The 144,179-nt window shown below is 40.2% G+C and overlaps 1 protein-coding gene across 1 annotated transcript; it reads right to left on the bottom strand.

The window, feature by feature from the left end:
• Positions 1-2,770: 2,770 nt before the first annotated feature.
• On the bottom strand, positions 2,771-86,590 carry LOC124555125 (cysteine-rich with EGF-like domain protein 2). Its single transcript, XM_047128929.1, has 8 exons — positions 86,439-86,590; positions 77,428-77,576; positions 37,134-37,280; positions 35,112-35,303; positions 33,422-33,596; positions 18,257-18,394; positions 16,188-16,283; positions 2,771-3,501 (listed from the first exon to the last, which is right to left on the bottom strand). Exons 2-8 carry the CDS (start codon positions 77,563-77,565, stop codon positions 3,296-3,298), a joined length of 1,092 nt encoding a protein of 363 aa, XP_046984885.1. The 5' UTR covers positions 77,566-77,576; positions 86,439-86,590; the 3' UTR covers positions 2,771-3,295.
• Between the last annotated feature and the right edge of the window lie 57,589 nt (positions 86,591-144,179).

A 144,179-nucleotide genomic window follows, 5' to 3' on the forward strand; every position in this document is an offset into this window, starting at 1 on the left:
CGATTTTACACCAGCCCTGATTTACTGGATTATTTGTGGGGGAAAAGAACTAAGGCAGTTGGTACTGTGTAGAAAAATAGAAAAGGACTACCAAGGGATCTTGTTGGCCAGAAACTGAAAAAAAAAAAAAAAAAAAAAAAAACCATTTGTAAAATGGAAGGACAACAGAGACGTTTTTCTTTTGACAACAAAGCATAAAATGACTGCAACAAATGTCAGTGTAGAACTAAATTTGGAATAGTGGAAAAAATGAAGCCAGACTGTGTTTTGGACTACAATAGTAAAAAAGCTGGTGTGAATCACAGCGACCAGCTACTGGCGTACTATCCTTTTGAACGAAAACAAATAAAGTGGTGGAAAAAAGTTTTCTTTCACATTTTCATGCTCATGACTGTAAATTCATACATTTTGTACAAAATGTTGCAAAATACAAGCAAACACCTGGTTGAACACATTACAGAGTTAGCAGAGAACTTGGTTTACAAAGGTGGCCTCTTACACTCATGCACTTCCCATCAACAGACTAAGCGGAAGACATTTTCCAAAGTTAATTCCACCCACAAAATTGTCTAAGTGGCCTCAGAGAAGGTGCAAAGTATGCACAGAAACAAGCAAGGCCAGATATGGTAATGTTTCAAGGAAAGACACGCGATATTATTGGGAAAACCTGTGACGTAGGGCTTTGTTTTCCAAAATGTTTCGAAATATTTCATACAAAAGCCAATGTAACTGTGTGATTATTAATAAAATAAAAGTTCATATTTCAACAGTTATTCATTTAAAACTAACAACTTCAATCCTATGTCCCTTAGAGGTCCTAAAACCTAAAAAAAAATTTTTTTTTCACTGTGAAAACAGCATACTCTCAAATTCATATACAACCCTTGCCACTAACGTAAATGTTTACTTCTTTGCAGTACTCTGAAGGGAATGGACGTAGTTTTTAAATGCAAAAGAGCAATCTATTTTCTGTGGTATAGAATCTGCTGTAGAAAATTCAGAAAAGCTGTGAAATCACTCAGTACCAGCCGGTTGAGCATCCACACTCGCCCTCAGTCCTCAAAGTGTTAAATAAATAAAACAAATTTGTCAAATTTTGAGTACAGCATACCCCATACTTGACAGAATTAGTGCTAAGAACAAGATGTAAAGTTACAGTGCTTGTATAAATCCATACACTCTACAAATATGTTCTTTTGTAATTATAATCCAGAAATACTCAGAAGAAATGTGCTAAAATTTGTATTAAGTTCTCATTGATGGCAAAAGATGCTCTTTTAGTGGCTGACTATTCAAGTATTGATTATTCTATGCATTACTATAGATGGAATAAATTTTATGATTGCAACTTTTCACAGTGACGTGAAACATCTTCAGTATTACTCACATGTTTTTGTATTTAATTTTTCTTCATAATATCATATTTTTCACTTCACAACTTCATCACTTTGAGACCTCTTAATGTCCAAACATTCCTGCATTGTTCACAATATTCAAAAACAGATGAATAACTCTGGTGATTCTCTATTTTCAGATACTATGATATCTTGTAGCTTTTATTAGCACATTTAAATTTTCATCATGTTGCCCTTGGGCTGCCTTTACCTGCATCAAAGTGTGTAAAATAAAATATTTCCTACAGAAAATCAGTAATGTTCAATTAAATCCTTAGGAAACACTGAGCTGACTGCAAGAACCTCACTTACTACCTAAAGAAACATACCTGTATATCTCTTGGTACAGGCTTTAAGAAAATCAGACAACATACAGATGAGAAAACTATTTGTCCACTATTCTCCTTTCACACAAAACGGTAGGGCTCATGTATCAGTTTTGCCCCATATGTCCTGTTATGTACATCAACTGATTAGACAGCTTGCTTTTTCTAGTTCCAATTAAATCATAAAGTAAAAAGTTTTCTTGTGTGAGAGAAATAATGCTAATTAATATTTTATTTTCCCTTCCTATCTGGTTTACTCATTGAAAAGAATTTATTCACTCTGTTCCAGCACAGAAAAACCCAGGTTAATTGATGAAATAATGAATTATCACTGTCATGCATTCATTATACTAATTTTTATGAAGTATCGTTTGCCATACACAGATTACAGCAATCACAAACAGCAGTGTTACAAATAGATTAAGTGAAAGCAGTCACATCAGCTATAGGTTCAAAAAAGCTGTAGAGATTTGTAATTGAGAAAGTAATAGTTTGTATTAGAAATTTAATAAATGTTGTAAAAAAGCTATTCTGAAAGTAAACAGCAAATTCTCCCGTGAGAATTTCTGAAGTTTTAAACATACTATTTTGTGCCAGTGAATAATACTCTCTTTTTACATTTACAGCAAAAAAGGCAAAAAGAAATCACTTCTCAACAATGAAACACACAACACAATACTCATGAAGAGCCACATACTGCCACAACAATTTCACAGCGAGTACTGAAGTAATAGCAACTAAATTAGTTATGAATGTTTTGAATCTGGATTACACTGATATTTCAGTTGCAGTAAGACATATTTACCACTTTCTTTCTGTTCTGCCATAGAAAATCAGCTTGTAAAGTACAAAGGCAGATGTAGAAAAATGTGCAATCCATGGGACCATTCTTCCATGCAAATTCATATTACTTAAGAATCAACATAAAAATCTTCCAACAACTTTAACAGTATAACTGCAATATACAGAAAAAGAAACATAGGTACTTTAGTTAATGTTAAAATATTTAACATTTTTTTTCCAGTTTTAAATAGAAGGTTACACTGCAACTATCACAGAAAAGAGTTTATTACAGCACTCATTTTAATGGTCACATAATAATATAATTATTAAAATACAAGTGTCTTTGCCAGTGGTCCGTAAACATAATAAATTAAGAAAATAAACAAACTAACAAACAACATATATAACATTAATATTTGCACAAAAATTTCTTACATGTCTAACTATTTAAAAAAATATCCCTGTGCAAAACACACAAACTTGCATTGGGAACCCATCTCACACACACACACACACACACACACACACACACACACACACACACAAAGCCATTGAATACTTGTGCTGAAGGAACTATAATGAAATAACTTAAACATGACTGAATCATTGTGTGAATGCCCTTATGTGCCCTGGGAAGATATACATAGTATTTTCCACTTTGTCATGTCCAGGAAGATGAAAAGTATATCACCAAGAATGTGACTATTAGAAATATTCACCCAAAAGTGTTGATAAAACTGAACAATAAAGCCGCCAACATAACCTCCACTGACTGATATACCAGTCTTATCATCACACTTTGTTGAGTATTGGACTAGATGCTGGAGCTGAACGTAGGGTGTACTCTGACACTGAAATATATAATGCTACAGACAAGCCTATAGCTCCAGCAACCAAAGTATTCTTCTGAAGTACAATGCAGGTTGCAACACACAGACCGAAGTATGTCAGGTAGCGAGTCAGTTTAGCGTGGAAGTTTTGCCGTGCCTCCATTTCATCTGGAAGAAAACAGAAACAAATTCTCTTAGAAAAAATCTGTTACTTGCACTTTGATGAGGAGTTCAATAATAGCGAAATCTATTAAGCAATTAACTGAATTCATCTCTGCTCACCATGCCCATTTCAAGATTAGCATACCGTTCATTAGTTATGGTAATTATAAGCTCAATGTACAAAAAATTACGTTATCCTGGTGCACACGCACACATGAATCGTTAACCCTTTACAAACAATGCTGTGAGTTAGTCATGTGCACAACCACACATGCACTGCCTCTTCATGAGCATAAGACAGTAAGAACCTGGGAGACATTTACGTTTCAAGTGTAACAGTGGTAAAAGGGGACCAATCTTGTCTGGCTGTGCCCATGGCCATGGCCATACTGTGGGTGACGTTGCTGGATTTATTGATGATTCACAGCAGACTGTTCAATGAGTCTACAGGCAATGGCGTAACACACACGGCCACAGAACACTATGTCAGAATTGTAGTCCAAAAAAGGGCACGGCAGAGAGGGTTCGGAGACGTGTTTCATGGGTTGTTAACCAAAATCTTTTCCACACCCTACAGGAATTGCTTCAGGCAGTGAATGAAGATCCATCTCAACCTGTTGGTGAAAAAACATTGCAATGGAATTGGCATGTAATGAACAATAGGAGTCCATCACCTCACAAGAGGCCACGGCTTGCACAGGCACATAAAGACAACAGTTAAGTTCATCTGGCTGGAAAAATGCGAGACATTTTCTGAACACTACTACACCACGAATGGTCTGCAAAATTAGTTGCAAAACCTGTGGCCATGTTGGAAAAGCAGGTAAAATACCAACATCCACATACATGGAATTTGGTTGAATTGCATGATCAGATCTCACCGAGTGGCTTAACCTGGGTACAGCATACCTGCACAGCCTTGTGGACTCACCTCCTAACTGGATCCAGGTGGTTATCAAGTACAAGGGTGAAATTACATGGTATTACATGACGTCTAATGACTTCTGTAGGGGTGCCTAATTTTTTGTCTGGTGAGCTTATCTGACATGTAACATAAAATGGTGGCAGCATGGCACCTTATTAATAAAAAATTAGACTTTCTCTGATTAACTGTGTTATATCTAACTGCAAGCAAAGTACATACAGTGAAATTTTGTAGGAAATACAGTATTTTCAACTATAGTAATATGTGCAGTACATGTAAGGGAAAGAAGTATAGTGTGCTGTTCAGTTTCCGACACAAGCATGATTTGGCATGTGATGGTTTACTTTGTCAGCAGCTCAGCTATACTGATCTAACAAACAGCTGAATTAACTGTTAGTTTTTGTACGTGTATCTTGCTAGCACTACATTCCAAAATGTAGTACTCTGAAGTAATGTCTCAACGAACAACAAAAAACTGATCTATGTTTACACACAATAAAGAAATTTCAATATGATGAGTTTGAAATTGCTTGATGTCACATCACTATTATCCGCTACTTAACGGCTTTGTTATGCTTAATTTGGTAATTTGTGTCAATTTTGTACATTTCAAAATTAATTCTCTGTTGTCATACAAATAAGTAAATTACAGGATGCCAAGCCTGTCTGGGAACATTTTACAGATTCAAAATTTTGTTTCAAAATCTTTCTGCCACGTCTTTCTAACACTCTCACAGGATAACGTCACTGTGGTCTTTGTGCTTGGCAGAACACGCAATCATTTCCTGTACTTTGCTGACAAAACCAGCTACATGTGTCTATAGCCAAACAATAGGAGACATGTGAAAAGGGGTTATATGTTGTTGCTGGCCATGTCTTGGAGAGCAAAGGACAGGGAAGTCAGTCTCTCTCTCTCTCTCTCTCTCTCTCTCTCTCTCTCTCTCTCTCTCTCTCTGGTTTGAGCTTTCAGACCAAGCAGACAGCTTCTCTATCTAACTCAGTATTTTTCACACATAGCCGGCCACCAGCACATTTGAATGTGAAGCTCCACCTCTCCTTCTTCCTGTTCCTTTATTCAATTCTGATCCAGACTGGCAGGCACAATCACACAAGTGCGGCTCATGATTTCCATATTGGGGAAGGCTGTGAGAGTTTTCAATCTGAACTAACCTAGAACTCGGGCTACACTACAGATGCATTTCAGAGAGATCATTAATATAGTGTATGTTAGCTTCACTGTATGCTTAATGTTTTCGGTAGTTTCATTTCTAAACTTCAGATGTTTAACGTTTTTGTAGGCTCAAACTGTGGCATTCATGAGTTTGCATGACAAAACATTGATGTTTCCAAGACATCATGGATCTTGTGCTTCTTGTGCTGCGAATGGCTGACATGATCAACTCTAGCAATTGCCCTGGTAATTTACCCACTGTGTTTGTCATACTTATGCATGTGAATTACAAAAATATGCATTTTAAGTGATAACGCACAACGATAATTCTGCTGCATTGTACATTTCTCTATTAAAATTGCTTGTATACTCTTGCCTGGATTTATGCTGCTTTGTCTCTGATTCATGTTTGCATCAGATATGGGTGCACTAAGTTCCTTCACTTTCAACTTAACCACATGTTCCAAAATTTTACCTGATAAATTGCACACTGAATTCACATTGTGTTGTTTCCAAACTCATGGTATGCTCTCATTATTCGCAAGACAATAAAACTCACTAACCTCACGCACAACACACACACAAAAAGGAACTTGCTAATAACACACGTTACCTGCAGTCACCAAGCAAGGAACCTAAGTAATGGGACATATTTCATGTGCGATATATATTTTGCACACTTTTTCCTCTAATCATTCATGAAACACTCGCTAGATGGTGATACAATACCATAATCTACTGTGCTTTGGTGAGACATCTGTAAACTTATTCCAATGGTGGATAGAATAGGAATGGCAAAAACAAAACAAAACAGCACAAACCACTATCAAAAGAATAACACTAAATGTTGGTATAACGTGCATCAGAGCATAGAGATACACAGAGACAGGGATTTGACAGTGAAGTTTCAGCAACTCTGTTCATTGCCTTTTGATGTAAGCAACGGAATGTGAAAATCGTGTGTAGGTTGGTAGGACACCCTTAGAATGAAACACCAGAGCCTTCACGACATCCATAACAAGAGTTTCAAAAATAAATAAAACAGATTTCAAATTAATCTCTCCAATTTATTGCTTTCACAGTAACAAAGCTATGATTTAATAATAATAATAATAATAATAATAACACGATCACAATGCCACAAATATAGAATACATCACATACATTCAGCAACAGAAAGATTCACATTAAGCAGAAAGGAAGGAGGAAGGGGATTTATCGACATAAAAAACCTACATTATGGACAGGTAGACAATTTAAGAAAATTCTTTATAGAACAAGCAGAAACTAGCAAAATGCACAAAGTAATCACTCATATAAATACATCGGCTACACCACTGCAATTTCATAACCACTTCTACAACCCTTTAGATCACATAACATCAACAGATACGAAGAAAGTAAATTGGAAAAAGAAAACACTACATGGCAAGCACCCGTATCATCTAACACAGCCACACATCGATCAAGACGCATCCAAAACATGACTAAGAAAAGGCAATATATACAGTAAGACAGAAGGATTCATGATTGCAATACAGGATCAAACAATAAACACCAGATATTACAGCAAGCATATTATTAAAGATCCCAATACCACAACAGATAAATGCAGACTTTGCAAACAACAAATAGAAACAGCAGATCACATGACAGGCGGATGTACAATACTAGCAAATACAGAATACCCCAGAAGACATGACAATGTAGCAAAAATAATACATCAACAACTTGCCATACAACATAAACTAATAAAACAACACGTTCCCACATACAAGTATGCACCACAAAATGTACTGGAGAATGATGAATACAAATTATACTGGAACAGAACCATTATAACAGATAAAACAACACCACATAACAAACCTGACATCATACTCACCAATAAAAAGAAGAAATCAACACAACTAATCGAAATATCCATACCCAATACAACAAATATACAGAAGATAACAGGAGAAAAAATTGAAAAATACATCCAACTGGCTGAGGAAGTCAAGGACATGTGGCATCAGGATAAAGTTGACATTCTACCAATTATACTATCAACTACAGGAGTCATATCACACAATACCCACCAGTACATCAACGCAATACAGCTACATCCAAACTTATATATACAACTACAGAAATCTGTAATTATTGATACATGTTCAATTACCCGAAAGTTCCTAAATGCAATGTAACATATACCGTACAGTTAAAAGGAAGTCACACTTGATCAAGGACCACGTCACTTTCCATTTTTAACCAGACCTAAGGTCTGAGAAAGGAAAGAAGATAATAATAATAATAAAAAGTGTTAGAAACAGCAGTACAGCTGTTGCATGCAGGGTGAGTGAGGTGCCTTGAATGTGTTAATGTGCAGTATTGGGTTTGTATATCAGTGTAGTAATGGTCTCACTACTTTTCTGCATTCTTCTGTAAGTGTCATTTGCAACTAACTGTGGCAACTGGTTCTGAGGTTTGCAGAGTGATAGGACAACGTTGAACCGAATAGAAGGGGTGACCAAGAACATTTTCTGACTGGTTTTTGCTGTGTTATTTGTTCTATAAACAACAAGTTGTCTATCACTGTTATTCTATGAGGAGTGTTTTTTAAGTAAGGAACATTATGTTGTAGACACTAGTAGTTCGCACGCATACCATAACGGGCGCGTGTATTGTGTACCGGCATGCCTCGGGGACAACTTTGCTCAGCTCAAGCTCTGTAGCTAACCTGTACGGTTCTGTTCTGTGCTTTCAAAATGTTTAAGACTATCAACTCACCCACCGCATGTGAGGTTCGCTAAGTGATATGGTTTTTGTCAGCAAGAGACCTGTCTGCTGCAGAAATTCATCGACAGATTTGTGAAGTGTACGGTGATACTGTTACGACTGACAGCAAAGTGCATACGTGGATACGAGAATTCAAAGGTCGCCATGACAACATCCAAGATGAGGACCGCTCCGGTCGCCCTTCTTTGATTACAGACGATTTGGTGGCTTCAGTTGAAGTGAGGATTCGTGAGAACAGGTGCTTCACAACAACAGGTCTCTCAAACGAATTTCCTGATGTGTCGAGATCAGTGCTTTACAACATTGTTTCTGAACACCTAAAGTTTAGGAAACTGTGCTCCCACTGGGCCCCAAAGCTCCTAACAGAGGACCACAAGAACCAAAGATTTGAATGTGCAATGAAGTTCTTGACTCATTATCACGAAGAAGGTGACAGCTTCTCGAGTTAGATTGTAACTGGAGACAAAACATGGGTTTTACATATCACACCTGAATCGAAGCAACAAAGCACAGAATGGACACACACACACACACACACACACACACACACACACACACACACACACACACTTACTTGCCTGTAAAGGTGAAGGCCAAACAGACTCTGTCCAAGCGCAAAATCATGGCTTCGGTGTTTTGGGATAGGAATGGTGTTTTGTTGGTCAACTTCATGCAATGAGGAACCACTATCGATGCAGAAGCATACCGCCAAACCCTGAGAAAGCTAGACAGAGCGATTCAAAACAGAAGACACGGCATGCTGCCAAAGGGAATTTTTCTACTCCATGACAATGCAAGACCTCATACTACAGGTCAGACCCATGATTTATTGGACAGTTTTGGCTGGGAAGTTTTAGACCACCCACCCTACAGTCCTGATCTTGCGCCAAGCGATTACCATCTGTTCCTCCACCTCAAACAACACCTCAGTGGCAACCGTTACAATGATGTGAAAATGGCAGTGAACTCTTGGTTATCGGAGCAGGCAGCAAGTTTTTATGAAGAGGGTATTTTAAAATTGGTTGAAGGTATGATACATGTTTGAACAAACTTAGCAACTATGTCAAAAAATAGAGTGAAGCATGTACTTTCTAAAAATAAATTTACTTTTTTGAAATAACCTTTCGTTGTGTACTTATGTTCAAACGGACCTCATTTAACACCTCGTACATCTACATAATACTCCGCAAGCCATCGTATGGTGCGTGGCGGAGAATAAACCATACCACTACTAGCCATTCCCTTTTCTGTTCCACTCGCAAACAGGGCAAGGTAGAAACTACTGTCTATACGTCTCTGTACAAGTCCTAATCTCTCAAATCTTATCTTCATGTTCCTTATGCGATATGTACATTGGCAGCAATATAATCATCCTGCAGTCAGCGTCAAATGCGGGTTCTCTAAATTTTTTCAGTAGTGCTCCTAGAAAAGAATGCCGTCTTCCCTCTAGTGATTCCCACTTAAGTTCCCAAAGTATCTCCATAATACTTGCATGTTGTTCAAACCTACTGGTAACAAATCTAACTTGGTGTGGATTCCCAACACTTGAGCAGTACTCAAGAATAAGATGCACCAGCATCTTATAAGTGGTCTCCTTTGCAGATGAACCACACTTTCCCGAAATTCCCCCAATAAACCAAGTCCACCATTTGTCTTTCCTATTACAGTCCTTACATGCTCATTCCTTTTCATACTGCTCTGCAACATTACATCTAGATATTTAATCAATGTGACTGTGTCAAGCAGGACACTGCTAATACTGCATCTGAACCTTATAGGATTTGTTTTTCCTATTCATTTGCATTAACTTACATTTTTCTACATTTAGAGCTAGCTGCCATTCATCACACCACCTAGAAATTTTGTCCAAATCATCTCGTATCCTCCTAAAGTGACTCAACAATGACACTTTCCCATACTCCATAGCATCGTCAGCAAACAGCCTCAGACTGCTGCCAGATCATTTGTGTATATAGAAAATATACAGTGGTCGTATCACACTTCCTCGAGGCATTCCTGATAATACCCTAGTCTCTGACAAACATTTGCCATCAGGGACAACGTAGTGAGTTCTGTTACTTAAGAAATCTTTGAATCCTCACATACCTGGGAACCTATTCTGTATGTTTGTACCTTTGGTAACAGTCAGCAATGTGGCATCATGTCACATGCTTTACAGAAATCTAAGAATATGGAATCTGCATGTTGCCCTTCATCCTTGGTCCAGAGGATCTCATGTGAGGAAAGGGTAAGCTGAGTTTCTCACGATTGATACTTTCTAAAACTGTGCCAATTTGTGAACAGAAGCTTCCCCCCACCCCTCCAAGAAATTTATTATATTTGAAATGTGAATATGTTCAAGGATTCTGATAATGGTCTGTAATTTTGTAGGTCCGTTCCTGTACCCTTCTTATGTACATGTTGTTATACAGATATACGTAAACCGTCCCATACCACCACTGGCCTGAACTGGACACTACTGGCAAAATTAATGCATTACTTCACATACTCCATGTAAGATCCTCACCCTAATTTTTCAGGTTTGGTGAACCTATACATTATGTTTGTTAGTTGCAATTTACTAATGTCAACTTTGGACCACAGTTAAGGCACTCTGTTTTTACCTGAAGATCAATGAAAATGTAGGAGCAATGCTTTTCTCTATATATAGTACTGAAAAATGCATACTAACCGTTCCAAATCTGTGATCTCTCCACAATCATTCTACGTTTACAGTAACTGTGACAATAATGGTAGTCCTGCCTTTTGCACAAGAACATGCTCTTCCTTCGACATGGTAATTAAACGAAGAAAATGGCTGCCTAATCTATACTGAGTTTCAAGAGATCAACCTTACTAATCAGTGTAATGGAAACAGATTCTCATGGAACAACTCGATGGCCAGAAATGGAGAGAGACAGTGGGATCCCAAATGATAATGTTTTCTTTACCGAAGCTTAAAGCAAGAAAATAAACCATTTACACAGTAACAAATGCTCTCTCTGTTTAGTATGCACAGTTAGTTAGGATGAACAACATAGTGCCTTACAGTATAGCTACTTCTCAGTAGAAATCTGAATAGTTAATGACTCCAGGACACATGTTTTTAACAATTGTTTACAAAAGATAACCTGGGATGAAATTTATAATGAACCAAATGCAGACATATAATTTAATCTATTTAATGATAAATTCATATCAGCATTTGAAAAAAGCTTTCCACAAAAGATAATTACAAATGAAAAACACCCATGTAATAAATAAATAAATAAACCTGAATCACTAGAGGGATTAAAGTATCTCATGAAAGGAAAAGGGAAGTATCTCGTGAAAGTAAAAGGGAAGTATCTCGTGAAAGGAAAAGGGAAATGTCTCTGTTGCCAAGAACAAATAGAGGTCCTGCAGCAGTTGCACACAACACACCTTCTCAAAATTACTAAGAAAGGTTATTACAAATTGAGGAAAATGTACATAATTTCAGAAATCAGTAATTCCAAGAACAGACTTTAGTCTAAGAGGAATGTAGTGAAATGAGAGACAGACAAGCAGCCACAAATCAGATCGTCATCACTATTGAACCGAATGAAAGGGCTATAAATGGTGAGTAACAGGTAACAAATCTATTTAATAAGCATTTCTTAAGTAAGTAGAAAGTATCGGGACAAACAGTTCAAGTGAAAAATTACAGCAGTGTGTTAAAAAAGTACCTAGCAAATTCCAGCATATAAATGTATCACAAACTTCTTCTGAAATTAAGAAAATTTAGTCTCTCAAAAATAAAAGCTCATCTAGTTTTGATGGTGTTTCCAACAGAGTACAAAATATTTGTTGCCATACAATGAACCCTGACTTATCTGAAAAATGTAGTACATCACTAACTTGACATATTTTTCCAGAGGGGCTGAAATTGTAAAAACCCTATTCCAGAACAGTGACAAAAGAAATGTCAATAACTGCCGACCTGTTTCATTGCTGACATTCTCCAAATTTTTGAGAAGTTCATGTGTTCCAAAACAGTATCTCATCTGAGCAACAATAACATCCTCAGCAAATCATAATTTGGATTTCAAAAGAGCTGCCCTGCTGAGAATGCATGTTCACTTACCAAATTTTACAAGCACTAAATAATAAAATAGTACCAGCTGGTATTTTTTGCAATCTATCTAAGACACTCTACTAGATTTATTTATTTATTTTATCCATCTTTCAGCATTAACATGCAATCGATGTTGTCAGAAGAATTACAGCTATTTGTACATTATGTTTTACATAACAAATTATTACATGGTAAAATATAGCAGTGTTGTACCCTATTAGCTTATAGCTGCCTCTACACCCATATCTATACATAGAAGCAAGCCTTAATTTATCAATAAATTAGATCATCTTTACAACTATTCTGAAATTCTTGTACACTATAGAAAGTATTTTCCTTGATCCACACTTTGGTTTTAGTATTGAAAATATCCAGTGAAACAAATTGAGCCTGTACAAGTAAAGTGTTGAATAATTTTATGCCTATGTATTCATAGCTGGATTGTGTATTCTTAAGCCTGGTTGTGGGTGTATCAATCATATTTGTTTGTCGAGTATTGTGTTGATGAACAGATTTACTTATAGTGTAGGTGGTTTAAGTTTTCTTTTATGTTTAATAGGCAACAATATATGTAAAGAAATGGGACTGTGAGAATTTTAAAGCCTTTAAAATAAGGTCTACATGAGGCCTTTTGTCAGTGGAGATGTCTAATTGCTTTTTTCTGCCAAGTGAAAATTTTTTTTGGCTCCTGGGGAGTTACCCCATAAAAGAATGCCATATTGTAGAGGGCAGTGAAAGAAGGCGTAGTATCTATGAAGTAATAAATCTTGTGTAACACGTGTGTAGTTTGGCTAGTAGGCAGATAACTCGTGATAACTTTCGACATACGTAATCTGTATGTGAGTCCCACATTAATTTCGAGCCAATGTGTATTCCTAGTAGTTTAACAGATGACAACTCAGTGTTACTGTTTGATAGACTGAAGATTATCTTGACAGTCTTTTCATGGCTCATAGTTAACTCATTAACTTTAAACCAGATATTAGATATTTTGAGACATTCTTCACTTTCCTCCTCCAATTTGTTTATATCCTTTCTGGAATTAGCTAATGTTGTGTCATCAGCATAGAGGATAGATTTACAGGGTAAGTTACTCGGAAAGTCATTTACAAATAATATAAATAGTAGAGGGTCAAGCACTGAGCCCTGAGGAACACCTTGTTTTATACTTAGAGTCTGTGACTTTTGGCCATTATGCTTTACAATTTGTTTTCTATTGCTGAGGTATGATTCAAATAGTGAGAGTTCCAAGTGTTTCATTCCATAGCAACAAAGTTTATCTAATAATAATTTGTGGTTAACCGAGTCAAAAGCCTTACTCAAATCAATTTGAATGGCTTAAACAGATAATTCTGACTCGAATGAGCTAGTACAAAAGAGATATGGTTTTCAACTGCTTTGACTGTTGATAAGTTTGACCCAAATCCATACTGAGAATCATTTAATATGTTATTGTCCGATAGGTGTCTGCATATTTGCTGCAGTATGCAATATTCTATTATTTTTGAGAGAATAGGCACAAGTGAAATTGGTCTGTGAATCACAGTGTTCTCCTAAGATAAATTGAAGTTTTATGGGATTGGCTGTATCACCAACCAATGGATAATGTTATATCTAACAAAAGAATGCAAAAAGTTGTACTTAGTAATTCAACAACTATAGTCTGGGGATGTTATTCTCACTGAGGAGAAATCACACATGGGGTTCCCTAAGGCTCAATCTTAGATCAACTATGGGTCCTCACACATGTAAATGATCTTCCATCTAATAAAACAAGCAGAATTAGTTCTTTTCGCAGATGACACTAGTACTATAATCAGTCCAAGTGTACGTGCAGAAACAGGAGAAATGGTAAGCAGTGTTCTTAAGAGTATCATTGACTTGTTTTCTGTGAATGGTCTTATGCTGAGTTGTAAAAAAGACACAACATATTCAGTTCTGCACATCTAGGGGTACTAGTTCAGTGATGTGAGTAACATGTTGTGAGGAAATAATAAATAGGGTGGAAACTTCAAAATTCTTAGGTGTCCATAATCATGAGAATTAAAATTGGAAAAAGCACACTTTGGAACTTCGAAAATGACTTAGCTCTACCACATTTGCACTTATAGTCATTGCAAATCTTGGGGAGAGACAAAACAGTAAGTTGACTATTTAGCTTATTTTCATTCACTAATGTCGGATGGAATAATGTTTTGGGGTATCTGTTCTTTAAGGAAGAAAGTCTTCATGCGCAAAAATGTGCTGTAAGAATAATATGTGGTTCTCATCCACAATAATCTTGTAGACATCTGTTTAAGGATTTCGGAATTCTCATTACTGCTTCACAGTATATTTATTACCTCATAAACTTTGTTGTAAATAATCTACTGCAGTTCATAAGGAACAATGATGTACATAATTCCAATATCAGAAGGAAAAAAGACAGTCATTATACCACATTGGGTTGACTTTAGCACAAAAATGGGTGTGCAAGGCTGCCACTAAAATTTTTGATCACTTACCCAGGGATATAAAAAGTGTCAGACAGCAAACTGAAATCTGACAAAAAATATATATATATATATATATTTAAAAGTTCTCTCATTAACACCTCCTTTTATTCCATAGAAGAATTTACATTACTATAATATGTAAAAGATGGTGGACAGGGAGTGCTAATACTTTTTTTTCCTTCTTCTTTCTTTTCTTTTAACTTGTGGATGTTCAGCGTGTAGCCATACTTACAAATTAATTTGGGATGTAAATGTAAAATGATTTGTTCCACATCACTACAATTTATCATGCAAAATGATCCTGGAACATCAAACTAACTATCTAAATAACTAACTAAGCAAGCACAGAGTGCTTACATCTGTAATTCGTCCATCCTCTGTGCAACTGTCACACAGCTAGGTGGGCGATGGGAGCAATTTTTCACTGATGGAGAAGCTATCTGGAATTTATTCAGCCAGTTTAACAGTTAAGTACAGACTAATTTTACAGTATGTGGAAAGTGTGTTTCTGAACATTATGAGAAGATGCTGAGATGGAAGGAAGAAGACATGGTATGTGATGGATAGGTTCCCATGGCCAACATTCAATGAATGGAAAAGACAAAAAATAATAAGAGACATTCAAGCGAGCAAGAGGAGTTGAAATACCAAAATCACAGCTTGCAGAATGACATAAGCTTTCCTACGCCCAGTATACCTCAACTGATCAGAGTTCTCAAACCTCGCTCTCCCATTAACACACACCTCCTTCATTCTCTCCCGCCACCACCACCACCACATCATCATCATCATCATCATCATCATCATCAATTAGCTTGCCTATCTTCTGCCAAGAGAAGGAATGTCTTGCTCTGCAGCACTGAAACCGCTGAGTTGAAAATGTGTGAACCTCTTAGCGCAATATTCACTTCTCTGTGCCAACTATTTTTCTATTTGAGTCTGTCTATATCTGAAACTTTGTTTATTGACTTTTTGCACTTGTGTAACTATAATGGGGTTGGGTTGTGTTGGGGGAGGAGACCAAACTGCGAGGTCATCGGTCTCATCGGATTAGGGAAGGAAGTCGGCCGTGCCCTTTTCAAAGGAACCATCCCGGCATTTGCCTGAAGAGATTTAGGGAAATCACTGTAACTATAATACTGTGATCATTACAGAGGACAAAAATTCAAATACAACAGCTACCAAATTTAGAATTCAACAATATTGACAATTTTCATTGCTTACCTACACAGATGTTGTCTTCCTTTTTGTAACCTTTGGCACATTTAATACACAGATCAGGGCCATCACCATAGCACCCATCACACGCTCTGTCACATTCTGTAAAATAATACAGAGGCGAATGACATACACCTTTGAAATTTTTACATGTGATTTACCTCAACCCTTAGATCTGATCTACCATAAACTGTTGGCAATGAGATTATACTGTTATGGTGTTTGTATGGCTTCCTAAAACCTGGGTTGAGTCCTGTTTCACTGGCAAACAGAGGGTAGAAAAAAGTCATAAAAAGATTACTTTTCAGAATGTAAGAATATTAAACAGTATACTGAGGCAGTCAGCAACACTTTTTGTATGTGATGCCAGTCTTTTTATTACAGGAAATGGTAACAATTTATAGGGAAAAAATTGGACAACAGCAGAAGCAAAAAGATCACATAGTGGTAATTTTTTGGTTGCATATGACTACATAGTACAGTTAATGCACTTTAGAGATTTAAGGCAGATAGTAATAAATAATATAATTTTGGAATCAGTGGGTTGTAAAACTGACACATAGCTAATACAAAATTTCTTGGAGTATTGTCAGCTGACCATAATACACTGCAGTAAAAACATTGTCCTAAACATTGCCATATTCACTGAACATTCACGCATCAAATCATTACTCCCGCCTTTCTAAGACATGACCAAGCCATTAATGAAATATAAAGAAGGAAGACTGGGGCCCGACATTCTGTTGATGAGAAGGCCATTAGAGATGGACCACAAGTTCTGTCGGCACTAAGATGTGAAAGTAAGTTGGTTATGTTCTTTTCAAAGTAACCATCCTTGCATTCATCTTCACTGATTTAGAGAAACCACAATAAATCTTATCTAGTTGTCGTCCTGAATTTATGCCCAATGCACTACTGTCTTGTAGCTGCTGTCCATCATAATTAAGTTTTTTGGTGTGTACAATCAGAAAATACTGTTGACTAGCTATTAAATATCATGTGAACAAGTAAGATACACTTCTTACTTGTTGGAAGTGGAAATGCATATAACTTCATTAAGTACTGACTTTGTCATTTTATTGACTCTTGGTGAAGAAATTGAACTGAATTCTGTGAAAATTGTTACTTTCTAAACCCTCACTTTCTTACTACTTGTTACTTGTTAATTATTACCAACCAGCATTTCTCAATGTGTCGATCTGCAAATAAAATTTTAATTTATGTTCCATATTTTAATGCCTTTTGTCTTATGGGATACTGTTCCTGTGTTCTGTAAAAGTTAGCAATAAGAATAGCATGTACAATAGCTACCATTCTTGGAAATGCCTGTGGAAAAACATTTGGCTTATTACACACACTCACTCACTTATCAAGTTTATTTTTTAAAATGTTTGGGGACAGCAATAATAATTTTAGATCAATAGCAACATTCACAAACATTATACACAAATAAAAAATTATACTGTTGTAAACTTTGCTACCAAGTTTAGGGGTGAAAATAGATTTCCCCGTTTGGAGTAACACTCTTCGACAAGCTGCCTGCAGAGAAAACAAGAAATGGGGACCTCATTACAAACTAAAAATAGAATTAATAGTGGGTACTGTAAGCCATTCCACCTCTAAGAAATCAGATTACATAAAGCTGAGCGTCCGCAGTCAACTTAAGTAACATAAATAGCCATGATACTTTTCAATTTATCTCCATTCTCATAGTCTGTAAATAAATTATCCTTTTACAATTATCAAACTAAATCTTAAGTAGATGAAGAATTGAACACTTATTTAATATGACTGTAAAATCTTCTGTTTTCAAAGTATTAGCCCTTCTGTTAGTTGTATACAATGTTGATTTGAAGCTCAAACAGTATATATAGTCTGCAAATTATTGGTTAATTGTTAGGCAGCAGTCAGAAACAATTTCTGTAGACTATATTAGGTCAATTAATGAATACATTGGCTTATTCCACATCCCTGAAAGTTCTCCTGCATGGTAGAATCTACAGAATACCATACACTGATTAATTATAAGCTCAATGTTTGAATGCTCAGTATCACATGAACAGAAGTGTCCTTACCTAAACAGGAAAAGGATCCCTCATTGTTGACACAAAACTGGTTTTTACGGCATGCTCTGTCTAAGGACAAACACTCATCTACATCAATGCAGCCCATTTTCTCATCCTTCAGCCACCCTTCTCTACATGAAGAACATCCTAAAAAACAAAGACAGTGAAATTTCTTATTTAAAGCCTTTTCATTTTGTGATTTGCATTGTATTAGTACTGGCATAATTCAGAGTAAAGTGGAAAATTCTATTCACAAAGAAGCAAATGTATGTTTGTCAGTTGTTCTGAGAACTGCACCAACCCATTTGTTTCTTAGTGATATCTATATAAAGATTATTCTAATTTGGGCACTCTTAATTGAAGCAATACAAATGTCAGGTCACATATTTGAAGGTCTGTAGTCCACTTACCAGTCTGTACTGTGATTGTTCATCTCTGGCAATGCTTTGTGTTAGTAGAAAAAATTTGTTCTATCATTGATTGAATTCCATGATGTCTACAAATAGCCCTAAAAATGGTGAAGCAGGCTAGTTCACCATTGGATGGGGTGTGGGGTGTGTGTGTGTGTGGGGGGGGGGGGGGGGGGGGATAATGCCAAATGCCATCTACATTCAGCGTGCCCAGCAAATGCTTGTGGTCCAAAACCAATCTTCGAGTTGATAACACCTGAACTTTTTTCTACATTTTAGATATGATCAGCATATCTGTGTACAGACCTCCAGAACTGGAGCCAATTTAGAAAACTTAAAATCTATGAAAATAAGCCTACAAAAAAAAGAAAGAAGGTCACACTGATCCAAACAGCATGTAACACACCCATAAGCACTGAGCCTTAAACCAAATAAATTACAGCATACACTTTCAGCACAGTTAAAATATCCCCTGAACAGCACCGAATCTTATCTATATTGCAAATCACTAGCACACGGTAACTTTGCATGGCTGCCCAAGGTCTATAACCAATGTTATGTTACATATCAGTCACATGCAGGTCAAAAAGTAATGTTTGACAAGACAACATGTATTGTACACCACATCCTGCTGGTCATAGCTCTTAACCGATTGTAACCAGTTAGGAATGAGAAAGGGTGCTGCATGCACCTCTGTTCAGTCAACACTATTTTCTACTAAGTAGTACTCAATCAAAAACAGGTGCACTGAGATCTTACAACAATTCCTGCTTACTTCCAAGATGAGCTTTAGCACCAAGTAAGGAAAAAATCTGTTTGGACCCCTTTAATCAGAACCCTCCTTTGGCTGCAGTTCTGAAGGGAATTCATTATAGATATGTCTTTACTTCTACCACAGCAAAATGTGAGGCAATGAAACAGAGAACTGCTGCTGCCTTTGTAGAATGGTCTTCACTAACCTACAGGGCCATTGCCTTTTTGAGCTCAATAGGATAAGCCTAATGTCCCATATTGTACACAGTGAACTCGATAGGGACTGCCCTTTGCGACCTACATGGACACAGTGTAACACTAGTGTACACCCCAAAATTACTTGTCTCCCACTTCACATCATCTGTGGATATCTGACTTTACTAGAAGCTTTGACATGACATTTGATTAGTATTTTGTCCAGTGAGTTTATTACTGTATTGCTACTGAACTCAGTAAGTTCCAAGCCAACTGAAATTATAAGTCATTAATGAAATGTTTTATGTAAATGATAATATAAAATACACGGTTGCTTCATCAGGAATGCGTTACTTACAACTGTTGCTATCATCAGCAACAGCGTAGATAATTTTGCAACAGTTGTTAGATTTTATATACTGAATCCATTGTAAATTACTGAACCCAGCATTACTCTCTCCTATCTCAATTAACCAATATTCACAAAGGCCCATGTCTACTGGTCTTCTCTGATTTCATCCAGATTTATGATATATGCAGGGCGTGACCAGAAACGAAGGTGGTGGAAGTGGCAGCTCCAGATAGCAAAGCTTCTAGAAAAAATAGCATTTTTGGCATGGGTCAGCAAATCATGCACCATTTATCTTGGTGTAATTTCCAGGCAGTAGAATGGTTATCTGAAGGTCATGGCATTGAGTTCTTATCCAGAAGCAGCTGCTTTTTATATTAAATTTTTACATAACTTCCACTGCAAATAACCGGAAATAATGTTAATTACATTTATTGATATTATAATAAAGGCATGAAATGGAAAGGCAAACGAAAATTTGGGATTGCAAATAAATTTACTAGAGAGAATTGTACCTACAGTGCCCGTGCAGACAATCCAAGAAGGGATTATAATTAATGCATACAGGACTTTGTATTCCATTAGTTTCACTTTGACTTTGAGCTGCCCTCAGCAGCTGCACATGAATAATAGGTTCCCAGTGTAGGTAATGTTGGCCCATAGGCCGTTGGCGGCAATGCTAGCTACACCTACAGAGTTCATTCACTTGCTAGCCATCAACCTACTGAATTTTTTGAGAATGTTTTGAGAGTATTGTTTCTCTATAGAAACTTTAAGACAACCATTTAGTTGTAAAAATGCAGCATTTATAATGTGTGAAAGATGCGAATAAAATGGCTGCTTCTCCTGTTTTTATGATGAATATCATCCCAGGAGATGCTAATCATCAACTGTAAAATAATAAATGTATCTAATTTTATATACAAAGTTCTTCTGTACACCTTACAATCCCTTTCTGGAAATTTACTGGCAATCCAAAATTTTCCTTTGCCTTTCCTTTTTAATACCTCTCTTGAGCAATTAATAAATACAATTTGTTGACCACTATTTCGGTGTATTTGTAGGGACTTGACCCCACAAACCATAGATTGTCAGTCTGTACCCTATCTTCTGTGTGGAAACTATTTTAATAAAAATGGCTCATGTCTCGCCTGACATGCAAAAATGCAATTTTATTCAAAAGACTTGGCCATCTGGAGTTTCTGCTCCTGTCACTTTTAATTTCTGGCCAAGTCCTGCATACACCATACATATGGATGAAATTGGTGATGACAAGTAAGCATGATCCCCCTATCAAATGTATTTTATATTATGAATATAATAGAGGGAAACATTCCACATCGGAAAAATATATCTAAAAACAAAGATGATGTGACTTACCAAACGAAAGCGCTGGCATGTTGATAGACACACAAACAAACACACACACACACACACACACACGCACAAAATTCAAGCTTTCGCAACCAACGGTTGCTTCATCAGGAAAGAGGGAAGGAGAGGGAAAGACGAAAGGATGTGGGTTTTAAGGGAGGGGGTAAGGAGTCATTCCAATCCCGGGAGCGGAAAGACTTACCTTAGGGGGAAAAAAAGGACAGGTTTTTACAACTAAATGGTTGTCTTAAAGTTTCTATAGAGAAACAATACTCTCAAAACATTCTCAAAACACACACACACATATCCATCCGCACATACACAGACACAAGCAGACATTTGTAAAGGCCTTTAGAAATGTCTGTTTGTGTCTGTGTATGTGCGGATGGATGTGTGTGTGTGTTTGTGTGTGTGTGTGTGTGTGTGTGTGTGTGTGTGTGAGAGTGTGTGAGTGTGCGCGCGAGTGTTTGCCTTTCCTTTTCATGCCTTTATTATAATATCAATAAATGTAATTAACATTATTTCCGGTTATTTGCAGTGGAAGTTACGTAAAAATTTAATATAAAAAGCAGCTGCTTCTGGATAAGAACTCAATGCCATGACCATCAGATAACCATTCTACTGCCTGGAAATTACACCAAGATAAATGGTGCACAATTTGCTGACCCATGCCAAAAATGCTATTTTTTCTAGAAGCTTTGTTATCTGGAGCTGCCACTTCCACCACCTTCGTTTCTGGTCACGCCCTGCATATATCATAAATCTGGATGAAATCAGAGAAGACCAGTAGACATGGGCCTTTGTGAATAGTAATTTACAATGGATTCAGTATATAAAATCTAACAACTGTTGCAAAATTATCTATGCTGTTGCTGACGATAGCAACAGTTGTAAGTAACGCATCAAAAGAGACTAAAATCATGACAGATTTGTGACTTTATCAATTTGTCACTTTCCAACACAGAACTGTATGATTGATTGGCTGGTTGGTTGGTTGATTTGGGGCAGGGGACTAAAGTCATCGGCCCCATCTGATTAGTGAAGGATGGAGAACGAAGTCAGTCATGCTCTTTCAAAGGAACCATCCCAGTGTTTGCCCGAAGCGATTTTTGAGAAATCATGGAAAACCTAAATCAGAAAGGTAGGACATGGGTTTAAACCATTGCAATGAAATGTAGCATGCAAACAAAAACGCTCTAATAGCTATAAAAGTGTTCCTTCAAGAACCCTTTGTTTTTGCTCCAACCTTTGTAAAGAGCATGTGAGAGAAGTTCATTTGGAATTCGAAGCAAGATTCCAGCACATTTAACTTAAAAGCAGGAATGTATGGCAAATGTACAAACCAGTATGCACTTTTCATCCATATAACCAGGACACTGAGTTGTATAATCTAATCTGATACAAAGGTCATCGGTCTCCTCAAGTGGGTCCAATCAGCCCTCATTTCGCAAACTTATAAGTAGCATTTGTGGAAATGAGAATTGTTCTGCACTATACACAAAATAAGGAACAACACTACCTATTATAGCAGTTAATGAAGGTAGCATAATTTATTCAAAAATTGTTTTATGAACTTCCAGCACGCTGGAACAGCTGTGGATCAGTAACTTCTGTTAATCAGTACAACAAACCACTCCAGAGTTACAAATTTCACTTTTTTTTATTCATTTTATGACTATTTTCAGGTCGAGACCCACTTTCAAATCATTGTAACATAGTCAAAAGTGGTATTTCCAAGAAATGAATGTTTGGAAATACCATTTTTGACTATGTTACAATGATTTGAAAATGGATACACCCCGAAACTAGTCACTGAGTGAATAAAAAAGTGAAATTTGCAAATTTTTACTGGTTTTTCATTGTACTAAAAATTGTTTTGACTGATTATATATGTACACACTTTGGAAGCAGTTACAAGAATTTTACCTGTACATGAGAATATAAACTCCTGTCATACCGGTACCTATATTTTAAAATTTGTACAAGCATTTATTGTAACCACTAAGATTAAAGTTTTTCTATTCCCATTACATTAAACAAAAATAATGGGGTACTTTACAGTAGCGATGTCAATGTTAAGATCATTAATTCTGGAGATATTTCATTAATGACAAAATCAAAGGAAGAAAACACAGGGAGGTAAGAAATGGAAAATTCAACAACAAAAGGTCAACAAAACCAAAACAGTGACAGAAGAAAAAAGGCCACTATTAAAAAATAGAAATGTCGAGTACACAACATACTCTTAAAGAGGGTTGGGAAGAAACTCCAACTTTCCTTATGTAACAGACTTAATCCACCAGGACTGCATTTGAATCTTTGCATCAGTATTAGGAATGCCGAGGTCATTGCACACTTGGCAGAGTGAGACATTCTTTCTTCAAGTAATCTTTACTATATACAGGAAGCTTCAATTTAAGGCACAAGATGACGTGGAATAAATATTTCACATTCAAAGCAGTGTTCAAATGTTTTTGGAAAAAGCAATACCAATGGGAACAGAAAAGCTTAATTCTCTCCCAGAATCCACAATGGTTTTAGATTTAACAGATGACAGTGTAGTTGCAATGGCGAAATGGATGGAGAATGTTTTAATACTTTCCACACACAAAGAACACAGACTGTACATATCTATATCTACATTGCTACTATGCAAATCGTACTTAAATGCCTGGGAAAGGGCTCATAGAACCACCTTCAAAATAATTCTTTGTTATTCCACACTCTAAAAGTGCACGGAAAAATTAACACTTAAATCTTTCCATGTGAGCTCTGATTTCCTTTATTTTTTTTTTTTTATGATGATCCTTTCTTGCTATGTAGGTGGGCATCAATAAAACATTTTCACATTCAGAGGTGAAAGCTGGTGATTGAAATTTAGTGAGAGGATCCTGCTGCAATGAAAAATGCCTTTATTTTGATGATGTCCATCCCAAAATCTGTGTCATGTCTGTGATACTCTCCCCTACTTCTCGATAATACAAAATGTGCTGCCCTTCCTTTGAACTTTCTCGGTGCATTCCATTAATCCTATTTGGTAAGGATCCCACACTGCACGGCAGTACTCCAAAAGAGGATGGACAAGTGTAGTGTAGGCAGTGTCTTTAGCAGATCTGTTGGATCTTCTAAGTGTTCAGCCAATAAAATCCAGTCTTTGGTTCGCGTTCCCCACAACATTTTCAGCATGTTCTTTCCAATTCAAGTTGTTCAGAATTGTAATTCCTAGGTATTTAGTTGAATTTATGACTTTTAGATTTGACTGATTTTTTGTGTAACTATAGTTTAACATATCCCTTTTAGCACTCATGTGGATGACCACACACTTTTCATTATTTAGGGTCAATTGCCAATTTCACACTATACAGATATCTTATCTAAATCTTTTTCCCATTGGTTTTCATTTTCTGATGACTTTACTAGAGGATAAATGACGGCATCATCTGCAAACAACCTAAGTTGGCTCCTCAGATTGTCACCTAAATCGTTTGTATAGATAAGGAACAACAGGGGGCCTACAACACTACCTTGAAGAATGCCAGAAATCACTTATGTTTTATTCAATGACTTTCGACCTGTTACTACAAACTGTGACCTCTGACAGGAAATCACTAATCCAGTCGCATATATCATAAGCATGCAATTTGATTAAAACCATTTTTGAGGTACAGTGTCAAATGCCTTCTGGAAATCTAAAAATATGAAATCAATGTGAAATACTTCGTCAATAACACTGAACACTTCATGTGAGTAAAGAGTTAATTGTGTTTCACAAGAATGATGTTTTCTGAATCCATGTTGACTGTGTCAATAGCCTGTTCTCTTTGAGGTAATTCATAACATTTGAACAGAATACATGTTATTTACTCCTGCTGCATATTGACATTAATGATATGAGCCTGTAATTTAGTGGATTACTTTGGTGTGAACTGCGCGAGTGAGCTGTCGTATATGATTGTTAAGTATGGAGCTATTAGATCAGCATACTCTGAAAGGAGCCCAACTGGTATACAATACGAACTGGAAGACTTGCTTTTATTAAGTGTTTTAAGTTGCTTCACTACTCCGACGATATCTGCTTGTAAGTTACTCATGTTGACAGCTGTCCTTGATTGACATACGAACACCATGCAAGAATTTTTGAGGAAATAACCCAAATTTCAGTTTTTTTTTTTTCCTCTAAGTATTTTCCTTCAAGTAGTATACACTGGGTGCCCTGCAACTTCTTTCTAGTCCCGAGGCTGAAGAGAACCATAGGAGGATGTCATTTTGTCACCAGAATTGCTGAAGAAGCTGAACACTAAGTAAAAGTGAGTTGCACAAGCGCGTCCAAGATTGGAGAAAGCACAGACAAAGTGTATTATATTTGAGAGGGACTACTTCAAAGGGTACAAAGTAGTAGCAGTTGGTGATGATGAATAAAGATTATCTAAGAAAAAGAAAAATTGCCAATACTTTTTCATCTCACCTCGTACTTTGTGCATTAGGTTCCTGTATGTGCTTATTTGGTGTTATTTCCCTCCCCTAACTACACATATATGAGCATTCAAGAGTTTAGTTCATTTTAGATAAGAATGTGCTAAGCAGTGCCAAGAGGGATGGGAACACTCTACATTTGTTACAAGTCTTAGAAAGTTGCTATGAAAGCAACATGAGCTTAACCACAGACTTAAATGAAGCCCAAGTCTTGTTGACAAACAAAAGCTGGATTAAGCCAATTGCACGTAAGGAGGGCAACGCAACAATCATTCAATAAATTTAAAAGTAAAATTCTGTCTAATGATGTGACCAAAAAGTCTTAACTGGTTTTGGTCTTTCAAAAAATTAGTACATGGAACAAAATAATTTATTAATCAATAGTAACACTGGTACTGCACTGGAGAATGACAGAAAAGTGTGTGATACAGAAGAAAAGGGTGTAATACTGAATTGCCTCTTTCCAAATTATTTCACTAATATTAATTTAGCCAAGATAATGGTGGTTGAACTCTATGTAGATTAAATTACTTTAAGAGATGCAAGCAGCCATAATGTTTCACAGATGACTGCACTAGGGTGCCCCCTTTCAAAAGCTGCACAAATATTAAAATGAAATATAATGGCACAAATGATCACAAAATACATCAACTAAAATCACTCAATAAAATGGTAGGTGACTTGACCTGATGAGCTATGGGTATGATTCTATGTAGACTATGAAGGATCTTACACTCCTTTTAGCAGCTGTTTATTGCAACTTGAATCTTGAGTTAATTATGACTGCTTCCTTAAACGTGCATACTTTTCGCAAACAAACAAAATTAAATATAAAAAAAATTTACAGAGCAAGCAGCCTCGGACACTGTGTGTGTGTGTGTGTGTGTGTGTGTGTGTGTGTGTGTTTATTTATCACATTTTGTGATACCATACAATTTATTTTATCATGTGATGCTAGCACCCGTGCAATGGGTTGTGTTCTACATCAGGAAGTGCAAGGTTAGGAGCAGCCACCAGCTTATGCTTCACAATTTAATATGGCTGAAAAAAATTACTCCACCACTTAGAAGGTGATGTTACATGTATTGGAATAAATTTATACAGCACTGAAGTGGTTGTTTGGTTGCAAGGATCCTTCAAGTAGACTCTCCTGGTGGTCATTAAAATTGAGCGAGTTTGACTTTGAAGTGATTCACAAACTGGCCAAGACACATGGTAACACAGGTGGGCTTAGCAGAAAGACTGACGTAATACAAGCAATGGGTTGTAGCCTAGCGGAATTACAAAGAGAACAAGCTGCTACTGCTGCTGCTGATTACGTTATTTGCATTGCAGCCACAGTTTGCTGTTGACAATGGTATGTTATGTAGGAAATGAAACTTTGGCCACATGAGTTTATGCCTGCTGCACTACAGGAAGTACTAATGGAGGCACATGATCACATTATCTATGCACAGCGGTCATAGAACTACAGACCAGAGAGTAGATGAGCATTATTGGCGGAGAACTAAGAAAGAAGATGTAGATAAGTACCGTATTTACTCAAATCTAAGCCGCACTCGAATCTAAGCCGCACTTGAAAAATGAGACTCTAAATCAAGGGAAAAAAAATTTTCCCGAATCTAAGCGACACCTGAAATTTGAGACTCAAAATTCAAGGGGAGAGAAAAGTTTAAGACCGCACCGCCAAATCGAAACAAAGTTGGTCCATTGCAACATGAGAGACAATTTAGGTCAAATGGATGAAGATACAGCTACAGTAGTTTGGTTTGAGTCGTAATCTTAACAGTTGAGCTTTACCAAGTAGCCATTGCTATGTGTCAGGCGCTCCGTCCATATTTGTACGGGTACCCTTCCTTTTTCATGGGCTTCATCTGGTCTGAATCGATTGCTTATATTGCTTTGATCTGATAAGTGCCGTTCTCTTTGTTATAAGTGTTTACATCACTCTAAGCTGAAAATGCATTATTGTACTGTGTTGTGCATTGTTTGCCGCTTTCTGATAATGAGTGTTTACGAACTGTCGCCGCTCACGGCATGGCTTGCTTTTGTGCACGCTACTGCGGCATATATATATATATATATATATATATACACACACACACACACACACACACACACACACACACACACACACACACACACACACACACACACACACACACACTCCTGGAAATGGAAAAAAGAACACATTGACACCGGTGTGTCAGACCCACCATACTTGCTCCGGACACTGCAAGAGGGCTGTACAAGCAATGATCACACGCACGGCACAGCGGACACACCAGGAACCGTGGTGTTGGCCGTCAAATGGCGCTAGCTGCGCAGCATTTGTGCACCGCCGCCGTCAGTGTCAGCCAGTTCGCCGTGGCATACGGAGCTCCATCGCAGTCTTTAACACTGGTAGCATGCCACGACAGCGTGGACGTGAACCGTATGTGCAGTTGACGGACTTTGAGCGAGGGCGTATAGTGGGCATGCGGGAGGCCGGGTGGACGTACCGCCGAATTGCTCAACACATGGGGCGTGAGGTCTCCACAGTACATCGATGTTGTCGCCAGTGGTCGGCGGAAGGTGCACGTGCCCATCGACCTGGGACCGGACCGCAGCGACGCACGGATGCACGCCAAGACCGTAGGATCCTACGCAGTGCCGTAGGGGACCGCACCGCCACTTCCAAGCAAATTAGAGACACTGTTGCTCCTGGGGTATCGGCGAGGACCATTCGCAACCGTCTCCATGAAGTTGGGCTACGGTCCCGCACACCGTTAGGCCGTCTTCCGCTCACGCCCCAACATCGTGCAGCCCGCCTCCAGTGGTGTCGCGACAGGCGTGAATGGAGGGACGAATGGAGACGTGCCGTCTTCAGCGATGAGAGTCGCTTCTGCCTTGGTGCCAATGATGGTCGTATGCGTGTTTGGCGCCGTGCAGGTGAGCGCCACAATCAGGACTGCATACGACCGAGGCACACAGGGCCAACACCCGGCATCATGGTGTGGGGAGCGATCTCCTACACTGGCCGTACACCACTGGTGATCGTCGAGGGGACACTGAATAGTGCACGGTACATCCAAACCGTCATCGAACCCATCGTTCTACCATTCCTAGACCGGCAAGGGAACTTGCCGTTCCAACAGGACAATACACGTCCGCATGTATCCCGTGCCACCCAATGTGCTCTAGAAGGTGTAAGTCAACTACCCTGGCCAGCAAGATCTCCGGATCTGTCCCCCATTGAGCATGTTTGGGACTACATGAAGTGTCGTCTCACGCGGTCTGCACGTCCAGCACGAACGCTGGTCCAACTGAGGCGCCAGGTGGAAATGGCATGGCAAGCCGTTCCACAGGACTACATCCAGCATCTCTACGATCGTCTCCATGGGAGAATAGCAGCCTGCATTGCTGCGAAAGGTGGATATACACTGTACTAGTGCCGACATTGTGCATGCTCTGTTGCCTGTGTCTATGTGCCTGTGGTTCTGTCAGTGTGATAATGTGATGTATCTGACCCCAGGAATGTGTCAATAAAGTTTCCCCTTCCTGGGACAATGAATTCACGGTGTTCTTATTTCAATTTCCAGGAGTGTATATATAAACCAAAGGTGATGTGACTCACCAAAAGAAAGCGCTGACAGGTCGATAGACACACAAATAAACACAAACATACACACAAAATTCTAGCTTTCGCAACCAACGGCTGCTTCGTCAGGAAAGAGGGAAGGAGAGGGAAAGACGAAAGGATGTGAGTTTTAAGGGAGAGGGTAAGGAGTCATTCCAATCCCGGGAGCAGAAAGACTTACCTTAGGGGGAAAAAGGATGGGTATATACACACACACACACACACACACACACACACACACACACACACACATCCATCCACACATATGGTCTGTATATGTGTGGATGGATGTGTGTGTGTGTGTGTGTGTGTGTGTGTGTGTGTGTGTGTGTGTGTGTGTGTGTGTCTTAAAACCCACATCCTTTCGTCTTTCCCTCTCCTGCCCTCTTTCCTGACGAAGCAGCCGTTGGTTGCGAAAGCTAGAATTTTGTGTGTATGTTTGTGTTTATTTGTGTGTCTATCGACCTGCCAGCGCTTTCTTTTGGTAAGTCACATCACCTTTGTTTTTAGATATATTTTTCCCACGTGGAATGTTTCCCTCTCTCTCTCTCTCTCTCTCTCTCTCTCTATATATATATATATATATATATATATATATATAGACACACACACACACACACACACACACACACACACACACACACACACACACACACAGAGTCAGTGATACAGTCAGAAATGAAGCACGGCAACTGACTAGATTTTTAAATCTAAGATGATACTAATTCCTGTGCAGAATGTAATGTACTAAAGAGGTGCCTGCAAAGATTTTCAAACGGAGAAAAATTTTCGCTAAACTCTCGCTCGGAACATCTTCTATCATATGCAGTCTATTATTTGGTTCTTGTTGATCATTATCAAAGAAAGCAGCAGTGTAAGTAACAACAAATAGTAGTCTCTTGCCATTGTTTCATTTATGAGACAATTCCCCTCTCTCTCTCTCTCTCTCTCTCTCTCTCTCTCTCTATATGTTATGTGAAAATTTCCATTCACACGGTGAATCAGGATCTGAATGTTATACAGACCCAGCTAGATTTGTTGGACACCAGGACTGCCGCAGCAAGACTCTTGCAAACACTGGCCAACAATATACTGGATGAAAGTTCCTGGCAGATTAAGACTGTGTGCTGGACCAAGATTCAGGCCTGGGACTTTTTCCATTCATGGGCAAGTGCTCTGCCGATTGAGCTACACAAGCATCACTCCTGTCTTCATCCTCATAGCTTTACTTCCACCAGTACCTCAGCTTTTACTTTTCAGACTTTAAACAGTGTGAGAGCCATGCTTGGGTAGGTCAGTAAGTAGAGAACTTGTCTAGTTCCAAGTTTGAGTCTCAGTCTAGCACACATTTTTAATATGCCAGGAAGTTTCATATCAGTAGTGCACAATCCATTGCAGGGTGAAATTTTCATTCTGGAAATACACTGGGTGCCCAAGTAGAGGTAACAGAGTTGCAGGAGGCCATACACCATGTGGTGCATGAGCAGTTGACACCTACACTGTTCCCTTCTGAATAATTCCTGGCTGGCCTAAAGAAAGCCCAGAAGTAACCAACAACTGCATTAGAGCTAATCACCACACCACATGAGAAAACATTATCACTGTTTTATCAGGCCACAACAGTAGGAATCAACACCGACTGTGCCCTACTGTGTGCTGGTCTGATTTCCAGTAACAACAACCAATGTCTGGTATGGACATTTTACAGTCTACCTCTACCTGGTACGGTAGAACACACTGGGAAAGCACGTACAAATTAGAATGAAAGACGTAATGCCAATTTTAAAGAATGGAAGAATTATGCATTAATGTTAGCAGATGAACATCGTCAGAGAGAGTGGGTCACAAAACGCCCGACCTAAGTGATCCAGATCAACTCAAGGGGATGCATGGTGCAATTATTCCTAGTGGGAACAGGAGCAGAAGGATGCCTGTGGGACACACTGGTATCACAACCTTATTTTCAGAGGAGGACAGTACACCAGATAAACCTATCAGCAAGGTCAAAATATGCACACAATACACTTAGGGCCGCAAGGCAGTGATTTGCCAATTAGTGGCACAACTTCTGACATCAGTGGACAAACTTTTCATCTCCCAGCTATCCTAATTGGAACTACCATTGAGAATGTGATGCAACCTTTGTTGAATCAGCTAGATAAACCACTGAAGGCACTCCCAGCCCATAATCTAACATCCCTCAATGATACCATGGAATTCATCCATCTTCATACACTGAATGTGTTAGTAACAACTCTAAAAGCACACACACTTGCAAAGCAGCTCCAGCATATTTAGCAGTATCACGGTTCTCAGTATCACGGAGACGTGATTATTGGTGTTTGAAGTATCATTATAGTCTTCACTTTAAGTTGTGCAGCCTGTGTCTATGGTAATAAACTGCCCACCCATCTGAGCTCCTTTACACCAGTTACCTGCTGAGTGGGTCAACCTTAGAAAGAAGGTATTTTTAAATAGCCAATTAAGGTTGTGGCTCAAGCACTATTAGAATAATGAAAATCTAAATGGGAAACAGTCTGTGATACAGTGGATCAGCTCTGCCAAAGAGGATAGGTGTGCGAACCACAGCTCTGCTGAGTACAGAGGAAAGGACCCACGACAGATTCATCAAACCTTGTTGGTCAGTGGGAGAAGAAACCTTAGTGGTCGGTGTTCTTGTGGAAAAAGCCTTATTCAGACTATGTTGACATTGCTGTAGTTATCAGCCGGAGCTCCTGAAGAGTCGCAATACTGCCACAGCACACCAAGACTGTGCTTACCACGCCCATCCACCAACCTGTGCTGCGGCCATGCCACACCCCTATCCACTGCCCTGTGCTGCAGGCATGAGACACTGTTGTTTGCTGCCCCATGTTGTGCAGCCTATTCTGTGGGTAAATTCATTGGCTGGCAGCACTGACACTGCCATCCAATTATCTGCCCAGATTGTAACTAATTAATAACAAGTGGCTGCTTGTGGTCGGGTTTGACATGGCGACCTGCACCACGCCAGCCTGCGATGCTAACCATTACATCAGCTGCGAGCACCACATCTTGCAACAATCACATTCTTTTTCTATCAATTTTGTCTTCTGGCTCATAGTGTGGCAAATTCAAATTAATTTGTCTAATCATTCACAAAACGGTGCTAATTTCGTAAAACATAGACATTACATTATCAGATTACTATTTATTACTGAGCTCACAGCTGTACAACAGAACACAAGAATGTGATAATATCATACTGACATCCTATAATTCCTTTTCTGAAACAATGTTGTCAGGTTGTCTACGATGTGAATTGTCACTATTTCATGTCACACATACATGACTTGAAAAAAAATGTACCCAGATATGTAGTACTGGAAACATTCCAGACTAAGAGAAGCCAGCCCATTACTTCCAGCCTGGAGGATAGCCGCAGTCCCACAGACACTAGCAAATTGGCACTGTCGCTCTCACACACACACACACACACACACACACACACACACACACACAGTGATAACCAATAAGACAATACTTGGATAATGGAGACACAAGCTCTAACAATCCTTTTGTACCGTCTAGTGTCCAAGCAGTAAGAGTATTCAGACATATAACAAGTTTTCACAAAACTAACCGCGAATGGAATTTCAACACAATATACATACAGTTATGGGAAGAAATGCCCATATTTAAGACCAAAGACAAGAGAAAATTTATTAATAATAATTGACTTACCAAAGTAAAGTACAGACTACAGGTCTCAACTGCAAAAACACACTACCATACACAGGTTGGTGGGAAGAACAAGATACATTACCATTAAATAAGCAGGAGATGGTTTCACATGTAATGGTAAGATCATATTCAAATTATACTAATTTCTCTATCTCTCTGTATTAATACTTTTCCTTGTCTTACTAGTTTTAAAAGTTCTTTCTGAAACCACCACACAATCATTCCACACTCCAAAATAAAATAAAATAAAAATATAAAAAACAAAAATTTTTTTTTACCTTTAGGACCTGCTCCGGAACAGCCATTAACACATGACATATGGCAAGGAGAGCAAAGTAGTTTGGTGTCATCACGGTATGCTTCATAGCTAGTTTCATTACATCGATCACAGTTATCACCAGCATAACCAGAATCACACAAACATTTACCATTACCTTTACGTGTGCCTGCACCCTGGAATAAGGAACATTTCTGTAAGCACCATTACACATTACAATGATATAGGCAACAGGTACAGAGGAATGGGGAAGAGGGGTCGGGTAATGGAGGGGGGGGAGGAGGGGGGGGGAGAGAGAGAGAGAGAGAGAGAGAGAGAGAGAGAGAGAGAGAGAGAGAGAGAGATCGACATAATTTTAGCATGGCATTCCTTTTTAAACACAGATAAAACAACAATAACGGTGAAATAGGAAAGCAAAGGTACACAATTCTAAACATTACTCTTTAGTGCAAATTAATCATGACGAAAAATAATTTTAAATAACAGGCAGAGAACAGAATGGACGAGGACTTAGTGTAAAGCCTAAACCATACACTTTTGTTATTGTGATTACTGAATTGCATGAAGGCGGTTAAAGAAAATATTTTTGGATGTCAATCTTGTTTGCTTTTCACTAAACTTACATTTCATATAAAACAACAATGAAGCATAATAGGGCACATTATATTCTGCCTTTTTTTACAGCGATCTATATGAATTATATTCTGGAAATACCTAAACATACTACCCATTACCTAAACAACTGATAAAAATTGTCTTTTCTCTCTCTAGCATATCTTTAACAAGGCTTACCCATTTTTTAACTGCTACTTAAGTTCTGGTGGTTATGACAGATCAGGACATCATCCTCAATCACAAACTGGGGAAAATCCAACAGATTACACTTTAAACATAGCCAAAAACTGCACTGAAACCTTATCCCAGACAAATTATTTTCAAAATTAGCTAAACTGGCACCAGCCACGCACAATAATTTTTTTTTTCCCCGTTCACAGCTTTTTGTACAAGGTACTGTGTACTTATTCAGTGGGTATTTCAACGGCCTCTGCTATGCCACACACTTTTACTCTCTTGATTACCATTTTGAGGTCCAGATGGACCCAAAACAGAAAATTGTAGAATCATTTATAGAAAAATATACCAATGAATTCTTGTAAGGGCAATAACATTATAATAATGAACGAAGATCCCAAACAGATGATAGTGCTATTGTCAGCTTTTAACTGTGAGGCCAAGTAGTTGCACACAAAAACAATGGTTATCTATACAGCTGTGACAACAATGAGGCATTGTTATAGACACACACAAAAAATTGCGGTAAGTGACTGGTTGAGGCAGATGCGTGAAGTAGCTTCAGCAAGCCTGCTGCAACTCTCAGGGATCTTCTTTCACCAACTCTACTATAGTCTGGTTGTCGGACATGTGTGTACATATTTATTAATAACAATACTACAAGAATTACATATACATTTTATTTTAACTAACCTTCACTGAATGCATTTCTCCCAAGACAATATGAACATGAAAACAAACAAACAAACACACACACACACACACACACACACACACACACACACACACACACACACACTTTTCAATCAAAGGTAAACATTTATTTTCATAATTCAGAGAGCAAGAGTCAATTTCCAGATGGAAATCTTTTATGAGAAAAGCAGAGAACACTGTTTTACCTTACACTTTCCATTTTTACCACAAATATTATCTGGATAGCCAGGACATGGTGTACAGTCACTTCCAAAATGATTTTCTGGACAGCAGAACTCCATTTTCTCAATACACAGCCAGCTGTATAAATCCTGTTTTTGTCCGCTAGACCACCATTCTTCAATTAACTGCTCTGCATCTTCAGCAAGCAGATGACACTAGAATTAAAAATTTCTCTCTGAATAGAAGAAAAACTGCTCAAAAATGTGAACATTGACAAAAGAAACTTTACAAGAGGCAGAAAAATCATAATCCTCTCACTTCTTACTAATGCTTGCTGTTTTCTTAAGGGAAACAACTATTTTCTTACAAAAAACATTTATATCAGTATACAACAAAATTCGGTTTTTCAGTGTGCTGCTCTTATTTCTTATTATACAGGGTGTTACAAAAAGGTACGGCCAAACTTTCAGGAAACATTCCTCACACACAAATAAAGAAAAGATGTTATGTCGACGTGTGTCCGGAAACACTTAATTTCCATGTTAGAGCTCATTTTAGTTTCATCGGTATGTACTGTACTTCCTCGATTCACCGCCAGTTAGCCCAACTGAAGGAAGATAATGTTGACTTTGGTGCTTGTGTTGACATGCGACTCATTGCTCTACAGTACTAGCATCAAGCACGTCAGTACGTAGCATCAACAGGTTAGCGTTCATCACGAACGTGGTTTTGCAGTCAGTGCAATGTTTACAAATGCGGAGTTGGCAGATGCCCATTTGATGTATGGATTAGCACGGGGCAATAGCCGTGGCGCGGTACGTTTGTATCGAGACAGATTTCCAGAGCGAAGGTGTCCCGACAGGAAGACGTTCGAAGCAATTGATTGGCGTCTTAGGGAGCACGGAACATTCCAGCCTATGACTCGCGACTGGGGAAGACCTAGAACGACGAGGACACCTGCAACGGACGAGGCAATGTCAGCGTCAGAGAAGTTGCTGCTGTACAAGGTAACATTAACCACGTCACTGTGTGGAGAGTGCTACGGGAGAACCAGTTGTTTCCGTACCATGTACAGCGTGTGCAGGCACTATCAGCAGCTGATTGGCATCCACGGGTACACTTCTGCGAATTGTTCATCCATCAATGTGTCAATCCTCATTTCAGTGCAAATGTTCTCTTTACGGATGAGGCTTCATTTCAACGCGATCAAATTGTAAATTTTCACAATCAACATATGTGGGCTGACGATAATCTGCACGCAATTGTGCAATCACGTCATCAACACAGATTTTCTGTGAATGTTTCAGCAGGCATTGTTGGTGATGTCTTGATTGAGCCCCATGTTCTTCCACCTACGCTCAATGGAGCACGTTATCATGACTTCGTACGGGATACTCTACCTGTGCTGCTAGAACATGTGCCTTTACAAGTACGACACAACATGTGGTTCATGCACGATGGAACTCCTGCACATTTCAGTCGAAATGTTCGTACGCTTCTCAACAACAGATTCGGTGACCGATGGATTGGTGGAGGCGGACCAATTCCATGGCCTCCATGCTCTCCTGACCTCAACCCTCTTGACTTTCATTTATGGGGGCATTTGAAAGCTCTTGTCCACGCAACCCCGGTACCAAATGTAGAGACTCTTCGTGCTCGTATTGTGGGCGGCTGTGATACAATACGCCATTCTCCAGGGCTGCATCAGCGCATCAGGGATTCCATGCGACGGAAGGTGGATGCGTGTATCCTCGCTAACGGAGGACATTTTGAACATTTCCTGTAACAAAGTGTTTGAAGTCATCCTGGTACGTTCTGTTGCTGTGTGTTTCCATTCCATGATTAATGTGATTTGAAGAGAAGTGATAAAATGAGCTCTAACATGGAAAGTAAGCGTTTCCGGACACATGTCCACATAACATATTTTCTTTCTTTGTGTGTGAGGAATGTTTCCTGAAAGTTTGGCTGTACCTTTTTGTAACACCCTGTAATGCAAGAAAACACAAAGAAATAAACTTAGTTTGCAAATAATAATGTTGACTTGCCTGGTTCTTGCCACGTTCAACATCAGAGCAAAGCTCCTCCTGTATCTCCACAAGACGCAGTTCACTGCTGGCATAACTGCCCAATTTCTCCTCTTCCCATGCTGCATCACCACCTTCAAATTTACCCCGAGCGGTGCGCTCCAGTCCCTGTAATAATTTTCTAAATTGAAGAGTTTCTCACTTTCATAGTTTAAGAGGCAATAAGCCATCATAGCACAGTTCATCCACCTGAGCATTTAACTCACATCTTTCTTATCAGATTGTGTTCTAATCACTTACCACTAGTGTTTTCTATTCATTCATTCATTCATTCACTCATTTATTCAAGAAACTGCTTGTAAATCAGTGTGTATTAAGTATTTCGCAAAAATACTGATAAAATAGAAAACAGCCTCAGTGAACACAAGTGAGCAACAGGGCTCGTACTAACTTCTAGTAATAGTATGAGATTCAAAGTGAGAAAAGGAATCGGTAGAAAACTCATTTTCCAACAACTGTGCAGGTATTTTAAAGTATGATGGGAGAAGATTAACGTGTAATGATAAGAAGCAAGTCATTAATTTGTGAAATATCATAACCAATTACACCACTACAGGAAAACATGAAGGTTAGTTCTAGGCTATTGACTTTAAAGCACAGCAAATGTGTGACTAGGATGGAAAGGATGTCACTAGAACTGTGATGATCCGATCAGCACACAATTTCGGCTCAAAATTAAAATCTTATCAGCATCCCCCTTATGCCCAAACCACACTTGCACAAAAGTAGTGATTTCTGACTTATACGCATCAGCCAGTTTCATTCTTTATATTCTTTTATCATAGCAAAACCTCCAATGAGTCAGTTTGGTAGTGTACGAAAAAATGAGAGGTTCATCACCACAAAAGACTAAAATGGACATACTCTGTAATGCCAAAACAATGAGTGTGCCAGCCACATTCATGATTTGGCACTCTGTTAAGAGCTCTCGTCATGTTGTGCAAACACAAATGTACATCGATTGGATATCCTTACAAATTTTCTTACGCACAATTACAATCACATATTTTTGTCATTATTCACATTACTTTGCACTTAACATTGACTGGTAACACTTGAGCTGATCATTTACTACAGCTCTGTTCATTAAGAAGTATTGTTGGGCAAAACTTTATTTCAACAATGTAAACAGGAATAAAACTGGAATTATTTGCTGGTTCTAATATTCTGTGATGAAGGTTCATCAAAGAACAAAAAGAAGAACATTATCACTGAGGACACTATTGTATACTGTAAACAGAAGTCTTCAAAACAATACACTGAATATCACTTCCGCCATGTGGGGCCATCACTGCGGCCTAATGCTTTCACTGTGTCCTCCAATGCGGGTTATAGCTGTGGTCATCTGCCAAATGCTGGGCTGAAGAGGCAAGTTACATTCTGTCTGCTCAGACGTTTAGCTTAGAGTGTGAGCTACCACTTTACATGATATGGTATAGTTACCTATTGATATCAAAACCAATAAACACTCAATCCATGTACATTTCACACGCACCACTGGGCTTATTAATAGATAACAGAAAATATCAGAAAGGCAGACTGAACAACAAACAACTGGAATGTAAAAATTTAAGAAATTATCATAAAATCAATAACAAAAACTTTTGTACTACTCTCCATGCAACAACAGAACGCACATGAAGCAAAACTGCTATAATCAACACTTGAATACCCACACAACTACAATATGTAGATAAGTCAGTTAGAAAATAGCTTATGGACACAATCTTAACATGATAGTTTTGTTGCTCCCAAAGAGCAGGCCTCCACCATACTATGTAAGCATAAGAATGGTTGGAAAACTAACTAAAAGGTTTCTTCTGAGGTAATGCGAGCCACACAATCTCCAAACCAAATTGAAACCCTACACCCACATGCAACGAAAATATTCTTACATACTGTTAATTCTAATGCTTGAGTTACCTACTCACAAACCTCTAGAACCAATCTCGAATATAGACTCCAAGCCCTACACAAAGCAGAACGAATTAGTAAACTGTCTGACCTAGCAACATTAGACAAATGGTTTGTTGGTTGGTTAAGGGACTGAACACCAAGGTTATCAGTCCCCCAATCCAGGGGCAGTTTGCTCGGAATTAGTGATGACTGCGAAGTATGTGTTCTGATCACAAAAGTACATAGGAGTAGTAATACCAAGGCACTGAAGGCAATACTGATGCCAGAGCTCAGAAAGAGTTTAGGAAGAAGTGTATGGATCAGGCCAGTATATAGGTCAGAGCAGATGATGGTCTCCCAGGGCTCATCCAATGGCGAGGAAATTCCCACCCTGCATCCGACCCCTACCAGCAGAGAAAGGGCAAAGACAGTTACACACCTAAGAATGGCTTCAAGTCAGCACATTCGGAACAGTAAAAAAAGGCTGCACCATCAATAAAGAAAACATGAATGAAGAAATAGGTAAGGTAGCAGGAGGGGATCCCCGGGGCTCTGCAAGCAACAGGAGTCACCCTACCCACAGCTGCCCATCCCTTCTCCAGTGCAATCGAGGCTTTAAGAGCACCCACTATTTAACAGAGTGCTACCTCTGAAACAGAAAGTACGGTGTGGTAGAAAAGAAGACAAACCGCAGCTAAATGCAATTAAAACAGATTAAGAGAGGGAAGAAAAAGTGAGCCATTGGAGGAGGTAGTGTCCGCGGTCCCCCAGACCCAACCTGTAGCGGGAGCCATCCTGACCTCTACTACCTAACCTCTGCCCTGAAGGTAGATTAAAACCTTACATCTGAAAATAGAAACCACTTTCATGGACAAAAAGGAGAACCACTTCAACCATCCATGAATCATATGCCAATACTGAGGCAAAGCATTCACAAGGACAGGCTTAGCATGGAGAGTCAGAAGAACAGGGCATTCCACCAGGCTAAAAGCTATTGTCTGTAATGCTTGACAACTACAATGTAGGTTGGCTCATTAGGTAAAATAAAAAGGCGACAGAATGGTGGATCCTTTCTGGGAGTAATGGAAGGAAGAGCACCATGCAGTAGTAGTCTCCTTGATAGTGTGGTATTTATTAGAGGAGGCAGTAGTCAACCAGATGTAATTCCATCTAAACTGAGCAGAGGTCTTATATGCACCTGCAAATCTGCACTTCGGATCAGCAAAAGTGAATGGGGGAGAGTAATCACTCCTCTAGCATAGTGGTTCTTAAACTTTTTTGGTGATGGAAGCCTTCTAAAGTACTAAATATTATTTCAAACAATGGAAAATCCATTGTTAAACAGAGAACCGACTCATGGCGATAACATATTAGACCTTCTGGTGACAAACAGACCCGAACTATTTGAAACAGTTAACGCAGAACAGGGACTCGGCGATCATAAAGCAGTTACAGCATCGATGATTTCAGCCATAAATAGAAATATTAAAAAAGGTAGGAAGATTTTTATGTTTAGCAAAAGTGACAAAAAGTAGATTTCAGAGTACTTGACAGCTCAACAGTAAAGTTTTATCTCAAGTACAGAGGGTGCTAAGGATCAGTGAACAAAGTTCAAAACTGTCGTACAATATGCATTAGATGAGTATGTGCCAAGCAAGATCATAAGAGATGGAAAAGAGCCACCATGGTACAACAACTGAGTTAGAAAACTGCTACAGAAGCAAAGGAAACTTCACAGCAAACACAAACCTAGCCAAAGCCTTGCAGACAAACAAAAATTACATCAAGCGAAATGTAGTGTGAGGAGGGCTATGCGAGAGGCATTCAATGAATTCGAAAGTAAAGTTCTATGTACTGATTTGGCAGAAAACCCTAAGAAATTTTGTTCTTATGTCAAAGCTGTAGGTGGATCAAAACAAAATGTCCAGACACTCTGTGACCAAAATGGTACTAAAACAGAGGATGACAGACTAAAGGCTGAAATACTAAATGTCTTTTTCCAAAGCTGTTTCACAGAGGAAGACTGCACTGTAGTTCCTTCTCTAGATTGTCGCACAGATGACAAAATGGTAGATATCGAAATAGACGACAGAGGGATAGAGAAACAATTAAAATCGCTCAAAAGAGGAAAGGCCACTGGACCTGATGGGATACCAGTTCGATTTTACACAGAGTACGCGAAGGAACTTGCCCCCCTTCTTGCAGCGGTGTACCGTAGGTATCTAGAAGAGCGTAGTGTTCCAAAGGATTGGAAAAGGGCACAGGTCATCCCCGTTTTCAAGAAGGGACGTCGAACAGATGTGCAGAACTATAGACCTATATCTCTAACGTCGGTCAGTTGTAGAATTTTGGAACATGTATTATGTTAGAGTATAATGACTTTTCTGGAGACTAGAAATCTACTCTGTAGGAATCAGCATGGGTTTCAAAAAAGATGATCGTGTGAAACCCAGCTCACGCAATTCGTCCATGAGACTCAGAGTGCCATAGACACGGGTTCCCAGGTAGATGCCGTGTTTCTCAACTTCCGCAAGGCATTTGATACAGTTCCCCACAGTCATTTAATGAACAAAGTAAGAGCATATGGACTATCAGACCAATTGTGTAATTGGATTGGAGAGTTCCTAGCATGTCATTCTCAATGGAGGAAAGTCTTTCGAAGTAAGAGTGATTTCAGGTGTGCCGCAGGGGGTGTCGTAGGACCGTTGCTATTCACTATATAGATAAATGACCTTGTGGATAAAATTGGAAGTTCACTGAGGCTTTTTGTGGATGATGCTGTAGTATATTGAGAGGTTGTAACAATGGAAAATTGTGCTGAAATGCAGGAGGATCTGCAATGAATTGATGCATGGTGCAGGGAATGGCAATTGAATCTCAATGTAGACAAGTGTAATGTGCTGCGAATACATAGAAAGAAAGATCCTTTATCATTTAGCTACAATACAGCAGGTCAACAACTGGAAGCAGTTAATTCCATAAATTATCTGGGGGTAGGTATTAGGAGTGATTTAAAATGGAATGACCATACCAAATTAATCGTCGGTAAAGCAGATGCCAGACAGACTCATTGAAAGAATCCTAAGGAAATGCAGTCTGAAACCAAATTAATCGTCGGTAAAGCAGATGCCAGACAGACTCATTGGAAGAATCCTAAGGAAATGCAGTCTGAAAACAAAGGAAGTAGGTTACAGTACACTTGGTTGCCCACTGCTGTTTTTCTTTGTGGGGTTTTAGGGTGCTCAATTACTATGGTCATTAGCGCCCAGTCGCAAATGTAAGTGCACATATCATCTGGTAAAACTCAAGGGGGGGGGGGGGGGAGGGAGGGGACACCAGAAAGTTCTTACAAAGACGCAGATAAAATAATTAAAAGAGTTAGATGTCTTTGGACAAGTCCATCAAAGTAATAAAACGAAGAACACGAGCAACTGCTCGAGCGTCATCAGCTAAAATTTCCTGTAGGGTAGATGGCAGAGACAGGACAACACGAGATTGATTAAAACGGGGACACAACAATAAAACATGGCGCACTGTCAATGCGTGACCACAAGGGCACCGCGGGGCGGGGTCACCGGATGGCAGGTAGCAGTGGCTAAACCGGCAATGCCCAATCCGCAACCTGGCCAAACTGACCTCATCTCGCCGAGAGGGTTGGGAGGAGGTTGTCCAAGCTGTTGGGAACGGTTTTATGGCCCGGAGCTTATTGTCTTGAAGTGATGACCAAGTGTCCCACCATAATGACACAAACCTCTTACAAACAACCCCACTAATGTCAGACGATGGGACACAAAGGGAGGCTGGCCGAGGCAGGAGGACTGCAGCCTTGGCCGCAGCATCAACAGCCTCATTCCCAGGCACTCCTACATGGCCTAGAACCCACATAAAGCTAACAGGAGAGCCATCACAGCAAAAGAATGGAGGGATTGCTGGATCCGTTGCACCAAGGGCTGGATCAGATATGGAGCTTCAAGGCTCTGAAGAGCACCGAGTGAATCAGAGCAGAGTACATACGGAGAATTGCGGTGGCGGCGGACATACTGAACAGCCTGAGAGAGAGCAAAAAGCTCGGCCGTAAAGCTGGAACACTGGTCGAGGAGCTGGTATTTAAAGGTGATGTACCCGACGACAAAGGCACAGCCGACACCATCGTCAGTTTTGGAGCCATCAGTGTAAATAAAAGTGTTACCGGCGAGTTGTGCACAAAGTTCGACAAACCGTAAGCAATACACTGCATCGCCCACTGCTTGAATACTGTTCACCGGTGTGGGATCCATACCAGATGGGGTTGCGCATTGTTACAGAATCATTTAGTAATCATGAAAGAGTTACGGAGATGATAGATAAACTCCAGTGGAAGACTCTGCAAGAGAGACATTCAGTAGCTCGGTACGGGCTTTTGCTGAAGTTTCGAGAACATACCTTCACCGAGGAGTCAAGCAGTATATTGCTCCCTCCTACGTATATCTCGTGAAGAGATCACGAGGATAAAATCAGAGAGATTAGAGCCCATACAGAGGCATACCGACAATCTTTCTTTCCACGAACCATATGAGACTGGAATAGAAGGGAGAACCGAAATAGGTACTCAAGGTACCCTCCGCCACACACCGTCAGGTGGCTTGCAAAGTATGGGTATGGATATGGATATGGGTGTAGATGTAGATGGAATGTAACAATATAATGAAAAGGATAGTTGCTACTTGCCGTATAGCAGAGATGCCGAATCACAGATAGGTACAACAGTCTTTTTGTTGTGCCTATCTGTGACTCACCATCTCCGCTATATGGTGAGTAGCAACTATTCTTTTCATAATATTGTTAAATAGTAATTTACAGAGCCCTAAAATACGCAAAATCTGGTTTGTGTCCATTGTTGAAATATAATCATTTAGTGAAAAACCACACAAAAATACATACATTGTATACTGCTGACTTCTACGACAATACACTAAATAACACTGTATTGATTTCACTGTAAATTGATAAAATTGTTTCCATTTAATGGGTATGTATGAAGTAGTAGTAATTTTTTTCTTTCCAGCTGTTTAGTTTCAGGCCTGACAGAAGAGATTTGAAGACCCAAGTCAGCTTCAGCATTCTGTCTGTTGCGGTATTTCATCTTTGTAGCTGCATATGCTGATTGTTTGTTTTGTTTTGTGGCACAAGAACAGCTAAGGTCTTGCGCGCCCATTTCAGAACCTTAGAACACCAACACGAAAAAGGAGTTAACAGTGACTAAACGCTAAGCCCAATCGACGGAAGGAAAGAGAGCTAAGAATAAGGACTTCCTCTTTGAGAAAGGTCCACAAAATACACTGTAGAGACAACAGAGGTCCCGAACTAAAGATTAAATATCCTTCACCATATTGCAATAATGGATAAAAACTAAAACGCAGTCAACAGCCCACATGTCGTTCACTAAAATGGCAGATAACCCAGACAGCATACATACATTAGAATGCAAGTGGTTAAAAAAGGGCATTCAGTCAGGAAATTGCAAACCGTTAAAGGTTGATGACAATTAGCTCAAAGTCATGGGGGATCACCGCTTAACAAATGGTGATGGCTAAAACAAAGTGCCCAATATGCAACCTAGCTAAAATGATCTCCTTGCAGCAGAGGGCCGAGAGGTGGTCAGCCAAGCTGCTGGGAGAGGTTTAATTCCCCAGAGCTTGTTCCCATGAAGGGAAGACGAGTGGTGGTGCCAAAGGGACACCACAGCAACATGGAGATCACCGAAAGGAATGGAAGAATTAGCAGGCCGAAGTAGGATGACTGCAGCCTTGGCAGCAGCCTCATTTACCATCAGACCGACGTGACCAGGAACTCAAACATCACAGTGGCTCCCTCAAGAGTTTGGTGGTGATGTTTGGTTTGTGGGGCACTCAACTGCATGGTAATCAGCACCTGCACACATTCCCAATCTGAACACAATCCGATCTTGCCACTTTCAAAGAATGATGATGATGAAATGAGGACAACACCAACACCCAGTCCCCAGGCAGAGAAAATCACCAACCTGGCTGGGAATGGAACCCGGGATCCTGTGATCCGGAGGTAGCAACACTAGCTACTAGACCACGAGCTGCGGACTCCCTCAAGAGTGAACAAGTGGAAGCTTCCTTGGACCCGTTGCACTAAGGGACAGACTGTGTACAGTACACAGAGGCATTGAGAGAATTGGAGCAAATGACACAATTGAAAAGTGTATGTCATTGGATGTACTGAGTGGCCTCATAAAGGAGAAAGAGCTCTCCTGTAAATACTAATCTGGATGCTGACACTGAAAATCATCGGTGCCAATGACGAAGGCACACTCGACATCACGGTCGGTCTGAGAGCCATCAGTCTACACAACAGTATTATCGTGAAGTTCCATCCAAAGGTTAATAAACTAACAGTGATAGTTCAAATGTGGGGTAGTTTCCTTAAGAAGTGAATGAAGTCCAAGGTGAACATGGTCTGCTGCACAAAGCCAAGGTGGTGAAGATCTCACACTCATCGGGAAAATGGCACATAGCGTGAAGTTGAACTGCCGGAGCAATACCCAAAACAAACTCCCGGAGGGAACAGAGAAGAGGGACGCGCACTTCTATTGGCAGTCAAAGGAGTCATCGAGGGAGGAGGCATAGAATAGGCGGCCAGGCACAGCAGATGAACAGCATGTGTATCTGCTGAGGAGAACATCACGCCGTATGACAACGGTAGTTCAGTAGCTTCTACATAGAGACTCAACTGGGCTAGTGTAAAAGGCGTCAGTGGCCAAACAGATTCCAAGACGAATTGTATTGAGACAGCATAATATGGATGGACATGCAGATGCATAAACAAAACAACCATAGTCTAGTAACCATAGTCTACTTTCAAATGGGCAAGGGATCAGTACAAATGGAGGAGGATGGTCCGATCTGCTCCTCAGGAAGTACCGCTTAGGATACGTGGAACGCTGAGGGACCACATGCAGCGGGCGGCCGACACGTGGGAGGACCAAGAAAGTTTTGTATCAAGCTTGAGCCCCAGGAATTTTGTAGTTTCAGCAAACGGAAGAGCAACAAGCCCAAGATGTAAAGACAGTGGAAGAAACCCATTGCAGCACCAGAAATTCATATAAACAGTTTTGTCAGCAGGAAAGCAAAAGCCATTGTCAGTACTCCACGAGTAAAGCCAATCGAAAAATCGCTGAAGACGCTGCTCAAGAAGACAAGTCCATGGAGAACTACAATAGATCACAAAATTATTGGCTAAAAGGGAGCCGGAGATGCCCAGCAGGAGACAGGCCATAATAGGGTTAATAGCTATAGCAAAGACGACGAAGCTCAGGACAGAGCTCTGAGGCATCCCGTCTTCCTGGATAAAGGTGTCCAACAAGGCAGAACCCGCATGTACACTGAAAACTTTGTCTTTAAAAAATCCCTGAAGGTAACAGGGAGGGCAGCCTCAGAAGCCCCACATGTAGAGAGTACAGAGGATACCAGCCCTCCAGCACGTGTCGCAGGCTTTTTCCAAATCAAAAAACACAGCCACAATCCGGTATTTCCACAGGAAACCATTTATGACATGGGTTGACAAAGTGATGAGATGGTCAACTGTGGACTGGCATGGTCAAAATCCACATTGTGCAGTGGTTAGTAAATTGTGAGATACAAGCCACCATACCAGCTGGGCACGAATCATACATTCCATCACCTTGGAAACACAGCTCGTGAGAGAAATGGGGCAGTAGCTGGAAGGAAGGTGTTTGTCCTTGCCCGGCTTACGTGTGGATATGACAGTGGCTTCACGTCATCATCTTGGAAAGGTGCCATCTGTCCAGATGCGATTGTATGTATGAAGGAGAAAGCGCTTGCCCGCAAGAGAAAGGTGCTGCAACATCTGACTGAACATTGTCCGGCCCAGGGGTGGAAGATCAGGATGAAGTGAGAGCATGATCTAACTCCCTCACAGTAAAGGCAGCATTGGGGCCACACCCATCTCTAGAAGGCATTCCTGTGCGTAAATCCCATAGGGCCTGTTGCCAGTTACAGAAAAGCCTTTCCAGTGGTATGGTAGGCAGATGTGAATGGTGTGCACAGTGTTTTATACGCCTGGTGCATCGTAAGTAGCCAACGCCTGACATGAAGTGGCGGTTCACCAGCCTCTGCACCAGGCTTGGCATGGGGCTTGTTTTGAATGCCCCAGTGGCTAACCGAATCCCTTCATGGTGCACCATGTCCAACATCTTTAAATATGAAGGTCTCTCAGACCCATACACTGTTCACCCATAATCGAGACGAGATCACACAAATGCCCTGTAAAACCAGTCCTGTCTGCTCCTTATGTACTGTGGCTAAGACATATTAAAATACTTAAAGCCTTAAGTGACCATTTTTCCAGGTTCTTATGATGTGGTAACCACGTAAGCTTAGAGTCAAATATGAGGCCCAGAAACCTCACTGTGTCTTTAAAAGCCGGCCTGGGTGACCGAGTGGTTCTAGGCGCTACAGTCTGGAACTGCGTGACCACTACGGTCGCAGGTTCAAATCCTGCCTCGGGCATGGATGTGTGTGATGTCCTTAGGTTAGTTAGGTTTAAGTAGTTCTAAGTTCTAGGGGACTGATGACCTCAGAAGTTAAGTCCCATAGTGCTCAGAGCCATTTGAACCATTTCTCTGTAAAAGAAAGGACACTGTCCCTCATCCTCAGTTTAGTTCAGGTAAGTTTAAATAGGAGTGAGAACAGTTAAAAAGAACACTCACAGACTTCTTGGTGGAGAACTTAAAACTACTCTTCTGCACCCATTCATCCAAATGTCGAAAAGTTAATTGCAACTGGTGTGTTGTCTTTGTAAGGCTTGAAGAAGAGCGCAACACAGAGAAGTCATCCACAAACAAAGAACACTGGACAGGACTTTTCACTATGGATGTAATACTATTAATAGCTATGGCAAAGACAGTCACACTTAAAACGCTATCTTGAGGGACACCGTTCTCCTGCTCAAAGCAATCAGACAGGAAGTCACCGACTCAGTATCTAAGATATCGTGGCGAGAGGAAGGACTGAATAAAAATGGGAAGACAATTACAAAAACTCAATTCATGAAGCTGCTCCAGGGTAAGATGCCTCCAAGTAGTATCATAGACTTTCTCAGTGTCAGAAAATACACCTATCAGATGTTGCCAGCGTAGAAAAGCCTGTTGTTTAGCCACCTCAAAGAGGGCAAGGTTATCAAAGGTGGAGCGATACCTCCTGAACCCACACTGAAAGCAACTAAGGAGTTGCCTGGATTCTAAGATCCAGACAAGGTGGCAGTTGACCATCAGCTCAAAGGTCTTCCCCGTACAGCTAGTGAGGGCAACACTACGGTAATTACCTGGACATGTACAGTCTTTCCCAGGTTTTAAAAGAGGAATTAAAACTGCCTCACACCATGAGTTGGGAAGGTGACTTTATGCCCAAATGGCATTAAAAAGTGTGAGGTGGATATCTTTGTTTCGCCTTGTGAGGTGCTGCAGCATATTGTAATGGATCATGTCATGACCAGAGGTTGCGTCACGAGCCGCCGACAATGCAGAATTCAGCTCCCACATGGAAAATGGGCAATTGTAATCTTCTTCAAAGGCTGACCAGAAGTCCACACTATACCTCTCGGCAACTGCTGTACGGTGCTCGAAACCTGGATCCTGACTGGCTGTTGCCGTAACTGTGGCAAAATATGCCACCATAGTCTGGGCAATGTCTCATGGATTGGTTTGGAGTGTGCCATTTCCCATCACAGCAACCATGGGGCATCTGCCTCCTCTCCCAGAAATTCTCCTGATGGTCTCCCACACAACGGAACTTTTGGTGGGACGATTAATGCGGTTCAGGAATTGTTGCCATGACCTCTTCTTGCTCTCTCGAATAATTCAGTGACACTTTGCCCTTGCCACCCAAAAGGCTGCAAGATTCTCTGCAGTTGGCTGACACTTGAACCTACGCAGGGCCACACGCTTGGTCCCGATTGCAGAGCGACATTCGGTATTCCACCAAGGGACAGGTTGCCTCTTCTGGTGTCCTGTGGATTGTGGAATGGATGCTGCAGCAGAGTGGTGGATCATTTTGGTAATATGATCCACCCATGCCTCAACATTTGCACTATGTTTGAACGCACCCAGTCAGCTCTACTGTGCACTCACAGTGGTAGTTTCCTTTTGGGTTCCACTCCATCTCGCAGTTGAATCCAGATTACAAAGTGATCACTTCCGTGCAAGTCACTGACCGCTTCCCACTGAACAAATGAGCAAGATCTGGAGAGCAAAGCAATGGATCAATGGCAGAGAAAGACCCAGTTGCAGTGGATAAGTGTGCTCTTTCCCACATTTAACAAGTATGCGAATGATGACACGAGAAGCCTCTTAATTGCTCTGCTCTACCCCTGAGGCTGGTAGTTGCAGAGCCCCAAAGCACACTGTATGCATTAGAAACACCACAGAGGATGAAGGGGAGGGGGAACTGTGTAATAAGTGCATCATGTGGGGTCAAGTAAAGAGAACATATTGTCAACAGATGATACACTTGCACTGATACAGCAACTGCTTGTAGAGTTGTCATAAGTGAGAGAGAGAAGGAGTGGTTGTCAGTACTGATGAAAATACCTACGCCGCCTCTAGCTCTCTCTCCACTCAAGTTCTCAAGTTGTCCTTTCTGTGAAGTACATAGCCTCGTAGCTCAGGGGTATACACTCGATGAAAATGAGTCTCCTGGAGACAGATGCAGTGGTCTAACCTGAGATAAGAGACAAAGTTCCTCCACATGTGTCCTGAACCCCTGTAAGGTCCACTGTAGGATGGGAGCCATTTCAGTGATATGGTTTTAATTTACCCCTAATCTTGGCACTGCGGAGGTGAAGCACTTGTAGAGTGAGGGGGAGTGTCGAGGGGCCGCCTGGATCCAAGGCATCAAACTCCATGATGTCCTCTTCATCAATCAGATGTGAAAGAATGATATCTGATGGCGCTTGGGACAGCGTTTGACTAACATCGTGAACCTTTCCCTGCACCCTGTCCTTCGAGGATGAGGAGGAAAGGGGGAATTGAGAGGCACTCTGCTTGTTGTGTGCCTTCTTGACACTCACTACAGAACTGTTGCTGTGGCAGCTGCTTGGATTGCTTCAGCCTTACTCGTTTTGTCTTGGCGTGTACCCATGCAAGTACAGGTGCTGGTGGTGGATGGTTGTACACTGGATGATGTCTGCATCGAGGTGTCGACCTTAGGAACAGGTTTCTGCGCCATGGAAGCATAAGAAGTGCTAAAGCCAGGAGGTTTCGCCACCTTATATTCCTTTTGGCTTCAGCATAGGGTATCCACTTGGTGACTCTTAGTTCCTGAATTTTTCGTTTCTCTGCAAAAACAGGGCATTCTGGGCTCCAGACTGGGTGCCTCCCAGAGCAGTTAACCCAGACTGCGGGAGATGAACAGTTCATAGGCTCCCTTTCACATTTCCCACAGGTCGCTTCACCCTGCAACTCAGCATTGTGACCAAAATGCTAGCATTTGTAGCACCGCACTGGGTTAGGTATGTAAGGCCTAACCCTAAGTCGGAGGAAACCTGCCATGATGTGGTCAGGCAACGTTGGAGAATTAAAGGTCACAATGAAGTTGGCGGTCTTCTCAATTTCTCCATTATTCATACGCATCCTTTGCTCTAAGTCCACTATCCCCTGTAATGCCCATTCCTGTTTAAGTTCGGCTATGTCGATATCCATAATGTCACAGCATTTGACCACACCCCTGCTAGAGTTAAGGGAGTTGAGCAGTTCAACAGTTGCATCATATTCACCCAAACTTTCAGTCATTGTTAAGTTGTTCCACCTGCTTTGCCTGTTAGTCTTTACCAGTAGCAAACCATTCCACAGCTGCTTAATAGACTTCAGACTTCCAGCATTTCCTTCCAAGCCTTTATGGATATAGAAGGGGGACACTTTTTCAAATGTCCCCTCCTTCCTCTTAATGACCAAAAACACATTTTGATTTATGACTCCTTGAGCCCTGTTACTATAATTCAATCAATTCAGATTACCAGGAGGGCTACTAGCCTCCCCCATTCATTTGGAGGACTGGGTGTGAATAGTCCCAAGTGGTACGCCGTTCACACTGGGATGAGAAGATGACGATTTCGAGGGTTCCATCCGAGTCCCACAAGCGGCTAGGGAAACAGGGTCCACTCAGACAGAGCTCCGCATGCCTGAGTAAGCCTTACACCACTGAGGTGCAGCAGGTTCCCCAGAGGTTACCCACTAACCACTGTTCCACATCAACAGCTGTGCATTTCATCAGCACACAGCACACATTGAGATTTAGAGGTTTTTTACAGAGATTTTTACCATCCTCACAATCTGGGCAGTCAAGATCCCCATTCCCTGCAACACACAACATTCCACTGACACGCCATACAGTGGCCGCTGAAGCATGCCTAGAGCTTACGGTAACAGGAGACTGACGACGCTTACCAATCCCTAGCTCAGGAACCCCAGGGTTGCCAAGCCCGTACTCAGTAAAGGAATGCTCATCCTTTGAGGGCCACACTACAGAAGAGGGAGTGGAACTATTAAACGAACTAGTAAATAAAATCCAGCAAGCTTTTTTGCTATCCTGAAGAACACAAAGACACTGCGCACCCAACAGCTTATAGTGAGTAAAGTTCGCCGTCGTTGGATGACAGTTAAAAAAACGCAGGGAGAATGTCTCTTAAGTGCAGATTGCATCTCAGCCTGCCTCTGCGCACCAAGGGATGAGACACGGCGCAGTAAAGACTAAGTGTGAGGAATGGAACATCCTGCGGCAGTAAGGTACTCTACCTGGTCATCACAACTGGGGAAATGTTCATCAAAGGCTGCCAGGAAGGAGTAAAGGCTCCAGTTGGCCTTAGAAAACTGCCAATTGGGTTTACATGCAGGCGGGGTAGGAGTCAGCAAACAGATACCACATGGTAAATGGTCACTCAAGTACATGTCAGACAGAACAGACCACATTAGACAACAGGCAAGCTTGGGCAGTGCACAACGAGAGGTCCAAATGGGAACAGGTGCGCGTGGAGTCTGAAAGGAATGTGGTTGCTCCAGTGTTAAGGCAGATGAGGTTGAGATGATTGAGAAGGTCAGCCAAGAAGGCACCTCTTGGACAGGCTCTGGAAGAGCACCAAAGGGGAAGGTGTGCACTAAAGTCACCAAGCAGCAAAAAGGGGTGAGAGTTGACCAATAAGTTGGAGGAGGTCCACCCTGGTGATACAGAATGATGGAAGGATGTAGATGTTACAAAGAGAAAAGGTGAAGCAAGGAAGGTAAATGCGGACTGCAATAGCTTGCAGCCAGATGTTCAGCTGAGATTGATTGACTATGAATGTCATCCCAGATGAGCAGCATTACTCTTCCACGAGATGGAATACCATCCCCAGGAGAAGGTCAAAGCGGACCAGAAAGAAATGCGAGAGGTCAAAGCAGTCACAAGGATGCAATTTTGTTTCCCAGAGGCACAAAACATGTGGACACCGTGATGCCAAGAGTAGCTGTAATTCCTCCTTGTTGGATCTAATGCCACGCACATTCCATTGGAGGAGAGTCACGATGGGGAAAGTGGAGGAGGGAAAAAATGAAGGGTTATCAACTCAGTGGCTGCTGAGTGCCAGCCTTCAAAGATTCATTGCTACAGGGCACAGAGGCTGGAGGGTCCTGTTCCACAAGATCTATAGACGTGATTTAGACGTGACGGCAGTCTCTCTGGGTAGAAAAACGGTTGGTGGTGTGCACCAGAGAAACGGAGGTCAGCCAGGTGAGGGACTCACACAGCGACATTGTGGAAGAGGATCTCGAAGTCAGCAAAGAAGAAGACCATGTGTCTTTGATTGATTTCTTAGCACCTTTGCGATTGGCAGGTGAAGAGTCTGATGTTTGCTGGATGGAGGGGCGTAAGAAGTCTTCACAAGAGTACTCCTTCTGTCCTTTCCGACCTGCCGGTTGTGTAGCAGGTGATTTCACCATTAGAGGCGAAGATCTGGTGGCTTGTTACGCAGCTGGAGGTGGAGGAGGAGAAGGACGAGGAGGAGACAGGGATACTACTGTGACACTGGACAACTACGCAGCCACGTCCTTTGTGGAGCGAGGCGCAGTAATAATGGTATTGTAAGTGCCTGATGGTAAAACACAGGGCTTGAAAACTAGCCAACACCTTGCAGGCGAGAGGGTAAGGCACTTCGTCCTTCACACGGATCTCCTGGATGGCCCACTCATCAAGATACATGGAATATTTTCAGGATGAGGCTGCACGGTCGCCACGGCAACCGAGACAGCGGGGAGGAGGCGGGCAATCACCCTCGGGAGCATCCCTATCAGAAGTAACAAATTTGGCTGTGTTTCGACAGGGCATTTGAGTGTGGTTGTAACATTGACACTGGTAGCAGCGCATCGTGTTTGGAATGTACGGTCAGACCACGATGTCTTTATAGCCTGCTTTTATCTTTTATGGAAGCACTACTCTATCAAATGTAAGAAAAAGAGTTCATGAAGGCACTAAGTTTGACTCAACCTTTTTCACTACCCAATGAACTGCAGTGACGCCCTCATCAGAGAGGTAAGTTTGGATTTCTCCCTCAGTCAGACCATCAAGCAACCTAGTGTAAATAACACCACGTAAAGAATTCAGCATTCAATGGGCCTCAACACGAACAGGATAGCCGTTGAGTTGTAAAGCTGCAAGCAGTTGTTGGACTTGAGAATCACAATTGATCTCCCAAAGCAAAGTGCCATTACATAAACGAGAGCAGGATTTCACAGGGCCTAGAATTGCCTCAACACCTTTCTGAATAATAAATTGATTTACCATAACAAAGGACTAACCTCCTCCAGTATGTGATACCATGAGGAACCAAGGAGAAGCTGGGAGAGTCTTGGAATCTTTAGCCTCATTCTGTTTACATTTAGAAGATGTAGACTGAGATGGTGATTGGCTCATTGCAAGAAAATGACCCATGACTGCCAGTGTCTCCAGTGGCACAGTCCTTCCAACTTGGAGCCCCTCTGAGGGGGGGCTCACCCTCCTTAGGTGATTCTTCGTACCTCAAGCTACACCTGCCAAACTTCTGACAGATAGACCAATTGGCAACTTGGGAAAGTAACAGCTCAGGCAATCACCCCTCCCTGGGCCTGGCCTGTACCAGGAGGTACATGCGAACCCTACCTGTCGACCTGAGGCTGGACTGAGAATTATGCTTTACCCAGTCACTTGTTATGTGTCAGACATGTGCCAACTTTTAAGAGTGCACAGGGAGGAAGAAGAAACAAAGACGAACCTAAAATGCCGAAGCGGAGGAAGGATACGAGATGGAGAACAAAGAAAGAAACAAAAAACAGAGGAAGGACTGCTCTGATGGTAGGTTACTGAAACTTCAGAACACAGTCCCAAAAATATCCCAGATATGTTCCCCAAGGGAGGGGAAGAAGAACAGGAGGAGGATAGACATGCAGCACGGAAAGCAAAAAGGTGCTGCTAACACCGGGGCCCCATGGCAGTGAAGTACAATCTCATCAAAGAGTGGTGAGCCCCCTGGAGGGCTGCATACGCTGAGAATCTGTTTCACCCAAGTATGTTGTTAGAAATGGGAGAACAGTCAAAGCCACCACGGCAAGTTGTGGATACTCACCATTAACCCGGCACCAAAAGTCATTTAGTGACACTGTTTTGAACAATGATTCCAATAGTTGAATCTGATGTCATATCTAAAAAGGATTCTTAGGTTTCATTTGACATATTTTCTGGCTTCTGCAAACTCAGTACAATACAATTTTGAGTCCATGAATTCATTTTCAGTTTTGTGTCCTGCTTTTCAGGAAAATATGTCTCAAAAGATGTGCTCATATCATGGAGATAATGGACCAATTTCTCCAATATTTCATTTGGTAATTCTGCTATCTCACCAACAAATACACTCAGTGTTAAAAGCTTTCTAGTTCTCTTACCAATTTCTTTTTGAAGTGGTTATTTTGTTACTGCTACTGGAAACTGTAGTCTGTTTCCCTTGCAAACAAAAGATTTAATTCATTAATTTTTGCAAATATGACTGCCAAAAGTATTGTCAGTCATAAAAAATTTTAATTCAGCTGTTAGTTCGACTAATCTTGTTAAGTTCTCGCCCTGAGATAACCATCTAACATCAATGTGGAGCCATAGCATCTTATGTCTGCTTCCATAATCCTCAGGCAATATTGAAAACAATCAGCACTCAAGAGTGCACAATTTAACAATTATTTTTACTGCTTCATCAAGAACACATTTTAGACTTAGCAGCATCCTCTTTATTTCAAGTGCTTGTCTATTCGGGATACAAAGGCTGGAACTAAAAAGATAGCCAGTCCAAAAACATCAGCTGACTCATCCATTTGCAAGATGAGTTTTTTATGTTGAAAGAGACCAACCAGTTCTTTTGATACAGCCTGCAAAAGTGGCAATTTAACATGAAGAAGTGTCATTCGAAAGCGGTACCGTAAAAAGATGCTTTGCAGATTCTTCATCAAGCATATATTGTGTTCCTCTACCACACATGGTTTTGTTAAATTCTCAGCAGTAGCACGCATTTTGTCTACTGGTGCAATGCAGCAGCTGACCAAATACAGTGCCTCCACAGCTTTTTCATTCACAGTTTTTTGACATCTTAATAACTGTTCTTTCTTACGTATAAAAAAAATTCTTCATTCTTATCTTTGCAGTCGGGGTGTAAAGTTCCTAAATGTTGGTGCATCTTAGCGTGAGTCATCATATATCTTACTGCTTGAAAGCAGAGAGCCTGAAGCACCTTCTTGAATCTCATAGCCTTGATAAGAAATTTTTGAGGTTTATCCCGCAACTTCCGGCAAACCAAGACAAATATAGAATATCATCGCCATAAGATATCTAATTTTACAATTCTAGTCAATAAAGAATAGGAATAGGAACAAGTAAGAAATTTACCCTGCACTGCATGACACAGGTTTATATAGCCCCGGACGGTGAAGCACAGATCGCAAAGCAACGAAATCCTTCAAGGCAGTTCGAGGTGTTTGGGAATGAGAGAGAGAGAGAGAGAGATGAAGAGAGCATAGCAGAATGTTTGTGGCAAGTGTAGATGAGAAAGTGCAGAGAGAGAGAGAGAGAGAGAGAGAGAGAGAGAGAGAGAGAGAGAAAATCAGCATGGCCACTGCATGCGCGTGTACTGACGAGTATCAAGCCGCCGGATACCTACTCATACAAGGTAAATTGTTTTGTTTGTAGTTTTTGATCATAGCATTATTGCAGATTTATTATGCTGCTTGTCACCTCATTTTCGGCTATTACGCACAGAGAGAAAAAATAACATTTGTAATACCAACATTGATATTATGTTTACAGGAGCTGTTTTTCTCAGTGTGTGGAGGGCTCTGTTAACAATTATGAGCTCCACTGTAAAAACACTACTTTTTCCTGTCAATGAATGGTGTTCCTGACTAGCAGGATACATAAAAGCCTAGGTCTAGTTGACAGTTTTAGAGTCATAAGTGTAAAAGGTGGTACCATCCTAAAACTCCTGAAAAACTGTATGTGACAGACATCAAAAGGTCAAGGGGGCAACTGACTTTAGGACACTGAAATAGATCAGTGCTAATTCATGACTTGAGCACCAAAAAAGATGAGAGTGCACAAGAAACCATACGGAGCACACTCCGCAGAGGAGTGGGGGAGGTCCTGGCAAAGAGCCATCATGTGTATTCCAACTGGTAATCCCACCTGAGAGCAGTTATCAGGAGGACAATGCCCCTTGTATGTGAAAAAAAAAAAACGGGATACATCGGATGATTACAGAACTGATGAATGGAATTTACAGAGATCAAGAGTTGGTACCATCAGAACTGAAGAGGTAAGGTTCCCTCTTTGGCAATGAGACTGTCTATGGGCCTAGTCTGGAAGACACCAGTAGCCACACTCAATGAAGGGTCTAACAATTTCAAAGCTGAAGGTGCTGCAGAGCCTTACACCTGACTGCCGCAGTCCACTCAGGGTGATTAAAGTGCCCATTAAATACCAAGATCATTAGCAAGACTTGCACCCCAACAGGTGTGAGCAAGGAAGCAGAGCGCAAGTTTCTCCGTACAACTAGTCTTTAGTTGGCGAATATGGGGTGGCCAAGATAGCTTTTTATCAAAACGGAGGCCTAAAAAACAGAACTGTGCAACAAATACCAAGTGCTGGGTACCCAATTGCAATTCTGGGTCAGGATGGACCACGGTACAACAACAGAAATGCGTGGCCCACATTTTTCCAGGAGAGAACTGGAAACCATGGGATAGGATCTGTGCAGAGGTCTGTCAGATGGCACCTCAGAGCTAGCATTCAGCTGAGGCCACCAAGTGGGAGCTGCACCAAATGCAAAAGTCCTTGGCATACGGTGAAGGGGTGACCAGCAGCCCAACAGAACTCAACTGCCCATTGATGGCAATGTGGAAGAGTGTGAAACTCAGGACAGAGCCCTGTGGAATGCTGATGTCTTGGATCCACAGAGCACCGGGTAAAGTACCCACACAAACCGGAACAACCAGTGTGATAAAAACTGGTGAATTAAGTAAATTGGGAGCTACAAAGGCCTCAATCAAGAAAGATAAGTAAAAACGGTGTCATATGACTTATACAGATCGAAAGAGACTGCACCGAGGTGCTGACATTTGGAAAAAGTATGTTGGACTGCTGTTTCTAACCACACCAGATGGTTTGTTGTCCCTTCCAGAAACCACTCTTACAGAGAGAGAGAAAAGGCCTCGACATTCGAGAACTTAGCATAACCTGTGGGCAACTATCATTTCACGCGGTTTGCAGAGCACAGTGAAGCTAATCAGTTGGTAGCTGTCTAGAGACATTGGGTTTTTTTCTGGTTAAGGACTGGGATGACAATACTATCTCGCCATTGTGAAGGGAAGAAACTTTCGAGTCAACTATGGCAGAAGACCCTAAGTAGATATAGTCTTTTTAGTAACGCTCAGGTGTTGGCTCACCTGATCATGAACTGAATCAAACACTAGGTCCGTATCCTGAGATGAGGCAAGAGCCTGAAGCTGCTCCCTGTCACTGAAAAGTTCATTATACAATTTGGATTGGTGTGGGGAGAAACATAGGGGAACCTAGGGGGGACATCTCCAACTTGTCATTTCTGCTGTGGAATGGTAGCTGGATAAGAAGAGGACACCGATGATGTCACAAAGTGGGTTGCAAAGTGCTCAACAAAAACCAATTCATCAGTACAAAGACCACCATGAAGGACAAGCCCCAGAACAGTTGCTGATCGTTGGTTGCACAGCACACTACAGAGCTTGACCCACACCTGGGAAAGGATGTTGCTCAACACATTGAAAGTCCTTCAGAGATCCCGAAAAGCTATTGCAATGTCTTTGGTCCACCATGGCACCGGCTGGCACTGGAGGGGACCTGTAGAAAGGGAAATAGCACTTCCAGTGGCTTGGGTGATCGTGTCAGAGATGTCTCACACTACCTTGTCAAAACAATCTGACAGAGAGGGGTGAAGGTAACAGCAGATGCATAAAACTGCCAGTTGGCTCTTTGAAGCACCAATGAGGTAGTCTGACCATCTGGTGGAGGTAACGAAGTGACACGACTGCTTGAAAGTGGTAACTGTCACATACATCATCATGTAGTGATGAATGTACAGACGCCACTAACCTGGGGGAAGAGATCATTAGATTGGCAGCTGACAAGGTGCCACTGAAATGGGTAGGAGCACCATCACTGAGGGGAGAGTGATTGTGGTCAGTAAGAAGCTCATCAAGCTGAAGGGCCCTACCACACAAAGTTGTACTCCCCCACAAGGCGTGATGCACACCAAAATCCCCAAGAGGAAAGGGGGAAGGAGGGGGCGGTGCTTACTGGATGAAGGTGGTCAAACTCAAGGCAAGTTAGTGGCCTGCCTGGAAGTACGTAAACTTTGAAAATTGTGATTTCTGAGGTCACTTGCACTCGTACCACAATTACTTCCAGCATGGTACGAAGAAGAAATCACTCACTGACCACACCTGTGCGAACAACTATACAGACCCCTCCAGACGGCCTCTCAGGGCCAGCACATTTCTGACAGAATGTACAATAAACATGGAGTGTTGCAGATCGGTAATCAGTGAAGTGAGTTCCTTATTACTTCCAGCATGGTACGAAGAAGAAATCACTCACTGACCACACCTGTGCGAACAACTGTACAGACCCCTCCAGACGGCCTCTCAGGGCCAGCACATTTCTGACAGAATGTACAATAAACATGGAGTGCTGCAGATCGGTAATCAGTGAAGTGAGTTCCTTGTAGAAAAGCAAATTGCACTAGAGGAGGAAAAAGTGTTTCAGTTCCACCGGGTGATGGTAATATCCATTACAGTTCGTCGTCGTCGTCGCCACCGTCCTCCTCCTCCTCCTCCTCCTCCTCCTCTTCCTCCTCTGCAACATTTGGTGGCTTGGATTCTTGTGAGGTACTATCTGCAGTGGGATGGACGAAGAGTGAGCAGTCCCAGGACCCAGAGGTTGCTGTTCCTTCAGCCACCGGCTGGTGTTGGGCCACTGATCTGTGCGTTTCCAGGGAGGGGGATCGAGAGAGAGAGAGAGAGAGAGAGAGAGAGAGAGAGAGAGAGAGAGAGCCCTGTCACCCTGAACTTCACCTACAGTCGGGTGCAGGAAGTGATTCTGGAAAGACTGTGCTGGGGGTACCACAAGAGGGGAGAGGTGGGAGAACTCGAAAAAACTGAGTAGTGGGAGTGAGACGGCTGTGACTTTTGCATAACTGGACATGATACCAACAGGAAGTAGGCGTTTGTATGCTGCAATAGCTTGGGGCCTCGTGCTCGCCATGCACGTAATCACGAAAGAGTAGTGAACCCCACTGGGGGCACCAGACAAATGCCTAATGCTCTAGAAGCCAATCTACGGAAAAAGCAAAGTAAACACCACACATCTGGCAGAATCACAATGGCTCACCACTTTTTTTTAATCTCTACAGGCACACAAATGTTGTTCATAGTGTTGAAGACACTAAAGTGCATAGGATTTGCCACTAACTTCAAATCCTATACTTTTGAAAAAAGTTGTAAGAACACCAACATCTGAATCTCTTACTTCAGTGAGGTATGAGAAACGCCAAGCATAGTACAATGGCGAGAACAGTCCAAACAGATTGGGTGGGGGCCTTCAGCCATGTCCACATGCTACAGTATCTTCAGAAGCACATCCTCTCTCTTTCCACTTACAGTAATTGTTCCTTGAATGAGAATGACCTTCCCAACACCATACAGCAGCACCAATATTTTATTTATCACAAAATATCAGTTAATCTACATGGTGTTTGTGAAGGTGTCATTCAATAAATGGTTCAAATGGCTCTGAGCTCTATGGGACTCAACATCTGTGGTCATCAGTCCCCTAGAACTTAGAACTACTTAAACCTAACTAACCTAAGGACATCACACACATCCATGCCCGAGGCAGGATTCGAACCTGCGACCGGAGCGGTCACGCGGTTCCAGACTGAAGCGCCTAGACCGCACGGCCACACCGGTCGGCTTGTCATTCAATAATTGTTTGTTGGCTGCAAAGCATGGTGCTCACTGAACATCGTAATTGTGACACACTGACATTTCAAACCCAGGAGCTTTGCAACTGCTGAAGTCCCACCACCTCCCTTCATTCTAATCAACAACAATTCCTATTAATGTTTATGTAACGTTTGAGTACTTGCATGGGTGATTCCATTAATTTCTGTCTTACAAATAAAATTTAGTAGGAACAGGTTGCGTACCACATGCATTCTCATTTATTCACAATTTGGAACAAGAAAGAATTCATTAATAATAATACTGTCTAGTCTAACTCCATAACCAACTAGATTAGTGTCACAACTATGGAATGATTCTATCTTCAGTGCTTCAACCACCACTTGTGAAAAATAGAAGCAATAGAAAAGATGGTAGATCAGAGGAATGCAGAAGGGAGCCTATTCCAATTGCACATCTTAACATGACTGTCCCTTTTATGTTCTAACCCCATTGGTGGAAAATTGTAAACCATAACAGGAAGTTGGTAACTACATGAGACATCACCATACACAACCAGACATACAAGAACTATGACACAAAAAGAGGAAGTGGGGAGGGAGCAGGCTCAATTAGCTAGTGATTGTGAGGTGTAACTCAATCACCTAATTGAGAAGTTGTCTTTGCTTGGATCTAATTTAAAGCCACACTTAAGTGAGTGTTTTAGTTATTTGATGTGATAAAAAGGATTGCAATATGAGAGGAGGGTGAATAAACAGACTGCTATAAAAAAGGAGGGTGTCAATTTAACATCTGTAATCACTGATGTTAGTATAGAGAGTGATAGTTCAGCTGGAAAGCAAGTTATCATATTCACCTTTCTCAGTGTTGATACCTGGTCTCTTTCTCTCACTCTTCCTTCACTGGCAAGATCAAAGCCATGAAAAGTAAAATCAAATACAGAAAGTTCAGACTCAATACATACAAAAGCAAAGAAATTGCTTGGTGCTAAGTATTTTGATGTGTTGCAAACCTGAGTTAATAGTTTACCAATGCTATGAATCAGGATGAAACTAAATCATGACAGCAAAATTACCAGCTTTAGAGTCTTCACATTAAAGCTAACACTCACTAAGTTCAATATAAGAGCTAAAATACACCAGATCTTAAGTGGCAGTACACCTGCTCAATATGACACTTTAATTAAGAGCCCAATGCATTACAAAACAAAACAAAATTCCGTTAGCATTAACTGGACTGAGAATCGAACAAAAAAAATTTACTCACAATACAATTCCGAAAGGTTTGCAAAAAACCCAATTATTACAGCATCTTTAAGGTAAAGCTGTTATCAACACAAATGTCTGAAGACAACAATGTATTAGTAGGCACAGTGCTATAGGAGGTGTTATGTCCTCGCCTTCCTCCAACCTACGGACTGACTCACTCAAATAGTTATAAGGGGACCTACAGTTCAACGTAGACTCTGAACCACAGTGCTACTTGGCATTTTACACATTAATAAACATTGTCAGAGGTGAAATAAGTGATAAATTACATATAAATCCTAGGACTGACCAGGCATTGAACCTCATGTCTTCGGATCTGTAATCTAACAATGCTCACTGAGATCCTGAACCACATTATTGAACTCCAAATGCTTTCCAGAAACAAATCTCTTTATGTATGGAAACAAGTGGAAATCAGAGCGTGACAGACTAGATGAATAGGGAGGATATTTTTCAATGCACCTTTGTGGGGTGGTACAGTTTTTGACACAAAATTTGGCTGGACACTGCAGAGAAAGTCTGAATTGTTCACTTACAGCAACAATAAAACTGGCTACCCCTCAGAATTTTAACTCCAGTCATCTGCATGATCTGGCAACACTGTAGGATGCAGAAGTTTCTGGAGGAAGAGATGTCTTCCACCCAAGGTGTCATGGTGCATTTGCTCATGGTCGACTGATAAACTGTGTGCAGTATACACACAGCAAAGTCACAAGATGAAGCAAATTCCCTCCCTTAATTTTTTAACCTGCATTCTGTTTGTCTGCTAAAAGTATCAGTCAGATGGAACCTCAAAGATAATTAGCTTCATTCTGAACCCATCAGTAATAGCAAAAACTTTCAGAAACATTTCTGTGAAGTATCTACAGGCTGGGTCATGATCAGAACAATTTATGCGTGATAGTTTCCTTGTCATACAGCAGCCACTGACCACATGCCACCCACCATCTGCTTAGATGTTTACAAAGCGATACATCCTGGATACATTTCTGCTCTCGTATTGGCACGCATAAAATTGTTTGTTATTTTAGTTTGATTTTCTGTGCAAAATAACTTCAGTAAACCAAGTGATCATCATGCAGTCTCAAAATGGTGCGACTGTTGCTCATGCAGCATACGACATGTGTAATATCTACAAGTATAAACTACAACCACAGTCAAAAATCATCTAAAACAAAATCAGTTTTGTACATAAGTTCGGGGTTCTAGTAGTAGACTTACAGTTACATTTGGATTTTGCATGCTTTGTTCTTATCAATATTTAAGCATTACAAAATACAGACAAGTGGAAGAAGGTGTAACATTTGTGACATACACTGATCAGCCAGGATATTATGACCACCTACTTAATGGCCAGTGTGTCCATCTTTGGCATGCTAACAGTGGCGGCGCATCATGGTGTGGAAACAATGGTAGGTCTATGGAGGGAGTTTTCACCACATCTGCAGACACAAGTAACCTAATTCCTGTAAATTCCAAGGGGGGGGGGGGGGGGGCAATGAGCTCTGATGTCATGTTCAATCATATCCCACAATTGTTCAATCGGGTTCAGATCTGACGAGTTGGAGAGCCAGCACATCAATTGGAACTCACCACAGTGTTCCTTGAACCACTCAATCATATTGCTGGCCTTGTGACATGGCACATTATCTTGTTGAAAAATGCCACTGTCACATGAAATATGATCGTCATGAGGGGTATACATGGTCTGCAATCAGTGTACAATACTGCTTGGCCATGATGGTGTCTTGCACGAGCTCCACTGTGTACATGGATGCCCATGTCAATGTTCCCCAAAGCATAATGGAGCCACACCAGCTTGTCTCCATCCCGCAGTATAGGCATCAAGCAACTGTTCCCCTGGAAGATTATGGATTTATGCCCTCAAATCGGCATCGGGATTCATCAGACCATGCAATGCTCTGCCACTGAATGAAAGTTCAGTGCCAATGTGTGATGGTCACATGCTCATTTCGCCTGTAGTTACTGATTTCGTTGTGTAAACATTGGCACATGCATGGGTTGTTAGCTGCAGGGACATATCGTTGGGAGTGTTCTGTGCACTGCATGATCAGACATACTTTTACTCTGCCTAGCATTACAGTCTGAAGCTAGTTCTGCCACAGTTTGCCACCTGTCCTGTTTTACCTCTCTGCCCAGCCTACGATGTCCGACATCGTAAGTAGGGTGTGGCTACCCAACTCCATGACGTCTGGAAATGGTTTCAGCTTGCATTCACCAAGTGTTGAAGACACTCACCCCAGCACTCCTCGAACACCCAACAAGTCATGCAGTTGCCAAAATGCTTGAGCTGAGCCTCCTGCCTATCGTGCTGAACCCTTGGTCAAACTCAAATAGATCACGCGCCTTCCCCATTCTACACACAAACACCATGTGTTTGACTAGCAGTCATTCCTCGCAAGGTGACGCTGCTATTGTCTGTGTTTTTTTTTTTTTTTTTTTTTTTTTTTGGCGCAGAACTGCTACGGTCATTAGTGCCTGGTCTATGGCTTAGGGAAAGGTAAAAAATACAAATTGGAAATCAGCAGCAGTGGGAGTGAAACTCAAAAAGTGGGGAAACTAAAAACAGAAGGAAAGCTTAGAAAACCACTATAGAAGGGGAGGGGGTTGTTTTCCACAAAAAGAGCTTCAAATGACCGACATCATCTCACTGACACCAATAAACTCAAGGAAACGATCAGCTGAGCGCATATCATCTGCTAAAATGGAAGCTATATCAGGTGACAGCTGTAGACAGGCACGTAGTGGAGTAAAATAGGGGTACTCAAGTAAAAGGTGTCTCACCGTCCACATTTGAGAGCACTGGGGACAAAGCAGGGGAGGATCGCCACTTAATAGATATCAATGGCTAAAAAGACAGTGTCCTATCCAGAGTCTCGTTAAAATTACCTCCTCCCGAGTTCGGGAGGAAGAGGTCCAAGCACAGGGAAGAGCTTTCACATTCTGCAATTTATTACTGGGAAGTGTAGACCAATGTGCGTGTCATAAAAGAGCAACACTCTGTAGATCGGCGAAGGGAACCATGCGAACAGCAGACTGGAGAAGAGACACTGCAGCCTTGGCCGCTATATCGGCCGCCTTGTTTCCACGGATACCAATGTGTCCTGGGATCCAGAGGAATGCCACAGAGATGCACCCCAAGTGGAGGAAGTGGAAGCAGTCCTGAACCCAGAGGACCAGAGGGTTGATACAGGGTAAAGAGCTTGGAGACTGAGGAGAGATCTGAGCATATAATACACTGTATCTGCTGATGGCGACGGATGTATTGGACAGTCTGGAGAACAGCGTAATGCTTCACAGTAAAAACCGAACACTGGTCGGGAAGCTGAAATCAATTAGGGGTGTCGCCAACAATATAGGCACTCCCAACACCAAATGATGTTTTTGAGCCATCAGTGTAAATAAATGTGGCAGCCTTCATTTGTGCGCACAAAGCAGAAAATGCCCGACGATAAACGAGAGAAGGGGTAGCATCCTTGGGAAGCTGACAAAGGTCACGGAGCAGGCAGGTCCGGGGGGCGGAGCCAAGGCGGTGCTGTACCCCCAGTTGTCAAGAAAGTTTTAGTAAAGTGGAAGGAAAGATAACATAGCAGTTAATGGAAGCAGACTCCTGGTGGTATTATAGAGGAAGGGCGGCCTGCATACCCTAAATCCAAGGAGGCGTGGAAAAAAAGGTCATGGGCCGGATTAGCAGGCATAGAAGACAGATGGCTAACATAACGACTCAGAAGGACAGCTCGCCAACTGGACAGCGGAGGGTCAGCAGTCTCAGCATAAAAGCTTTCCACAGGGCTGGTGTAAAAAGCTCCAGACGCTAAACGCAATCCACGGTGGTGGACAGATTCAAGATGCCGAAGAATAGACGGCTGAGCAGAGGAGTAAACTACGCTTCCATAGTCCAATTTCGAGCGCACTAAGGCTCGATAGAGGTGGAGAAGGGCTACTCGGTCCGCTCCCCAGGAGGTACCATTCAGAACACGGAGGGTGTTGACGGATGGAAAACAGCGAGCCGAAAGATAGGAAACGTGGGAGGACCAGCACAGTTTTGTCAAACATAAGACTCAAGAATTCAGCGACATCTGCAAATGGAAGGTTGACAAGGCCTAGATGTAGGGAAGGCAGAAGGACACCAAAGATTGACACAAATGGTCTTACTGGGAGAAAAGCGGAAGCCGGTTTCGATACTCCAAGAGTGGAGGCGATTGAGACATCCTTGAAGACGTCGTTCAAGAAGGCTGGTACATTGAGAGCTGTAGAAGATAGCAAAATCGTCCACAAAGAGGGAGCCCGAGACATCGGGAAGGAGACAATCCATAATTGGATTTATGGCGATGGCAAACAGTACAACACTTAGCACGGAGCCCTGGGGGTACCCTGTTTTCTTGGGAGAAAGTACGAGAAAGAGTAGTGTTCACCCGCACTTTAAATGTGCGCTCTGCCATAAATTCACAAATAAAAAGGGGCAGCCAATCTCAAAAGCCCCAAGAGAACAGTGTGCGGAGGATACCAGTCCTCCAGCAGGTATCGTATGCTCTCTCCAGATCAAAAAATATTGCTACCGTTTGGCGTTTCCTGAGAAAATTGTGCATGATATAAGTGGAGAGAGCAACAAGATGGTCAACTGCACAACGATGGTTTCGGAAACCGCATTGGGCAGGTGTTAAAAGGCTTCATTCTTGCTGTGGCAACCTTCAATCTTGGGAATATAACTAAATGCCAGATCCTTCAAAAGTTGGGTTCACATGTTGGTTCCCACACAGTACGTGCCATGTTGACTTTAGATCAGCACAGACTAAGCATGCTGACAATATAATCAAGACATTAATGAAAAAAGCAAGACAGGTGCAGAGGGGTGCCAAAAGAAGACTTGATGATTATAAAGACTGTGAAGGGGATATTAACTATGGATCAGGAATGTTTTAATTTTCTTTCTCCGTTTCCCGTAAGTTTGCTTTTTACTTCTCCTAGGAACATTATCTCAGGTACTGGTGAAGCCTGAAATTTTTATGACTTAGCCACATGGGCTTCTTTTACACACTAAAACAATTATTTTTAATTACTTGATTTACAAAAAACTTAGGGGTGACAATCTAGTAAAAAGTGATGGAAAACATTTACTTAAAAATAAATGTGAAATATCTCTCTAAGAAAATACTTTGACAATAAACTGTTGTGTCAGTATTGTTATAACATATCAATGCACATACAGTAAAAATTTTATCTCTCTAGTCTCCAGTAGTTTGTCAGAAAATGTTCCCTATAGTAGGCATATTTTAACATTGCGGGGATAGGCAATTCCGCATCTCCTTAAGGTGTGACATTGGATTATCAATTTATGGCCTTGAATCCAGGAAAATCATTTCACAGATACAGTACAGCCAGTTTTGTCTTTCATATTGTGAATTATCTTTTTTAGCCCCAACTACTGAGATAACTGGACAAAGATAAATGCTGCAGTTCTCTAGCTGTGAAGTAACATGGTCACACTGTAACACAAAAGTTGTGTCTAGGATCTGTTCCAATTTTGAGAGAGGCAAGCTTTTTACCTCTTTGGGTCAATCCATACCAAGTGGTCCAGCACTGGTTGCCTGACCATCTCAGAAAAATTTTATATTTGCTGGGTGAATTCCCCAATGTTTAGTAGTCACAAAAATATTTCTTAAAAAATTTATTGTTTATTATTTTGAAATGGTGGCCATATTTGTTCCAGGCTGCATGTGTGTTTTCATATTTGCAAGCATCTACATTTTTTACAGTTATTCAGTAGTGGATTGTCCTAAGCCTTTCAGATAATATGCATTTAGTTCAACACAATCTGTGATACAAATTAACATCATTATCACTTAGCTAAATGTATTCTTTAATACGAGGGCGGTTCAGAAAGTAACCTCCGATTGGTCACAGTGCGGGTTGTGGGGGGAGTAGCGACGCCATCTGTGCGTTCACGCACTCAACAGGTCAATCGGCATCAAGCCGTGGTCGAGTGAACGTCGTACCTGCGCTAGTTTAGTTTTTGTGGCAGTTTGAAATGTGTGCTGCAATAGAAAACCCCGCCAAATGTGAAGTGCGTGCTGTCATAAGGTTTTTTACAGCCAAAGGATATTCTGCAGCAGCTATTCATCGCGAGCTTTGTGCTGTGTACGAACCAAGAAATATGAGTGAAGGAGTTGTCCGTGAATGGGTACGTTTATTTAAAAGTGGACGAAAAAACGTTCATGATGAAGAGAGGAGTGGTAGACCATCATTGGTGTCTGACGAACTCGTTCAGACAGTTGATGCAAAAGTTCGTAAAAATCGACGTTTCTCAATGTCGGAGTTGTCTACTGGTTTTCCACAGATTTCTAAGACTCTCTTGTACGAGATAGTGACAGCAAGATTGGGTTACCGTAAGTTCTGTGCACGATGGGTGCCCAAAATTCTTACCGACCACCACAAAACTCAAAGAATGGCCTCTGCATTAGACTTTCTGTCACGTTATGAGGATGAAGGAGAACCATTGTTAAACAGAACCGTGACTGGTGACGAAACCTGGATTAAGTACGTGAACCCTGAGACAAAATAACAATCAAAGATGTGGGCACATTCAAATTTGCCTACCAAACCAAGAAAAGCCTCGCAAGATTTTTCTGCCAGAAAACTGATGGCAACGGTGTTTTGGGATGCCAAAGGGGTGTTGTTGGTTGAATTCATGGAACGTGGTACGACCATTAATCAAGACGTGTACTGTGAAACAATAAAAATGTTACGACGGGCTATACAGATCAAACGCCGTGGTATGCTGACTTCCAGTATCGTTTTTTTGCACGATAACGCCCGTCCCCACTCTGCTCGCAGAACAACGGCCCTTCTTGAGTCCTTCAAGTGGGACGTTATCAACCATCCACCTTACAGCCCAGACCTGGCGCCAAGTGATTATCACCTCTTCATGCATTTGAAGAAATGGCTCGGGTCACAGCGGTTTGATGACGACCAAGAGCTCAAAGATGCGGTCACAGGCTGGCTCCAGGCACAAGCGGGTGATTTTTATGCAGAAGGAATTTCAAAGCTTGTGAAGAGATACGATAAGTGCCTCAATCGCTATGGAGACTATGTAGAAAAATAGTGCAAAGATGTAGTTGTAAGATGTATATATCAAAATATTTTTATTTAACTTGGTGTATTTTTTTAAATCAACCGGAGGTTACTTTCTGAACGGCCCTCGTATATTCTTAATAGTTCACATTTTTCAGCCACAAATTAAAAAAAAAAAAATTTGAACAGTAGTTTTCCAAAGAAAGATTAATTTCTCAGCTTTCATATTTGTTTCTGCTATTATACTGTATAGTATATTTACTTTTTATAGAGTATAAATGGTGAGCAGCTTACACTTAAAAAAGTACACTATTTAATTTTTTTTCCAGTTTGTACAATACCTGTGTTGAAGGACCAAATAAAAATCTGGAAATTTCTCAGTTAATAGACCTTTATGATATCAAACTTCAGCATAAATTCCAACTTTGAGATTCAATTGGAAGTTATGGAAAAGAGATTACAAACACGAGTCAAAAATACCTTTTTTAACAGCTGCGATATCTGGTAGGCTCATCAAATAAAGTATACCGATTGCATAATGTAACACACCACATTGCACTAGCTAATGATTATTTGTCAAAACAGTGCTGTGCTAATTGTTTCAGCAGGCTAACAATTGCACCTGCAAGTCTATACAAGTCTGATTGTTGTCTCCCCCTTTACACCAACAAGTGTCTACTCACACTTAGCTAGAAGTTCTTGAAGTATGCAATTGAAAAATAGTGTCTCAGTGTTCTGTTGGTGTTCGTGTTTTTATTACTGAAGCATGTCAAAAGTGTGTCTGGAGTGTATCCTAAAGACATTACTTTAATCGAAGATTACAGTGAAGAAGAAAAAGTGTTGTTATACTTACGAGTCGGCCCAGAGGTCAAATCATCATGCAAGTACCATGAAATGAATGAAATGAAATATTTATAAAAAATTTTGTCACCTTCTTGGTCAGTCTTGCATGGACCCTTTTGAGAAACATAAGAAACCTATAACAACAGGTCTGCGAGAAATAACATTTGATCATTATCCTAAAAGTAAAAGCCCTTTTGTCAATCTCATACCAGGAAAATCATTGTGTCCAACATGTTATTCTAAGATATTTGTAATTCACAAGAGAAAGGGTAGTGAAACCTCAGATACAGAATTTTGTGACTTATCACCAACCATTAAAAACGTAGATAAAGCTTGTGAAATCCTGGGTATATAGCCTGCTAGTAAAATTGGAAAACTAAGTCAAGATAAAAGATCAAGTGCCTTGAATACAAAAATTGAAAAGGTGGCAGCTACAGTCAAAAATAATTTGGAAGTTTCATTTCAAAAAACAATTTGTACCAAAACAGATGGAAGTTCTAAAACTTCAGCAACAAAATTCTGATGATTTGATAGAAAAACTAAAAACTAAAGAAAAAAACTTCAAAGAAAGAGGATAAAATTAAGATTATCAGTTTACTGCTGAATTCTTGGAGTTGAGCAAAAGTTAGTGATGAATTTAATGTGTCAGAACGTCTTGTTAAGTTAACAAGGCAATTAGTAAAAGAACACGTAATTTTACCAGCATTACAAAAGAAAAGTGCATCTAATTTGGTAGATTAAAACACAATCAATAAAGTTATTAAGTATTATGATGATGACAATAACAGCCGTTTGATGTCTGGCAAAAAAGACTGTTTCTGTAAAAGAATATGGTTCTAAGATTCAAAGACAAAAAAGGTTAATATTGTGTAATTTAAATGAACTATTCACTGAATTTAAAAAAGAAAATCCTGACATTAAAACTGGAAGGTCAAAGTTTTGCGAGTTGAGACCAAATGGTGTATTGTTGCAGGGGCATCTGGCACCCATAATGTTTGTGTTTGTTTGTATCATCAGAGTGTAAAGTTGATGATAGATGGGGCCAATCTTAGAGATGACTATAAAGACCTTTAGGAAGTTATGGTATGCAATACTGACAGTTACAATTGTATGATCAGGGGAAAATGTGAAGATTGTCCAGTCAAACAAGCCTTACTTGACATGTTTGAAGAATCCAAAGAATATGATTTGATGCCTGACAATATAAAATATGAACAATGGGTGACACAAGACAGAACTGAAATGGTGACAGTCATAAAATCACGAGAAGAGTTTTTTGAAGTGTTGGTGACTAACCTTGAAAATCTGAAAATGCATCATTTTATTGCAAAAGCTCAAAGTAAATTTTTGAAAGACAAAAAGCAAACCTTGGCAGCTGATGAATATTTAGTTCTTGCTGACTTTTAGGGAAAATTATTCCTTTGTTGTTCAAGATGAAGTATAAGGACACCACTGGGTAAACAACAGGCCACAGTTCATCCATTTGTATTCTATTATAAAAATGAAGATAAACTAATGAGCCACAGCTTTTGTGTCATAAGTGACTACCTTGAACACAAAACTACAGAAGTGCACGTTTTTCAACTAAAATTAAAAACTATATTAAACAGCACCACCCTTCCATAAAGAAACTGATTTACTTTTCAGATGGGGCAGCAAGTCAATACAAAAAAAAAAAAAAAAGAAAATTGAGATCTCCTTTCATAAAGAAGATTTTGAGTTTGACGTACAATGACACTTTTTCGCTTCATGCCATAGGAAGAATGCTTGTGATGGTGTCAGGGGTACAACAAAGCGAGCTCTCACAAAAGCAAGTCTGCAGCGAATCGATGACAATCATATCATAACACCTCAAGAAATATTTGAATTCTGTAAAAAACATATCAAAGGAATTACCAATGTTTTTGAACAATGTAAGGAAATACAGGAATTCTATGACAGTGTTGAAGATAAGGTACAACACTTGTCAGAAGATTAAAGGCACTCGATCTTTTCATTGTTTTGTACCACATTCACACAACTTACTGAGGTGTAAGATCACATCAACTTCGCCTGATAGTGAACTTCATCAGTGTGGGGAACTTGTACAACTGGTTCTTGAAAATAAAGACATAGTGGCTTCTGTTTACGATGAACAGTGGTGGATTGGCGAAGTTGATAATATTGACTGTCAAAACCAAGATGTACATGTTGTATTTTATCACCCTCCAGGACCAAGGACATCTTTTTAAAAAATTGAGAAGGATCAAGTTTGGACGCCACTTAAAAATGTACTAAGGAAGCTGTCTCCCACGGAATTTACAACTGTGACTGGGTGAACTTATAATCAAACACCCAAACTGAGTGAACAAATTTCTCAAATGTTCAATGAGTGATGTACTAAAAACAAATAACAAGAGAACAATACAATGTAATGAGTAGGCTTATTTTCAATAAAAAAAAGTAAGTAATCATAGATATGATTAAACTATATACTGTAACTGATATGTTTTATTCAATAAGCCTAGATATCGCAGATGTTAAGAAACATATTTTTGACTCGTGCTTGTAATTTTTTTCCATAGCTTTCAATTGAATCTCAAAGTTGAAATTTATACTGAATTTTCATATCATAAAGGTCTGTTAAATGTGAAATTTCCAGATTTTTATCTGGTCCCCCAACAAAGATATTGCACGCCACAAAATGGAAAAATTAAAAAAAAAATTTTAAATGTGTATTTCTTTAAGTGTAAGCTACTCACCATTGATACTCTATAATAAGTAAATATACTATACAGTATAATAGCAGAAACAAATATGAAAGCTGAGAAATTAATCTTTCTTTGGAAAACTACAGTTCAAAAATTGAGTTTTTTTTAAATTTGTGGCTGATAAATTTGAACTATTAAGAATATATTAAAGAATACATTCAGCTAAGTGATAATGATGTTAATTTGTAGCCCAGAGTGTGCTGAACTGAATGCATTTTATCTGAAAGGATTAGGACAATCCACTACTGAATAACTGTAAAAAATGTAGATGCTTGCAAATACGAAAAAACGCATGCGGCCTGGAACAAATATGGCCACCATTTCAAAATAATAAACAATAATCTTTTTAAAATATTTTTGTGACAACTAAACATTGGGGAATTCACCCAGAAAATATAAATTTTTTCTGAGATGGTCAAGCAACCAATTATTTTTTTCTTGGACCACTTGGTATGGACTGACCCCTTTGTGACAGAGGTACATGCAGCTAGATTGAAAATCACTAAGGAGAAACTTAAGAAAAATTGTCCATCATACGCCTCCTTGCTACTTTCAATATCCCGCAGCCAAAGGGCAGAAAACTTGTAATATTCTACACTTAATAATGCATGTTTTTCTCCTTCCACCAGGCTATTGATTAGTTTTTTTGTGAATACAGAATTGTGGCACAATAATTTGTTAACTGGTTTTCTTTATGCATCTACTACAACTGCCTTATTTCCATATTACTTGAGTAGGACACAGGACAGCACACAGTCACAGACTGTTTTGACCTCCAATGTTCATAATATCTTACTACTTTTTGATGATTTAGACACACCCATTTTACAGATACTATATGTTTTATTAAAATAGACATTTGTTCTAAGCTTAATTGGTTGGTTGGGTGGTTTAAAGGGACCAAACTGCAAGGTCATCATTCCTTTCATCCTATATGTGTCAAACCAGGAATAATCCGCATAGGAAGGAGCCAAAGGGAAGTACTTGGGTAGCTCAACAGTAATCAAGATACAGTAAGACACAAATAAAATCAAGGAGAAGTAAGAGGAGAATGAGAGGGGGTAGGGTGGGTGAGCCATTCTGCCCATAATGCAGTTGGTGGCCCCAAGGGCATGGGATACAGTGGGAGATGCACCCTCTGCATCCGACCAGCACTATCTTGCAATCTGTTACTGCGCGGAAAGGAGCAGCACAGACAATGTGTGAAAATTTTAGGAAAGACAAAACATTAAAAACAACACCAAACATAAAAGAATAAAAAGATGGGAACAGTAGGGGCCAGGCCAGACCACCAAGCAAGGGCCACTGTGCATACTCCAGGCCACAGCAGGCAAGGGATCTTACTTTTGGACCTTGCCCACTGAATGAAAATGTCGCACTTATTTTAAATTATAGGTGCTCATCACATTTGTTGATTAGTGAGAATTTATGAATCTGGAAAATCAGTCATGCCATAACAATCTTTCTTGAACCAAAAAAATTCCCTCACACATAACACGAATGTTTCGAAAGGCCACCACTGCCATCACCCCTGTATTGAACCCAAAGCGAACAAATATTTCACAAATGTTAGACCACCTCCCAGTTGAGACTATTCTGTAATGCTTGAATAACTTTTAGGAGTTAAAATATTTGGTCAGGGGAACATCTACAACTAATTAACACATCAATAACAAAAACAGTTTCCAGTAATTTCTCATTTATTGCACAACCAGTTTCAAAGCCTAAAGTTTAATCTTTAGTTGCCACCAACTGTAAATAGGAGAAAAAGCCACTAGCATACAAGAAATATGGGACTGACATACAAGAATCAAAAGTAAAGCAGTGAAAGAAGACATGCTCATAATTATGGAAACCGAAATGTGTGGTGGTCAGGCCAGTCAGTCATGAGAGGAGGGTCCTCACACCCATATCAAACCAATGCATTGGACTGAGAAAAAGACTAACATAGAGGGAGGGACATCGACAAAAACGAACTCAATAATAACTAAATAAATAAATAACTGCACTCATGCATAGGACTAGCAACCACAGCAACTGCCTCCACAGCACTCCACAGAAGTGATTAGTGCAGCTGTTCAGGGAGCCGGCTGACTGTGACAGCAGAAATGACTGCCATAGGAGTCAATGAGGTGGGGAAATGAAATAGAAACGTAAAAAAGTGCAACGAACAGGCTGACCAGTTCATCTGCTTACATAAGTGTGATTCACAAGATTCATACAAAATAGAACTACAAATATGAGGATAATTATAACAACATATAAACAAAATTGTTCATAAAAAATGCCTACAAGTCAACTTGGACAGAGTACATCAGAATAATAAGATAAAAGACAAACATCCAACTAAAATGAGGCACATATAGCATACAGAAATATATCCAATAACTGAGCGATAAGACGACAGGCAAAGTGTCGAGGAGAATGGTGCAAGCCATTAAGATTGGTAACCGTGTATACACTCGTCTTAAAAAGAGCCAAAACAGTCTTAGTATAAAAAGCTTAGTCACGATTGAACTGATATACACAACAGGAATTGCAATGTAAATATCTAAAACAGAGTGATGCACTTATTTTTGTAATTACATTCATTCTTATATTTGTAGTTCTATTTTGTATCAATCTTGTAAACGACACTTATGCAACCGGACAGACAAGTCAGCCATCGTTGCCTGCATTTCTTTGGCTCTCTATTTTGATACCCCATTTCATTGGCTCCCACAACAGTTGTTTCCACCACAACGGTCAGCCAGCTCCCTGGCCAGCTGCACTAGTCACTTGTGCAAAGTCCCATCGAGGCATATGCTGCACTTGCTGGTCCTGTGCGCGAGTGCAGCTATTTATTTATTATCGAGTTCATTTTTTTCCAGATCCCTCCATTTATGTCAGCATATTTGTCCCAATACTGGGCATAAGACGTGGGTGTGGACCCCCCGCCCACCCCCACACAACTGACTGGAACAACCGCCACACATTTGTGTGTCCGTAATTATGTGAGTACACCTCTTCTCACCACTTTACTTCTTTCATTTTGGTATGTAAACCCATACTTTCTTGTATGCTAGTAGCTCCTCCTCTTATTCACAGTTGGTGGCACTTGAAGATGAAGCTTTATGCTTCAAAACCTGTTGTGTAATAAATAAGAAATTATTGGTAACTGGAGCAGATATTTTATTCTATTAACATTTAGAATATCAAGTGTGCAAAATCCAATATGTAACTGTAAGGCAAATACTAGAACTTCAAGTCAAAAATGACAACTGATGAGTACACATCAGTATTCCTCACATCATAAGCTGAGTGAGCATTGCTGCCCCCCCCCCCCCCCCCCCCTCCCTGCTGTGTTACCACACAGTGTTTACTCAGTTTATCAAAGTTCTTTCACATGGAAATTAAACCGTTTTATGCTTACCAATGCATGAGCAGAAATATTGCCAAGGTGCGTCACATAAGTGTCACATTGCATCGCGTTCATCATCCGAGCAGTGGTGTCCTGTGGCTAGTGCTAGAAGGCCCCTGATCAGAGGCTACTGCATGCCTAGGAAACTCGCTGGCATAAATTGTTCTATCTTGAGTCAGCCATAAGGTCTTTTGTGGTAAATGTTTCTGGAACAGTTTGCTATTACTGATGAATTAGAAAGGGAAGCAAATTATCTTTTAGGTTCCATCAGACTGATGCTTTTAGCATACAAACTACATGCAGTTTAAAAAAAAAAAACTAAGGCATTGACTCTAGCTGTTGACTTTCCTCTACAGTGCACAATGTTTATCACTAGACTACGAGCAGATACAATACTACTACACCTTGGGTCGAAGACAATAGTTCCTCCAGAAACTTCAGCACCCTACAATGTTGATACATCTTACATATGGCTGGACTTAGAATTCTGGGGGCAGTCAGTTATTGAGGCCTTGAGCAAACAACTCCAACTTAGTCACTGCGGCACGCGGCCAGCAAATAGGCTCTATGATAAAGACTATACCTTGTTCTGACAATTCTTTCTGATGGTCAACTCACCCCTCCTCTCATATATTTTCACCCAGTACCCTGGTGAAGACTGGCCATAACCTTTCTGGTAAATGACATCAACTCACCTCCTCTTGTGGTGAGGCACTGACTTCCACCCCAGCTTTTAAACTTCTGTGTGAGTTACTGGTCCTGTACCTCATCCACAGTAGCACTGTAGTGCACAAAAGTGCATATTGTAGAATTGATATAACAGAAAACCTAAAAAATCATTTGGAATCTGGATCGGTGCCACCTCTTAGACAAGCCACAAAAATATTTTCTTGCCCTTCAATATCAGAATTAAGTTAAGTTCATTTTATTTTCCATGGAACAAGGGTATTATAACACATCTGTCATTTGTGAGCTGTTTGCTTAGCACTCTTCAGTTTGGTACAGTTTTCCACATAAAACTGTGTCATATGCAGCAACCTACTGCTACTTAACCACCTTGCCTACACTGAACACATGACACTGTGTGTGAACTGACAGCAGCACAAGATAGAGAAATAATACAACTCTCCCAACCTCAAATTTTGTTGTATGGAGGGAATTTCCACATGTCAACTTTCCCTGGATGAAATGACACAGAAATTGCAAATTACTGTGTATTTTAAGAAAGAGTACCTTGTACCCAGTTACTTATGAGCCTGTGTCCTAATTTAGTGGCTGTCATAATTTAGTTTCACAACTTTTAGAGTATCTAAGGTCTTAATATAGTGGACTGAGGAGAAACCAAGATCTCAAAACTAGTCCAAGCAAATAAAATTACCTTCACAGCTAACAGAAGATTAAGCACACAAATAATGTAATTATTTCAAAGTAGTGTTACACTATTTACCTTCTTGAATGATGCAACAAGACCTCGGCATGCTTGGCATGGAGGTAGTTTTAGAGAATGTAATTTGTCAACTTTGTCATCCGATACTGCATACAACAAGTGGGTTACCAACATTAATAAAACTGCCTTGCGATACATTTCTGCTTGACCTGAAACGAGAAAAATACAGTAAACAATGCCTCTTCTGTTACAGTAGACTCAATTTATTACACCTGCATCTGAAATCTCATTGTTTCTACAATATCTGTATTACAGGCCCTAAATTTCACTTTCCTTAATAACTACAGCAATTATATTCACATTTACTACTGTGGATATAATTACTGTCCTGACATCACAATTTACTAATGTGGAAACAATTTTTTATTCCACTGCATGTTCAGAAAGCTTGTTATCGTGTTCACAATTTAAGTCTTCACTGCAAGAAAGTAAATAAAGAAACAGAATAAAAAAAGGCTGAGTACATAATCTCTCTGCTAAAACTTCTAACTGCTAATTAACGACCCATTTTGAAGACTTGGTTGTGTAACAAAACTAATGTACTGCATATTTTCCAGTCACTGACAATTTTAAGTTTCGCACTTTCTATGCCTGCTAATGTGTGAAATGCCGAGCACTCTCCTCATGATTTCAACATCAAGCATATCCACCTTGGATGTTGCTTCTTGGTAATGACTATTTACTGACCAACTTGGAGCTGTATATTATATACACAAAAAACATGTCAAGGTTCAAATATTTTCAAGGACTTAAAAGTCCTGTTGGCAGCATGAAAAGTAACAGTGTTCACTGTAAACAGGTCTCTATTCTTAGGCCATATCTGTATTAGCCAAGTAGTAGCAGCAGCAGAGAAGCAAACCAGGTACTTACAAGGGAACCTCCCCATCGCACCCCCCTCAGATTTAGTTATAAGTTGGCACAGTGGATAGGCCTTGAAAAACTAAACACAGATCAATCAAGAAAACAGGAAGAAGTTGTGTGGAACTATGAAAAAAATAAGCAAAATATACAAACTGAATAGTCCACGGGCAAGATAGGAAACATCAAGGATAGTCTGAGCTCAGGAGCTCCGTGGTCCTGTGGTTAGCGTGAGCAGCTGCGCTTATAGTAAAGCCATCTAGTATTTAAGCACTGAGTATTTGGCCAAGGGCAGGCAACTACAATGCATTAACACAGCAGTTCTGACTTCTGAGCGAGAGAGAGAGAGAGAGAGAGAGAGAGAGAGAATGTGATCTCTGGGCCATTTTCTGTACCACCACTTTCCATTTGCTATCCTGAAAAACTGAGTCTGCATACCTCCATAATGAGTGAGATGTTCAGCTCAGAACGAGGAAGAGGTGTTAGTATTGTGCTATGCATAGCTTGGGGGTAAGTATTTCTAGAAAAGAAAAAAAAGAAGGAAAAAAACAGTGAACGTGTTATGTGGAATGTTGGATATTTTATAATCATTATTATTATTATTATTATTATTTCTTTCCTTTCTCAGACATTATGTCCGATTAAAAACGGAAAGTGACGCGGACCTTGATCAAGAGTGACTTCCTTTTAACTGTACGGTATATGTTACATTGCATTTAGGAACTTTCAGGTAATTGAATATGTATCAATAATTAGAGACTTCTGTAGTTGTATATATATGTTTGGCTGTAGCTGTATTGCGTTGATGTACTGGTGGATATCGTGTGGTATGACTCCTGTAGTTGATAGTATCATTGGTATAATGTCAACTTTATCCTGATGCCACATGTCCTTGACTTCCTCAGCCAGTTGGATGTATTTTTCAATTTTCTTCTCCTGTTATCTTCTGTATGTTTGTTGTATTGGTTATGGATTTTTCGATTAGTTGTGTTAATTTCTTCTTTTTATTGGTGAGTATGATGTCAGGTTTGTTATGTGGTGTTGTTTTATCTGTTATAATGCTTCTGTTCCAGTATAATTTGTATTCATCATTCTCCAGTACATTTTGTGGTGCATACTTGTATGTGGGAACGTGTTGTTTTATTAGTTTATGTTGTATGGCAAGTTGTTGATGTATTATTTTTGCTACATTGTCATGTCTTCTGGTGTATTCTGTATTTGCTAGTATTGTACATCCGCTTGTCATGTGATCTACTGTTTCTATTTGTTGTTTGCAAAGTCTGCATTTATCTGTTGTGGTATTGGGATCTTTAATAATATACTTGCTGTAATATCTGGTGTTTATTGTTTGATCCTGTAATGCAATCATGAATCCTTCCATCTCACTGTCTATATTGCCTTTTCTTAGCCATGTGTTGGATGCGTCTTGATCGATGTGTGGCTGTGTTAGATGATACGAGTGCTTGCCATGTAGTGTTTTCTTTTTCCAATTTACTTTCTTCATATCTGTTGATGTTATTTGATCTAAAGGGTTGTAGAAGTGGTTATGAAATTGCAATGGTGTAGCCAATGTATTTATATGAGTGATTCCCTTGTGTATTTTGCTAGTTTCTGCTTGTTCTATAAAGAATTTTCTTAAATTGTCTACCTGTCCATAATGTATGTTTTTTATGTTGATAAATCCCCTTCCTCCTTCCTTTCTGCTAAATGTGAATCTTTCTGTTGCTGAATGTATGTGATGTATTCTATATTTGTGGCATTGTGATCGTGTAAGTTTATTGAGTGCTTCTAGGTCTGTGTCACTCCATTTCACTACTCCAAATGAGAAGGTAAATATTGGTATAGCATAAGTATTTATAGCTTTTGTCTTGTTTCTTGCTGTCAATTCCGTTTTCAGTATTTTTGTTAGTCTTTGTCTATATTTTTCTTTTAGTTCTTCTCTAATATTTGTATTATCTATTCCTATTTTTTGTCTGTATCCTATATATTTATAGGCATCTGTTTTTTCCATCGCTTCTATGCAGTCGCTGTGGTTATCCAATAAGTAATCTTCTTGTTTAGTGTGTTTTCCATTAACTATGCTGTTTTTCTTACATTTGTCTGTTCCAAAAGCCATATTCATATCATTGCTGAATACTTCTGTTATCTTTAGTAATTGGCTGAGTTCTTGATTTGTTGCTGCCAGTAGTTTTAGATCATCCATGTATAGCAAATGTGTGATTTTGTGTTGGTACGTTCCAGTAATATTATATCCATAATTTGTATTATTTGGCATGTTGGATGGTGGGTTCAGAGCAAGGCAGAACCAGAAAGGACTTAATGAGTCTCCTTGGTATATTCCATGCTTAATCTGTATTGGCTGTAATGTGATATTATTTGAATTCGTTTGGATATTAAGTGTGGTTTTCCAATTTTTCATTACTATGTTTAGAAACTGCATCAATTTAGGATCTACTTTGTATATTTCCAATATTTGTAGTAACCATGAGTGGGGTACACTATCAAAAGCTTTTTGTTAATCAATGCATGCATAGTGTAGCGACCTTCGTTTAGTTTTAGCTTGATATGTCACCTCTGCATCTATTATCAGTTGCTCTTTACATCCTCGTGCTCCTTTACAGCAGCCTTTTTGTTCTTCATTTATAATTTTGTTCTGTGTTGTATGTGTCATTAATTTGTGTGTAACGACTGAAGTTATAATTTTGTATATTGGTGGTAGGCATGTTATGGGCCGATATTTTGCTGGGTTTGCTGTCTCTGCTTGATCTTTAGGTTTCAGATAAGTTATTCCTTGTGCAAGTGTATCAGGAACTGTGTATGGGTCTGCAATGTAACTGTTAAATAATGTAGTTCGATGTGAATTTGTTCAGGTGAACAGAAATTTGCTATTTTATCTTTTCCAGGGGCTTTCCAATTGTGCGTAGAATTAATTGCTCGGGTGACTTCATGTTGCAAAGGTCCCGAGTTCAAGTCTCAGTCCAGCACACAGTTTTAATCTGCCAGGAAGTTTCATATCAGCGCACACTCCGCTGTAGAGAAATTTCATTCTAGAAACATCCCCCAGGCTGTGGCTAAGCCATGTCTCCGCTATATCCTTTCTTCCAGGAGTGCTAGTTCTGTAAGGTTCGCAGGAGAGCTTCTGTGAAGTTTGGAAGGTAGGAGACGAGGTACTGGCGGAATTAAAGCTGTGAGGACGGGGCGTGAGTGGTGTTTGGGTAGCTCAGTCGGTAGAGCGCTTGCCCGCGGTAGGCAAAGGTCCCGAGTTCGAGTCTCGGTCCGGCACACAGTTTTAATCTGCCAGGAAGTTTCAATGTTGTGCATACTTGTGATCAGTATCCAGTTGTGTTGGTTCCTAAATTTGTTGCTTGGTAATAACAGAACATGAGGTGTCGGCTAACTTCATCTGAGCATCTCATCCTCTGTCTTTGTTTTCCTTCTAGAGTGGTTGCAGGATGCATATCCTGCAAAACATCTCTATTCGGATATAAACCATTTTCTGTGTGTCTAGTAGTGTTGTTACCATTGTGGACGGGCATAGGGTTCAAGCATCGTCCCCGACCATGACAAAGCTTGTCCGAGGCTCCATTAGTTCTGTCCTAAACCAACTAATCACACTAAAAGGGGGGTTAGCCCTATTAGTGGTTTGTTCTTTTCGTCGCCTTTTACAATTGGCAGAACATATCAGAGGCCTATTCTTTTCCCGGGCCTCCACGGGGTTTATTATTATTATTTTATTATTTGTATAACATTTTTTAACAAACCCCTACTCTGTTTTAACTAAGTAACCCTTCAATGTATAAAATGTATTGCATAACAGGTACTTTTTAGCTGCCTTTTTAAATAAGTGTATTATTGCAATTTCTTTAATCTCTTTTGGTAATTTATTACACAGTTTTATTCCTTGGTAGAAAATGCTGTTTTGAGTTTTTTGTTAATTTTTTCTTGGTAAATGTAAGATGAGTCTATCTCTTGTTGCATGGTTATGGACAGAGCTGTTGTGCAGTAATTACCAACATTATTTTTGATGTGTACGACTGACAGGTAAATGTATTCACATGGAGCAGTTAAAAGAATTCCATACCTACGAATTGAGTGCACATATGAACAATATGTAACTAAAAGACACTGTATGTTACACACTGATGATAGGATTCTAAGGGCATAACATGCTGATTACATTCTGTTTGCAAGTACCCTTGTGTGTTCACACCACTTCAACTGAAAATCAATATTCATTCCTAGAAATTTTGCATTTGTTACACAGTCTATACAGGTGCCATCTACATTCAATTTAATATTGCCATTTTTCCACTTCAAACTGAAATTCATGGCATTAGTTTTCTTTATGTTCAATGTCACTTTATTACTTATTGACCAAACAAAAGCTTCCTTGAGAGTTTCATTTTGCTTTCTCGGCAAGTTCTCCTCGTTTTCTCAGTGACTATAATATTGCTGTCATCAGCAAAGAGGAATTTTTCACCATGAGTAACACTACTGGGGAAGTCATTGATGTATATCAGGAACAGCATTGGTCCTAATATGCTACCTCGCGGAATCCCTATATTAATGTATTTTGGTTCTGATAAGTGTTTCACTAAATGTTTGGATCTATTTGAAGTACGTGTTATCTCTACTCTTTGTACCCAATCTGCTAGGTATGATTCCTAATGCTTCTAATTTATTTAATAGAATCTTTTGGTCAACTGTATCAAACGCCTTAGATAGATCCAAAAATATGCCTGTGACACACTCATCTTTATCAAGATCATCAACTACAACTTTTGTGAATTCTACTATGGCTGACTCCGTATCTTTGGTACTTCGGAAACCAAACTGTGATTCGCTTCAAAGATTGTACTTATTTAGGTAATTCATTAATCTGTCTTTCATAATTGCTTCTATTATTTTTGAGAAGGCTGACAGCAGGGAAATGGGCCAGTAATTTTCTGTCTTCTGCATTACCTTTCTTAAGCAAAGGTACAACTCTTGCCTGTTTTAACTGCTCTGGAAATGTCTGTGACGTGAAGGATTCATTTATTACATTTGTTAAGGGGCCTTGTATAATCCCTATGCATTGTTTCAGTAAACACATTGGAACTTCATCTAAGCCTACTGACTTTTTATTTTTTAGTTTTTGAATTGTTCATTCTCTGTGGTTGGCAGTAACATCATTGTATTTAGTGCAACATTATTTGCAGGTGTTATATTTGTTTGGGGGAATTTTTGCTGTAACTTCTCTGCAATACATGAAAAATGCTCATTTTCATAGTTTGCTATGTGCTGTGGATCATTTATTACTTTATCCCCCTCCCTTAGCAGTATGTTAGTCTGCGTTTGTTTGCCTCTCCCCGTTTCCTTTTTTATAACATCCCAGACTGCTTTGCTTTTATTCTCTGCATTATACCGCATATTAATTTGTCATTAAATGACTTTTTTGCACCAACCAGCACCTTTCTATAGATCTTTTTGTATCTATGACAGAAATTTAAGAATTCTGGATCATTGCAAATATTTTTCATGGAACTGAGGTGCTTAAGTGTTTGGGAGGACTTTATAATACTTGCTGTTATCCATCTGTTTTGCAAGATGTTGATACAGACATGCATACTTTTGGGAATGCTTTTTCAAAGTTCAATTTAAACAATGTTGAGAATTTAGAGAATTTCATATTCACATTGGTTTCCCTATACACTTCATCCCAGTTATGTTTTTCTAGTACTGATAAAAATCTTTTGTTTTGATTTCTGATAGATGTATTTTGTAGGCTTGTAGTTTAGGGAATTATTCTATGCCTGACTTTACTGTTGTTATTTGACAGAGATGGTCTGATAGTCTGAGATCTTTTACAGCTACATCACGTTTTTCCCTGTCCATATTTGGGGCCACATGGTCAATTACTGATGAAGTCGTCGTGGTAACCCTTGTTGCACTATTGACCAATAGAGAGATGCCAAAACTTTGAAGGACGTTTATGAAGGTGCTGCTGGATTCATTTATGATGTTAGTGTCCCCACAGATAATTATGTTGATATTAGTACTTGAGACTTTATCTAGAACTTCTGTTAACTTATTGAAAAAAGTGTCCACACTACCACTGGGATATCTACACACACACACACACACACACACACACACACACACACACACACACACACACACACACACACACACACACAAAAAATGATTAATTTCTTGGTGATATCAAGCCCTCTTAATTCAATAGCTGATATTTCAAAGTGTTTCTCTCCACTTAGTGTACTGAGGTCATGTCTTGATTTGAACTGTTTTCCTTTTCTGATGTAAATGCATGATCCTCCACCTCTTGTAGTTCTGCAGTACGAGTTTGCCCTTTCATACAATGATAATACTACATGTTGGATTTGTGTGTCTCTACACCAGTGCTCAGTAATACAAACTACTGTGCAGTTCAAAGATTGGAGTTAAATTTCTAACAGTTGTATTTTATTTTTTTATTGATTGCATGTTTTGATGGAGTATTGTCAAGTTTGTGAAATGCCCCTTGTTACTCTTTCCAATAGTTTGTTTTTCTTTGTGACAGTGTGTTCGAACGTGTTGAAACATGCAATCGCCATACCCAAATTGCTCTTCAATAGTGGGAAGCAGTAAGGTGCTTAAAACACCAGTGTAGGTCTGTGCTGTGATAGTGCCACATGAAACAACAAGGCATGCAAGCCGCCTCCATGAAAAACACAACCACACCATAACACCACCACCTCCGAGCATTACATATTTAAGATAATACCGTGCTTATTGTATTGGAACAAATCTTTAGCACTCTATTGTAAAAACCATCAAAACCTGGTGAGCTTCTGTTCTTGACAGAATATATAATTCTCTTAATTTCAGATGGAGAAGTCTGACAAATTCATATGATGGAACTTGGAAGTTACTTTTTTAATATACTGCAGTACTTTCCCTGTACAAGTGCTTGTCCCTATAGTTTCTGCTATATTTAAGAAATGATTTTTAAATAAATCAGTATCTGTGACTCATTTATAGGCCTTCCATTCAGTTCCTGTTCTGTGGCTGTTTATCCTGTCTCATTTCATTACGTTGCATATAGCCTAAAGTCTGTTGTTGGAAATATTTCTGATATTATGTGCATATTCCTTGATTTTTTTTAATAACCTTACTCGTTAATTTTGATTAGGCTTTCTAGAGTGCAACTGTTGCAAGACCTCTACTCTTTCTTGCCAACAGATATATTTCCCTTTTCCTTTCACAAGAAATGTTGATCCCTGTAGTGATTCATATGATTATAATTATTTTACATGGGTGTTTAGTGTCGTTTCTCATGAGCTTATGTAGAAAGATATTTTCAAATACTGATATGAAACTGTCGCTGAACAGAGTACATTTCATGTTAACATTTGGTTCACTATAAATTTCACTCCCCGCTATCCCTTGTAAACTATTCTTAAAAACCATTTGCTCTGGAGTCAACTACTTCAATTTCCAGTGAAGAGTGTCCATACTATAAGGGACAATGTTATTTATCCTAACTTTATGTCATAATCAGAAAGAGAAATTGTTTCTATGTTAGTTATTTTCTTGCTTTGACGAAGTCTCTTTCAATTTGGCACTGTATTAATTAGGATACAATTTGCAAGTTAGTAGCAAGAAAATTTACACACTTTGTATCCCTGGTGCAGCATCAACGATGAACTTTTTTTCCCCCCCACAAACATTTTTGTAAACTAATTACCCCCCAATAATGTGTTTTCAAAACTTATTTTATCAGAGTCTTTAAGTTTTTGATTTCACCAATGTGCAAGTGGACGCCCATATGGTTATAAATGATTCTATTTTGTGTATGAATGGAATAAGAAAGTTCGTCTTATAAACATCTGACGTATCTGTAAACCACATAAACGCCCACTTGAAAATTGCTTGAAGCCCATTACTTCGAGTAATTGTTAAACTACTTGTAATCTTGCTAATATGAACATCGCGAGGAAAATATTTTGTTTATTATTATTTTGCGCGTGTGAAACGATTGTTTTGTGAATTTACGAGAAGCATAGATATCGCATAACATAGAATTACCAAAAACTATTTAACCCCAAATTCTTGGCTGCCATCAGCTCTATACGTTGCCCGCACTACAAATAAAATTGTATTTCCATACTTACCGTCAGTCGTCTGCTACAATTCGAACACGTAATCCATCCATGCTACCGGCAAATCGTATTTCCAGAGTTATACTACTAACAAGTAAAACAACGAATAACATGAGAATAACGAATCGCGAGCGAACTTCCTCGACTTCCTCAAATAAGTCCCATTATGCAAGAATGATTTTGTCTGTAACTTTTTCTGCATTATAAAAATAGGAGCTGGAAAACATTTTTATAATTTTAATGGTAATATGTCATACATTACATAGTACACGAAAATTTTGTTACAACGTTTAAACAAAAAAAAGTTGGATAATGGACAGTTCACACTACAGTCAACGGTGCGGAGCGGAACGAAACAATAGGCGACGTCACTATGAGGTGGAGACTTCACACCTGTGCACTCAATACTACATTAGAGAGAATGCTATATGAGGCACAGACCATTAATAATAAATTATCTTTGGTCTGCTACTTGATGTACAGCCGTGACGCGAGACGTTGCAGTCGCCACATTAACCCAGGGCATGACCTGCTATACTAAAAAATTCAGGTACCCATTAATGGATACAATGCGACGCTGTCTAGGGTTAGTTTTGTAGTTCGCTGTTAATATTAATTTCTTGATACAGTTCTTCCTTGTAAGATCAATTTCGCAGTTACTCTGCTGTTAACAGTTGTAATTTTCGTATCGCTGCTCAGTATGGGGCCCCAAATGATAGTTCTCAAAAATCTTATTTCTGTGCAATAGATTTTTTTTTTCCTTTCATTTTTCGGATTTAATTTCCCTAATGACGACACTTCATGGCAATACAAAATGAGCAAACAACAACATGAAAATTTTGTTTACTATAACTAAGGCCCATTCACACCGCATGAATGAAAATAACACGAAGTCTAACAACATTCCCACCATGCCATTTGAGCTCAAACCAAGCGATCAATGAAAAATCAGAACTAGAAGACGAATCGAAAAGCACTGTATTGCCGCTTTGTTTTTGCAACTTTGTGATCGCAGCAAATTCAGCATGATTAGTTTCAGCGGTAATATTGGGGACGAACAAAAGATTGAAATAAGTTAAGTGAGTTGATCTTCGAAATCGCAATATATTCACACAAAAACAAAACAGGTAAATATTTAGGACAACGAAGAATATAAATGTCATTTAAGCTGTAGTCATAGGTTGCTGCCTAACTAGACTCTCTGAAATCGCAATATATTCTGAAATAAACAGCAAATATTTATGACAAGCGAGGAATAGAGGAAGCTGCCCCAAAATGGATTTGTCCCCAAAAGCAGACCCCCTGGTGTCTTGGATCGGCATTTTCCTGAACTGTTGTGAGATCAAGTCTAAACAGCCTAGGTTCTTTCGAGATACGGTTGCAACCGTTTGAACCACACAAATGCAGTCGACGCAGCCATTCTCATGTTCCCATAGTTTATGACTGGGCGAAAGCTGTTCGAGTTGCGACAAACTGAACGGTTGCTACTGGTTTCTACTGACCAGAGGAATTTCTTCTGAATCCAAAGCGTTTAATAACCATGTTTCAGACAGATCAGATTCAGAATAACTATTTCTTCAGTCTTGTAGCCTTCTTTATTGTAATTTTATTTACTTGAGGGATACGCATGTATTAATCCTGAGGTACAAAAATCACTCGAATTTCACAATCCTTTGTTACCTTCACTTCCAAATAAATTAATTTTCTGTCTTCCATACAAGGAGTGGATCACAAGAGCTGATAATTGTGGGTTACATACTACACTCCTGGAAATTGAAATAAGAACACCGTGAATTCATTGTCCCAGGAAGGGGAAACTTTATTGACACATTCCTGGGGTCAGATACATCACATGATCACACTGACAGAACCACAGGCACATAGACACAGGCAACAGAGCATGCACAATGTCGGCACTAGTACAGTGTATATCCACCTTTCGCAGCAATGCAGGCTGCTATTCTCCCATGGAGACGATCGTAGAGATGCTGGATGTAGTCCTGTGGAACGGCTTGCCATGCCATTTCCACCTGGCGCCTCAGTTGGACCAGCGTTCGTGCTGGACGTGCAGACCGCGTGAGACGACGCTTCATCCAGTCCCAAACATGCTCAATGGGGGACAGATCCGGAGATCTTGCTGGCCAGGGTAGTTGACTTACACCTTCTAGAGCACGTTGGGTGGCACGGGATACATGCGGACGTGCATTGTCCTGTTGGAACAGCAAGTTCCCTTGCCGGTCTAGGAATGGTAGAACGATGGGTTCGATGACGGTTTGGATGTACTGTGCACTATTCAGTGTCCCCTCGACGATCACCAGTGGTGTACGGCCAGTGGAGGAGATCGCTCCCCACACCATGATGCCGGGTGTTGGCCCTGTGTGCCTCGGTCGTATGCAGTCCTGATTGTGGCGCTCACCTGCACGGCGCCAAACACGCATACGACCATCATTGGCACCAAGGCAGAAGCGACTCTCATCGCTGAAGACGACACGTCTCCATTCGTCCCTCCATTCACGCCTGTCGCGACACCACTGGAGGCGGGCTGCACGATGTTGGGGCGTGAGCGGAAGACGGCCTAACGGTGTGTGGGACCGTAGCCCAGCTTCATGGAGACGGTTGCGAATGGTCCTCGCCGATACCCCAGGAGCAACAGTCTCCCTAATTTGCTGGGAAGTGGCGGTGCGGTCCCCTACGGCACTGCGTAGGATCCTACGGTCTTGGCGTGCATCCGTGCGTCGCTGCGGTCCGGTCCCAGGTCGACGGGCACGTGCACCTTCCGCCGACCACTGGCGACGACATCGATGTACTGTGGAGACCTCACGCCCCATGTGTTGAGCAATTCGGCGGTACGTCCACCCGGCCTCCCGCATGCCCACTATACGCCCTCGCTCAAAGTCCGTCAACTGCACATACGGTTCACGTCCACGCTATCGCGGCATACTACCAGTGTTAAAGACTGCGATGGAGCTCCGTATGCCACGGCAAACTGGCTGACACTGACGGCGGCGGTGCACAAATGCTGAGCAGCTAGCGCCATTCGACGGCCAACACCGCGGTTCCTGGTGTGTCCGCTGTGCCGTGCGTGTGATCATTGCTTGTACAGCCCTCTCGCAGTGTCGGGAGCAAGTATGGTGGGTCTGACACACCGGTGTCAATGTGTTCTTTTTTCCATTTCCAGGAGTGTATATGCATTGTTGTAATGACAGGCACACATTAACTTGGCTCACTCCAGGGAAAAGGTGGCATAGATAGAAATATGTATGCTATACTGATACACATATATTAGTGAAATTAAACGACATAGCAGATTCATAACCACTGGGCACATTACAGCCACTCCTTACTACTCAGCAGCGATAATTTTTCTTCAAATCTGATAATTTCTAGCATTTGTAATGATTGAGCATATACTAGACGTTGGTACTAATTATCCACAATGTATTGTCAATCAGCAACAAAATTTGTTTTACCAAAATCAATGAGAGAAGCCCATCAAATTTGTCATCATATGCATATAATCAAAATTTGTAAAACAGAACTTGATGTTGATGAGGAAAGTGGTACATGTCAGGAATAATCCAGAACCTCTTCAGTTTACATTTTGTAGCACGCCTTCTCCAAGAAGTGTCGATCACAAGTGCGAACAGAAACGTTTATGTTTACGAAATCGCGACACAGTCGCAAAAAAGCGGTCAAATATTTGTAACAAGTATGAATAAAAATATCATTGCCAGTCTCAGAATCTGTTACAAACACGAAGACGAAAAAAAAAGCTTATAGTAGGACGCAAACCTAATCCTTCAACATCATAACACACACACAGCCATCTGCTCTAAGACCACCATCTAAGGCCACCATTATCTTTCATGTTAGGACCTCTTAGAGACTGTTACAGCTGACGTGTCGTTAACTGATATTTAATTTTAAGAAATCTTACCAAAGGTGACATGTTTGTGATAATTCTTCAATGTGACAAAAAAAACATTAGTAAGGAAACGAACATAAACTTGCATGCATGTGAAACACAATGCTTTTCGATTAGTCTTCCATTCTGCCTTTTCAATGGTCGCTTGGTTAGAGCTGATACGGTGTGATGGGGATATTTCCAAACCTCATGTTATTTCGGCACTTGCATTCATACTAGATATCAGTGGAATGGTACATAATGTCAGCATTAAGTGGTGGGTGTTGGTGGGTGTCCAGACTAGAAGGAACGTCAACACGATGTCAATTCTCTTAATTCAATACCAGATGGGGAAAGTGAAGTTTTGAGACACCATCTGTGATATAAAAAGTACGAGTATAGCATCGGAATTAAGGAACTGGTAACTATAAGGTTAATGGCCAAAGCAAACTTCACAATGGATGCTCTCAGTCAATTTTGTTTAGCGAATTGATAAGAAGAGAAACAGTAATTCAGAACACTGACATTGCTAACAAAAATATATACTCATAAATACATCAAACAATATTTATAAGTAATCTTTTGTGACAGGTCATAAGCTGTAAAACATTATTATTATCTTATCAACTGTATTTTTCCCTATGTAGTAAATAACATAATAATTAACTGTATTTCTCTTGTTCAATAAAGCTGACTTTTTCAGTTAGTAATATGTTATGTAATAAAAAGTGTGTCATCAATTTACGCTCTTATTTACTGTACACACAAAATAGGCATCAGCTCTATGCAGTTATTGTAAAACCTAAACCAGTTTCACTTTTGGCTGTCTGGCTTCTCTTATATAAGAACACTCAATGGAAAAAAAATCCAAGTCGACGTGGAACATCTGCAGTTTGTCGTAAAACAAGGCAAAATTACGAAATAAACACTAATAAGACACAAAAGCGCAAAATCCAAAAAATGGTTCACATGGCTCTGAGCACTATGGGACTTAACTTCTGAGGTCATCACTCCCCTAGAACTTAGAACTACTTAAACCTAACTAACCTAAGGACATCACACACATCCATGCCTGAGGCAGTATTCGAACCTGCGACCGTAGCGGTCGCGCGGTTCTAGACTGTAGCGCCTAGAACCGCTCGTCCACTCGGGCCGGCCGCAAAATCCACAACTGTAACATTTGTAAAGGTGAAGAAAATAGATTAACTTCCGATGACAGCAAACGACACAAATTCCCCCCCCCCCCCCCTCCCCAAACTTACAAATCGATGTGAAAACTTTCTTCCGGAGAAACCTTCTCAGTTACGTACCATTCTGTTATGTACCACCCCATGTCGTCCATGCAAATGCTGTCACTTCATATGCATTCTGCAAATTTTTTGGTATGACGTTCATTTCCGTCAATTGTTAATCGGCTTTTTCTCGTCGTATTCGTAGTGAACTTTCAGGTAATACCTCTTCTGACGAGTTCTGTGATGACACTTCCTATTATTTCACGTTGAGCAGGCACTGCTATGTGTGGAACAAAAAATAAGTTCTGGCGATATTTCCGCGAAGTGCTAAGACACGTTGAACCTATAAGAGGCAAGAATGCCTTCTATGTCACAAGCAGAATTAGGGAGATGCCATACTGGATTTCGTCTTTTCACTTGAAGCCCATATTTTGGGGGTTTTCCATTATAACTTACGTCCTACGAATATACACTAAGGTGATAAAAGTCATGGGACAGGAATACACACACATACAGAGGGCGCAATATAGCATTGGCGGAGCTGTCATTTCCTACATGATTCTGACACCACAGCGCAAATTAACAGACTCTGAATGCGGAATGGTAACTGGAGCTAACAGAATGGCACATTTCGGAAACAGTTAGGGAATTTAACATTCCGAGATCCACAGTGTCAAAACTGTGCTGAGAATACCAAATATTAGGCACTTAGACAATGCTGTGGCCGACGGCCTCCACTTAACTACCAAGTGCAGCGGCGTTTTCATAGAGTTGTCAGTGCTAACAGACTAGTTGAACTGCGTGAAACAACCGCAGAAATCAGTGTGGGACATGTGACGACGTACCCGTTAGGACAGTGGGGCGAAATTTGGCATTAATAGGCTATGGCAGCAGACGACCAACGCGAGCCAGCGGCTCCTCTCCTGGGCTTAAGACCACATCGGTTGGACCATAAATAACTGTAAAATCGTGGTCTGGTCAGATGAGTTCCGATTTCAGTTAGTATGAGTTGATGGTAGTGTTCGAGTGCGACGCAGACGCCACCAAATGCCATGGAACCTGATTGTAAACAAGGGATTTTGCAAGCTGGTGGTGGCTCCATTATGGTGTGGACTGTGTTCACATGGAATTGACTGGGTTATAGACAGGAAATAGTTATGTTCGGCTTCTTGGGGGCCATTTGAAGCCATGCATGGATTTCATGTTCTCAAACAAAGATGGGTTTGACGAACGTTCTGGAAATTCAAGCTATGATTTGGTCACTCAGATTGCCCAACATGAACCCCACTAACCATTTATGGGACATAATCCAGAGGTCAATTCGTGCACAAAATCCTGCACCAGCAACACTGTCACAGTTACAGATGACTGCAGAGGTAGTATGGCTCATTATGTCTGCAGGGAACTTCTAGCGACTTGTTGAGTCCGTGCCACTTCGACCTGCTGCACTACATGGGGTAAAAGAAGGACCGACACGGTATTAGGAGGTATCCCATAACTTTTGTCACCTCAGTGTATGCTGCTTCGAAGCACCAGCACATTCAGGGTCTGTCGAAAACGCGTCGTTATTGGTACGATGCATTGTAACAAAATAATGCAAATGTCATATTTGTAGTTAAAGAATTTTTTCATTTAGTTATTTTTGTATTATAACTTGTGTGTTATGAAGGAATGCATTTGAAGGCCATGACGCATTGAAAATTCATCAAAAACTGCAGCGTGTTGGTATGATTTGATTTGGCTGAATGTCAGTTAACAATATGTCAGCAATTAAAGCTTTGAAAATATTGTGATATATAATAAGACATAGTATGTTACACAAACACAACGTAGTACAGTGGGTAGAGATGCCAGGTTTTGAAGCACTGTGTAGTTGGTTCCCGACCTGCTGTATCTTTTTTTTTAATTCAACTTAAAATTTCCTAAAAGGTTGTGGGTGATTCTTGTTAATCTAATAGAAATATTTTTTGTAATATTTAATGTTATGTAGATATAACTGCACTCTCTCTTAGGAGTGAGTTTGTCTTATTTTGTGAACTTTTATAAGCTGATGTCCTTACTGACTGGACATGGAACTTTCCTTTCTGTCTTATAACATGTGCACAGATATTTAAGGTTTTATTTATATAGGCTACCAGTAGAAGAACATGACTGCTAGTCAAGACAGAGGAGTAAAGATGAATTTCAATAGAGAAAATATAGGGATTTTATATGCAACTCTTTTCATAAACAACTGTGTAAGCTAGATGCAACTGACATCTGCTGCTGGAGATCTCTGCAATCGCAAATCAGGTTATTCATGGGCAATTTGTCTCAAGCAACTGCCTCATCCTGTCCTAGGATGCCTTTTGTCTTTATTATTTTGCTTCGTTTTTTGTCATCATCATCATCATCATCTTGGACAGTTTCCAGCCACTGGCTGGGTCTGTCGGGAACACAAGCCTCTCCATCGTGTTCTGTCTTTCCACCATTCCCCCTCTTCCACCTTCGTCCAGTTCTCTCCTCTTCTCGTCACACATTCCTTCACTCCCTTCACCCATCTATCTCTTGGTCTTCCTCTGGGCCTCTTCCCCTCCAGTTGCAGATCAAACATCCTCTTTGGAATTCTTCCCTCATCCATTCTCTTCATGTGTCCATACCACTGCAGTCTTGATTTTTCTATCCTGTCCTGTACTGGTTCCTCCTTTAGTCTTTCCCTCACATGCACATTTCGCAATCTGTCTCGTCTTGTTACTCTCAACCTGCTCCTCTGGAACTTCATTTCACTAACCTGTATTCTACTTTCGTCGCTTTTGTGCATTACCCATGTCTCACTTCCGTATGTCAATATGGGGACAAAGTAGGTTCGGTGTATAATTCCCTTGGATTTCTGTGGCACCTCCTTGCTCCAAATAAGCCCCCTAATGCATTTGTAGAACTGCCCTGCTTTTCTGCACCTTTCATTTATTTCCATTGCATTTCCCCCCTTACTTTCAATCATGCTTCCCAGGTACTTGAAGTTCTCTACCACTTGTAGTTTTTCCCCTCCACAAGTTATATCCACATTTGGCCTATTCTTCTTCCTTGTTGTGACAATTATTTCACTTTTCTTTGCAGAGAAATGCATTCCATATTGTGCTGCCGTTGCCTCCCATACATCTAACTGCTCTTGCACCTCCTTCTCGCAATTTCCCCATAACATCAGGTCATCGGCAAAAAGCACTGCTTTCATTTTATGATCTCCAATTGCATCTGATACTTGCTGTAGGATTTCATCCATAACAATAATAAACAATAAAGGGAACATGCCTCGGATCACGGAACGGATTTAAAGAAAACCGACCAAGCAATGGAAAAGGATTACGAGATGGTTTACGACTGGGCACCTTCGTTTTTTGTGACTCATTTTAAATTTCTCTTAATGACTTGAATGTCTATTTCCATTGAGCGTCTTCCCACAGAAGCCAGATATCTAAAAGCAAACAACGATTCAGGTTTTACAATAATTGAATAAAGCTGATCCCTACACTATGTATAAATAAGAAGATAATTTGAGAAGAAATTTTCATTGAATAACTTTTTTAAGTGAAATATCAGTACTGCTGAAGGGAAAAAACACAGTCTTTCTGACGTTATTCACGACATAGAAAAGAAACTAGAATGGACAAGATAAACAGGCATTCGAATTTCCTTATAAATTTTGTTTGATGTGATTGTACATATATTTTTTTGCTATCAACTAAAAGTTGATGATTTGAAATGTTGTTTCACTTCTCCACAGTTTAACATATAAAATTGATCGAGAACATCCATTATGAAGTTTTCTGTGGCCATTAATAAACTCTACTGTTACTAGTTTCTTAATTCTCATACTATATTCTGACTTTTCGTTTCACAGGTGGTATCTCATAACCATTTGGTACTTGGCTAACTGTCCTCACACTGAATGAGGCACCTGACATGGATTTGGCACAGACTGAAGATTTGTTTCAACCCTAACTTCTCTCAAAACTTTTATCTGTCTGTCCTTCCTATTTTGAAAAAGGTGCTACTTTGAGACCTGCAACCTTTTCTATTTTGCTACCTGTGGCAATACCCACCCTAACCCTCCTTAAGTTTTCTGTCATTAGCCAAGTCACTCAACCCTTCCCTTTTATTCCAAGGTGAAGGTCATGCCCAGTGTAATCCCATTTACTGACAGAATCAATGAGAACCTCACTAAAATTTGATCCTGGACCAGGAATAAGTTGCAGACAGTAAGTCCAACTACATGAGACACAGTGCCCATATCATGTCGGATCCACTGGTTAAAATGATTTCTGACTGAAGCACTCTCCAGTGATAGCTATAGAGCTCTATCTGGCTGCCAAACACCACAGCTTGTTAACGAAAACGGTTACAGATAAAATTCCTACATTACCTCTATTAAAACGCTCATTTCCCTCCTTCTCCATACGCTAGTAATGTTGCGCTGTCTGTAAGCAGTGTCTGCGAACATGGTATAAGACAAAAAGGAAATTTCCATGTCCATTCAGTAAGGACATCAGCTCATAAAAGTTCACCAAATCGGACAAACATAAACAGCTGTTCCGACTCTAATCTAACCCTAGTGATAGAAGAGCTAACATGAGGTCAGTCATGGTGTCTGAGAACAGATACAAATCCAACACTCACATTTGTTGAAGCTGATGCAGTCTTTACCAGGTCACACTCTGTATTGTAACCAGGTGGTAAGTGATGTGTTGACAGAGATCCTGGGAGTCCCACATAGTGTTACCTGGTAAGGACTGCATCAGCATCGACACATACCATTGTTGAGTTTGTATATATTCTGAGACCCATTTGAGCCCTTCTGTCACAAGGATTAATTTGCAGCTGGTACGGCTGTTTGTGTTGGGTACAGGATCACATGTTATTGTAGTTCACACTCATTCTGTCAATAGATGGAATTATACTAGGATGGCCTTCACCTCAACAAGAAAGAGAAGGGTAATCTGGCTAGGCTGATGGCAGAAAAGTTAAGGGCAGAGGTGGCGCTGTCATGAGTGGTAAAACACCAGTTGTTACAGGTGTCAGAGTAGCACACATTTAAGAATAGGAAGGATAGAAAGAAATATATTGTTTTAAAGAGATTAGAACTGAAGCAAAGCTTCAGGTTGAGAAAAAAATTAAACAACGAAATTTTACTGTATTTCACCAATAAAAACAACTCTTGGTTACACATTTTCAGATATCAGCAGAAATTTTAATTTCACCCAATTTTATCTCAGTCAATGTGAAATTTCGTTTTTACATCAAACTATTCGTGGACTAAGAAGAGAAATTAATGAACTGCTTATCTGCATTGATGAATCAAAGTCATCAAACCTAGCTGGCATAATCTACCTCTCTGAACATCATGTGACCCCTCATAAAGATGTGTTAAGTGTTGAGGATGTAGGTTAGCATCTCATTTTTGTGCAGCAGAAATGGAGAAGGACGGACTTGCCACATTAATCAGTATTTGTCATAAATTTAAGAAGGTATACATTCATAAAATTTGCCTAGAGCGATTTTTGGAGGCACATGCAACAGAATCAGAATTTTCTAATGAATGTATCATAATGGTAAGTGTATGTCGAGCACCTGCAGATAATTTTAATCTGTTTGTAAATAACCTGGAAGCTCTATTGGCCTATTTAATTGCAGAAAAAAGAAAAATCAAATAAATAGTGGTTGCTGGTGATTTTAATGTAGCTTTTCTTAAAGAAATCTCCTAGTAAGAATTTATTACGGTCAGTTACACTATCATTCAACTTAATTCTTACTGTAAACTTCCCAAGTAGTATAGCTAATAGCTCAAAAACAGCCATTGATAATATCTTTATAGAAACGTCTTTGGAACAATATTATATTAAAAAACCACTAGTCAATAGCCCACCAGACCATAACATACAGTTCGTTTTGTTAAATATTAATACTAAACAGGATATAAAATCTACTAAATCTAGCTTCAAGAGGGTACTCAGTAAGCTGAAAATTAATTCTATTAGAAAATCCTACAAAGACATGAACTAGAGTGATGTATGTAGTGCTCACTGCATGAATGAAAAATTCAACACTTTATTAAAAAGTCCTTACCTTGTTTGAAAACTGTTTTCACCCAAGACTAATGTAGATTAGATGAAAGTCTACACCAAATCCATGGCCTACTCGGCAGTAAAGGTATCTTGCAAGACAAAAGGGAATCTGTTTATGTCAGCCAGAAACAGCTCTGACGACGATGTTACAGCTCATTACAATGTATACTCCAAAATATTAAAAATAATAACATGGACATCAAAGCAAATGGGTTACAAGAAAAAGATAACCACATCAGAATTACTATTACACTCGAGCGCGTATCCACTTGACACAGTTCGATCATTCACAATCTCATCGCAAAACAAGTCCAATACTCCACCTTGCCGTTGGTGGGGAGGCTTGCGTGTCTCAGCGATACAGATGGCCGTACTGTAGGTGCAACCACAACAGAGGGATATCTGTTGAGAGGCCAGACAAACGTGTGCCAGGCCAGATCAGTCAATCATCCAGACTGTTGCCCCTGCAACTCCTGAAAACGCTGCTGTCCCTCTTCAGGAACTCCAAAATATTAAAAATAATAATATGGACATCAAAGCAAATGGGTTACAAGAAAAAGATAACCACATCAAAATTACTATTACACTCGAGCGCATATCCACTTGACACAGTTCGATCATTCACAATCTCATCGCAAAACAAGTCCAATACTCCACCTTGCCGTTGGTGGGGAGGCTTGCGTGTCTCAGCGATACAGATGGCCGTACTGTAGGTGCAACCACAACAGAGGGATATCTGTTGAGGGGCCAGACAAACGTGTGCCAGGCCAGATCAGTCAATCATCCAGACTGTTGCCCCTGCAACTCCTGAAAATATCATAATGGTAAGTGTATGTCGAGCACCTGCAGATAATTTTAATCTGTTTGTAAATAACCTGGAAGCTCTATTGGCCTATTTAATTGCAGGCAAAAGAAAAATCAAATAAATAGTGGTTGCTGGTGATTTTAATGTAGCTTTTCTTAAAGAGTGTGGTTCCTGAAGAGGGACAGCAGCGTTTTCAGGAGTTGCAGGGGCAACAGTCTGGATGATTGACTGATCTGGCCTTGTAACACTAACCAAAACGGCCTTGCTGTGCTGGTACTGCAAATGGCTGAAAGCAAGGGGAAACTACAGCCATAATTTTTCCCGAGGGCATGCAGCTTTACTGTATGGTTAAATGATGATGGCGTCATGTTGGGTAAAATATTCTGGAAGTAAAATAGACCCCCCATTCGGATCTCCGGGTGGGGACTATTCAGGAGAATGTTGTTATCAGGAGAAGTCGCCTGGTACAGTTTTGCACAGAGCATAACTTAATCATAGCTAACAGTTGGTTCAAGAATCATAAAAGAAGGTTGTATACATAGAAGAAGCCTGGAGATACTGGAAGGTCTCAGATAGATTATATAATGGTAAGACAGAGATTCAGCAGCCAGGTTTCTAACTGTAAGACATTTCCATGGGCAGATGTGGACTCTGACCACAATCTATTGGTTATGAACTGTAGATTAAAACTGAAGAAACTGGGAATTTGAGGAGACAGGACCTGAATAAACTGAAAGAACAAGAGATTGTAGAGAGCTTCAGGGACAGCATTAGCGAACGACTGACAAGAATGAGAGAAATAAATACAGTAGAAGAAGAATGGGTAGCTTTGAGAGATGAAATAGTGAAGATAGCATAGGATCAAGTAGGTAAAAAGACGAGGGCTAATAGAAATCCTTGGGTAACAGAAGAGATATTGAATATAATTGATAAAAGGAGAAAATATAAAAATGTAGTAAATGAAGCAGACAAAAAGGAATACAAACACCTCAAAAATGAGATGGACAGAAAGTGCAAAATGGCTAAGCAGGGTTTGCTAGAGGACAAATGTAAGGATGTAGAGGCGTATATCACTAGGAGTATGATAGATACTGCCAACAAGAAATTGGAGACCTTTGGAGAAAAGAGAACCACTTGCATGAATATCAAGAGCTCAGATCGAAAACCAGTTCTAAGCAAAGAAGGGAAAGCAGAAAGGTGGAAGGAGTATATAGAGGGTCTATACAAGGGCGATGTTCTTGAGGACAATATTATAGAAATGGAAGAGAATGTAGATGAAGATGAAATAGGAGATATGATACCGCGTGAAGAGATTGACAGAGCACTGACAGACCTAAGTCGAAACAAGGCCCCGGGAGTAGACAACATTCCATTAGAACGACTAAAGTACTAACAGCCTTGGGAGAGCCAGGCGTAACAAAACTCTACCATCTAGTAAGCAAGATATATGAGACAGGCGAAATACCCTCAGACTCCAAGAAGAATATAATAATTCCAATCCCAAAGAAAGCAGGGTTGACAGATGTGAAAATTACCGAACTATCAGTTTAATAAGCCACAGCTGCAAAACACTAATACGAATTCTTTACAGACGAATGGAAAAACTGCTAGAAGCCGACCTCAGGGAAGATCAGTTTGGATTCCATAGAAATATTGGAACACATGAGGCAATACTGACCCTACGACTTACCTTAGAAAATAGATTAAGGAGAGGAAAACCCACGTTTCTAGCATTTGTAGACTTAGAGATGTCGACTGGAATACGCTCTTTCAAATTCTGAAAGTGGCAAGGGTAAAATACAGGGAGCGTAAGGCTATTTACAATGTGTACAGAAACCAGATGGCAGTTATAAGAGTCGAGGGGCATGAAAGGGAAGCGGTGGTTGGGAAGGGAGAGAGAGAGGGTTGTAGCCCATACCTGATGTTATACCCTCAGACTTCAAGAAGAACATAATAATTTCAATCCCAAAGAAAGCAGGTGTTGACAGATGTGAAAATTACCGAACTATCAGTTTAATAAGCCACAGCTGCAAAATACTAATACGAATTCTTTACAGACGAATGGAAAAACTGGTAGAAGCCGATCTCAGGGAAGATCAGTTTGGATTCCATAGAAATGTTGGAACACTTGAGGCAATACTGACCCTATGACTTACCTTAGAAAATAGATTAAGGAAAGGCAAACCCACGTTTCTAGCATTTGTAGAGTTAGAGATGTTGACTGGAATACGCTCTTTCAAATTCTGAAAGTGGCAAGGGTAAAATACAGGGAGCGAAAGGCTATTTACAATGTGTACAGAAACCAGTGGCAGTTATAAGAGTCGAGGGGCATGAAAGGAAAGTGGTGGTTGGGAAGGGAGGGAGACAGGGTTGTAGCCCATCCCTGATGTTATTCAATCTATATATTTAGCAAGCAGTGAAGGAAACAAAAGAAAAATTTGGGGTAGGAACTAAAATCCATGGAGAAGAAATAAAAACTTTGAGGTTTGCCTATGACATTGTAATTCTCTCAGAGACAGCAAAGGACCTGGAAGAGCAGCTGAATGGAGTGGACAGTGTCCTGAAAGGAGGATATAAGATGAACATCAACAAAAGCAAAATGAGGATAATGGAATGTAGTCGAATTAAACCAGGTGATGCTGCGGGAATTAGATCAGTAAATGAGATGCTTAAAGTAGTAAATGAGTTTTGTTATTTGGGGAGCAAAATAATTGATGATGATCGAAGTAGAGAGGATATAAAATGTAGACTGGCAATGGCAAGGAAAGCGTTTCTGAAGAAGAGAAATTTGTTAACATCGAGTATTTAAATGTCAGGAAGTCGTTTCTGAAAGTATTTGTATGGAGTGTAGCCACGTATGGAAGTGAAACGTGGACGATAAATAGTTTAGACAAGAAGAGAATAGAAGATTTCGATATGTGGTGCTACAGAAGAACGTTGAACATTAGATGGATAGGTCAGTTAACTAATGAGGAGGTATTGAACAGAACTGGGGAGAAGAGAAATTTGTGGCGCAACTTGACTAGAAGAAGGGATCGGTTGGTAGGACATATTCTGAGGCATTAAGGGATCACCAATTTAGTACTGGAGGGCAGCGTGGAGGGCAAAAACGGTAGGGGGAGACCAAGAGATGAATACACTAAACAGGTTAAGAAAGATGTAGGTTGCAGTAGGTACTGGGGGAAGCAGAAGCTTGCACAGGATAGAGTAGCATGGAGAGCTGCATCAAACCAGTCTCTGGACTGAAGCCCACAACAACAACAAGGCAATTGTAGAAGTAAGGATACATAACATGTTCACTACAAGTAAGAAAATGTTGAAATGGTATCTACTACTTTTTTTAGGACAGATATTTCACAGAATGGATGTTATATAGAAGAATGCTTCCACTGCAACAACCAGTGTAAAAATGAATATAGAAGCCAATTTCATTTGGTGCCTTTAAACATACAGTACTAAAGAAATAAATTACATTTGCCACATATAATTTTAATTATATTGTGTTTGTACTGGTTGCTGGTGAGGAGGAAAGTTAGATATTAGTATTTTATTAATAGTCTCATTCATAAGCAGCCATATCACAGTCGCTCAAGAAAGTTATAATTAAGCTTTATTTGTTTAATCAGAATCGGACGATGACTCTCCTTGGTCGCAGTCTCGATGATTCAAAGCGATCTACAGTCCTGTGTAAATAAAATGTCTTGTGTTGCGTAGTCAGTCGGGAAACCTCAGATCAAGCGGAAAGTTTGCTTTGATAGAGTTTAATTATCTGATGAAATAATAGAGCTCTTGGATCTAATAATTGCAGGTTCGTTTCCAATTCATCAGAAGTTCCCTTCTGATTACCAACGAAACGACACCTCCGTGCAAATTATCAATTAGAGAATACATATATAATGAAATTCCATCAACACCTTTGATGTAAATGCTCAGTATATATTTTCTTGAGTCACATACAATATACTTTCAATCTCTTTCTTCCCGTAATCTCGATAGCAAAATTACAATTATTCAATGCAGCTATTCGGCATGGAGAAGATCATAGAAGTCCTCTCAACACACCAGAGAGAATATTACAAAGAGTAATTATGCACTCATGGAATGGTAATAGTACTCTACTACTTTGCGCATCGATTCTGCAAGTATATAGATGGTCAAGTAGGAAACGTAATTCACTTATAGAATTGTGCAGGGATACATAGTAGAATATAAAGAGATAATACAACGCTGAAATGAATATTCTGGCACTGATATTGAGTCCAAACGGGACAACTTTAAATTGATAACTTTTACCTGCATAGATGAATCCCGTATATTTCCTAGATTCTTCATTCATTGGGACTTGCAAATAAGAACTTCTCAGATCGACACTAGTCAAGTACGAAACATCTCGAAAATTTTGAATTAATTCATCAATATTTTCCGGATGGGTTCTCACAGGTACTATTATTTTATTGATTTCTTTTGTGTCAAGAACTAATCTTACGTTGCCTCCAGGTTTTTGAACGACTAACAATGGGGAACAATATGGACTCATTGATGGCTCAATCAGGTCCCATTTTAGCATTCTATTTATCTCCTTTTGAACAGATTGTTGTAATCGCCAGGGGATCGGATAGTTCGTGTGTCACTAAGTTTGATGTGGCTTTACTTGCAGGTGGAAAATATACTGTCTGATAATTCCCAGTTTTTCATTAAACATCTCTTCATAAGCCGCTAACAGATGATGAAGCTGCTGCCTTTGTTCTACGGTAAGCTGATTTGATTCACTGGTTTTAAGTATTGTTGTTTGATTAAAGTCTTCATTCTGCATCGAATTATTTGAAAAATCCTTCCAACGACCGTTTGCAGTATCAATTAATTGAATGGTAGCACGGTGACAATACTTCTTATGCACTGTCTCCTTTCTATTTAAGTCCAGTTCTATCTCTCCTCCATTTATTCTAAATTTAACTTTCCCTTCCGAAAAATCAACCTTACAATCATACTCCTGCATACACCCAATACCAAGAATACAATCCATTAACATCTTCTCTAGTACAAGGAACCTGCATCTTATTGCTACATTTCCCATCTTCATCTCCAATTGGGTTTGTACTTTGACACTGGGAGAGCGTGCTCCTACAGCTCCGATGATTTTACAGTTTTGTACCGGTAAAACTGGTACCTTCCTCTACTTAACAATTCTCCTAAAAATATCTCCTGAGACGACATTGGCGGAAGCGGCGGTGTCTAGTATTACATTCGTCGGATTCTCCTCTATTTCGACAAATACCTCCGATACAGGAACATTCGATCTTTCATTCTGTCACATTGTTAAATCTTTCGTCAACTCTTCAGTTAATAGCTCACCGTCATTGTATCGTAACATTTGCACTTTTACTGTTTCGCCCCTAACAGATCCCCTGACCGCTCCTCTGGGGCCCGATGAGGTCACGATTAGCTTGACTGATTTGTATTACATTGCTATTTGTATCGTCAATTATTTCAGTAATGATCGGTTGTGGTGGTGAGTCCCGATTCCATTATGTCAGCTGAGGTGAATTTGGTCGGTATTGCCTCGATTGGTTCGTGTAGTTATTGTTATTATTCTGCTGTTGTTGATAGAACTGTCGTACATTCCCATACATAGGATTAAATCGATTAAAATTTCTGTTGTTCCTGAAACTGCCCCTCGCGGCACTATTATTGAAATTTCCATTATAATAATAATTGTTGTTTCCATTTAATCCATTTATAAGTCTTTGCGGATAAGATGGTTGGTTGTGATTATTATTACTGTTGCTATTATTACCATTTCCGTCCCTGGTGTAGCTCGGATTTGCTTCAATTGCTCTTATTTGATGGAACATTTCTCTTGACCTATGATCGTCCTCCTCAATTAAATCAATGTGATCTAGAGTGGTCATAAACGAGTCTAAGTCCTTATCATTTATGATTCTTACATTCGTGGGTAATCTCGATTTAAGTATTCTGAGTATGCCAGGTAAAGGAATTGGTACATCCCAGTATAATGATTTGTTAATATATTTCTCAAAATATTTCTTTAGGGATCCTCTAGAGAATGAGAAAGGCTCAGGATGTAACACTTCTGGCTTTAGTCTTTCTTGTATTCCAGCAGACCAGTATTTTGACAGAAAAGCCTGTTGAAATTCATTATATACTTTACAGGACGATATCTTCTCAGATGCCCACAATGCTCCTGATCCTTGAATATATCCTGACACAAAACTAATCTTTTGCCATTCTGTCCGAGATCGTGGAAATAGACCTCTAAAGCTTCTATTGAAAACTACAGGATGAACATTCGTTTTATCAGGATTAAAGATTTGGAATTGTCTTTGTTTAATAATTTTTTCTTCTACCTCACTACGATTCCAAAAATCATCCTGTTTAAAATCTTTATGGTGACAATCTGGTAGATCAACTCTAACCTGTGACGTTATACTTCTGTCTGCGTCTGACCTTGACGTTGGCGGAATGTCACACATAGATTGAGAATTTTGTTTCTTGCTTCGCGCGGTTTTCAAATCCTCCTGCGAGAGATTTAACGATCTTTCAATATTCTCCTTCCAACGCGAAAATTCCTCACCAAGTTGGTCACGGACGTCCTTCAACCTTTTGTTAAAGAAATTCTCTTTGGACCTATCAGAAATCGACTGCAAAGCTACTTTCACTGTTTCTTCAGTCTTTTCAGAAGAAAAATTCTGTTGTTATAATGTTATTTCTGAACATTTTCGGTAAGTACATTGATTCTATGTTCAACATTCGTCTGGTTTTCCTTGACTTCGTCGAACTGCTTCTTTAGATTGTCTTGTGATTCTATTATTTCAGGTATCATAGCTACAGCACACTGCATGTCCTCTTGTGCTTGTATTAATAAATTGAGGAACAAGTTCGACTTGTTTTTGTAACATTTACTGGTAGTTTCTTGACATTGTTGACAGACCTGCTCAATCTGAGCAATGAGGTTTTGTTCGGTTCTTTCTGCCTGTTCTTTTATTTCCTGTGTCTTGGTATTTAGACCGAGCGAGGTGGCGCAGTGGTTAGACACTGGACTCGCATTCGGAAGGACGACGGTTCAATCCCGCGTCCGGCCATCCTGATTTAGGTTTTCCGTGATTTCCCTAAATCACTCCAGGCAAATGCTGGGATGGTTCCTCTGAAAGGGCACGGCCGACTTCCTTCCCCATCCTTCCCTAATCCGATGAGACCGATGACCACGCTGTCTGGTCTCCTTCCCCGAACCAACCAACCAACCTTGGTATTTAACCTGTGATCTAGTTCAATAAAGCTTTCTCGTAATTGATTCTGTAATTCGGTTTGTTTTTCACTTAACTTATTATGCAGGTCAGATTGTACTGCTGATAATTCTCGTTTGACTTCGGCTTGCCCTTCTGCTAAACTTTAACATAACTGATTTTGAAGTTCAGCCTGTGCAGCTGATAAGTCGCGTTTGACTTCTGTTTGTGCCTTAGCAAGATTGGACACATTTTCTGCTAAGAGGGATAGCTGCTGCATAATCATAATTAACGGGTCCACAACATTTTGAACTGGTGTCATACGAACATTGTCTGAACCATCGGGGGTTTCTATATTGCTACCACTATCCACAACAGTCTCAGAATTGCTCTCTGTGGCCTCTGCTTCGGCGCAAATAGCTCAGGCTTTTGCACGTCTTGTTGCTGATGCATGGACATTTTATATGCAGCTCTAGTTAATACCATGATATAATTATCTATCACAGTTTATAAATCACTGAACATTGTTTCAAAATTAATCTCTTAACCAAGTTTAACGTTCAGATTAATTAACTGAGGTAGTCAAGTTAAATGCTCACACACGAAATAATAATCATACAACATTAAAGTTCTACAAGCTAACTACTCTCTGAAAAACTTCTTTCCAAGGTACTTCAAATTCTATTTTAACTACAAAATTAAAAATTGGTTTGTTCTGGCCCTTATCTTGTTTAGTAGGTGAAACCTTTCCTGTCAGCAACCTTTACTGTCAGCACAGGATATCTCTGCAGCTTAGTTCTAGCTCGTTCTCGTAGTTTATCATGAAACAGAAAATACATGTATTATAGAACAATCCAAGAGAGTCCTGTCACACTGGCGCCAATACAATTTTAATTAATATTGTGTTCATACTGGTTGCTGGTGAGGAGGAAAGTTAGTTATTAGTATTTTATTAATGGTCTCATTTATAAGCAGCAATATCACAGTCACTCAAGAAAGTTATAATTAAGCTTTACTTGTTTAATCAGAATCAGACGATGACTCTCCTTGTCTGCCGTCTCGATCATTCAAAGCGATCTGCAATCCTGTGTAAATAAAATGTCTTGGTCTTCTTGGGTTGCGTAGTCATTCAGGAAACCTCAGATCAAGTGGAAAGTTTGCTTTGATAGAGTTTAATTATCTGATGAAATAATAGAGCTCTTGGATCTAATAATTGCAGATTCGTTTCCAATTCATCGGAAGTTCCCTTCTGATTACCAACGAAACGACACCTCTGTCCAAATTACCAATTAGAGAATAGATATATAATGAAATTCCTTAAACACCTTTGATGTAAATGCTCAGTATATATTTTCTTGAGTAGTATATAATATATTTTCAATCTCTTTCTTCCAGTAATCTCGATAGTAAAATTACAATTATTCAATGCGGCTATTTTGGCATGGAGAAGATCATAAAGTCCTCTCAACACACCAGAGAGAATATTACAAAGAATAATTATGCGCTCATGGAATGGTAATAATACTCTACTACTATGCACATCGATTCTGCGAGTATATAGATGGCAAGTAGGAAACGTAATTCACTCATAGAATTGTGCAGGGATAATTAGTAGAGTATAAAGAGATATTACACACAAGCATCATTCATAGGTGAATATAATCTACATGGTTTAATAATAACAGAACAACAGAATGAAATATGTTGCTTTGAGTCAGATAGTTATTCCTTAGTAAGAAGTGACCATAGGGAGTACCAGAGAGAGGGTGGGGTAGCTCTTTATGTTAGTCAACAGATTAAAGTAAGAAAAAAACGTTTATGCCTTGAACAGTATTGCAGAGTAGGGCCACTTGAAGTAGGTGGTATGGTGGTTCATTACAAACACCTCTTGAAGCAAGACGTAGTGGGTATTTGTCGCCCACCAAATAGAAAGTCGGACAAGATCTTCAACAGCCTGAATAGGATCATCTGAATGATTCTTTTATCGAAATTTTGTGGCACAAGTCGACTTACAGGATATGTGCACAGGTTTAGTGTTAACATTAATGAACACATTATTTTTTAGTCCTACACAGGCAAATACACTTAACAACGAGTTTTTCGCCAAGTTGGACCTGCTGACCTCACAGTACTAGATGATTTAAATATTGATGCAAATTCTGGCAATATTAGTAATTTAAAGTTATCAAGTATATCGAATTTGTATATTTTGCAAATACAGTAACTTCAGATACCGTAATAAAGGATTCATCATTCAGTAGGATAGACTGTGTAATGATTAGCAAATATGATAAAGACAGTATTAAGTCCAGTATATTACAACTCCACTACTCTGACCGTTATCACCAACATATTGATTATTTCAAAGGGTATCCTACAGAAACTGCAAAAATAATTCAGCAGAGACAAAGCCTAATTACAACAAATAATCACACTCAAAAATGCGTTAGCTAGAAAGAACTGGGGCAGTATCTACCAGTTAATGGGATCACGTAATAAACTGGACAATTGAATTCAAGGCATTCTGACAGCTTTTGTCCAATTAAAATAAAAACAGTTCCCAATAAATGCGAAAAAAGAGCCAGGTTAAAACTGCCAGGTAGATTAGTACAGCTCAGATAGAATATTCATGCTATGTATGAACTGTACAAGCCCTATAGGCAATATATTTTCAAAGAAAAATATACCAGTGCCAAGATGTTTCAAATCAAAATTTCCAAATGAACTTGTACCATGGAGGAGTAGGAAATATTTGGAGAATTTCATACACAGACAATAAAGAGTTTAAACTCCTTAGTCTACACTTCGATGGTGAAACCATTTTAACTTTGTATTGAGAAAAATTAGGAGTACATTGTAAGTGCTTAATCAACTGTCGAAAATAACAGAATGTTTTAAAACGCTGAAAACACTATACTATGGGATAGTTTTCCTATTTACAAATTATGACATAGAACTGTTGAGTTATGCTGCTGACCTGCAGTAAGTGACAGAATTTGTGCAACACCTCGCTTCATTATTATGCTGAACTGCACAACTTCACTGTCTGTTAAGACACAGTGTAGCATGCAGTGAGATGAAGTGCTACAGACGTATTGTCATCAGGTGTGAAGCTGAAAAAACTGTCTGAATGTTCGATAAAATTTCAGGGGTGCAACCGCATAAATTCGGCTTCTTCTTCTAATATTTCAGCTGAATACCATCCAGCCGAGGGATTAACGCTCCAGCACTTGCTCTGTCCTTTTAAACTCGAGAACCGAACCACTGGATATGCGGCCAAAGATACACAACGCGCCAGATACGATGATAGGCGGCAAAGATGTGTAACATATGTATGGAAATTAAATCTATGGCTGCGCAGTCGATCCACACGGTGATATCAAAGAGTCTCAGAGAGGTGTACCATCGCGACGTCTTTGTGATTTCATTAGAGAAATTGCCAGATTCCATGTTTTGTCCAAGATGAAGCCGCTGTCTCTATTAATTAAATTCGTCAACAACCGAATTTCAGTTGCTTCCCAGAAAGATGAAGTCGAGGCTAAAATTTCGACATTATCGTACACCATAGAGTGCCCAGTGTCAATACAGTGCTCCACTATGGCAGATTTATTAGGTTGTAAGAGACGGCTGCATCTGCAGTGCTCTGTGCACCTCTCCTGGACTGTACGTGTCGTCTGTCCGATGTACGAAAGGCCGCACTCACAGGGGATCTAAAATGGAATAATTCAGAATATTTTATCTAAATGACAAGAAAATATCGAGTGACTATACCAAGATAATTCTGAACCAAACTAGGAGGTAAATCGACGTCCCTCATAGAAACCAAATGTATTCTACAGTGTTGCCAGTTCTGCATCAGACTAGCAACAGTCAGAATAAATCTGCTCAGCCAATGTGGATCTTAAGCTGGCTAGCACTGAGGAAGCTCGTCCTTCAAAGGTGCGGTGTTGTCGCTATTGGGAGCAGAAATACCTTGTATAAGTCGATGAGTTTTATTCGCATTTCTGTAACTACTATAAATAAAGACCAGGGAAAAGTATTTCGACGGTTCTCCTCTTCTGTAGCTGTCATTGGCACTTTTGTTTTTCTGCCTTAAGCGATCTCAAGACTAAGTGATTTGCATTTTTAACATCACCAGATGCTATTAACATTATGAGTAAATAACATTGATTTAAATATTATATACTTAAAAGTAGTTTTCCTTGTGATTGCTTGCATTGACACCACCTCTGATACATAATAAAACAAATGAAAAGACTACACAGCACAGTTGAGAAAGTTCCCATTATGTAATCGAAGTTCATATACTGCGAATAAATATAGTTTCAGAACACAAAAGCAAACCATGCAAGAGAATTCAGTGCAATGGTGGAAAAATAGAACTGAAGAAATACGAAGATAAATAAACAAGGTGCGTTATGCTTGTAATTTATTTCTCAGTTGTTTCACACTAACCCTCACATTAGCAAGTGGGGCATTCTGACTACTCCAGGTTGATTTTTTCCCTATAATAATGTTATCTGAAGGGCCACATGCCTGTGGTTTCATGACTTTCTACTAAAATGATTGACGTTGAATTCACGCTCAAGACTGTCTAATTTTTTTGGCTTTATCTTCGTTATTCAAGTCATTTATTGGTGGGATTGTGAGACTACACCGCTTGGTATGAAATGTCTTATTTTCTTATTTGTAGAAAAAGAAGATTTTGGGAAATACGTCTATCATTCATCGTCTTTGTTGAGTTTTGCCATAGTTCCAATGTTTGTTATTGTTACTGGTTACTATTGTTGAGTCGAATTTGACGTTCACTGTTGAGATGACATTACACGAGTCAGTATTTCATCTACAAGTAAGGATGTCCAAAGGACTTTCTAGCGAAGAGATCATGGAAGCATTGGTAAGGCAACGAATTTAGGTGGAATAACGTTGAAGACACAAAGTAAACATTTGAGATGGAACCTAAATCATTTCTTCCATAAGAATTTCGGTTATAAAATCGTCCCTACACAGGTAACAAATCCCAAATACATGTAACAGAAGGTCTCTCTGCCTGGCTCAAGCTGCCAGAGACTGTGGCCATGTGTGCATGAGATGCATTTGGATGTGTGTGTGTGTGTGTGTGTGTGTGTGTGTGTGTGTGTGTGTGTGTTGTCTAATTTTGACAAACACCTTCTTGACAGAAAACTAATTGTGTGACATTCTTTTTCTTTTGCCTTTATGCGACTCAGTATCTCCACTATATGGTGAGTAGCAACTATCCTTCTCATTATATTGTTACATTCCATCCTGGATTTCCCATTGTTTGAAGATCTCTTCAAGTCATTTTAAACACTATGATAACTTCAGGTCACAGTGTGGAGTGTCTGCCACCCGATACTGTCGTCATCCCAATCCTGGTACTATGCAATCCCGAACTAGCATCCTACAATTTCATCGAAAAGCTTAGAAATGAATTTATTTTCAGGTAGAGAGTCAAAAAGAGAAAATGAAAAAGTCCCAAAAGCACAGGAAATTACATTTATCAGTTTGCACAGAATCAGCATGGTTTCACGTTACTTTAACAAGCTTAATTACGTCCTAGTAATCCTGGGGTATGTAGGGAATGGTGATTAATTTCGATAGTACAGTATATATGTTTCTCAAGAGAGACATTTGGGGCCTGTAGGGTTGGTCCAGCTATGTTAGGATGCGGAAATACTGCAAGAGCTCGATGTTCCATGTGCAGCTGTTGAGTTGCATCAGCAGTTTCCTGAGACCTGTCTTACAAGGATGAACCACAAGAGGTTGCTCTCTGACACAGTCAAAACTTCACTTGGTGAAAGGAGAACGAAAATAAAAATGGAATCTGATTTTGTCTTAGGTGCTGACATTCAATAGTTTCTGAGAAACACGGTGTTGTACCAAACGAACTGATAGCTTAGTGGCTAGCACCACAGGTTCGAATTTTTGTGCTCTATGTTCATGTTCAATCTTATGTTATTTTTTTCGTTTTGTTGTCGTGGAAGTATATGACATCAACAACATGAATATTTTTGTGACATAAAGAAATACAATGACATTATTTACAAAATAAATAAGCATTTCAAATATTATTACAACCAGATTTTATCATCACAAATGTTGTATAACCTTAAGTAACTATCAGTAACTGAACATGAAAAATGCATAAATTCTGTTACATAAATGTTTGCTTTGATTTGTAATTTTGTACTACAGGAGAACCAGTGTATCACCAGCGTGCTCTCTATCATAAAGACGTTCAAAGCAAAAAACTCAGAGAAACCATCAGCAATATGTGAAAGTGCATATGTGATTGTCACTTTCCTTCTGTCATTATCATTAGGAAAAGCAACTTCTTTAACGTTCTAAATACCTCGCTGTTTGACGATAATTTCTTGGCAAACCAAGTAGCTAAAAGCATTTTCTTGAACTACAGCAACAGGTTTAGCAATAGAAATTTCATTCTGTAAATTAATTGGGGGAGAGGGGTGTTGATAAGGTGTGGTCAAGAGTTGGATGAAAGGATGCAACCTTGTGTCCGTGTGAATGTGCAGAATCAGCTGGAATTTTCTTAAGCTCCAAATTTCAACAGCAGATAATAACTTCAGCTTTAATATTTTCTGTAAACCTACCAATTCAGATTTTCGAGCTGATTCTGCCCATCCACAAGGATGTATCCTTTCATTCCACTACTGAACACACCTTGTCAATACCTCTTTACCTGGTTAATTTATAGAATAAAGTTGCTGTTATAAAATCTATTGCCATTAACAACAGATATTATCAAAATTTAGTTGATTGCGTCATCAACAGGAAAACTTCTAAAAATGTTCCATGTTACAGAGAAATACACCTGGCGCCAACAAAGCGGAAAATAGTAAACGAATTTCTATTTCTGTCCTATGAAATTTCGGCTATAGGTTAAAACATTTATTGCGAATGTAATGCAACCTTTTCAATTGACAACAACCTAAAGAAAAATCTTGTACATACAATTAATAAGTCTATGATACCTTTTCTAACTCAGATGTTCAGAAAATGATTTGTAATAATTTCCCCTGATATTACATAGGTCAAACTGGCAAATGTGACAAATGTAATGTGTAAAGAACATTTACTAGGAAAGAAGGGTGGTAATGTGCATCACTTTGCATCTGCTGAGTATTTACTCATAATTAATCATTCACCTAAAGACCTCAGAGAAACCGTAATTTTGTGTAAGGGGGTTGAGGGGTGAAAGTAGACTTATTGGAAAAACTGGAATGTTTAAACACATGCTCAATAGCGATGGTAACATGTTAAATGACCAGCTGCAACTTCCATGTCGACAGTTTCTGGAAGGTTTCTAGCTGATACTTCAAACCAGTTAATGTAGTTACAGTTCACTGGTGGCCTCCACTTGTCATTCATTTTCATCAAATTTCTGTTTCTGTTGTAAAATATTTTATCTCTTTCTATTTATCCTCCTTGTTGGTGTTATAGTTAATTTTTAAGTTTCCCATTCTCCTCCCTACCTTCCTACTTCCCATCTTCCTCCATTTTTCTACATAAAAATTTTCTCAGCCCCTTTTCGATATAACATGGGGATTGATAGTTCACACTTTATCTGTTGCTATGTCCATATGTTTGCATGCAGATGCACCATCTACTGATGTTTCTCATTTTGTGTACTGAGATAACTTTGTCAGTCTGTATGACACCAATCACATATGTGCCATTTCACTGCCTATTAATTTTGTGTACATTCTAATGTGAATAATTTTGGTCAACATTTTTGGAATACAGTGATCAATAGATTATTATATTTTGACTAAAGTTCAGTCTTGATCACACCATTTATGTTTCAATGACATAGGTAACCTGTTTCAGTTATTTTTACATAACCATCATCAGACCTATGCCTCCCTTAGGATGGTAGGCGGAGCTCTCCTCAGCTGCTATGAAGTCAACTTTGTAGCAGCTGAGGAGAGCTCCACCTACCATTCTAAGGGAGCCATGGGTCTGATGATGGTTATGTAAAAATAAACGAAACCAGTTACCTATGTCATTGAAACATAAATGGTGTGATCAAGACTGAACTTTAGTCAAAATATACTAATGTGAATACTTTTACACTTAGCCAAGCTCCAACAGTAATCTATTTTAATGGAGTTTATTTGGTTTTACTGGTGGTCACACATACCATGTTACTTGACATTAGCTTCCTTGCTCTGAAATTTGTCATCGACAATAAACGACATTATGTGCAAGTAATTTTTGTTTATTATATTTTTATCCAGTAGTTTTGTACATCCTTTACACCTTGATAATTCTTTTTTACTGCAACATAAAAAAATTCCTTAATAGGTCCATGTAATTCTGAAGAAGACAATTTTGTAATGGTTATTAATAAACCTATATACACATAACTGGCTGGCTGATTTCCTCGAGTTATTCAGTTATCATGATAAGTTGTAAGTATTTGGATTACTACAATGCACACTAAATAACGTGTTTTTGTCAGTTTATTAACCACAGCAATAAAAATAAGAAGTACATCAGCAGCAATATAGTCTCTGACGTTATCTAAAACAGCCTGACCATGTTTGGATGGTTTTTCAACTTCACACCTGTAGACAATATATTGGTATGACTTTGTCTCCTTGCATGTTATGCAGTATTAAAAGACAGTAAAGCTGTGCAGTTCAGCATAATGATGATGCGAGGGGTCTTGCAAATTATGTCACCAACTGCACACTTAAACAGAATACTGGTGCTACAGAGAAGAGCTGTTAGGTTGAGACATGGTATGGTGGGCAGGGAGATCTGTCATGATGTTCTTATCCAAAATAAATATCTTATTATATGCCCCTTCCATATACATAGATATATCACTTTTGTTTGTAAATTGTCAAGGTGACACACTTAAATGATATGATGTTATTAACTAAAGCATAAGTAATACATATAGTTGTTAAAGAAAAGAATAACATTAAAATAATGGAAGATAGTCGATATATCAGTGTCCAGTGTGGTACAACAAATGGCCAGAACCTATTAGACTACATACTGGAGATGGATATAAAACCAGTTTATAAGCCTTTGTTGAAAATAAATGTCTGCATTCACTAAAAGAATTCTAAGCTCCTTAAATTCACACACCAGACTATGAAACCAAATTGTGCTTGACAGTAAAAATTGCAAGCAATTCTAGGATGTAAATGTCTTTTGTAATCAGTCAAAGATGGAATAAAATTAGCCATAGAGTATTAAATAACATGTATTGAACAGCAAAAACTGCAACTTAGAAGCGGATAGAAACATTTTGAAACAGACATAGAAACTATTACCTTGCTATGCAATCTATATTTTGCCAAAACACATTTATTAAAATTATATTCCATATTAACATCTGCAGATAAATATTATGTTTATGAAATCTTCATACACAAAATGATACATATTAAACTTGTACACAATGTTACATTTGCAGAAGTCATCATTTAATGACTACACACAAAAAGAAAGTAAACAAAAAATATCAGGTTTGCTTAGTTACATATTGTTATACTTATTTTCACGCATCACATTGATTTATCCTGGACGTCACTGGGTATGCTGGAAAACTGTCGACATTTATCAGCCATTCTGTAACTTTTGATTACAAAAAAATGTATTAAGATTATTCCGCAAAAAAATGTACCACATTATAAGTGTACAAGGCTTTTATGTGTATAAGAACAAGGTCAAGAAACAAGTCTATTATAAATGTACCAACAGACATGCTAACTGCATACAGTGCAATGACAAATGTAACTTGAAAGTGCAATATGCATTCTGAGTGTGAATCAGAGATAAAAGAAAAATTATAAGTATTCTTCACAAAGGAAGTACTGAATTGTTAGTAAGAATAAAATGTTTGGAAAACAGTATAATTGAGCTAAAGAGGAACATTAAAGAGACCAAGAACATTCGAAAATCGATCTTTGGTTACTATTTTGAATGCAACAACATATTTGTCCAAAGTGAAATTGTTGGTATCAAAAGAAAAGGAAGACAAGGTATTTATTTTAGTGGAGTTCCAGGAAAGAGGGTGTGGATCACTTCTGATGGAGAAGGTAGACACTTTTACCAGGTAGAAACGATTATCAAATCAAGTACATCCTTAAAGGAAACAACAAAAAACTTGGTAAACCTCACAAAAAATTTCTAAACAGACGATTCATTAATAGTAATAGGAGGTAGAAATGAGACTGATAGCCCCATTCAGATGGTTAAAAAATATGCACACAAAATATTAGATATTGTACTGGGATGTAGTTGCAACATGAATATATAAGATTCAGTCAAATGAAAATGAGACAGATGGAATAAAGTAGGTAAGCCATTTATTGCTGTATTTCAAAAATAATCACCTTAACTGATAATAATTTAATACTGCTGTGAGACGGGATGGTCAGTACCTCCATGGACAAATGTTAACAGTTGCCAGAAGACCATGATTATACCCAGGTGTGCATCTCTTCATCTAAACCAAATCGACAGCCATGTGAATGTCTTTCCTCAGGGCCCCAAAAATAAGGAAAACACTCGGCTAGAGATCGGAGCTGAATGGAGGATGTGTAAGAGCTTCCCAGCAAAACTTTTGCAGCACAATAGACGCAACTTTTGCAACTTGTGGGTGGGCATTATCTCGCAACAGAATGATGCCATCCATTGACATTCTTGGGTGTTTGAACTCGAAGATGGGCTTCAAATTTTTGTGAAATACAGCTCTATGTTTCAGTAAGTCAAAGAGTAGCTGGCCCCTGCAGTCAAAGAAACAGATCATCATGACTTTCCTGGAGCTGGCGTATTTAGATTAGATTAGATTTACTTTCATTTCAATTGATCCATAGTGAGGAGGTCCTCCAGGATGTAGACGATGTCAGAAAAACAACAACACATGACAAATATTTACAAGTCAAACAAATAAGCTAATGTACCATTCCACAGGTCCCAAGTAGCATGGTCGTCATTTTTTAATGAATGCTATATGAAAGAATCATTTTACAAATACTAATGCACAGAATTTAAAATAAAAAAGTTTTTTATTTATTTATAGGGTAATAAACATGTAATACAACTACTAAATACTTAATAACAATGAACACATTACTGCACTGAACTGGTGCAGAAGTTAGGTTGTGCTTACACACACACACACACACACACACACACACACACACATATATATATATATATATATATATATATATATATATATATATATATATATATATATGCTTGCTGAAGTTCATTGGTTGTTAAGCTTTTTATGGCTGCTGGCAAGTTATTGAAAATATGTGTTCCTGAATAATGCACACCTTTTTGTACAAGACTAAGTGACTTTAAATCCTTGAGAAGATTACTCTTATTTCTAGTATTGATTCTATGGATTGAGATGTTGGTTTGAAAAATTGATATATATTTTTAATGGCAAATTTCATTAAGGAATAAATACACTCCTGGAAATGGAAAAAAGAACACATTGACACCGGTGTGTCAGACCCACCATACTTGCTCCGGACACTGTGAGAGGGCTGTACAAGGAATGATCACACGCACGGCACAGCGGACACACCAGGAACCGCGGTGTTGGCCGTCGAATGGCGCTAGCTGTGCAGCATTTGTGCACCGCCGCCGTCAGTGTCAGCCAGTTTGCCGTGGCATACGGAGCTCCATCGCAGTCTTTAACACTGGTAGCATGCTGCGACAGCGTGGACGTGAACCGTATGTGCAGTTGACGGACTTTGAGCGAGGGCGTATAGTGGGCATGCGGGAGGCCGGGTGGACGTACCGCCGAATTGCTCAACACGTGGGGCGTGAGGTCTCCACAGTACATCGATGTTGTCGCCAGTGGTCGGCGGAAGGTGCACGTGCCCGTCGACCTGGGACCGGACCGCAGCGACACACGGATGCACGCCAAGACCGTAGGATCCTACGCAGTGCCGTAGGGGACCGCACCGCCACTTCCCAGCAAATTAGGGACACTGTTGCTCCTGGGGTATCGGCGAGGACCATTCGCAACCGTCTCCATGAAGCTGGGCTACGGTCCCGCACACCGTTAGGCTGTCTTCCGCTCACGCCCCAACATCGTGCAGCCCGCCTCCAGTGGTGTCGCGACAGGCGTGAATGGAGGGATGAATAGAGACGTGTCGTCTTCAGCGATGAGAGTCGCTTCTGCCTTGGTGCCAGTGATGGTCGTATGCGTGTTTGGCGCCGTGCAGGTGAGCGCCACAATCAGGACTGCATACGACCGAGGCACACAGGGCCAACACCCGGCATCATGGTGTGGGGAGCGATCTCCTACACTGGCCGTACACCACTGGTGATCGTCGAGGGGACACTGAATAGTGCACGGTACATCCAAACCGTCATCGAACCCATCGTTCTACCATTCCTAGACCGGCAAGGGAACTTGCTGTTCCAACAGGACAATGCACGTCCGCATGTATCCCGTGCCACCCAACGTGCTCTAGAAGGTGTAAGTCAACTACCCTGGCCAGCAAGATCTCCGGATCTGTCCCCCATTGAGCATGTTTGGGACTGGATGAAGCGTCGTCTCACGCGGTCTGCACGTCCAGCACGAACGCTGGTCCAACTGAGGCGCCAGGTGGAAATGGCATGGCAAGCCGTTCCACAGAACTACATCCAGCATCTCTACGATCGTCTCCATGGGAGAATAGCACCCTGCATTGCTGCGAAAGGTGGATATACACTGTACTAGTGCCGACATTGTGCATGCTCTGTTGCCTGTGTCTATGTGCCTGTGGTTCTGTCAGTGTGATAATGTGATGTATCTGACCCCAGGAATGTGTCAATAAAGTTTCCCCTTCCTGGGACAATGAATTCACGGTGTTCTTATTTCAATTTCCAGGAGTGTATATTGGGAAGCAGTAGTTAGTATCCCTAGTTCCCTAAAGATGTAAGATGTTCTTGAGTTCACACCACATATAATTCTTACTGCACGTCTTTGTGCCTGTAAATCTTTGGCTTGTATTGATGAATTGCCCCAAAAAATAATACCATATGACATTATGGAATGAAAGTAAGCATAGTATGCCAGCTTTTTCATTTTTATATCCCCTATGTCTGACACAATTCACATTGCAAATAGAGATTTGTTAAGATGCTTCAGTAGTTCTGTGGTGTGCTCCTCCCAGATGAATTTATTATCAAGCTGTAATGCCAAGAATTTAACAATGTCCACTTCTTCTATCTACTTGTCATCATATGTTAGGCATATACTTGTGGGACACCCCTTACAAGTTCTGAACTGCATGTAGTGTGTTTTTTCAAAGTTTAGTGACAAGGAATTGGCTAGGAACCAGTGATTAATGTCCACAAATATTTTATTAGCTGACCTTTCTAAGACTACCCTGGATTTGCTATTTATTGCAGTGTTTGTATCATTGGCAAACAAAACGAACTTGGCTTCGGGTAATGTTACTGATGAAAGGTCATTGAAATACACAAGAAAATGTAAGGGCCCTAAAATTGAACCTTGTGGGACCCCACATGTAATTAGTTCCCAGTTGGATGATGCCCGATAGCTTATACATGTCTCTGTCCTAATAACACCCTTTGTTTCCTGCCAGAGATATAAGATTTGAACCATTTTGCAGCATTTCCTGTTACACTATAATATTCTAATTTATTTAAAAGGATATTGTGAATCACACAGTCAAATGCCTTTGACAGATCACAAAATATACCAGTTGCCTGCACTTTTGTCTAATGAATTAAGCACATTTTCACTGTAAGTGTAGATAGCCTTCTCAATATCAGAACCCTTTAGAAATCCAAACTGTGACTTTGACAGTGTGTTATTTGAGATAAGCCTTATTGCGTATCAAATTCAAAATAATTCCCACCCCCACCCGACCCCAAACACTTAAGTGCATGTTTCACACCGAAGGTCGATTTTTGCGTTCCCACTTCGTAGAAAATACACATCGAGTATACAGGACACACGCACACCCTTAACTCTGAAAAAGTTGCGTTCTATGGCACTATTTTCAAACAACAAATCAATTTGTACCTGCTTTTCAACCGTTTGTGTCCGTGCACCACTGGATTCCGAGACAACACAGTTCTGCGCAGGCAAAGCTGTACCTTCTTTCACATACCTTACTGAAAAATGTGGCAGAAGAACATTTGATGTTGCCTCCATGTCAATAACAATTGTGGTCGGTTTACCTCCTACTACAGCGTTTACTGCTGCCTGTATTTGTTCCTCATAACATTCTACAGATGACATAGGATCATTACTTAGTTCATCTCTTCATTTTCTTCGTTGTAACGAATCACGTTCATCACTGTGACATTTGTTTCGTCCCCATTCCAATCCGCGGTCGATATCCGGGAGCAGGATAGGACCGTCTCTAGTTTAATGCCTGATTCGTGGATTGAGGCCCATCTTCCGTTACCTCAGTCAATCGCACTGGTTCAGTGTGTTATTGTTGTTGTTAATTTTGTCAGCCGGGAGGTGGCTAGGACAGTTTGTCGACGGTGGCCCTCCAAAATTTGGTTGCCTCTGATTCCCATTACTGTTTCGATGTTGCCCCCAGTACACCTGATTATTCGTATGTCTGTTATTCTGTTACTTAGCAAATTAGATTTATTTTGTTCATCTCCTTTGAACACAGCAGATGCAATGTATGTAAGTCTCTCCCTGTGTCTTATAATAAGCTATTGACTTATAATTAAGTATTTTAGAAATTGATTATATTCATGTTTTATTTTAATAGATATGCAATCCCCATAATTATTCAGTGGTACATGATTTATGATTTTGTAATATTTGCTACAGAAAAGCTAGTTGGAACTGCGAGCTCAGCAGATCATGGTAAAGAGACGCAATGTGGCGAATGCAATTGGCGTTCTACCATTGAATTCATTCTGCTACAAGCAAAGGTAGCCCTGAGATTATCTGCCAATCATTTATCAGTGAGTTGCGATCATTTTGAGGGAGGACAAAATACACATGATCTGGCCATTGTCTCCGAACTGTGAATCTGCTACTCTCGCTTCTATCAGATACAGGCCCCATAGAGCAGATGGTGGTGTTAAAGTACAAAGGATCGTAAATGATACGAACTTCAGGAGCCAATTTTATTTTGAAATCATTGCATTCCTTTTAGATGCATATGAGGTGCAGTAGGAGGAATGCCCACCACCATCAACAATGACCGTTCCACCGCTGCTCAATGACACAGAATTATTTATTAATCAGTTTTTCACAATTTCAGTCATTTTAATTCAAATACCGAAGCATAATAACGCGTCAACGTTACGAGAAGTAAGGTGGAATGGCATACTTACCCAACTGATGAACTTGGAACAAGCTATAGTATGTAAACGGGAGTGGTATGGGAACTGGCCACGGATTTGATGCAGCACACCAGAATCACTAAGCAGATTATAAATGGAGATCTTAATAGGGTACAGAACCAACTACAGGAAATAGATGGGCAGATAGTTATAGTAAGACTACTACGGATTTTGGCAGATAATATGGATGATGCAAGATTGGAGACAGTAACATTGTAGGAATCTGACACGCAGATATGTGATTTACAATTGTTCCCGGGGAAATCCGAAGCAACGAAGTGTCGGTGGGAAGTATTAACCCCTTATATGCATTTACAAACAATGAGCACACATTGGATTTGTTCGTTTTACACTCCAGAGATCAAAATTTTGGATTACTGTAAAAAAGGAATGCGATGGGGTATGTTCAAAATGGAATTAAAAACAGTGGAATCTTAATAAATGGAATGATTTGTGATATAGTCGGAACAAATTTGCGCTTACCAGCAATAGTTACAGGTACAACAGTAATCGGGTTGACACTCCCTTCGCCGGCCGAAGTGGCCGTGCGGTTAAAGGGGCTGCAGTCTGGAACCGCACGACCGCAACGGTCGCAGGTTCGAATCCTGCCTCGGGCATGGATGTTTGTGATGTCCTTAGGTTAGTTAGGTTTAACTAGTTCTAAGTTCTAGGGGACTAATGACCTCAGAAGTTGAGTCCCATAGTGCTCAGAGCCATTTGAGGACACTCCCTTTCCTGTTTTGGAAGGAGAAGCCGTTAGAGATACTGCCAGTCCAAAACCTAACATTTTTAAATGAGACCCTGAACATGATATCCTTCGCTCAGTTGACCAACTAATAGCATCATAGAAGTGGCGGATTTCCACAGAAGAGTTGTTACAACATATCCGACAGTATTGCAACAAGCAGCCTAATCAGGTTATTAAGATAAGTAATTCAACTACGAGTACTATAGAGGTTTTGATCACCATTTGTATAATTTACCTCTGGTACAAGAAAAAAGTTTAACACCACACAGAATTACCTGTACGTGAGTAACTGAAGATGCAAAGCTAGTTCTTTTTGCTGATGATAAAAGTATAGTAATCACACCCAACAAGCAAGAATCTGCTGAGGAAATTGCAAATAATGTCTTTCGGATAGTTATTAAGTGGTTCTCTGCAAATGGACTCTCACTAAATTTTGAGTAAACACAGTTTATACAATTCTGAAATGGCATAAAACCATTGATAAATGTAGACTATGAACAGAAGTCTGTTGCTAAGGCAGAATATTCAAAATTTCTGGGCGTGTGCATTGATGAGAAATTGAACTGAAAGAAACACATCGACGATCTGCTGAAACGGTTAGGTTCAGCTACTTATGCTATTAGGGTTATCGCAAATTTTGGTGGTAAACATATGAGTAAATTAGCCTACTATACCTGTTTTCATTCACTTCTTTTATATGGCATTGTATTTTGGGGCAATTTGTCATTAAGAGAGAAAGTATTCTTGGTACAAAAGCGTGTGATCAGAATAATAGGTGGAGCCCACCCAAGATCACCTTGCACACATTTATTTAAACAACTCGGGATATTCACACTACCTTCGCAATACGTGTATTCACTTATGAAATTTGTCATTAATAACCCATCCCAATCCAAAAATAACAGCGAAGTGCATAGCTACAAGAAGAAAGGATGATATTCACTATTCTGGATTAAATCTCACTTTGGCACAGAAAGGGGTGAATTATGCTGCCCCAAAAATCTTTGGTCATTTGCCAAAAAGTATTAAAAGTCTGACGGATAGTCAATCAACATTTAAAAGCAAATTAAAAGAATTTCTGAATGACAACTCCTTCTACTAAATAGATGAATTCTTAGATATGAAGTACTAACTGTAGAAAAAAGTAATTACTTATTTTGTGTAAAGAAAACTTACGTTAAAGTGACACGTTCCACATCATTACGAAATGTCATATTCATGAGCTATGAAACAAGGATTAATGTATGTATGTCACCTATCACTTGGTTCAGCAATATGACAGGAAATACTAAGGAGTAGTTAGAGTGAATCATAGGTCTAAGCACTAGTAAGTAGGAGTAAGGAACTGATTGCAAATTAGTGTAATATTTTAAGGGATTAATATTTGTGAAATTGACTTCGATGTGTATAACAGGGATATTTCATGAAGAACGGATTAATAAGACATGTGAAATAGTTGACAGGTGTGAAATTCGGCATGAATTTTGTAAATAATGGGCGATGTCGCACATCAGAATAGTAACTAAGTGCAGGGATAAAATTTTGTTAGAAACTAATTGACACATCGCTATGTGGGGCGCATCTGTCGGTTACACAACGGCGTCGCAACAGAATCTCAACTCAGGAGGCCCGATGTACAAACAGGCTGGGAGCTCGTTCCAAATCAGACTAAGCGAGAGAGAAGCCGAGAAGAACTGATTCAGCACTTCGACAGAAGTACAGAGCCAGCAGATCGCTGTACTGTAACGAGGGTAAATGTAATAACTTCATCTACAGATATAATAACGCTTGTCAGGATGCAAACTTAAAATAAAGGTACATTCCGAAACCCTAAAGTTATAGCAGTCGAGAGCGCTGACAGGCTCAGTTAACGAGAGCACATTCGGTCACCAGTGTGGGTGTGTCACATCATCACCTGCCATTTGCAAGGTGTTCAACTTGGGCGTTGGGCGCCTGTGTGCAGTATAAGTCCTGCGTTACTGGCTTTATGCTGGGACTGCCATTCGGGCTGCCCTTCGTGTTGCTATTTAGTCTTTGGCCTTTGTGTCACGTCGACAACCGACTACAGAGGTTTGTATTTTTCTTCGAGCGAGCCTAATCGGAGCTACACTCATCGAGATCATTGAGGCTCCAACAGAAATCCACAAGGACGATGGACTGCAGAGACGCTCGGCCACCGCACCCTCCTAGACGCCGCAGCAATGATCACAGAGAGCGCCAGGTCCTGCACTCAGTAAGTTACTTACTGCGCTCCGACATGCCACCTCGGGTTTTCAAGCAGCACTGGCTCAGCATGGTCGCTGCTAGGCAGTGACGGGAAGAAGAAGGAATGATTGTAGAACTATCGTCAATAAATGATTCTAAATAGAATGATGTTGCTTTACCGCTCCGGCACTCCACATGATCACTCACTCCCACTCTTTGTTCGAGCTCCTGATAAAAACACAACCCCTGCTTTGTTCGTAACACATGCTGCTTAAAAATGGCGGCAAATATTATCATAATTTACGAGGTAAGACACTTTGATATTACAGTGTGTGGCTGAGTTACTACAATTTTACCATGAGATGGCAAATTCTACAAAATGGTGGGAAATGTTAGTTCATCCACCGCCCTAGGAGAAATTTGTGTGACAGTGTGTTACCCTGCTTGAAAATGGTAGCAAATACTACCACAATTAATGGTCCAAAACAGCCAACTTCAAGTTTCTTATTTTAATTAACACAACTTGCAGCAAAGTATTGGGCATTTTCTGTTAGCATTCCATCTCCGACAGCTATTTACAGTTTTGGGCGATTTTCCACAAATCCCCGTACTATAAGGGGAAGACCTCATACACAGCCAACCGATTGGACTCATATTTGGCAGGTTGCTGGTGAACGACCTAAAATGAAAGACTCTAAGATATTTTGGGTTAACACGCCTCCGGTTTTGAGGAAACCGCCCCTAAAGTACATGATGCGCTATCGACTCAAAATTGGCAGGCTTGGTGTTATTAGAAAACTGAACATTTTTCTTCATCATACCCGGGGGTCCACAAACGTTTATTTTCCTAGAAATTGAGGAAAGAAATTGTCATGATGGCCTCTCACCTACGTATAATGTTCGTAAGTAGGCTGTTTAGGTTTTTATGTTGGTAACGCCACGTAGCGCTCTGTATGAAAATCACTGACTGTGCTGTGTGCCATCTGTGGCTGGTTTGCATTGTTGGAATATTTGCTATTGTAGTGTTGGGCAGCTGGATGTGAGCAGCGCGTAGCGTTGCGCAGTGGGAGGTGAGCCGCCATCAGTGGTGGATGTGGGGAGAGAGATGGCAGAATTTTGAGAGCGGACGATCTGGAAGTGTGTAAATTTGTAATACTGTGTATCATGAACTGATATATATATATATATATATATATATATATATATATATATATATATATATGATGATTTTTGAATATTATTAACGTAAATACATTGTCTATTCTCTATCAAAATCTTTCATTTGCTAACTATGCCTATCAGTAGTTAGTGCGTTCAGTAGTTAGAATCTTTTATTTATCTGGCAGTATTTGCGCTTGCTGTATTGCAGTAGTTCGAGTAATGAAGATTTTTGTGAGGTGATTCATGAAAGGTATAGGTTATTGTTAGTCAGGGCCATTCTTTTGTAGGGATTATTGAAAGTCAGGTTGCGCTGCGCTAAAAAAAATATTGTGTGTCAGTTTAGTGTTGATCAGAATAATTAAAGAGAGAAATGTCTGAGTACGTTCAGTTCTGCTCAGCTGTTTGAAAATCAAATAACGTAAGAGGTTTATCAGCACAGAAATTCATTAATTTTTCCAAGGGGATGTTTCAGGTTGAACGCTGTTCAGTGTAAGTGCCGCTGGTGTAGTGGCCGTGGAATTTGGCGGAGCAGCAGATAGCCTGCGTACGATTCTCAAATGCGTTCTCTAGTTTTATTTCTTAGTATTTTTTCCGTATGGAAAGTGTTAGGAATAGGAGGGTTAATAAGGTTATCAATAAGGAACAATAACACGGTAGACAAATACATTAGTAAAGAATTAAAATTTTTAGCCTCATTGTATAAACACAATTCCGAGTAATACTGCTGCAAATTCTTGACGAGGGACCACAGAGAGCGGACTGCGCGACGCTTTTTTACAGCAAGGCATTGTAGAGGACGTTATTTGTAGGCTTCAGAAGTACATTGTGGTTCTGGAAACCCAGTGGAAATTGCATAACTCTTCAGGTGCAACAACGATTATAGTATAATTCAAAATCAACTTTCAGTAGCCATTTTTCAGGTGATTTCATGGCATGCGTGGTATGCGATAAACTTAGTTTCTGAAAAAGAAATATTTTTGAATGTAAACCAACCGTTTTCTGTCAGATCTTCTATCTGGGGAGGTTCATCCGCCAAGTTACAAGTCCATTCAGTTGACAAAACATTGGGCGACTCGCATGTCGATGATGAGGACAACACAACACCCACTCCCATAGCGCAGAAAATCTTCGACCCAGTGGGGAATCGAACCTGTCCCCACTGTATGGCAGTCAGACGTGCTGACCACTCAGCTACGTAGGCGGACAAATCTTCAGCAGGAACGATGAAGTTGCACTAAGCCTGCTTTCATTAGGAAAAAAAATGGTTCAAATGGCTCTGAGCACTATGGGACTCAACTGCTGAGGTCATTAGTCCCCTAGAACTTAGAACTAGTTAAACCTAACTAACCTAAGGACATCACACACATCCATGCCCGAGGCAGGATTCGAACCTGCGACCGTAGCGGTATCACGGTTCCAGACTACAGTGCCTATAACCGCACGGCCACTTCGGCCGGCTTTCATTAGAAGTTCTTGGAGCTGGGAGCTTATTTTCTTCAGATGTTTACATGTACTTGTTCGAAGGAAACTAAAAACATATAGCAGAGAGGGTGAAAGCACCACTGTAAGGCGAACAGGAACAAAATTTTAATTTTTTACTAATCCAAGTCGTTTGAGAATTCTATAAGCATACCTTGTTATTAGTCGTTATTGATTATCTTTTTAACACTCCTATTCCTACGAATTTGTATATGGATAAAATACAAATAAAAACTGTAGAATGCATTTGGGAATGGAAAAGAGCTTCATTTCATCCCAGCCACATGCTTTGGTCCTTTGGTCGCTACGCCAGCGGCGCTGTTTGTGAACAGCGTTTACCTTGTGGGTACATAAGAGTAGTAAGAAAAAGTTCGTTTCGGTGCATTTTGTTAGTGTGGGTTGCCTACATCAGGGGCAGGTATGCACTCAGGGGCAAACCTATTGTCCTCCTTTGATTGATAGGTCATTAACCTATTGCTCTGCTAAGAGGATCCTGTCATTCTACTGAAAGGATTTTTCCTTTTGATTGACAAGTCCTTAACCTATTGTTCCATCGCTCCCTCCCCCGCCCCTTCCTCCCCTAGGAAACCTCTAACCCAGCCCCTCCCCCTCGCTGATACAGGTACAATTTCAGGTCTGAGTTATTGGAATAACCCCTCCCCACTCTTATCAATTTGATTGACTACTTAATTAAATTGATCAATTAATTAACCTCTCCCCATCTGGTAAACCCTCACCCCTCCCACCCTCCCTCCCAGAAATTTGTGGGATAAAGACTCGGTTGATCAATCATTTGGAGGGAATTCGATTGCAGTGTATGGAATATTGTTTAAAAAATTTGGACAATGTATAGAATATTATTTATTTATGGGAATCTATGGAATATAGTTTATTTATTTAGTTAAAGACTTTGTCTGGAAATCGATTTCAGTGTATGGAATATTGTTGAAACAATTTAGACATTGTTTGGAATAATGTTTAGTTAAACAATTTATGGGATTCAAGGCAGAGAATTGAATATAGTTTATTTATTTATTTAAAGAATTTTTCAGGAAATCGATCCCCCTCCCCGCCATTCCATTCCAGCTCTCTCTCCCCCTCCCCTCTCCTCCCTCTCCTCCTCTACCTGGAGATTGGCGGCTCTGCAGTGGAGAGGAAAGATCTCATGGAGAGAAATTCAAGGATATATTGTTTATTTATTAAAAAAATCAGTTTGCTGGGGTTGGATTTCTCTCTCTCATCATTCTCTGCTGTTTGGAAAGAGGCAGGTCTTGTAAGTAGTAATTAAATCGATCGCCTTTCTTTTTATTCAAATTGCACATGGAGTACTGCCATGAAACACACATCACACGTAATTACACAGTTAAAAAATCTTTCGATCGTGAAACATGCACCACCCGCCGTCCCCCGTCCAGTGGACCGCACAGGAAGTCACCGCACATGCTCTCAGGAGTAGGATTCACCGGCGGCCCCCGCAAAGTGACGACGTGTTCGTCATCCGTCGAACCATGTGCAGGTGTCAGTTCAGGTCCTGCAAGAATAAGGTGGTGGCACCTGAGAAATACCTGTCGAAATACGTGTTCAGCCGGCCGGTGTGGCCGTGCGGTTCTAGTCGCTTCAGTCTGGAACCGTGTGACCGCTACGGTCGCAGGTTCGAATCGTGCCTCGGGCGTGGATGTGTGTGATGTCCTTAGGTTAGTTAGGTTTAAGTAGTTCTAAGTTCTAGGGGACTGATGACCACAGATGTGCTGTGGATATCCCAGACACAGTCCCTTTGACTGTTCAGAGATGTCAGTAAACCCGCCCAAAGATGTAAACTACCATGCATGAGCAGCGCCTATTAGACGGAGGGGATCCGACAGCCAATCAGTCCCAGTGATTACACCAGGAAGGAGGTACATACTGCGGTTCGATCGCGTTCGCATTGTTATTTTGTGCCACGAAGGGTCTCAACAAGGGAAGTGTCCAGGTGTTTCAGAGTGAACCAAAGTGATGTTGTTCGGACATGGAGGAGATACAGAGAGACAGGAATTGTCGATGACATGCCTTGCTCAGGCCACCCAAGGGCTGCTACTGTAGCGGATGACCGCTACCTACGGATTATGGCTCGGAGGAACCCTGACAGCAACGCTACCATGTTGAATAATGCTTTTCGTGCAGCCACAGGATGTCGTGTTACAGCTCAAACTGTACGCAGTAGGCTGCATGGTGGGTAACTTCACTGCCGACGTCCATGGCGAGGTCCATCTTTGCAACCATGACACCATGCAGTGCCGTACAGATGGGCCCAACAACACGCCGAATGGACCGCTCAGGATCGGCATCACGTTCTCTTCACCAATGAGTGTCACATATGCCTTCAACCAGACAATCGTCGGAGACATGATTGGAGGCAAACCGGTCAGGCTGAACGCCTCAGACACATTGTCCAGCAAGTGCAGCAAGGTGGAGGTTCCCTGCTGTTTTGGGGTGGCATTATGTGGGGCCGACGTACGCTGCTGCTGGCCGTGGAAGGCGCCATAAGTATTGGGACTACCTGTGTTCTGGAACAAAGTACTGTTATCCTAGATGGCGGCGATGACGTCATCCAAGATGGCGGCTTTGACATCATCCAAGATGGCGGATTTTGGCGGGAAGTTTGAATTTTGGCGGGAAAGTGTCACGCCCTCCTCCCCCGAAAAATGGCGAGAATTTCAAATTCCAAAATGATAATGTGTCACACCAAGAAAAATGGCGGGAAAAATGGACTTGTCTTTATTATGTAACCAATTTCAATGTGTGTTCGTCACGAGATCTGGACTCCAACTGACTTAGTACACAGCCGCGCCACCGCTAGATGACGCCACTGTGACATCAGATCATGATGCTAGTACTGTTATTCAAGATGGCTGCATCCAGTGTATCGCCTTCCGGAGTGGCCGAGCGGTTCTAGGCGCTACAGTCTGGAACCGCGCGACAGTTACGGTCGCAGGTTCGAATCCTGCCTCGGGCATGGATGTGTGTGATGTCCTTATGTTGGTTAGGTTTAAGTAAGTCTAAGTTATAGGGGACTGATGAACTCAGAAGTTAAGTCCCGCAGTGCTCAGAGCCATTTGAACCACTTGAACCCAGTGTATCCACCACGTGGTGTAAGATTGTACATTTGGCCTACCTCCACTAACCTAGCCCCCTCCCCAATAAAAATCGCTCGAAGTTCAAATTCCTACATGATAATGCGGCACATCTACGATAATGGTGGGAAAGCGGACTTGTCTTCATTATTATTTAAACAATATCATGCAGGTGTGTTCGCCACGAGGTCCGGACTCCAACTGGCTTAGTTCATATTCTCGTCAGCAGAGTGTGCCACCCTTACGTCAGAACATGACGCATGTACCGTTATTCTAGGTAGCTACACCCACTGTGTCCACCACGAGCTCCAGAGCTCAACTGGCTTAGTTCATATCGTGACCACTAGAGGATGCTACCGTGATGTCGCGTGATGACACAAGATCGTCTGCTCTCTCATCTACATCTATGTCTACACGATTACTCTGCTATTCACTATAAAGTGCCTGGCAGAGGGTTCAGTGAACCACCTTCATGCAGTCTCTCTACCGTTCCACTCTCTAACGGCACGAGGGAAAAACGAGCACTTAAATTTTTCTGTGCGAGCCCTGATTTCTCTTATTTTATCGCGATGATTATTTCTCCCCATGTAGGTGGGTGCCAACAGAATGTTTTTGCAATCGGAGGAGAAAACTGGTGACTGAAATTTCATGAGAAGATCCTGTCACAACGAAAAATGCCTTTGTTTTAATGATTGCCACTCCAATTCACGTATCATGTCTGTGACACTATCTCCCCTATTTCGCGATAATACAAAACGAGCTGCTCTTCTTTGTACATTTTCGATGTCATCCGTCAGTCCCACCTGATGCGGATCCCATACCGCACAGCAGTACTCCAGAATAGGGCGGACAAGCGTAGTGTAAGCAGTCTCTTTGGTAGACCTGTTGCACCTTCGAAGTGGTCTGCCAATGAATCGCAGTCTTTGGTTTGCTCTACCCACAATATTATCTATGTGATAGTTCCAATTTAGGTTATTAGTAATTGTAATCCCTAAGTATTTAGTTGAATTTACAGCCTTAAGATTTGTGTGACTTATCGCGTAATCGAAATTTAGCTGATTTCTTTTAGTACTCATGTGAATAACTTCACACTTTTCTTAGTCAGGGTCAATTGCCACTTTTCGCACCATACAGATATCTTATCTAAATCGTTTTGCAAGTCGTTTTGATCACCTGATGACTTTACAAGACGGTAAATAAGAGCATCATCTGCAAACAATCTAAGACGGCTACTCAGATTGTCTCCTATGTCGTTAATGCAGATCAGGAACAATAGAGGGCCTATAACACTTCCTTGGGAAACGCTGGATATTACTTCTGTTTTACTCGATGACTTTCCGTCTATTACTACGAACTGTGACCTTTCTGACAGGAAATCGCGAATCCAGTAGCACAACTGAGGCGATACTCCATAGGCATGCAGTTTGATGAGAAACGGTGTCGAAAGCCTTCTGGAAATCTAAAAATATGGAATCAATTTGACATCCCCTGTCGGTAGCTCTTGTTACTTCATGAGTATAAAGAGCTAGTTGTGTTTCACAAGAACGATATTTTCTGAATCCGTGCTGACTATATGTCAATAAATCGTTTTCTTCGACGTGCTTCATAATGTTCGAATGCAGTATATGTTCTAAAACCCTACTGCAAATCGACGTTAGTGATATAGGCCTGTAATTTAACGGATTACTCCAACTTCGCTTTTTGGGTATTGGTGTGACTTGAGCAATTTTCCAGTCTTTAGGTACGTATCTTTCTGTGAGCGAGTGGTTGTATATAATTGCTAAATATGGAGCTATTTTCATCTACTACATCTATATTTACATACATATTCCGCAATCCACCATAGGGTGCGTGGCGGAGGGTACATCGTACCACAACTAGCATCTTCTCTCCCTTGTTCCATTCCCAAACAGTACGAGGGAAAAATGACTGCCTATATGCCTCTTTAGGAGCCCTAATCTCTCTTATCTTATCTTTGTGGTCTTTCCGCGAAATATAAGTTGGCGGCAGTAAAATTGTACTGCAGTCAGCTTCAAATGCTAGTCCTCTAAATTTCCTCACTAGCGATTCACGAAAAGAACGTCTCCCTTCCTCCAGAGACTCCCACCCTAGTTCCTGAAGCATTTCCGTAACACTCGCGCAATGATCAAACCTACCAGTAACAAATCTAGCAGCCCACCTCTAATTGCTTCTATGTCCTCCCTCAATCCGACCTGATAGGGATCCCAAACGCTCGAGCAGTATTCAAGAATAGGTCGTATTAGTGTTTTATAAGCGGTCTCCTTTACAGATGAACCACATATCCCCAAAATTCTACCAATGAACCGAAGACGACTATCTGCCTTCCCCACAACTGCCATTACATGCTTGTCCCACTTCATATCGCTCTGCAACGTTACGCCCAAATATTTAATCGACGTGACTGTGTCAAGCACTACAATACTAATGGAGTATTCAAACATTATGGGATTCTTTTTCCTATTCATCTGCATTAATTTTCATTTATCTATATTTAGAGTTAGCTGCCATTCTTTACACCAATCACAAATCCTGTCCAAGTCATCTTGTATCCTCCTACAGTCACTCAACGACGACACCTTCCCGTACACCACAGCATCATCAGCAAACAGCCGCACCTTGCTATCCACCCTATCCAAAAGATCATTTCTGTAGATAGAAAACAACAGCGGACCTACCACACTTCCCTGGGGCACTCCAGATGATACCCTCACCTCCGATGAACACTCACCATCGAGGACAACGTACTGGGTTCTATTACTTACGAAGTCTACGAGCCACTCACATATTTGGGAACCAATCCCATATGCTCGTACCTTAATTAGGAGTCTGCAGTGGGGAACCGAGTCAAACGCTTTTCGGAGGTCAAGAAATATGGCATCCGTCTGATACCCTTCATCCATGGTCGCAAGGTATCATGTGAAAAGAGGGCGAGTTGCGTTTCGCAGCAGCGATGCTTTCTAAATCCGTGCTGATGCATGGACAGCAACTACTCTGTCTCAAGGAAATTCATTATATTCGAACTGAGAATATGTTCGAGGATCCTGCGACAAACCGATGTTAAGGATATTGGCCTCTAATTTTGAGGATCCGTCCTTCTACCCTCTTTATATACAGGCGTCACCTGCGCTTTTTTCCAGTCGCTCTGGACTTTACGTTGGGCAAGAGATTCACGATAAATGCAGGCTAAGTAAGGAGCCAATGCAGTAGAGTACTCTCTGTAAAACCGAATTGGAAACCCATCAGGACCTGGCGATTTATTTATTTTCAACCCATTCAGCTGCTTCACAACCCCAGGGATGTCTATCACTATGTCCTCCATATGGGAATCTGTACGAGACTCAAACGGCGGTATGTATGTACGATCCTCCTGCGTGAAAGATTTCTCAAATGCTAAGTTTAAAATTTCAGCTTTCATTTTGCTGTCTTCCGTCGCCAGGCCAGACTGATCAGTGAGTGACTGGATGGAAGCCTTCGGCCCGCTTACCGATTTTACGGAAGACCAGGATTTCCTTGGGTTTTCAGCAAGATCTTTTGCTAACGTATGACGGTGGTAATGGCTGTATGCTTCGCGCATCGCTCTTTTTACAGCAGGAATCTCTGCTAACTTTTGCCTGTCATTCTCCCGATCTTTCTTGTACCGCGAGTGCAACTGTCTTTGCTCCCTGAGCATTCTCCGAATTGCGCTGTTAAACCACGGTCCGTCCGTAACCCACTTTTTCGTCACATACATCTCCAATGCGTGATTTACAATGTGTTTAAAATTTGCCCATAATTCTTCCACGTCCATCGTACCGGAAGTAAATGAAGTCGATTCATTTACTAAGTGGGATGCTAACAACTGCTTATCTGCTCTTTCTAGTAAGAATACTCTCCTAGCCTTCTTGACCGACTTTTTAACTTCCGTAACCATAGTCGTAATGACAACATCATGATCACTAATCCCTGTCTCAACACTGACACCGTCCATGAGGTCTGGTCTGTTCGTGGCTACCAGATCTAAAATATTTCCATTACGCGTTGGCTGTCGATTTAGCTGCTCAAGACAGTTTTCGGATAATGTTTTCAAAAGTAATTCACACGACAGCTTGTCTGTACAACCTGTAATAAATCCATAGACATCCCAGTCTATACTAGGTAGGTTGAAGTCGCCTCCGACTGATATAGCACGATCCGGGTACTTCTGCGATACAGAGTGTAGACTCCCTTTGAATGATTCTAGAACTGTCATGGTGGAACCTAGTGGCCAGTAATAACACCCAACAATTAAGTTTATTTCTCCTAGCCCTGTTAAACGTGTCCAGACAACTTCACACTCACACTCTACTTCGACCTCGGTAGACACAATATTTTTGTCAACTGCAATGAAGACACCACCCCCTACAGTGTCTAATCTGTCTTTCCGATACACGTTCCAACCCTCACTAAATATTTCAGAACTTCCTATCTCAGGGTTCAGCCAGGTCTCAGTCCCTAGAATAATTTGCGATGCCACACGCTTCCTGGAGGGCAGTTAATTCAGGAACTTTGTTCCAAACACTCTGAAAATTTGCTGCTAATATCTTGATAGCTGAAGTGTCTTTACACTGAGTGCGTCCTGATTTCCCTGCCTGCATGTCCACTGGTGAGTGTTCATCAGGACACCTCGCACTACTGCCTAGCCTAAAAAACCCCCATGTGCACGCCACAAGAACTCTGCTACCCGAGTAGCCGCTTCCTTTGTGTAGTGCACCCCTGACCTATCTAGGGGCGTCCTTCAATTCCCCATCCAATAGCTCAAGTCTAGCAATCTGCAGCCAAGACCGTCACAGAGTCGACAAAGTCTCTGGTTGAGACCCTCCAGTCAGCTCCAACCTAAACGATCCTGAACGACTCTGGGAATGATGCTGCAAATAGAGAGCTCTGCTTGCACTCCGCGTCCGAGGCCAGCAGTCTTCACCAAATCCTCCAGCCGCCTGTACAAACTGAGGATCGCCTCAGAACCCAAGTGACAGGCATCTTTGGTGCCGACATGAGCAACTACTTGCAGATGACTGCACTCCGTATGCTCGATAGCCACAAGCAAGGCCACCTCCACATCTTGGATGAGGTCCCCCCCAGCAGACAAACCGAGTGCACGTTGGAATTCTTTCCAGCCCTCTATGCTATTTCCATAAGGGGCTCCATCAGCCACTCAATGTTGGAGCTCCCAATAACCAGCAAGCCTTTGTCCCCATGTGCCTGCTCGGGCCCTGCTGAAGGAGCGGCCACCTGCCCACTGACAGGATGAACGGGCGAGGCCAGCCGGCCAGCCTCCACATTGGCCCTCCGGCTCGAGCGACGCGAACGCGTTGCAGTCCGCCACTCACCCTGAGGTGAGGGCGGCCCCAACGCGCCGGGTACACTAGAAGCTGCCTCGGCGGCTGCGTCAGCGGACGCAGCAAGCGACACCTGGGGTGTCTCAAGCGACGCGCCAGACCCTCCGCCGTCGCTGCACCTCGAGGCAGCAGCCTGAAGGCGGCTGACCGTGGCCAACAGCACGCTCAGCTGCTCGCGAACCGCGGCCATTTCCTCCTTGCGCCCGCACACAGCACGCACACACACTATCCGTCCTACTGCTAATATCTGGACGTATAGAGTTGCGACAAATAAAACAGCAATATGCGACTGCACAGTTGCCTCACCAGTGCCAGATTGAGCTGCGATATGTGAACAATTACTTACGAACTAAGCATTTAAATGACCACGACTACGCCACTATACAGATATTACAATGCGATCCTACCCCTGTCTTAGTACAAATGACAACCGCCTACGCGATGTTACACTCTACCGTTATTAAAATTTGATACTACCCCTTTCTAATTCGAAAATACGCAAAGATCCGAAAAATTTCACCACACAAGCACGCAAACACACAAAGTAATTTGAATTAAACCTGCTGATATAATACGAAAAACTGAATAGACGACTAGTTTCTGCTACCGCTGCTCGCACACATCACTCTGCAAGCACAGATGAAACTGCAGTGGCCTCTGTCTGCTGCTAACTGACTTTACGAAATAAACAGAAAGCACTGGCTGTCAAAAATAACTGACTAACTACTCCGCGAATTTATACTTTACAGCTATCAATAAGCAATATAACTCCTCTCAAATACGAGAATACGCAAGGATTTTATGTAATTAAATATGCAGGCGCACAAACACTCGGAAAGAAATTAAGAATCAAACTACAAAACAAATATGAAAGCTAAATATGTGACTCCCTACTGCACTGCTGCTGCACTACTGCTGCACTGATACTTCACCAGCGGCTGCTCAAGGCTTTTATCAGCTTACTCTGAGAGGAACCTGACTGGTATACAATCTAGACCGGAGACCTTGCCTTTATTACTTGATTTAAGCTGCTTTGTTACATCGAGGATATCTATTTCTATGTTTCTCATCTTGGCAGTTGTTCTCGATTGGAATTCAGGAACATTTACTTCGTGTTCTTTGGTGAAGGAGTTTCGGAAAACCGTGTTTAACAACTCTGCTTTAGGGGCACTGTCATCAGTGACTTCACCGTTGTTATCGCGCAGTGAAGGTATTGATTGCAGCTTGCCACTGGTGTGCTTTATGTATGACCAGAATCTCTTAGGGTTTTCTGCCAGATTTCGAGACAGAATTCCGTTGTGGAAATTATTAAAAGCATCTCGCATTGAAGTACGCGCCATATTTCAAACTTCAGTAAAACTTTGTCGATCTTGGGGATTTTGCGTTCTTTTAAATTTGGCACGCTTTTTTCGTTGCTTCTGCAACAAAGTTCTGACCCGTTTTGTGTATTATGTGGGATCAGTACCATCACTTATTAATTTATGTGGTATATATCACTCAATTTCTGTCGATACTATCTCTTTGAAAACATTCCACAACTTTTCTACACTTACATGATCGGATCGGAAGGAGTGAAGACTGTCTCTTAAAAAGGCGTTAAGAGCATTTGTATCAGCTTTTTTAAATATATATACCTTGCGTTTCTTTTTGATTGTTGTAGGGTAACACCTAACAGCCTAGCAGCAACTGCCTTGTGCGCCCTAATACCTGTATTCGCCACAACACTAACTATTTGTCCAGGATTATTTGTTGCTAAAAGGCCAAGTATGCGCGCGAGCATTATAACCGGACACGCGTGGCCCGCTTGCGCTCCTATCGTGCTGAGCAAATGTTTTACCATTCGATGAGATAGTTCAGCATAGTATGAAGAAGGATGTATGTCTGATAGGCCGGAAAGGTATTCCATCTAACATTATAGCCCATTTTTAAGTGCAGAACGTTGTAGTCTTAGGAGTGTGTGTGCTTATGTTCTCTATCTTACCAATACCTTCCAGGTACAGATCCTAGACTCTAGAACAATAATTTAGACTTGATAGCTTCGTTGATTTAGGTAAAAATGTATGCAACTCAATTTGTCTCGAACTCCAGCACGTATAAAAATAAGTCTTTTCTTGTTCTTCTTAACTGTATGCTGTTACATTAGGGCACTTTGAAATCTGTTACTACACATCGATAAGGAGTGCTAAGCCCCTCGACATGGTCACATCACGAGAAATCTCGTGCACTTGGATGGGTTGGGACTTGGAAAGCTATATTCATTCACGAGACGTGGAGTGTAGCGCTCTTCTTCTGATCGCTTGGAGATTAATTCTCTAACGGTGCTGCAGGGTGTGTTGGTCAGTGACTGTGTGAGGTTGGTCTTTTATCCCAAGACAATGATAATGCTCTGTGACTCCCATACGCTGAGAGATAGATCGTAAATTAAAGACTATGCTCGAGGTGATAGAAATATGTAGAGCGGTGTCTCTTATACTTTGATCATGTATGTGTTCGAGAATTAACAATGAATGGATGTACTGCTCGCTAATATATCCACATTCGCAATCATACTCGCATAGTGATGTAAAAGGGGAGGTTTGGCTGTGATACTGAAATTGGGGGCCATGGTGTCACATGAATGGTAGGTGTCGAAATTAGTGTAAAATTGTTAAAATTGTTCACACTATCAACTTTGATGCTTATTATTAGAGTATATGGGTGATGTCTTTTCCATCCTACCCATCCGCTGACATGCTGTTGGTTACGAAATAATGATTTAGTGATAATGCTTGTTTGAGTTGGAGGGAGAGTTTTGGCGGCTGGGCTATACCTTCTGGGGTGGTTAGCTCCGGAACAGTAATTGCGTACATGAATGCAGTATGATGAGTCGAAAAGGAACGTAGAGTTGTCAGCTATTCCGTCAGTGTGAGAGATGAGTGTAAATGTATAGCTCGTGAATCACATTCGGACTCTAATTTGGAGACTCTACACAACGCGAGCAAACTCTTCCGGTTTCCTTATGTTGTAGCTATCTTTTATTTAAAATCATCTGATGTGTGGCATGTTATGGTATAAGCGCTAAGAACATGATTTACACTGTGCAACATCTAGTTTCCTGCAAAAGCCCGTGGATCAGAACTTCTTAATGTCAGTTTAGAACCTGGTCCAGGCCTCGAAGTCGTGGTAGAAAAAAGAAATGTTTGGCAATGTACAAAGCATGTTAGAAAACATTGCTTCAAACAACTAAACAGGACCACCGGGGGCGTTTCTTGCGATTTACAGTATAGTACGTGGGATACGATCATTCTCCTAGAGTAGAGGTGATGACACTTTAAACAACGGTCTGTAGTGTATCAATACGCGTGTATTTAATAGGTTTGTTCCACACAGGGAGCAGTAGCAGCAGCAGTTTGACAGGTAAATTCAGTGAGGAACGAAATATGCCATTAGGAATGCTCGGAGGGCTGCACGCTGTGTGCTATTCTGCGAAGCATTGCGAAACCTCTGGACCCCCAATGCAGCTTTGCGTCATCGCGCGAGTAATGGCGTCTACGTGGGTTCTATATGAGATGATGTTATTTTATCTTCAATAGTTGCTAATTTTTCTCTGTTGCGGGGTATGGGCTGATAGATTTGAATGGACGTGGATCGGTAGCACTTGTGTGTGGTCTGGGAACGCGCCACAATGCGTGCATTTCCGCCGAGTGGCCACAACACGGTCCTGTCGCACTAACTCAGTTCGCTTTGTTTCTAGACAGGTTGCAAAAAGTGGTGGATATGGCTTTGTCCGACTTCTGCTCAGTTCCGACTTAAAATGGGATGATCACATGCGCAGAGCTGTAGACATGGAAGAAGTTACAAGATGTGTAGGGACTAACTAAGACCATGTTGGATTTCTACTGTAGCAGATAGGTGCCAACGTGAGGCACAACTTCCACATGACTACAACCTGCATGCTCGACTGTTACTGGTAAGGCCGCCTCCACATCTTGGTTGAGTCCCCCTGGCAGATATACCGAGTGAATAGAGTATTTATGGGGCTGTAGGTCATATTTCCAATATTGTCACAAAATCATGAAATACCTCGGATTCCCTCCAAATTTCATATTTTCCCCAATTTTTCTGAAAAATTACAGACAATCCCTAAAATACTTTACTACTGAAATAAACAAGGGAAATAACGATTTTTTGAGCGTTTTTCACTGGATTTCTCACCATTTTTCCTAGTTTTTGTTCATTTGATTTTTTCCCTTACATTCCCCAAAGACGTTATAAGAAAATAAAGTCAGCAAATTCATTTATTAGAAAATTGATTTTTATATATAATTTTTTGATATTTTCGTTTTTAAGAAAATAAAAAGGGTGAGCACCACGACTTTATATGATATTAATGAGAGTTAACTCACCTGAGAAAAAGAAGATTTTGTAAAGATTTAATAAAATCATATTTCATAATTTTTTTCCTACTATGTGAACCATATAGGATTTCATAAATGGTACCGAGCGAGGTGGCGCAGTGGTTAGCACACTGGACTCGCATTCGGGAGGACGACGGTTCAATCCCGTCTCCGGCCATCCTGATTTAGGTTTTCCGTGATTTCCCTAAATCGTTTCAGGCAAATGCCGGGATGGTTCCTTTGAAAGGGCACGGCCGATTTCCTTCCCAATCCTTCCCTAACCCGAGCTTGCGCTCCGTCTCTAATGACATCGTTGTCGACGGGACATTAAACACTAACCACCACCACCACCATAAATGGTAATCAATATAGTTTTCTCTTCAAATAAAGTAAGTAACGACAAAATTTAAATGGAATTCAGCACCAGCTTCATTCACACTATAAATTCTACATCGTGTTTCACTACTTGAAATACTTGTGGAGTTCACTGTGTGATTCCAGATCATCGAATTCATTACTATTATTTTTAAATTTCTTTAATCCATTATACCTCAGTTTAACCCCTCCATCTCCAAAAACTTGAAAATGCCAATCACTTATTAATTTCTGATATCTATGTGGCAAAATAATCTTTATCTCATTATTCAGCAGCATAAAATCTTTTTCTCCATATCTAGTACTCAAATATTTGCATCCAGTAATGCTATACAAAATATTTACTTGCAGTTCACTACATTTTTTAAACAAATTAGAATTCCTTACATTATTGAGCTTCTAGAGTAGGGGCTGCATTTACACAAAATTTTTTTTTTACTCATTATGGACTTGCAGTAGATGAGCTGTATTTTTTTCCTACTATAATTTATATGTTATAAAGGGACAACTCAACAAACAACAATGAAAAAGATGTAAGGGTTTATTCTAGTGAAGATATAGCAGCAAAGATATGTGATAATTGTGAATCATCCTCCTTATTTTTGAAAGATAAATAAGATTATGAATATGAAGACTATAGTGATTATGAAGAAGATGAAAAACAATTATCTGATTAGTGCCTGATAATGTGACTGCTAAAGCAGCCTTGGACTTTGTAATGTCATTTGGCAATGTATTTGTTTTATTTTCCAAAACACTCAATGCCTTCACGTTTACATCAGTTGAATAAATTTCATGTTTAAAACTTTGTATTAAATCTAGAATTCTATATTGTTCTGTATTGTTGAATAAACGATCTTTGTAACATTTTAAGCTTATTTTACTTTTAACAACATGTTTCTTCATACCTTTCGATTTTTTCTCTTCCTTGTCACCAAATTTGTAGGCACAAATTTTTGCTCTCAAGTCACAAAATTCTTCCATTATTTTTCTACGACATTTCCCCTTTCTTTTATTCTAAAACTGCCTTGTTTACTTGTGGAATGTCATATATATTATCTGCTGGAGAATCGCTTGTATCAAAGAGATCAATCACTGATTTCATATCTTCACAGTAATTTTCAGCTGTTATATCATACACTATGTGATCAAAAGTATCCGGACACCTGGCTGAGAATGACTTTTAAGTTCGTGGCGCCCTCCATTGGCAATGCTGGAATTCAATATTGTGTTGGCCCAACCTTAGCCTTCATGAGAGCTTCCACTCTCACAGGCTTACGTTCAATCAGGTGCTGCAAGGTTTCTTGGGAATGACAGCCCATTCTTCACAGAGCGCTGCACTGAGGAGAGGTATCGATGTTGGTCGGTGAGGCCTGGCACGAAGTATGCGTTCCAAAACATCCCGAAAGTGTTCTATAGGATTCAGGTCAGTACTCTGTGCAGGACAGTCCATTACAGGGATTTTATTGTTGTGTAACCACTCCGCCACAGACCATGCATTATGAACAGATGCTCGACCGCGTTGAAACCTGCAATCACCATCCCCAAGTTGCTCTTCAACAGTGGGAAGCAAGATGGTGCTTAAAAAATCAGTGTAGGCCTGTGCTGTGATAGTGCCATGCAAAACAAGTACAAGCTCACTCCATGGACAACACGACCACACTATAACACCACCGCATTCGAATTTTACTGTTGGCATTACACACTTTGGAAGATGACTTTCACTGGGCATTCACCATATCCATACCCTGCCATCGGATCGCCACATTATTGACCGTGATTCGTCACTCCACATCACGTTTTTCCTCTGTTCAATCGTCCAAATGTTTATGCTCCTTACACGAAGTGGGGCGTCGTTTGACATTTACTGGCGTGATGTGTGGCTTATGAGCAGCCACTTGATCATTAAATTCAAGTTTTCTCACCTGCCTGTTATAGTACTTACAACGTATCGTGATGCAGTTTGGAATTAATGTGTGATGGTCTGGATAGATGTCTGCCTAATACATCTTACAACACCACCAAACAAGCTTGTACCATAGATTAAGAGAAAATTTACCCATTGTTTGCTGTCACAATTAGTTCAATATTTTGGATGATTACACACAAGAAGAATTCACTAAAGACATAATTAATCTTCATTACATTGAGTTGGTAAAAAAATATTCAGGACGTAGTATTGCAAGGCCACAAAATATTGAACAGTAAGCAAACTAAACAATTACTAATGTTTTTGACATGATAAGGGACTGACAGTCTCCTTTGAAAGATCAACAGTTTTATTAATGAACCTAGTGGATGAAAAGGTTGATCATCAGATTTTATTTTACTAGATTTCCAGGAGGTTGAAAATTTAGCCACGTACAATGATATAAATTTTTATATTCACTAAATAAATTTACAAGACGTTTTCATATACAACCTAGATAGTATAAAATAAAATTATATATAAAAATTATTGTTATAAAAGGAACCAATCGCAAGCACATCGGTGTGCAGCCCTAAGGCTGCTTAGCTTCCCCTAATGCAGTAACTGCTGAAGCACCTACAACGACTATATTTGAATTAATTAACCATAACAACTATCCATTAAATTTAGGCACTTGTTCCAAGGATATTTGTGTTCCATTGTTTGAGAGAAACAATGTGTTTACCATCAATGAAATTTTGTGTTTTATTCATTACAGTATTGCAGGTTCTAGGGCAACAAAACCAAACAAAAGGACGTTTGCTAGATTCTTTAAATAATTAAAACCTAGCATATACAGAAAAAATATAATCATCCTTTAGCATTATAACAAAAATTCGATGTAAATGCTATTTGTTTATAAATGGAACCAATTCCAAGTACATATAATGCTGTTTGCAATTCAGAAGCATCTGTGATGAATATATTTGAATTCCTTAACCATAATAGCTATCAGTTAAATTTTGTTTCTCGTTTCAAAAATATTTGGGCTCCATTTTTTGAAGAAAACATTTGATGATCACAAATCATATTTTATATTTTTTTTACTTAGGGATCAGAGCATCGAAAGAGATGAACGTTACTAGCTCAAGTTCATTAAATCCGTAAAAAATTACAATCTAGGAGAGTGAAATAAAACATGATAATCCATGTTGTTGTTGTTGTTGTGGTCTTAAGTCCTGAGACTGGTTTAATGCAGCTCTCCGTGCTACTCTATCCTGTGCAAGCGTCTTCATATCCCAGTACTTCCTGCAACCAAAATCCTTCTGAATCTGCTTAGTGTATACATCTCTTGGTCTCCTGCTACAATTTTTACCCCCCACGCTGCCCTCCAATGCTAAATTTGTATCCCTTGATGCCTCACAACATGTCCTACCAACCGTTCTCTTCTTCTTGTCAAGTTGTGCCACAAACTCCTCTTCTCCCCAATTCTATTCAATAACTCCTCATTAGTTATGTGATCTACCCATCTAATCTTCAGAATTCTTCTGTAGCACCACATTTCGAAAGCTTCTAGTCTCTTCTTGTCCAAACTATTTATCGTCCATGTTTCACTTCCATATATGGCTGCACTCCATACAAATACTTTCAGAAACGGCTTCCTGACACTTAAATCTATACTCGATGTTAACAAATTTCTCTTCTTCAGAAACGCATTCCTTGCCATTGCCAGTCTACATTTTATATCTTCTCTATTTCGACCATCATCAGTTATTTTGCTCCCCAAATAGCAAAACTCTGTTACTACTTTAAGTGTCTCATTTCCTAATCTAATTCCCTCAACATCACCCGACTTAATTCGACTACATTCCATTAACCTCGTTTTGCTTTTGTTGATGTTAATCTTATATCCTCCTTTCAAGACACCGTTCATTCTGTTCAACTGCTCTTCCAAGTCCTTTGCTGTCACCGACAGAATTACAATGTCATCGGCGAACCTCAAAGTTTTTATTTCTTCTCCATGGATTTTATTACCTACTCCGAACTTTTCTTTTGCTTCCTTTACTGCTTGCTCAATATACAGATTGAATAACATTGGGGAGAGGCTACAACCATGTCTCATTCCCTTCCCAACCACTGCTCCCCTTTCCTGTCACTCGACTCTTATAACTGCTATCTGGTTTCTGTACAAATTGTAAATAGCATTTCGCTCCCTGTATTTTACCCCTACCACCTTTAGAATTTGAAACAGAGTATTCCAGTAAACATTGTCAAAAGCTTTCTCTAAGTCTACAAATGCTAGAAACATAGGTTTGCCTTTCCTTAATCTTTCTTCTAAGATAAGCCGTAAGGTCAGTATTGCCTCTACCAGTTTTTCCATT

The sequence above is a fragment of the Schistocerca americana genome, chromosome X (assembly GCF_021461395.2).
Source record: "Schistocerca americana isolate TAMUIC-IGC-003095 chromosome X, iqSchAmer2.1, whole genome shotgun sequence".
Taxonomy (NCBI): Eukaryota; Metazoa; Arthropoda; class Insecta; order Orthoptera; family Acrididae; genus Schistocerca; species Schistocerca americana.

Excerpts from the sequence above, each read along its gene's own strand:
- LOC124555125 (XM_047128929.1), bottom strand. The coding sequence starts at position 77,565 with ATGTATCGCAAGGCAGTTTTATTAATGTTGGTAACCCACTTGTTGTAT. Across the intron at positions 37,281-77,427 it reads TTGTTGCATCATTCAAGAAG|GGACTGGAGCGCACCGCTCG; the intron begins GTAAATAGTGTA and ends AAATTATTACAG. Across the intron at positions 35,304-37,133 it reads TTGAACGTGGCAAGAACCAG|TGTCATCTGCTTGCTGAAGA; the intron begins GCAAGTCAACAT and ends TTTTAATTCTAG.